The sequence below is a fragment of the Perissodus microlepis genome, chromosome 18 (genome assembly GCF_051167445.1).
Source record: "Perissodus microlepis isolate ML-2025 ecotype Zambia chromosome 18, ASM5116744v1, whole genome shotgun sequence".
Taxonomy (NCBI): domain Eukaryota; kingdom Metazoa; phylum Chordata; class Actinopteri; order Cichliformes; family Cichlidae; genus Perissodus; species Perissodus microlepis.
The window spans coordinates 21,274,538-21,418,716 of NC_140478.1; the positions used below are offsets into that span (position 1 = coordinate 21,274,538).

At 39.1% G+C, this 144,179-nt stretch overlaps 5 protein-coding genes across 8 annotated transcripts in view; 1 reads left to right on the forward strand and 4 right to left on the reverse strand.

Annotated features, from left to right (window-relative positions):
* Positions 1-1,092: 1,092 nt before the first annotated feature.
* Positions 1,093-4,035, reverse strand: neurod6b (neuronal differentiation 6b). The gene is made up of 2 exons (XM_084913331.1): positions 3,835-4,035; positions 1,093-3,478 (listed from the first exon to the last, which is right to left on the reverse strand). The coding sequence occupies exons 1-2, from the start codon at positions 3,845-3,847 to the stop codon at positions 2,469-2,471; spliced, it is 1,023 nt and encodes a 340-aa protein (XP_084769457.1). The 5' UTR covers positions 3,848-4,035; the 3' UTR covers positions 1,093-2,468.
* Positions 4,036-19,577: 15,542 nt separating this feature from the next.
* On the reverse strand, positions 19,578-111,073 carry pde1cb (phosphodiesterase 1C, calmodulin-dependent b). 4 transcript variants are annotated; one of them, XM_084911618.1, is made up of 18 exons: positions 110,655-111,073; positions 93,435-93,482; positions 92,641-92,806; positions 46,105-46,218; positions 43,008-43,190; positions 40,987-41,053; positions 40,673-40,789; positions 40,083-40,223; positions 38,142-38,242; positions 36,453-36,581; positions 35,891-35,992; positions 31,350-31,470; positions 29,729-29,810; positions 28,734-28,854; positions 26,261-26,436; positions 25,615-25,757; positions 24,456-24,518; positions 19,578-22,792 (listed from the first exon to the last, which is right to left on the reverse strand). In XM_084911618.1, the coding sequence occupies exons 1-18, from the start codon at positions 110,734-110,736 to the stop codon at positions 22,784-22,786; spliced, it is 1,965 nt and encodes a 654-aa protein (XP_084767744.1). In that variant the 5' UTR covers positions 110,737-111,073; the 3' UTR covers positions 19,578-22,783. The 4 variants fall into 4 exon arrangements, with proteins under 4 accessions (XP_084767744.1, XP_084767743.1, XP_084767745.1 ...); XM_084911617.1 differs by having other exon boundaries at positions 25,524-25,757; positions 110,655-111,071; XM_084911619.1 differs by lacking the exons at positions 92,641-92,806; positions 93,435-93,482; positions 110,655-111,073 and adding exons at positions 76,314-76,340; positions 83,404-84,459 and having other exon boundaries at positions 25,524-25,757.
* Positions 111,074-127,159: 16,086 nt separating this feature from the next.
* Positions 127,160-132,393, reverse strand: viml (vimentin like). Its single transcript, XM_084911511.1, has 9 exons — positions 131,765-132,393; positions 131,425-131,485; positions 129,592-129,687; positions 129,159-129,323; positions 128,422-128,547; positions 128,006-128,226; positions 127,851-127,894; positions 127,689-127,774; positions 127,160-127,591 (listed from the first exon to the last, which is right to left on the reverse strand). The coding sequence occupies exons 1-9, from the start codon at positions 132,289-132,291 to the stop codon at positions 127,550-127,552; spliced, it is 1,368 nt and encodes a 455-aa protein (XP_084767637.1). The 5' UTR covers positions 132,292-132,393; the 3' UTR covers positions 127,160-127,549.
* A 3,458-nt stretch (positions 132,394-135,851) lies between these two features.
* The window catches only part of tcea1 (transcription elongation factor A (SII), 1), a 24,255-nt gene continuing 15,927 nt past the window's right edge, over positions 135,852-144,179 (forward strand). Inside the window, exon 1 of the mRNA XM_084911513.1 lies at positions 135,852-135,898. Coding sequence (XP_084767639.1) covers positions 135,890-135,898 — 9 coding nt within the window. The 5' untranslated portion in view covers positions 135,852-135,889. The remainder of the gene's footprint in view (positions 135,899-144,179) is intronic.
* LOC146367814 (uncharacterized) overlaps positions 137,356-144,179 on the reverse strand; it is an 11,052-nt gene continuing 4,228 nt past the window's right edge. Inside the window, exon 4 of the mRNA XM_084911510.1 lies at positions 137,356-144,143. Coding sequence (XP_084767636.1) covers positions 138,304-144,143 — 5,840 coding nt within the window. The 3' untranslated portion in view covers positions 137,356-138,303. The remainder of the gene's footprint in view (positions 144,144-144,179) is intronic.

A 144,179-nucleotide genomic window follows, 5' to 3' on the forward strand; every position in this document is an offset into this window, starting at 1 on the left:
ACTTAAATCCTGCAGCGCCAATAAGGTGAGATGCTGAGAGTTTAACTAAAACAAGGAATTGTAATAATTATTGTTTCATCGTTGGTAGTGATACAGTAAAGAAAAAAATGAATAATGAGAATAAAACCGCGGATTCGTTATACATCTAAACCGCACAAATAATACTACTAATAACAATAATGCGCTATGGAGGGCGAACTGTTCTTCATCGCGATGACATAAAAAGGAGGAACCTTCCCTTTCCCACTTTTTTTTCAGTTAAATAAACAGAATAACTTTACATGAAATTTTAAATCACTTTGAAAAAAGTAACTGTAAAAATTTCCCGACTAAGACGGTATCAGCAAGTGTACCCTCCGTTAAATGAAATCACATCATCGGAAGAGAAAGAAAGGCATGTACGGAATAATTTTAAAACACTGGAAATGTATCTGAAGTTATTTTTGTTGTTGTTGTTCTTCTTATTATTTATTGTTTTTCTTTTTTGCTTCTCTGTGAATTGGACTGTCGGATTCCCTTTTTTCCACACCGGGAGCTGTGGGATTTGGATGATAACCAACAGCTTGTGGGCATTTGACACAAATCAACCATCTGATCAGCTGAAATTAAATTAAATTTTATCGGAAAAAACCTTTTTAGACACAGAACTTCAAAATCAAGTTTTAGAGTTCTTCAATATTATTATTATAATTATTTTCAATGTAGGCGTGTGTATTTTTAACATGGCTTGCTGGAAACTTGAGTCTGTGGTCGCTACGTGTCACCTTCGAGGTAAATACATAAAAACGCTCGGGGCATTCTTATATTAATTTTTTTTCTAACCATTATTATTTTTTCTTAATTGCCGTCTGCCGTCGATCACTTTCACAGAAAGCTGAGAAGCTGGGCTACCACATGAAGCCTCTCACAGCCTCTACATTTTATTGCGACAAACACATCACAAAACATTAACACATTACTTCACGAATATTTCGATCCATAACGAGTTTTCAGGAGTGCGCGCGTGTGTGTGTGTGTGGTTGGGTTGAAGGGAAAGGTTATCAGTAAATGCAGAAATAAAGGAGAAACATCCAAAAATCATTCAGCATTCGGTTAAAGTTACAAAATCAACAGAATTTATGAGCAGTCACCAACATTGTGCAGAAGTACATGAAGTGCATCACAGCTGCTCCTCGGGAGGAACAAGGAAGAGTAAAAAGTTCACATCAAACTATCCAAAACTTTCATTTCGTTGCATATTGATGGTCATCGTCTCTTTTTAAGGCATGTTGTTAGGATTCATATAGTTTTTGATGCATTTTGTTCACCTGACAAAAAATGCATTTCTGCTGCCAGTGCTGGACTTTCAGCTTGTGGTGAAATTTATCACAATCCAATGCAACATAAACAAACTTTAAATGCGTGGAAATGCACATAAGAGTCAACACTGTTGATTTTTTTACAATATTTTTATAATATATTATTCACATTCAATTTGACGGACTTTATTAAATAAGCTCAAATAAATAAATACAATAAAAATTTACATTCACCCCGTTAACACACTCACCTCTCCAAATACGAAAGCGTTCAGCTGTGACGTGTTTTCCCCCCGCAACTTCCTGTATTTATAGGAGCAATCCGGATGACATCATTGGATGACATATCTCCTGAATTCACTGGCTTTCTATAAAATATCTATGTGGCTGTAATTGCCGTCTTTTCAATTAATCTTAGATTAAGCGGGACGCCTTGTGAGAAGAAGTAGACATATATTATTTTTAATAAGCAAAGATTGCATTTGGCTGCCTTGCATAGTTAATTTGACCTTTATTGCTAGGAGACTGAGTCTCTGAACTCCAATCATGTCTCAGTAAACGTCCCCGATAAACTTTTATTTGTTTTACTTTTGTTTCTTTTGTTTTGTCTCAAAAATCGTTTTAACTGACTGCAGTAATGTTTTCAAATAAGCAGAAATTTTAATTAATCATATCGGCTTTATGTAAACTCAATTAGCGACATCTGCACTATGGCCATTAACGAACACGTACAAATAATGCACTGTAACTGCAAACGATTTACTCCAAATCTGCACCTCCAATTAATTATTTTAGACCACATCTGTTTGAAAACAAATGCTCTGCACTGTACCAGTAAATCATGAATTTGGGCCTTCAGACAGATTTCCCCCCTTTTTTTACGAAACAAAACCTTCAGGTGGTGGTGGTGGGGTGTGTGTGTGTGTGTGTGTGTGTGTGTTTAAAGTCTATATTGAGACGAATGAAACTGAACAACAACAAGAAACTTGTGAATCCCTTTCATCTGAAATTCTGGCTTCGTATCATCTTTCAAAACACACAAAAAATGACTTGTTTCAGTTGGCATTTTTGCAGTGCATCAGCCTGTCTGAGTCAATTTCATTCCACTCACGACATCTGTGGGGGGAAATTGCATCGCTTCTCAAGCTTGAACTTTGTCCAGCTGATTGATTAATTGTGGAAAGAGCCATTAACTTCTCCTTGTGCTTGGAAGGACTGGCTGCGGACGTGCAGATCGTAAGGGAAACGGGCCTCTGGGGAGACTCGGTACATGGAGTTGTGCGCAAGAGCCGTGCGCCCTGGCGCACTGCAGTAGCGCATGCCATAGTGGCTATTTTTGCCGTACTCTGGCGGGTCGTCGTGTTTTAGGGAGAAAATCCCGTTAAAGTTCATTGGTGGGCTCAGCTGGCCGTCGAAATGCGGGCTCCCGCTCTCCGGGGACTGGTTCTCGTAGTAGGGTTCGTAGGCGCTGCTGTAGCTGTAGTGACGGAACGGCTTGGCGCTACTGTCCAAGCTGCTCCCGCTGTGGCCGGGGGGTGTGTTCATGTCTGATCCAGGATACGAGTACATGGCATCGTAGGGCGCCCTCCCAGAGAACATCACCTCTCCGTTGTGGTCTGTGAGGAAGTTTCTCGCGTTCAGCTGTAAACAACCCGCCACCAAATTGGTCGTTGGTTGAGATAATCCTTTACACAAAGTCTGTACGAAGGCGAGGAGGTCCGGTCTCTTCCCTGCGCTCAGAGTCTCTGACAGGGCCCAGATGTAGTTTTTAGCCAGTCTGAGGGTCTCAATCTTGGACAGTTTCTGAGTTTTGGAGTAGCACGGCACAACTTTGCGCAGGCTCTCTAGCGCAGCGTTCAAGCCGTGCATCCGGCTGCGCTCTCGGGCGTTGGCTTCCTGGCGCCTGAGTTTGGTCCTGTCAACCTGCTCTTTGCCCGGTTTCTTTTTTCGGGGGCCTCGCTTTTTAGGAAGCCCGTTTTCATCCTGGTCGTCCTCTCTCTCGTCCTCATCTCTGTCGGAGATGTCGTCCTCGATCTCCCTCATGTCTGAGTTGGATCTGTCAGGGTTATGTTGTCGCTCCTGCTCCAGGCTCTCAGGTAAGCTTTCACGGGGATAATTGGCACCAAACCGCGGCTCACACATTATATGAGGTTCCTCGAATGGCAGTGTCAACATATTTCCTGTAAAATCAAAGCGGAAATATAAACTATAAGGACAAGGTAGAACCCCGACGTCTTTTTAAAGGTTGTCAGTTAATTACCTCGTGAATGAGCCCTCCCAAGAGGAAGAGTAACAAATTGGCAAGCAAGGCCAGTGTCACAGCTTGCTACCTTTTCAAAGGCATTACACTTAATTGCCTTTAGATTTGTGAAAAATAGCCATGTTTTAAACCTTATATTACATCACATTAAAGTTTATGTTTGCTCCAAATCAGAGTCCAAAACTAGCCAATTGTACGCCACGTATTTAACCACGTTTTAACCCAGAATAAAAGCGCATGATCAGTCAACAAATTGCGAACAAAAACATTACTAACCTCTGGTCAGCATGTACCTTGCATGTTCCCGAATATCTCCTCTGAATCTGCGCCTCAGCTTCTTCACTCGCAAGCTACCAAATTGGAAGAAAGAGCTTAATTCTGCGCACTCTCTTTTCTCTGCCTTGCTGTGATCTGCTCTTCCCTTCCCCTCTCTCACTCTCCCTCCCTCTCTTCCCTTTCCCTCTCTCTTTGAGGAATGACACTCATGCCAACAGCGGGTACCCATGCCATCTGCCGCTGACGTCTTGTGGCAGCCGAGACCACGTGTTCATTGTCCCACGGGACCTCCGCTCCGTACCGATCATCTGGCAGCTCCGGTAATGGGCACCGGGAGGCCCGCGTTTACCGTCAGAAACAGAGACCGGAGAGGGATAACAACTAATATCTGCATCTCCCCGTAAGAAAGATGAATTAATGTCTTTTTGTCTGGAAAATTGGAGGGAGTTTGCAGAGATTCTCAACAGGTAGACAGATTATGAATTTCCGCACTATGTGATCCATGCAGAGCTAAGTATGCGCAAATAAAAGCTGTGCGGCGGAGATGGAAAGCTTAAAAAACCCTCTCCTACATCTCAAATTAAATTAATTAAAACAATTGGAAATGTATTTGGGTGCAAAAGTAAATGGGGGGGGGGGGGGAGCTCTCATATTTGGGTCAAAGGGGATTCAATAACAGCGTTTAGTCTAATTTTTTGTTAAGGGTTCAGGACCCACTTTAACAGCATGAGCGTCACAGGTTTTGTGAGAATTCCTCGTGAGCATCATTTTTACTTGACTTTTGGAAATGACTCATTGCGTGTCTCAGGAGCAGCAGCTGTAAAACAGGTGAAAAACAAGAGATGTTCTACACATGTGAGTGAGTGAATCTGTGAGTGATGCACTTTTTGCATCATGACTTCTGTCAAATATTTCCAAAACATTACAAAAAAATAATCTTTGACCTCTCTAGCATCTACAAAACCCCAGATTATATCAGTAACAGTGGTAACAGTGTTCATTTCTGTGTCTGGTTCTTTGTGCTTTTGGAAGGAAAAGCAATGTTTTTGTTAATGCAATGCTCATATGGTCAATTTACTATTTAATTATCCTCACTGAATGCACCGCCCTCTTGGTGGCAAAGGGAAGGGTTACTTCTAAAACGCTTAGTTAGTTAATGAATACTTTTTTAAATTCTCCTCTCAAGAAACAAAGGATAAACTGTTAATGCGGTTAGCAAACAATGTACTTAAGCTGGAGTGCATAGAAAGTATACATAATGATTGTTACCTACATAGATGGAGTGTTTGGGTCTAAGGTCATATCTCCCATATTACCATCACTATTCTGGCTGCCAGTCAGATTTTGAACTGATTTCATAATTGTTTTTTAGGCATTGCTTGGGTTGGCAACTTTTTACCTCTCTAACCTTTGAAGTTGGCATGCTCCCTCCAGATTGCTGAAGTCTGAAGCTGAGCAAATGTTCCTAGCTGTCCCGAGCTCCAGATTAAAGCACATAGGAGATCGAGCATTTGCAGCTCAGAAACTGTGGAACAAACTGCCCCTTCACATCAGGACCTCTCCATCATGAGACACTTTTAGAACCTGTTTGAAAAGCCATTTTAATTCTTAACTTTTGAAATCTTTTATTTTAAGTTAAGTTTTCTCATTTTATGTTTACATATTAGAAAGGTAACATATTAACTCGAGTGGTATCCAGCAATGCAGTTAGGCTTTCCCGTATTTTATTATTGTTTACTTATTTTAGTGTCTTTGAGACAACCAACACTAAGATTTCTATAGTTAGCCCACAAAAGAGGTCATCTATTTATCTGGTGAACAATACTTGATTGTTGGGTCTGTGAAATAAAATAGTTTTCACATTTTCCAGAGATGCCTTTCCTTATCCAAGTACAAGTCCAAATCTCCAAGATATTCAGCTTACTGTGATTGGAAAGATAGCAAAAAACAGGTAGGTTCAAAATGGTTTAAGAAATTCCTACAGAAACCTTAAATGCAAAGGATGGTAAAGAGGTGGCTTGCGCAGTGTTGGTACCTCAGCACCATAGACATTAAGCACACCCAGTGGAAAAGGCCCAGTGGCACGCTGCCAATTCCACACTGGGGCACAGCTGGCACTCGATATGGGTATATGCACACCTCAGTTATGTGGAACACACATACACAAGCACACTGATTCACACACACACACACACGCAAATGTATGTGTGTGAATGACCTTGTTGAAAGGATAATCAATTAAAACAACTTATCAATCTCTCTGTATTGGACATTACAAGACATCGATCAGCAGAATGAGCCACGGAGAGCTGATTACATCTTGGTTTGACTTCCGAGCACTGAGGCCCAAGTAAGTCGCAGTTTCTACGGTGACAATGACAGCATGTACACACAGCACCGAATGTGCAAACACTTAGCCTAATGTGTGTGAGACAGGCTAGTGTGCATGTGGGCCAGCACATATACTTTACAAGAACACATCCAAAGTACATGTATAGATCTATGAAAGAAAAAAAAGCATCACTGCCTTCCCCCAAAAATGCCTCAGCTGGTCTGCTCAGCGTTCTGGTCCAGCAAACACACACACACACACACACAGACACACACACATGCACACATACTGAAGAGTCAAACTCCCCATCTCAGACTAATCAGTTGACTGCACTAATTGCAAATGCAAATATGCAAATTTATATTAATTAATTACTCACTAATTAGTTCTCTTGTCTTTTCAGGTAATAAATCATGGTGTGGTTGAGAGCGAGAGAGAGAAAGACATGGCAGTGATCTTTTGTGTGTTAGAAACCCTTGTTTCAGATGTTTACTGGGCAGATTTTATCAAGCTGTCATCCACCCAGACTCCTTAACTTCTCCTTCATTCAAAGCAGCTCTAAATTCAGTCATTATTGCATTTGATATAATACATGTACACTTCAAGGGTGGAAGCATTGTAATTTGAGAGGTTTAATAAATAGCAGAGGTTGGTAAATCAGAGTGTCTCGCTGACAGTTCTTGCTGTCAGCTCTTTTAATTATCACATTATCAGCTTTTATAGGCACGGTGCGTGGTGCAGAGCTGCAAATGAAGGCGCCATGGATCGCACGCTGAGTTGCAAGCATTTCTCAATTGATGTCAGCAGTTAAGGGGAAATTGTGTCTGGATGATGAGTGTCAGGTGAAGTGGTTGGAAAAGATGGCAACGGTGTGGTAGTAGAACGTGATCCTGTCCGAAATGTAACGTGGAGTTTCTTTAGAAAAAAATCTCTGCGCCTGACTCTGATCTCACACTGACGATGTAATGAAGCCTTTAATGCCAGTTTTCAGTGTCTCAGTGGTATTTTTATTGCATTGCCTTAAACTGAGCTGCATGTACAATTACCCCAACTCAAAACACAAAAGCTAAATGAGGAAGTGCTTACAAAGTGCCACATACGAGTGCGAGCCATTTATTTTGAGTACTTGTTGATACCCAGATGAACACTTCAGTTGCTGTTGATAATAATTCACACCATAAACCTGTTGTTGGCACATTTATCCTTTTAGTGTTGATGATAGCATCCTCCCAAATCTATTTTGCTCTTTTGTAAAGCCTCAAGAATATACTGTCCTTTTTTACTCTTTTCCCCTACATTTAAATAGAGCAAGCTGCAGAACCTACAGAATCAGTCACGAAATATAATGAGAACAAAAACTGAATTTTAAGTAAATAAGTCAAAGTAAGTCAGTTTTAACTGTTTTAAATTCCTAATGAAGCCCTAACTCTTTCTGAACAGTAGTGATTTTAATGCCCAAGCATAAATATGAGCAAAATAATTCATACTTTTGTAATTGTGACCAGATATTGTGCGCAGTAGAATGCAGTGGATTTTACCAATAGACTGAGCATGAATGCTTGAAACTTGCAAACAAAGAAAACAAAATTATTTTTTTTTATTATGATTGTTATTATTATTACTATGTAAATGCATTGTTTACAAATACAACAGGCTTTATGTTTGTTTGTCTGTCTGTCTGCTCATTTTCTGTTACTACGATAGTAACGCTGGTCTGTTTCCAGGAGTTTCTATGAACATTGTGCTTCACATATCCAGAATAAAAACAACATTTATTGAAAAAGGCTTTGGTTAGGAATTTAAGCTTTCGATCATATTAAGCATTTAGTGGACGTGGAAACAGTGTGAGGTGATTGCTATCATTTTCTGGGAAACATTTGTAAAACCTGAGAGCAGAACCCAGTTTGCAATCTCAGCATATTGGAAAATAAATAAATGAAAACAAAAACAAAACAAAGAAGAATTTGTGATTTTTATTTCTTTGTTGTGGAGCAATCACTCCATGACTTGATACTGACATCGGCAGGGGAGAAAACAGTTAACCTTAAGCACTCTGGTATGCAGGGAGTTTAAAAAAATTGAGCCCTCATTTTTGGATTAAACATGGCTATATCATGAGAAGAAAGGACACATATTTATTTTAGATTTATATGTCCATATAATACACACATACATCAAAAAAAGAAAAAGGTAAAAAGAAAATTTAAAAAATCTAGGGCACACTCTGGGCACAATGGAAAGATTGCATCGTGTGGCTGGTTTGGAATCATCTTGTTGTCCTCCTGGAAAAGCCCATAATTCAGATAAACAGGAGAAAAGTGGATGGATGGATGGATTTATTATATATTACACAATATGTTTTAATTTGAAGTTACTGGCTACTTTTCTCATTACTTTTTTACACAGCTCATAAAATAAAAGACCTTATCACATCATATTATATAAAGCAATAAAACGGTCTCTGCCTTGACCATTCACAGCAGTAAAGTACTGCACGCATGCAAGCATTGCTGAAACAGGAGCCGTTCAGAATTCTGAGCTCTTTTAATTTTGATATTTTGCCTTAAATTCATGAATGAGGTCTTCTTATTGCACGCTGTGTGACATTAGTCTACATTGAGTCATGCTCCAGCTGAAAACCTCTAAGTGGACAAGTTTCTTGTTGGTTACAGTGTTGAGACTGAACCCCACCTGCCCGCCTATCAGTGGCTTGCATGCAGCCTGGTGGATGTGCAGAGGAGGGCTGAGGATTGTGGGACTGATTACCAGAGGCCAGGTCCTGGACTGGAGTCCTCCAGCTGTGCTGTTCTACCCAATTAGAAACTCCATATGCTGCCCCACTCAGCTGCTGAGTGGCCACACCCCCCACCCACACAGGTGGAGCATTGTATGTGTATGTGTGTGCACTTGCCTTGTTACCTATCAACAAAATCACTCTGGTTCGAGGTAAAAGGGAACTTTCTCCAGAGTCCTTTTGTGTTTTGAATCTAAAATGCCCCAGTATACAGCAATAAAATCACCTCACAGATCTAATTAAATTTTATGTGATGGTCGACCACTGCACCGCTTTCTTAATCTCAACTCATTTCTTTATGCACAAAGTAACTCAGACTGTCACTGCTCCTTTGATAGCAGACACCCAGGTATTTAGGTGGGTGGCACAGAAGTGCTAATAGCATTAAAATATGGAGATATGAATAATGGATATGTTTTTGAAAATGTATAATGTAAAGATGTTGGTCCCGTTTTCAGACAGAGTCGGGACGCAGACGTGAGATGTTGCTGCAGGCGCTCGTTTCTTTTTCAAAGCACAATCTGTTCACACACACTCAAAGTGGCTGTGACAATCTGTTGTGGTAGAAAGCCACACTTCCATACACAGAAAGTGATAAGATGAATAAAAATGTGTCAGATATCATATTTAAGTAAGACTCACATCTTTACTTTTATATAAGCATTGCATGATATGGATGAGAAATACTATTTGCTGCAGTAGAAAAACAGAGGCGGTGGCGTCTGACACCAGCAACTATATACAGTGTGTCGACACAGAGCATAGGTGGAGAGACATGAACATGATGCATAAGGCAGCAGACAGAGTGCTATTTTACTTTACTGAGGGATCAAAAATTTCAAGTGTTTTTAGCGTGTGCACGACTTCAGTGATTTGCCAACTTTTACACATTTTTTTTGTAACAGCTCAGGATTTTTTTTCTCAAAGGCCTGGGATGATATGATTGACAGGGCTGTGATGCTGTTTCCTCACCTAATTGACACTTTTGGTGTTGATATGACTTTTTCTTCCTTTCCCCTTGGCTTCACTTTTCATCCATTCCAGCAGTTCTTATTTTTTTTGTTTTGTTTTTAGTTTTCACTCATCTCCTGTGGTCTCTTTTGCCTTCTTTTGTTTTTCTGTTGTCCTTTATGTTTGCTGTAAGGCACTTTGAAATTTTTAAAGTTCTTTATAAATAAAGCTGAAAGCTTCCTCATTTCCCCGATCCCTTTTGAAACTGAACAGTTTGAACATAAAAGAGAAATAATTGAATTTGATCATTTTTAGTTTAATTCAGTTTACTTTGTAGTGGTAGATACTATTGTGTCAACTGTCACCAGCCTGCAGACACATTCGTCTCATTACTTTTAGTGTCAATTTTTGGTGTAGGCTCAAGCTTGTTTTCAGTTTTAGTCAGGAAGCGAGGGTAAACTGTTAAAAAGATATAAATGCTCCATTTGAGAGGACACCCTTAAGAGCTGGGTGATATGTTCTGTAAAAAAAACATGTCATCCTCCTTGTTCTGGGTACAAAATCTACAATAAATATTTCTGCAAAAAGACATCTGAAAACCAGGTCTCACAAGATTTTCCTAACAGAGCTCATATTCACTGATAAAGAAAACATTTTGGCAAATGTGCATAAACATTGTCTTGCCAAATGAAAATTGAGTATCACTCTCCTGTCTGCTTATTAAATATGAAAATGATGGTAGAAGGTTGGCTTAGCGGTGTTTGGCTCTGTCCAAATCTCAGTGCCAGTCCTGAAGGATCAGCTGATAATCTTTTACACATCCGATTGATAAATCTCACATAGGGTGTGCTATTTAAGCTGTTTTAGCCTGCTCACAGCTTCTGCGTAGCTGCAAGCCACTTCGCCACCCACCTCTACACCAGCTCCTTCTTTTGCACTATATCTTACCAAATCATTGTCATTTCTCTCATTACCGATGGTGCTGTTATGTTGCTGCTCCTCTCCACCCCATCTACACATGGAAAAGCAGGGTGCCATACCAAATATAAAATTACAGCAAATGGAAATAATGTTCTTTTGATTGTAAGGGTGCAGACTTAAATGCCAGTCATTTGCTGACAGTCTATATATGATGGACAAAACCACAGTGACCCTACCCAGTGATTTTTTGAAGCTCCCTTTTTGAAGCTTTGGTAGTCACAAGGTCGTGACTTTTTGCAAGCTTAAAAGCATACTCTACATTATCCTCTTTTTCAGGGAACATAATTTGCATAATTAACATCATGTTTTATTCAAGAAGACCTGAAATTAGCGATTGAGATCATCAGGGAACTATTTGCTGAGGTCAGAGATTACAATAGTAGAGTTGTTTTCTGATAGACTTCAATAAAATGTGATGTTAATTTATTTTATTAATTTAAATCAGATTGTTTTCCACCCTGCTGAACTTCCTCATTGTCTTCACAGACTACTCCATCTTTCATTTACTGGCTGCCACTAACACACAGCTGCTTAAAAAGGTTATTTAAAATGTATATATTTGAGTCTTAACAGACTGAAATTCATCTTAGTTGGTATCCCAACACATTTATGACCAGCATCAAAATATGTGGTCAGCCACATGCAAGTGGATGCTCAGTTATAGTCTAACAGATAGACATGATTACTACCTGAATTCATGGGTCATGGGTTACCAAGTTTCTAACCCCGTTCCTGTTTCTTGTCGTCATAAATAAGAGTTTCAGCCTTCTAATGTGCTGGTCAACAGAGCAGTGTTTTATCTTTAATATTTATTTATAAGCCAATCATCTAAACTATTTTTAATTCACTGTCCAACATTAAATGAATATTTGGAGATTGTGTATTTTCTTCCAGGGAGTATATGTGCTGAAGTCTAGAGGAATGAGCTGGGCTTAGAACAAAGACTGTGAGTGTTGGGGCTTTATAGTCAGGCTTTAATGAAGGTTATTGCCCGAGGTACCTGTGAGACGTGAAAAATGATCTAGGAAGTCCACATCACTTAACAGGTCTGTGATGCTGAAGGTTATTGAAGGATAATAAAACACTCACATGTTTGTTTGTTTTCATTTTAAGACAGGAATTCTCAGCTCTTCCTCCCAATGCTGGGATGGTACTGTCTCTGTGCTACAGAACTGCTTTCTATCAATGGAAGAGGTATTTAAGATGGTCAAAAACAGCCTTATTAATGTGCTTGTTCATTTCATTAATGTGATTAACGTTTGTTCATTTCTGAGGGGAAGTTTTGAAAGCAAGGATTAATGCTTAGGGGTCCATCACCAAAGATCATTTTTCAGTTGTATATAAAAATTGCATAAATAATTTTGTTTCTTTACAATTTCATGCACCATGTAATCTCAAAAAATACAGTAAACATAACAAAGAAACATCAGTAAATGCAAGCAAACGATAACAGGCTTTTAGTCCAGTGACATCACTCACAGGGCCAGTTCAGTTCTCACATTGGATGTGTTTAGTTTGCAGCTGAACACAAAATACTTTTGATATATCTTTTAATAGAAGGTACAAGCTAAAAAAAATGTTCGACCAACATTCATGAAACTAAGAATGAGTAATAACGCGGGTCCAATGAATGCTAGATAAAATAAAACCATCACTTTAAAACATCCTTGTAATTTTCTGTCAGTACATTATCTGCTCATTTTAAAGCAGATAAAGCAGATTATTTTTAAGTTTCCATAAATGGTAAATGGCAAAATGTATTATTAACATGGAGGATTTCTTCATTTGAAAATGATTTAAAATTTATCATTCACCTTCTTATAATTAAAAATTTGTAAGAAATTTGCAAAAACTGACAGTATTGATTAAAACAAGTCACCCATCTCCCAGCTTGAAGACTTGTCTTTTATATAAAGACTGAGGCAAAATTGCATTTGTATACTTAGGTAAGGTGGTGTAAAGATTTATAATAATAATATATGTGTTCAAGACAACTCTTCAAAGCACAGGAAACCTCCAGTATAGTCACACTAATCCACAACAGAGGACTGAACAACAGCAGGTGGCTGGAACAATATTGATTTAATTTGTGATTTATTTTTAGAGTATAACATATCAGAAAATATGAAAATGCCATTATGAGTGCTGAAGGCTCAAAGATTATTTTCAGATTGTTTTTTTTATTATTATTATTTTTTTATTTAAAGTAAAACGTTGTAGAAACACATTGTGAAGGTCAGTAGTGACCAAACAACATAGCAACAAACCATATTTCTACAGCTCCTGTATGCATAACTAAACACCTGCTTTCTGAATTAAAACGTGTTCACACTTGCATTCGCTGCTCTTCCAAATGAGCTGCTCACAGTTGTCTGGGATGTTGGAGTTTTTCTAAGCCATTACCGCTGTAGTCTTTTACAGAGGATCTTTGTCTTGAGACATTAGGGAGCTCAGTGCCCTCTGTGACTTGCATCATCTGCTGCGTGTCACAATGCTGCAGCCATGATGAGGGTCTGTCCTGCCCCCTGTGCCCACCTGAGGGGGTTATAGTTGGCAGCCACCACTCCTCACCTGACAGGCTTCCAGAAAAGCAACCACTTGGCTGCCAGTAGAAATAGCTTCTTCCTATTTGGGGGTCGGCCCCCAGTCAAGATGAGGAAAGCTTGGCTCTTTAAGATTTGGGCCAATTCCCAGACACACTAGCAGCTCATGCCACAGGCCCCTTTGATTCTGGGCTCTCGATCAGTCACTCTAAATACAGCTCTGTGCGCCTTCCAGTGGATAGAAAGGGTTTAATTTTTATTAAACAGCTTGATATGCAATGTCTACTTCACACACCGAATCACATGACCGCGTGTAGTTAAGTGGCAAAAGCGTGCTGTTAATTCTGGTTAGGTTAGAGAATGGCGTCCTGAAAGGTCAATCGTTGTTTTGCTTCAGTGTAGTACCATCGCATTAGTGCTCCATTTGTTTTCTTATGTGATGGTAAACTGAACATATTTAGATTGTAGATTGATAATGTTACAACACAAGCGATTTGCAGATGTCACTCTTGAGTCCTGGGAGCATTTGTGTCTATTTTATAAAGCAACATCATCGATGAAAATAATCTTTTCTCTTTTTATTAACATTGCATTTGAGTGTATGAGTCTAAGGGTGTATGAGTTTCCACATCAGTGACATCAGTGCTGCTGTTATTATTAATATGCAATGTGCAGTTGAGCATAGCCTCTGTGCAGGTGTGGCTGTTTTCCTTTTGATGAAAGAAAAGCAAACAGGTCCAGGTAACATCAGAGCAGCGGTTCCTGCCAGCGGCTGTGTGATTAAATTACACAGAGCAAGTCTCAGACAGCCGGGTAACAAAGGTAAGGGCCGGTGGATGCCTTCACACCCTCCTCCCACCACACTTCCTCCTACTCTTCCTGCATCAAGCAGAACTGGAGATAAGCCCGAGCCCGAGGAGGTGGGGAGGACCACGAATACCGGCACACGCTCCCTCACACTGTATGCACGTAGCCCTTTGCTGAATGCACTTCTCTTCATGACGTGTACGGACTTCTGTTTGAGCACATTTGAAGACCTAAAACATACAAGTCATGAGCATGACTCCACAGTGCACATGCACAAAGTAAGAAAAGAGTGACAATATGATAAAACAATCACCACAGGATGCACACTCTATTCAGTCACCCTTGACTGGAGTTAATACAGCAAGGAAACCCATTTGCACATTATACTTCCAAGCTGCTTTAATAGAGCAACTACAAAAAACAACAACAGCTCTGTAAATCAATAGTGAGCCAAAACAACAACAGCAGCGGCAAAAATCTCTCAAATCTTACATTTCAGCAGCACCAGATTCCTCAATCAAGCCAAAAATAGGCATTAAAAGCTCTTTAAAATACTGTTGATGGCTTTTGGTTACAGGCAGTCTCCATTCTCATGCCTGGCAACGGTCTTTTATGGCTAGGGACCTAATACAAGATTTCTGTTCTAGTGCAAACACAGTGGCCATGGGCACCAAGGAACAGCTGCCGTATAATTGAATTAACATTCGCCTTCTGCTCCGGCACTCAGCACTGAGCTGAGAACTCATACACATCCCTCCACGAGCTCCATCAACCTGCCCATGAATATGCATGCTACTGGTGATAAATATGCAGTCACGGTGTAATGTTTGTGGAGTTGCCTATATGGTGGATAAAGAGCTATACATGGACTATCTTGGGAGAGTGACACAATATACATCAAGTCCGTTGATCATTTTTAGTACCACAGGCCCTCCGAGGGAGAGAGCTGTGCTGTTGGTGGAGCTGCAGTTTAATTCGAGGTCTAACAGAGACACCTAGTGGACTGTGTATTAGCAAGTGAGTCAAGATACAGTTATTGTCATTTAAAATACATACCGCGCACACTCAGTAAATATTAACAATATCGGACAAAGACAAAAATTTCTTTTTTTTCTTTACATGTGTATCGTGTGTATGTAAATCTAAAAAAAAAGAAGAACATTATGATGATAAAGTTATCTTAAAATGACAATGACAGAACACATGGCATTTAATTTGACATTTTAAAATGGGACTTTGTCATTTAAACGCTAAAACAATAGGCACGAGGACATTTCTGAGTGACATATTGTGAAATATTGTGTAACACTCCAAAATGCAGGAATATTGGGAATGTGCATAAAACGACTTGTAAATACATGCTGCTGCTCCAGTGCATTCTGGGAGGTTTCCGAACATAGCTACCTTGGCAAACGTAGAATTGCACCTGTGGTAGCTTACCAATTATGTGTACTAACCTGTCACATATACACTTTATTAGGTACACCTTGCTTAATTCTTTGTGGCATAGATTCAACAAGGTGCTGCAAACGTTTCTCAGAGAGTTGGGCCCATATTGACATAATAGCAAAACACAGTTGCTGCAGATTTGCAGATCCATGATGCAGATTTTCCATTCCATTCTAATATGATTTAAGCTTTAAGACATAGCCTGTTATCTTGCTAGAAGCAGCCATCAGGAAATGGTTACACTATGGTCGTAAAGGGATGGACATGATCAGCAACAATGCTTGGGTGGTCTGTTGTGTTTAAATAATGCTCAGTTGTTACTAAGAGGCCTGAAGTGTGCCAAGAAAACATCCCCACTCCATTACATCATTTCTCAGCAGCTTCACTCGCTCACTGGATATTTAATATTTAGATTTTCCCAGGAGGATGGCACAGATGCCCCTCCGGTGGTCCTCCTTGGGCTCTCGCACTCTGGGGCCTCTGGATGTCTGGAGCCTGGATCTCCTCCATGCCTGTTTCATGCCCTGGGGGACAGGGCCCCATTACATGGGGAAACCTTTTGAATACAAGCGTGCTGATCCACACAGGTGTGCACACGGGTGTTCACTGTTCATAGACATAAACTACACCTTTATTGGCTGCTATTTCCAAGCAGCCAATAAAGCGCTGTCGGTCCTACGTGCTACACAACAACATTCAATATTTAGTATTTACTGCTGTTTACACTTAGCTAGATTAACGTGATGGTGTTGTGTTTAGTATGTTGCTCTGTTGTTTTTGCTTGTTTTCTCTTCTTTTTCTCTCAACAGGTGATCCAGGAGATTTTTGTTTTTCTTTTTAAGTGCCCTTTCTCACTGTCCCTCTTCCCCTCTGTTTTTCTTTTCCTTCATCTTTCTTTCTCCCTTTCCTATCCCTCAGTCATGTCTGTCCCGTCTGTAACAACTGAAAATAAAATAAAATAAATAATAACAACAAAGGTTGATCAAATGGACCAATACGGTAAGGCCGTGATGATCCATTTGGCAAAGTAAATCCATTGGGTATCCTTGTTGGTCTTCAGACAACAATTCTGACGGCTAAAGAACCAAATGGGACAGGCAAAAAAAAATAAATAGATTTAGATTTTCAGACTAGTCTGTAAATTCCAGAGGTGGTAGTGTGGGAAAATCCTATTTGTCACCAACAACCATGCCAATTTCAATATCACTTAAATCACCTTTCTTCCTCATTCTGATGCCTAAATGCACTGAGTTGCTGCCATGTGATCGGCTCATTGGATACTTGCATTAATCAGTGGTTGAACAGGTGTACCTAATGAAGTGGCTGGTGAGTGTATAAAAGTGCCTGCTGACACCACATAAGAGAATACATTGCTCAAAGTCTGTTATACACCATCACCTTAATCTAACTAAAGTGTGACTGAACACTGTAAAGAAAATAAAACTTTCTGGCAGAAAACTTTTCATACTTTACAAAGTTAACACTCCTAGTTTGAGATGCAGATTCTCCTGTATTTTGCAGCTTAAGCCAGATCTGTTATGCTCATCTCAGCTCCAATGTTGGACTTTCTTCTTTTAGTTTTGCATAACTCACGATTTTAAGAATTCCATATTTTATATTGGACTTTGATGAGTTCATCTACCTTATGAATGTACAACATAATTGGCAAATGTATGCACAATTGTCACTAAGTTAGTAGTGAATATACTGTTGAAAATATTCATTCAACTTCTTTACTTGGGTTAAAGTAAAAAAGTACAGGCTCTGAAAAGTTCTGAAAGTGTAAAAGTAAAAAAATCTTTGGAGCACATTTCTACCAGATATTTTTGTGCAAAGCTAAAATAAAATAATATTAAGGAAATACAAACTTTTTTCAACTTAAATTCTAATTCTAGTTTAAACATCTGTCACGTAGAACAAAGAATTTATTTATTTAACAGCTCTTTTTGCTTTTGGCTGTGTTAATACAAGGTTAATACATTGTGGATGGATGACTTTGTTTCCACACCTTCAAGTGTGGGGTGTGGTGCAGGAACTCCAAGGCTGGTTGTAGTGACTCATTGTGGGGAAATGAATCAATTATTAAAAGTCAGAATAATTTCTGTTGTGAGTCGCAGTAGTTTTTGTGTACAGCCTGTGATCAGCTGACCTGTGCTGCTGCTCTTGTTGCAGATGTTAAATGAGCTATCGAGGCTCATTTCCAACTCCAACTTAAACAGTATAAACTAGTACTAGTACTATAAAAGGTAGAATTCAGTGAATCAGTCATCATTTTAAACTTAATCTGATATCTGTAAACTTTGATCTAAGCCAACATTAACCATGAACACCACAAATGAGCTGCACCACCCTGGTACTGTGCCTAACTGTAACTGCAGTAGTGCAAACTAGACAGTGTGGCCTGCATTAGACGTCCTAGTATTTCCCTCCAAACTGAAAAACGCACAGCTAGCATACTTCACTTTGTTTTACAGTGCATCTGACAGAACATAACTTCACCAATACATGTATGGATCTTATGTTTATTAAAAACAAATGCCAAAATTAATAGGGACATTAAATGTAAGCTTTAAATTTCCAGTTCATCAAATATCACTGCAGTCCTTACCTTTAAACACATCCTCTCTTCTTGCTTTTTTGTCCTGTTTTCTTTTTCCATCTCCAATTAAAGTTATATATACAGCAACTGTACCTTTAGCTAACAGACACACTTTATGCCAAGCAGCACAGAAGTATTTAGTACTTAGATAACACTTTATAACATGCCCCACATGCTGTATCATCGAGTGCTGCAGTACTTGTACTTTGTTACTTCCCACCTGTGCTGTACACAGTGTAAAAGCTGGACATGCCACCATGGTGTCACAAATTAGTGTCTGGACCCGACCACATGGGTCTTTCTGGAGCCAAAAGTACCCACATTTGTATAAGGGGGAGAAATTGTTAATCCTAACAACTTTGGTAAAAAAAAATATATCTCCATAAACTATACTTGTGTAGCATACAGACACAGACACCGGTGAAATATTAGAAATGTAACTAGCAGGCAAATAAACATTCACTCACCAAAACTAAAATCCTGTCCCAAGTCAATGGACATATCCCAGATAATCCACCTTGCTGGAGACTTGAATGACCCAAATTCAGATAATAGATTTAAAACTTTATTAATGGCTCTAATTAATTAATGGCTTTTAGTAGTTTACACATCTGCAATGTGGTTTAATCAAAAGAGGAGACAAACTTTTTTAGAGGGTCATGTCTGAAAAGAGATCTGGTGTAAAAATCTACCAAATCAAACATGTGGATCTACTTGCTGTGGCATTCTCTTATGCTTATTACCATTTTATTTACAGCAGTATGACCTGAAATGAAAATAAATAAACTCATCAGGAAAGTGTTTGTGCAGGTCAAGTCCAAGTGCTGTTTTCTCATACACTTCTATGGGACCAGAAGTCTTTGAAACCAGAAGTTTTGCCCCTGAGTGGTAAAAGAAAATGAAAGAAAACAATGCAGGTTTAACACAGATCAGAACTGTTGTCTGTGAGGCCAAAAGCAGCACAGCCCACAAACTGGCTGTTTCACATATTTTTACTGTCCCCTGGTGACAGTGAACAGCTACAACATGTAGATGATTATCTGTAAAGCCATTTATGTGATCATCAACATCCTGTGTCATGTAAGAAAAATTACTTTTATATATTCTGACCCAGTGATTTGGAATTTTCACCATGATTCAGTAATGACTTTTATATATATATATATATAACTGCTCCGGTCATTTTCTTGACAAAGATACTCTTATGTATAAAATATGTAGAGTATCTTTATATCTTTAAAAATGTCAGATGGTGTTTTGCAGAAATGAAGACAGGCAGACATGATCTGAGCCCTTTGAATCAAGATTTATTGATACGGCTGTGCAGTCACAGAGCATGGTGGCACACACGGCCGCCTGGCCGGCATGGGACAGCAACACACACACACACGCACACACACACACACACACACTCAGTCAGTCTGTTTATTCAGGGATGTAGTAGAGAGTAGTACAGAACAAAGTGAAATTCAACATCTTTAAAATTATTATTTTTATGTCACCTATCCTTTTTGTCTCAATTTAACTTTGATATTATGAATGCTTTTTATAAAAGCAAACATATCAGGAGTATTGGCCTGATGGAGCATTTAAAACTAATACTAGAATAGATTCAAAATGAATTGTTCACTCAGGTTTACACAGTCCACTGCATCACTTTTTGTTTCTCTCCCACAAACACTCATCTCATCATACTCTCATCGACAGAGAAGATCACAGTGAGGAGATCAGAAAATGCACATTAAGTATTTTGTGGCAGTTTCTCACACACAAAGATGCACGCACACACGTGCACACACAAATCCTTCAAACCTATCTAACCTCAGTCATTTCAACAGTTTGAGATCAGTCATTATAGAGTGAATCAGACTAAACAAGGAGGAAAAAAAGCATTAAATGAACAACAAATGATTTGTTTCATAGTAAACATTACAAAACACCATGTTCAGAAGTCTTTACATGTCATAACAGCTATGTTTCCTATTATGGTTGGTATAAATTCCTGTTACATATTCATACAGTAGGCTATCACAGTAGCTAGTGGAAGGTAGAGCAAACTACAAGACTGTACATGTGTTGGTCCCTCAGTAGGGCAACTATAATCTGTTTTACCAAGCAGCCTATTGTGAGGATGCAATAAATTTTTCTTTTCAATCTAATTTGGCGAGACTGTTAGAATATAAATTTACATTTATGAATCTCTTGAATTTTTCTGACTTCAAAGTTGGTGCAAGAAAACATCACAGTGACACAGATAGAGGAGAAACAAAAAAAAGTCCCTACATGTTACAGACGCACGTTTTTGACAATCCATCCTCCAAGACAAAGGAGGAGCAAAACGGTACAATAAAACAACAGAGGGACAACATACGTACGGCACAAAACAGCCAGAATAAACGCACCTAAATGAAATAGAGCAAAATATGCGATCATAAATACATTACTTCTGCTGACTTTACAGAGACAACGTGTGTTTTTCAACTCTTGAGTGTGTTGGAAGATATTAACTGGTTTGTTTGACTTTAACCGGATCAGCACAGATTAAAATGACATCACAAAATTTTCCTACAGATGAAAGGTGTGAAAACGGAAGTACAGATAGAGGCACACATTCAGTCAGTTGGCCTGATAACCATTGACTCTCTATTTTTTTCTTTTCTTTTTTTTCCTTTTTTTTAGGTAAAAAGCAGCATGTGATTACATCGCGTGAAAAACTGCCATACCCCACCAGAGAACTGATGTTCCTGTTACAATGAAAAAAATGAAAGGGGGAAAAGGTAATAACCCCTTTTAGAACGCAGGATAATATATACTAGTATGCTTACAACTTATTGTAAAAGCCAGCTATATGCCAGGAATTTGACCTTGGCACAGTCAATTTGGGAATTTCCAAATAAAAGAATGCAAGGAAAATAAAATAAAAGTGCACTATTGTGGAGAAAGCATGTCCATCATACTGCAAATACTGCCGCAATGCTTCTTTTCCTTTCTTCCAATTATACGTATTACATTAATAGTAAAAGCTGAACCTGCATTGCAGTGGTTTAATATGTTACATTTGCACAGTAAGCAATATTTGCATCATCTGTACACAAGATTACAAGCCTTAAAAACCTTGGCAAACAACCAAGAAGCGATATAGTGGGGACTTGTAGCCTCTGATGCATCAGATGGATTCAGCCTGCTAATAGGTGTATGAGCACACTGTAAACATGTACATTAAACACTACGCCCACAACCTAGAAGGTGAAGCTGCTGTTATGTAACTGTGCTGGAAAAGGAAACAAAAATACATATAGAAGATTTTTCAGCAAACAATGTTGACTTTTTGCTACAGCTTTCATCCATGTAAGAAGGCATCGAGAAGAAGACAAACTTTGTGAGGATCTTAACACACATCTAGGGCGTGATTCATACGTGACATGAGCAATACAAATTGTTTTACCAAAAAAAAAGTACTGAAAAGAGAATTTGATATCTTACAAAAACTTGAATGGATTTGCGTGTGTGATATGTCTTAAATTGCACAAGAGGCATTCCCATTTTTTTTCAACTGTTATTTTAAACTATGTCAAAAATTGTGGTGGATTGTGGATAGATTTCTACTCCTTCTCCAGACATATACAGACTGTCTAATATATACAGTAAAGAGGACATCAACAATATGTTCCTGACTGCAAGGAGCACAAATGTGTTAAAACTTCACAATGTCTGAGGAAAGCACTACGGAAGTAAATGTGTTCAGAGGAAAATGAGCCACAACCAGTGGTGAAGATTGCGTGTTAATGTGTCTAAAGTGGCTTCAGCGGCCATAAGAAGCTCCCAACAGGAACTCCCAAATCAAAGGGGAAGAGCGTTTTACGTGAGAATAAAACAGTAGTGCTGTACACCTAGTGCGCTGTACACATGTCCGTATACTGTACATGCTATGTAGCAGATAAGAGTCCCTCTGAATGTGCATTTACTCTGCATTTCAAAACAAGTCTGCATTTTGTCTGTGATTGAAGAATTAAAATATGTGACTGCTTAAAAACACAAAAAAAGGTTTTCAGTTTTACACCAAACCATGAAGAGCGCTGCTGAGGCAAAGTGGGACTTGTACAATGGCTACGTGTATGTGGCTGAGTGAAACATACTTATTGAACATACTTGGAAAAAAGTAAATCGATGGTATACTTTAAGAAAAAAAGAAAAAATCAGGTCATTAAATCATCTTAGCTGGCTTTATCAGTAAGCAGGAAGAAAAGAATAATGCACGTGAGAGCCTGGGAGCAGAAACGTGATAAAAGCAAAAGAAAAGAAAAAAAATGGCTGATTATAAAGACAGGGAAGCAAAGGTGGCTGTTTCTCAGTGTCCTGTAGAGGGCGGCACAATCCAACTAATGACTCTCTAACGTGAGTCTGAGTTCTCCCATGCAAGATTTAAAGCAGGTTTAAGTTGCAGCAACAGTGACAACAGAGTGGCACTGGTACTCCCCAGCTTACTTACTCCATCACGACCTCTGTTTGGGGGCAAACAGGAAAGAGATATTAATCATTTAGGGAAATAAATGATATATTTGTGTTATCTTCTAATCAAATACTCCAACGCTGTGATTCACAAAATTAATAAGTTACCTTATTTCAAGGGAGATACAGTGGTGTGGAAAGTATTTGCCCCCTTGGTGAGTTCTTATTCTTTTTGCATTTCTCACAACTACATGTTTCAGATCACTGAAACAATTTTATTATTAGACAAAGATAACCCAAATAAATGCAAAATGCAGATTTTAAACAATTATTTCATTTAATAAGGGAAAACATTTTATCCAGATCAGTGTGAAAAAGTAATTGCTCCCTATACTGGTTGAGTCGCTTTTGGCAGCAAGAACTGCGATCCAGCATTTGTGATAACTGCCGATGAGTCTCTCATACCACCTTTCAGGAATTTTGACCCACTCCTTGCAGAATTATTTTAATTCAGCCACATTGGAGGGTTTTTGAGCATGAACAGCCTGTTTAAAGTCACGCATCTTAATTTGATATAAGTCCAGACTTTCACTAGGCCACTGCAAAACTTTCATTTTGCTCTTTTGAGCCATTCAGAGGTTGTCTTGCTGGTATGTTTCAAGTGAACTTCAGCTTCAGGGCATGAATTGATGGTTGGATGTTCTCCTTCAGGATTTTCTGGTGGAGAACAGAATTCATGGTACCATCACTTACAGTAAGTCCTCTGGGTCTTGAAACAGCAAAGAAGCTCCTGAGCATCACACTACCACCATGCTCGACTGTTGGTATGATGTTCTTTTTAAATGCAGTGTTAGTTTTACACAGATGCAACAGGAATAAAACCTTTCAAAAAGTTAAAGTTGGTATTTTTTGGTCGACAGCATTTTTTTTCAGTCTCTTTCGCATTGTTGAATCATGAACACTGACTTTAACTGAGGCAAGTGAGGCCTGCAGTTCTGTAGATGTTGTTTTGGGTTCTTTTGTGACCTCCTGGATGAGTCATTGTTGCTCCTGGGAAGGCTCTATGCTGTTCCATGTTTTCACCATTTGTGGATAATGGCTTTCACTGTGGTTTGCCAAAGTCTGGAAGCCTTAGAAATCACTTTGTAACACTTTACAGACTAAAAAATGTTTGTGTCTCATCTGTTTCTTTAAATTGTGGCATGACTCCTTTGAGAATCATACCACGGCTCCCTTTTGAGATCTAGCCTACTTCCCTTTGTTAGTTTCTATTTAAGTGATTTCTTGATTCAGGCCTGGCAGTAATCAGGCCTGATTGTGGGTAGTGAAACTGAACTCTGAATGCTTTCCAAAAAATGTGGTTAATCACAATCATTCATACAATCATGTATGCATACACAATTGTTAAATCATGTACACGTACTACATGAATGGAGGCAATTACTTTTTCACATAGTGCCTGGTAAGTTTGGATAGCTTTTTTTTCTTCTTAAAAAATGAAATAATCATTTAAAAACTGCATTTTGTATCATGTGGTTTTTTTTCCATTATTAAAGTTTTGATAATCTGAAATATTTAAGTCTGAAACGAAAAAAAAAAAAAGAAATCTGGAAGGGGCAAATACTTTCCACAGCCCTGTATACAGACATAGATGGAAATAAAGATATTTCAGTTTTATTTTCTATCAGTAGCTTCAGGCTGCAGGGTTACACTCACCCTCGACTGCTTTGTTTTTGTCTTTTTCACCTTCTGGAGACTCGGCCCCTTCTGACAGCTCTCCTGAAAAAAAAAATGGTTGTGTTACTATTCTGACTTTACTTATACATTTAAAATCAGCATTTAAAAACATGCAATACTCCTAATGAGTAATTCTAAAATACAGACCCACAGAATGGTCTGTATAACGAAGGCAGCATTAAATTATGTACAATCCCCAAATCTACAGAATTTAATCTGATGGAAAGTTGACAAAAAATATTCCAAACAGAATATTTTGCTCAGTGTAAATGTAATGCTCTGTATAAAGAGATGGAACAAGCTGATAATACTGTCAGAAAAATTGAATATGGTAATATTTTAAAACTTGAAGAAAACTGTGGGAAAATGAAAATGGGGAAATTTGATGCTCATAAGCTAAAAATATGATTAAAGGAACTTTGCATTTGCTCTCTTTTTTCAAAATTTAAAAAATTGGATAGAAAAAATTCTCCTTGTGTTTCTCATTCTGTTCTAATACAATAACAAACCTATTCTTGGATTAAAAAGCTACAACAATCCATCAAACTGATTAGTCAGTCCAAGTGACACGTATATTTTAATGTCAGCTTTTCATATGTGCTGATGTGAAGCTTTTTCATCTCAGATGGGATACTGTTCACAGTATCTGGACTTCAGAGTGCTGTTTTGATGAAACGAGACATAAGGATCCCATGATTTGCTTTAAGGGTGGGTAGTTTTTTATTCTGACTTTGAAGGGACAGATTTGGTCCAGTCTAGTTAGGAATTAACAAATATTTTGTAAACATTCATATGTACTCGGAAGATTTCATTAAAACGTTACATTTTGGAAGTTAATCTAAGACTACACTGATGCACTGATCAATATCAAATTCCATGGAAAAGTTAGCTATGATCTGCAAACTTTTATGATCACTTAAGCTCCCAGAAAAAGTTTGCATGTCAGTAAACTGTATGTACTGACTGCAACATGTAGAGGATCGGGCCTTAGGTCACATCTTTTAAAAGCCGGCCATGCTGTGGGATTACATAGTTTAAAGGAAGTACCGTTCTGCAGTGGGGGGCTCTTGTGCGTGGCACTCCCAGGCTGTGCTCCCTGCTCTGTTTTCCCTGTGTTACCATCTGGTGGTGTGCTGACCTCTTCCGACTCGGGTGACTCTCCCTCCAATTTGTCCTCCTTTGGTTCAGGCTGTTCGGATTCTGCTTGGACCTCCTGGGGCTCCATCGACTCTTCCTGCTGTGCTCGCTCCTCTGCTTCCTTTTTAGCTCTTTCCTCTGCTTCTGAGGTAATATGGAGTATGGGAGCAGTTTAGAAATATTCATAACTCCTTATTTTTTACTTTAAATGAGGAAAATTCGAGATGAGGATTGTTTTTTGTTAACACACAACGCAACTTTGCTGGAGCTGTACTTTGTAGACTTTAAATGTAAGTCTAACATTCTTTCTTTTAGCTCTGTTTTTGGTCTCCACCAACTCACAAGACATATGTAGTTTCAGTCTATTGTTTTTTGTGCTACTGTAGTATGAAGAAAATTAAATACAAATTAATCCACACTGACATACTGATCAGAAGTGGTGTATTATTTCATCATGTCTCAACAGATCATGTTCCCACCAATGCTGTTGTTGTGCAGGCCAGTTAAAACCCCCTTGTGAATAAGTCAAAAGCATTGCAGCTTTTTTAAGCCAATTTTCTGTGGAGAAGGTCATGATCTGTTTGGACAGATCAGTTTTACCATGTCCATAAATCACCATATTTTCACTAGATCGAACTGTACTATACCTTTAGCGGCCTGGGCTTTCCACCTCTCTCTGTTTTGATAAACTTCTTCATTCCACAACGCTTTGAAGTTCTTCATGTCCACCGTCAGGAGAGAGCCCGGGCCCGATGAGCTGCTGTCGGAGCCCATGCTCTTGACACTGTGCCTTTTGCTTTCATCTGAACTAATACTGTTCAGACTGGACAGACAAAAAAGAAAAATGTAAACAAGCGATAAAGTATCTAGAGGTATTCAAGGAGCTCTGAGAGACTGAAATCGAGCCACTTTTACCATCACTGGGCATGTATCTGCTGAAAAGAGGTTAATGCAGTTGCATGGCTGCAGCTGGTGGTGTTTAAGACAATGGAGGCATTAGCATCATTGCACAAGACTGGCTGAAGATTTTAAGGAGTTTTCAAGAACAATTTCTTAACGGAAAAGATGTCAGATATTTCAGTCAAATAAAAAACAACAACACATTGCGTAGATCATCTGGTCTTTCATGGGAGATATTGATGAAAGACTGATTATGCAAATCAGTCTTTCATGGGAGATATTGATGAAAGACTGATTATGCAAATCATAACCAAAGTGTAATACCGCAAGCCAGCAAAAGCTGTTTTAAATTAGTAAACCAATGTGCCTACTCAGTGAGCGGCAAAGTGGCAAAACACATACTTGAATTTGTTTCTTTACTTTTACCATCAGCCTGTGTGTGATTCTGTAGTGATATAGAGAAAACAGTTTGGGGAGTTGACAGTAGGAGGAGGTGCCGCTGAAAAAGAATACCCCAGGGCAGCGTAATAAAAAAATATACACTCAAAAAAACTTTAATGCAATCTGGTCTGATGACATCTATTAGCCTGGTATACAGTATTTAGTTTATACCAAGGACATCTTTCTTAACAATTCATTATGTGAATAAATGAACCTTTGATTTTATACATCACAGTTACAGTTACAATTATTGCTTCATATTTTTTGAGGGTAAAGAATCGTTGTTTTGAATTTATCTGACCTAGTTCATATCTGTGATTGTGAACTTACTTCAGGTTGGTTCATTTTAACTCTTTGACCTTGCTCTTCCATGTGAATGTACCAATTGCTGCCATCATATTTGTTAATTATGTCACACTTTGAAAGCTCCTGTTTGTCAAACAAAAGTCGGGCATTTAGAAGGTGCTCATGACTGACTGAACAATGGGACTTTTTATTATAGGCACTAAAAGTCACAGACCTCCAGCTGCAGGGAATTGCAGTTCTACACTGCTGGAAGACCCCTTTTAATGGATCAAAAAAGATATTCCAATTTATTATGTAAGGTACAAGAACGTCAGCTTCCTGCAATTCTTTTAATAGTTGCAGACATTTAATTCAAAGTTACTAATGTCAGTGACGTCTATGGGATCTTAAAAGTCAGAAGGAATCTGTCTCTGGGGACCATAAATGTAAAAAAAAAATCTTTTTCAGCTAAAAAAAACTTGAGCTTTTAGATTTGTCTGCGTGTTGAAAAAGCAAGGAAGAAGCAGAGGTGGATAATCATAGGAAGCGAGACAGACATAGTTACAGGTGATTGAAAGCAGCTATAAACGGTGTGAAGAAACAGTCCAAGGAAAATCAAAAGCACCCAGGTGTGTACGTAGACAAAGAGACTGCACAAGTGGCAACACTATCTGAGATTTCCACTCGGTTAGCTTCGACTGGAGGCCCACTGAGTGATGCTAATGACTGCTGTTGAGGAGAACAGGGAGGATGATATTGATGTGCAGGTGCAACAAAAGATGCAGAGCCAGACTCCCCAAGTACTGCTTTATTTTGCAATGAGCCCACTTAACAAAACATAAAGTTTAAACAATTTACAGACTAAAGTTTTTTAATTATCTGTCTCGTTATAGTTTAAATATTATGAACAAAAAAGCAAGCGGAATGTACTTTCTTATTTGGGAGCTTTGAAAGCCTTGCACATACGTGATTGAGTACGAGGCCGGAGGAAAAGTATTGAGCCAATTAATTAAACCAGTGAAGGCAAAATCGCTTCCTTTTGTATCTCGAGAGGCTTTTGTGTATGCCAATCCAGCACCACAGCTCATTCTCGATCACGGACGGTGAGGTGAACTCGACTAGCATCCCTAAAATGTCAATTTCAAGGTGTGTAGCTCTGCTTGATGAAAGGTGGAAACATTTCCACGCACAGAAATGGATTACTCATGGGAGACTCATCTGCTGTTCTCAATACTTCCATTAGATATGCCGTTATTGCAGCAGGGTTGCTGAGGTCTAATCTTGTCATTGAGCAAGTAGTTTCTTGGAAAGGTACACGAGGAGAGAAAACAACACTTTTTTTTATTCTTGATCGACGAGGCTGGTTGAATAAAATGTAATGTGATTTACATACAGTCACCCACTTCCATCTGCTTGGTTTTCCAACTGAGCTGCACAAAAAAATCTAAACTTTTTATTCCTAAATGATCTCTGAGAGAAACCACTGCAGCTTACCTTGAGCGTCTGAAACCAGTCAAACCGGAATGGGAGGCCTCCTCAATGAGTGGCGTGACAATGCGCTCCATCATGTCGGTGAGAACAGTAAAGGTTGGCACTACGATGAAGTCTATGAATCCTGGAGATGAAGACGTCGGCAAAGGTAATGTTAGCATGTCTGCGGTATATAGTCACAGTCTATTTTGTGCTATTAAAGGTTAAAAAGAAGAAAAGAAGCAAAAATAAATAAATCTTTGTAACGTTAATTAGTAAAACGGGAAAACAGCAGTTTGATGTAGTGTGATGTAGATGTAGACTGCACAATGTAATAATTATAGAATAATGACACATTTAGACTGGTTGACTATAAGCCTTCCTTTCTTCTTTGCCACTGGGTAAGAAATCTATCGGGAAAACTAAAGCAATAAAAAACAAACTTTTTCCAGTTAGTTGGACGTCTGAAGGACAGAATTAACTAAAAACTACCAGGTAAAAAAAAATATTCCTGTTGGCGAAGCAAGTAAAGAAGTCAAGATGAGAGAGTGATAGAACCAAAAGTGAAATAGGAGTGAACCTCGGATGGAACTCAAAACCTGCCTGCTTATCAGCAAATATTAGCTGCTGTTTCAAAATAGATGCCAGTTTCCTATATGATTAGTGTTTCTGTGGAGACAGAATAAAATAGCTTATTTTGGTTTATTTGCATTTTTTTCACACATTTTTCTGATATTTTCTTGTTCAAATGTGGCAGACTTCAATTACTCGAAACAAAAATTAGCCTTTTTAATAATTTATGATGCAAAAAATATCAATAGATTCAGTAATCTTCTGTGAAAACAGTAAGTACACCTTTGGCCTATGTAACCTCTACACTTTTAAACGTGTTCTAGCTAGTTCAAATGTTTGTCCATTCCTCAGTGCAAAATTCCTTCAGTTGCAAGATGTTTTTCCCAAAAAAAAGTGGTGTACTGTATTGTGCAGATGGTTTATGTGAGGGTGGGGAAGCCTCTCACCGATTTGTGACTGTGCCACCATCGTGGACTTTCGGTCACAGAGTGGAGAGAACGGCAGCCCGAGCTCAGCTTCTTTGTCCCCCTGGAAACACAAGAGCTTCTTAAGTCAAAATCCTCCTGTCTTTGATATTTTTGGGCAAATACGACGCACCCTGCAGACATGCACACACACATCTTTGCCTACACACTTACCACTGCACACCATATGCTCACACTTCTATCAACAGACCTTGGATTCGTCTGAGCCCCTCCCCCAGTGCGTTAGGGCCGCAAATGTGTTTCATTTTCTCCTCTGTTTTGTCACAAACAGATGAGATGTGGAGTCGGGAGGCAATGTTCTTTGGAGAGGCTATTTATCGGCAATTCGTATCCCCAGAGACAAAAGGCTCGTGAAAGCAACCACAATAACAATAGCACTGATAATGGGAACAATGTGGATTAATAATGGACGAGATTTAAGCAGTGTGGCACCATTTAAACGTCTGTCCTTCTTTATGAGATTTACAATTACGCCATTTATTATTTATAGCATAAATTCATTGTCACGCTGTACATTTTAATCTTCTATGGAGCACGTTGTTCTTTTTAAAAACACATTTGCTGGTGTGACTGCATATTTCTCTTGTTGGTAGTGTTTTGCAAAAGCTTCACATTAACAGCATTATTTCCCAATATTATTATTTCATTTTTTTATGTCACACTCACATGAAGTGTGTTTCACACTTCATGTGAGTGTGACTGAATCAAAAGAATAAATCGCTTTTGTTGACATAGCACCCAAAAACTAATACAATGCACCAGCGACAAAGATGAGCAATAACTAAAACCAAAAGATAAATAAACTGCATTTCAAATCATGTGTTTCATCTATCAGCAAGAAATCGCAAGATATTATTTCCAATGCCTTCCAATGCCTCTCTTCAACCTCATGTCTTCATTAAGGCTCTGTTGGACTGCGCAGTAGCATCTCAGAAATTTTCAATCTCACGCCAGCATTTAAAAGTCGATAAATCTTGCATGCTAGATATTCAATTCACCTCTAGGTGCTTGATATTGTAAGGTAAAGAACCTACAATAATACAGAGAAAACCCCAACAATCAGACAACCCCCTGTCAACAAGAACAAGGCAACAGTGGGAAAGAAAAGCTCCCTTTTAATAAGAAGACTCAGAGAGGTGAATCCATCTGTCGCAATCCGCTGGGCATAAGGGGAAGGAAGATATCATTTTTAATGTATAACACCTCAGATGTTTTTTTTTCAATAAATTAATTCAGCAAATTTAACAGGTGTCAGTTTGTCAAAATATAATCAAAGCTATAAAAAACTCAAACATAGATAGCTACATGTGGCTTATTGATCATGGCAACAATATACTTCCGATTTATGACCCTGAATTCCAGAATTTCATGAAATTGGAGAGCATGATCTTCCCCCAAAGGCTTGATTAGTTCTCAGCATGACTACCTAGTAAACTGCCAGCTGAGGGTAAATTTGACCTTTGTGTCTGAGGTCAACTGAAAAGCATGCCATGTTCTCTCTGCATACATTTAAACCACCACTAAACCATACACTGTACCACCATCATCCAACATGTTACTCTGACGTAACAGAGGAACTCACCTGTCTGAAGAACTCCTCTAGTAGGGAGGTGGTCCAACGGTGGTGGAGGTCCCAAGTCTTGGCCGGGTGGCTGATGTCTGCTGTGTGCAGCAGCAGGGACAGCGCCTTTGGCTTGTCGATGCTAAGAGAGAGAAGACAGGCAGTTTTAAAAATTGCCATCATGGCTGTTTTCTTGAAAAGTCTAATGGTTTATGTTTTGTTTGTGTGTTTTTATAAATGAAAAAAGAAGCTATTGTTAAAGAAAAAAGAAAATGATAGAAGGAAAGAAGGACAAATCACCATTTGCGATGCAGCTAATTGATTTTGGAGGTGTCACGATAAACTGTATTGATTGAGATCATTTGTGTGTTTCTGGCTTTAAAAAATGAATGTGAGTCAGAAATACTTTATCTGCCAAGTTCCAGCTTCAGGTTTTGCCAAAAACCTGGCAAAAAAATAAAAAATAAAAGTTGTTACAAAGACATTGCAGATTAATCTTGGATAAGATTAATGAAAGACCCCAGAAAAGATGCAAGAAAATGCCAATAACGGTAAGTATCCCTGGCACAGCTGCACAAGAGTCTACAGCTGTCCAGAAATGAGTCTGTACAAGAAATTCAGTCTAAGTGACAGGTTAGCTTTTTATTGTCTTTTATGTCTTACTGCACATTCACTGGCTTGAGTTTAGTTTTTCTTCCCCAGTCACTTAGAATATTAAAAAAACACTATTCCAACATGACAGCAAAACTGGTTTTGTTTTCACTTTGGGAGTCTTCAAGTGTGTGTATGTGTGTGTCTATGTGTGTGTGCGTGTGCAATCATTGTATCACGAGGTCCTGGAGACACCAACTGTAGTGAGAACTACTACAAAGGCGGCTGTGAGGAGTGTGGCAGGTGTTTAAACAGTATGACTGCATATCTGTTGTTTAAACTTAGATTATTTACGAAATGCGATAACATAGTTGGTATTGTTTGCACCTTGTGGGTCTGTGTGTATGTGTGTAATCATAGCATAATGTGATCCTGGACAGAACAAATGTAGCATGATCCAGAAAGCCAGTAGTCTGTAGTTGATTTGAGTTTTTATGTCTTTCTGTTTCTGAGCTGACCACACGTACAGTCACAAAGATTTACAGATATTGGCTTGAAATCAAAATAACGGCCAATTCAGTGATGACTGTGTTGGTCACACTTTTGTGACACCAGTTCTTAGATCACAAAGACATAATCGTGAGTATCACAGTAGCATATAGTACAATACATACAATACATGTATAATTTCGTATTTATAACTATCTTAAGTGATCGTGGCTCAAGAGTTGGGAATTTGCCTTGTAATCGGAAGGTTGCCGGTTCGAGCCCCGGCTCGGACAGTCTCGGTCATTGTGTCCTTGGGCAAGACACTTCACCTGTTGCCTACTGGTGGTGGTCAGAGGGCCCGGTGGCGCCAGTGTCCGGCAGCCTCGCCTCTGTCAGTGCACCCCAGGGCAGTTGTGGCTACAATGTAGCTTACCATCACCAGTGTGTGAATGTGTGTGTGAATGGGTGGATGACTGGATGTGTAAAGCGTTTTGGGGTCCTTAGGGACTAGGAAAGCGCTATACAAATACAGGCCATTTCCCATTTCCATTAAATCTAATTTTCAATACTCAAAAAGATGAAATGCGCTATTTTCATTACAGTAAGGAACCCCCTACCTCCAGCACTATGTGTCTATCTGTATATTCTTCCATCCATCCATCCATCCAAAAGTCCTCTTCATTCATATTACTTCCACATTAAAACACAGTATGAAGATCATCTCAGCTCTAGAGAAATCGCTACCTAATATCAAAATCTCATGGTAAACGGACTGAATCATGAACAGACGCATATAGAAAATAGGCAGTCACATGAAAATGCAGGCACAATAATACATGCAAAGCAGAGGTTAAACAGAGGTGAAAAAGACTAGCTCACGTTTTTCCCCTCATTCCATTTGTGGCAGATTGGGTCTTAAAGTGCACTCTAAGCAGGCCTGCAGCAGTCTGGTTTGAATTACTTCACATTAGAGTCTATTCAGCATCACAGCTCCCTGCAGACTGCAATCTCTTATTTTGGTGCATGCTTGCGTGTGTGCGTGTGTGTGAGCACCCAATACTCTCCCTTGACGATTACCTTCAGGTCAGCAATTTTCAAGTTATATTCACAAATACAGGGAACACAATATTGTTGATACCAATATATTTTTTTAGGAAGCCACTTATCTACATATCAGTGCCTTCTGAGTAGTTTTCAGATAAGTGCTCGGCATTATCACGGTGAAAAGAATACCCTGAAGGTCAACATGTTTCTTGTCAATGCAGCAGCTGCATCAGCACTGATGAGTCATCACATCGCATGATAGTTTGCTTGATAGTGTTTTTATTTCTGTATGCACGCTTCAGCTCAGTGTCTGCATGTACAACAGTTATCGGTCACTGCAGTCGTGTTAGGGTGCTTAAAGTGCTTAAAAAGATGCACACCATTAATGCACTTAAAAATACCAACAGAGTATTATGTAGAACTTCTAAATGAATCAGGCACATATCTAACGTCATTCACTACCATTTAGTTTAAGCAAAGCAGGGCCTAAACTTTGTTTTTTATATAGATTCACTGCAAGAATTTTAAAGAGAAGCAAAGTTGTAGTCATTCTCCCTCTAGGATAACATTAAGAACCACCTCAGCATAATTTGCCATCCATATTTTTTATGTGTGGGTCTTTTCTCTGCACTGGTTCACAGCTCAGTGGCTCGAGTCATTTTTTACTCAGGAACTGCAGCCTGATATTGACTGTCAGAGGTACAAACCTAAGGTGTCCATTGCAGTGAGATTGGATATTAAACAGGCCTTTATATACAACCCCTTTAGTACGACATCCACATAATATCCGACCAAGCCTATGTGAGAACAGAGCAGGCAAATATCTACTGAATTCACAAAAGGCATCACGTGTCCTTCCTCTTGCACAGTCTCTCCAAACAGTTCCCTTTGCCTTAAGCAAACAGCGTATTTGCAGTAGTGAGAACACATCTTAAGTGCGCAGTCTTGCTGAAAAAGGGCAACTCCTGACATTTTCTTACTTTATTCTCTGGATATTTTCCAGAGTTAAAAACCTAAAAAACAGCGTCTTTGCAAGGTCACTTGCTAGCTGTAGCCCTACTTTGGCTCCCACTTCGCCTCATTAACGCTACATCACATCTGTTATCAATTTATGTTGTTTGTATGGGTTCAACATAAATAAAAAAAATACACAAGAGATTACATGGTAGCCTTCTTGACAAGTTTACTTCATTTTGTAGTCTGTATTAGATTTTGGGAATGCACTTTTATCCCATAAGTGACTTTGTTTTAATTTTACTCTTTTCCTTTTTTTTATGATTATTCCATTCTGGGATGAAATTGTGTACCATTTATTTTCCCTAGTTTGTGTCAGTTAGGCATCCCTGTGGCATAATAAGAGATAAGAATATAAAATGTGAACATCAGCGGTTCACAACAGCCAAGTCAGTCTGTGAGAGAACACGCTCTGTTAGATACTTTAGTTTTTGTTTTCTACTATCGGGGACATTATTCTGCTTGGGAGGAAGCTTCCATCAGATAGTGTGTAACAATGTTTAGGTGGCTGGTGCATGTAAGAATAACATCCACATGAATGCCAGGATTCAAGGATTCCAAGGGGAACATTGCAAGGTAGAGAGATAAAGAGTGTTATTCCCTCATTGTTTCTGGGTGATGTTATTGATAATTTCTCTTCTTGTCTTCCTCTTGTCTAAATTGTTTAAGAGAGGAAAAAGTTGAGAAGTTCCTTTTTTTCATTTCTCCATTTTTGATTCTGCTCATATCTTCTGCTGTGCAAAGGATTTCTTTTATTCTTTACCAAAGTATAACACTCAGAGAATATTAGCGACTGTAAAGTGTGAGGGAGCATTAATGCTAAAGAATACAAGCTGCAGAACAATAATTCTGTCAAAGGAAGTGCTATATTTTTTTTTCTGTGAAAAGGAAACATTTTCTGCTAGCTCATCAGCAGTAGCAAAAGGACGGCATGCCAACAAACCTGCCAGCAATTTCTGGCAGCGGCTCTTTTTTTTAGCCACAGCGTGTAAATAAATTTCACCCTGCCAAATCTGGTGTGACTACACCGTAACTCTGTTGCAGACGTCCAGCACAGAGAAACAAGCTGCGTTTGTGCCTGAGAGGCACCGTGGTAATTCTCTGTTGAATACCTGCACTGTGTAATGTGCGACATTTGGTACTATTTGGCAGCAAATGACTCGATGAATTTAATTTTTTTATGTTGAGTAAACAACACCTGAGCAACAGAAATCCTCCCTTGTTTTTCATTCCAGAGGTCCACCTGATATAAAACAGGCCTGTTTATTGTGTTTCTCTCCAAGTGCCTCCTTCGGGGCAGGATTAATTAGGTTGTAAATGGCAGGTGGTTAGTAAATGGTGGCTGATAGCAGGGATAATGGGTATGTAAATTGCAGGGGCAAGGGCGCACATTATAAACTGTAATGAAGGAAATGGCAACTGACCCCTCCGGTTGTTGTAGGAAGTTCTTCATGGCCTTAACTTGCTGGAAGTGGCAGGACATGTCTGTAGCCAGCACCATTTCCACTACTAAAGCCCGCAGCTCTCTAAATGAAAAAAGGAAAGAAAACGTGAGCCATGTGCAGCATAAAAAACGGTCAAACCTGCGGCTAATAAAAGCTGACTTATTTTGAAGTCTTTGTAATTAGATGAAGGCGGTTTTTGAGAACTATTTATATCTGATTTGACAGTAGCTTATGCTGTATGTAATCAGATTAGAGCTGTCTTCATATAACAGTTCCATTTCTATAAAGTTGTTGAGCCTTGAAGGTAATCCAGCTTTGCTGATTTTGACTCTGTGTTTCTACTGTGTAGCCTGGAAAAACAGGAGCTCAGTTTACTTTGAGTAGGTGCTCATTGTGAGACTGCTTGACCTGTGTGCTCTGCTTGGTTTTATTCATGCTTCATCTGTTCTCATGTGATATTTTTACATCTGACTTTTAATCCCCTTTGCTGTCACTCACCTATCCTGCACCCTTCCTATCATTCTCTGTCTGTGTTACTGACCTCCAGTCATCCTTAGAGAGGTTGTAGAGGATGTTCATTTCATCGTCGTCCTGCAGCAGGCGATAGGCTGCGCTGACATGATGACTCTCCAATACTGAACGATCATTATACAGGATAGCTGTGTCTGACCTGTCAGTCCAAAAGAAAGAAAACTCTTTTCTTGGTCTACTGCAGGGAAATCAAACAGCTCAGAAAACACATGAGGGATCTACAGATGTTACTAATGGCAGTCAAAATCAAAGATCCAAATTGGTTGCCTACTTGAGATTCATTTAGCTGCTTCTGTTTTACTTTAGTTCAAAAACTGTAGCTTGATGACATTATAAAGAGTGCTGTGCTCAAAACACAGAGTGCACAACAAAGCTATTGCTGCAGTCTGGCAACTAGTGAAAGATCTGACACATTTCTTTTCTGGCAAATACATCTGACATGGTCAAAGACTAAAATTTGGTTGAACTCTCACCTGCCAAATGCAACAGAAAAACAATGAAAAGAATAAACAGAAAAAATAAAGAAATAACATGTGGAGGGTATTATTTACTTAAACCTGCATCAAAGCTAACATATTTTTTAAAAAAAAACTTTCATTATTTATTGAAAGGCTAAGGAACACTGACTCTTCTAAGGTTCTAAATCAAAATGAATAAAATAAAGTTCATGCATCCTAAAAATAGGAGGGCACTGGTCAAAAGAAATCAGATTTTTTTTCTCATAATAATAGATTTTAATTGTTGTGTTATGTGAAATGCCAAACAAGTTTCAAAGGACTCTATCTGCTCCTGTGAAAATGTAAGTACACCCCCATGATTTTAGCCAGATGCGTCCATATTTCGCCCTAAAATGTCCTGTGGCTGAAAAACAAACCCAAATCATCACCTCTCTGCCACCATGCTTGACAGCTAGTATGAAGTGTTTGTCATGATATGCTGTGTTTTCACGAAATGTGACACTCTGAATCGTGGTCAGACATCTCCACCTTGGTCTCATCTGTCCAAAGAACACTTTTCCAGATGTTTTTGGGTTTGTTCAGGCCCAAAAAGAGAAGAGGTTTTCTCCTGGCAACCATTCCAACTCTGCAGCCTTCTTCCAACTGTACCGTCAGGAACATTAACATTATATCTGTGTGAGTTTGATATTGTCTTGGGGTTTCATAATTTCTCTTAGCACTGCAAGGTCTGACCTTGGGGTTAATTTGCTGGGGCATCCACTACTCGGAAGATTGTAACATGTTGTTAACAAACACCTAAATGCTTTAGACCCGTAAGCTGCTAAAACTTCTGCTTTTACAGAGATGGTCACAGTTGCTGATGATCAGTTAATCAAATGCATTTTATTATCAGCACCTGTCTGCTACTTATCTTAAGTCCTATAGAAGCTGTAATGGTGTACTTAGTTTTTCATAGCTGTATATAGATTCCTGTGAATTGTTTTTCCTTTTTTTCCAAATGATGGTAAATGTTTTTCTTTCAAGTTGACAGGAGTGAAAAATGCTGAGCAATTCCTTGTTTTGTAGAACAGATTTTTTTTTCAAGAGGATAGGTTTTGGAGTTCATCTGGACTCCCGACCAGCCCCAGTGTTATTACTGCACTGCAGGCGATCACAGTGTGATTGTAAAGCCCTCTTGCTGCAAATGAAAACATTGATCGGGCGAGTCAGTGCCATGCATTTATGATTTAATGATCCATTACCTTGTCTGAATGTGGAAGTTGTTTGTGGTCCCCGTGTGCTCGTAGTCATGCACCGCCGCCGCAAAGATCATGGCAAAGATCTCAAGCTCAGTCAACCAATGCTGGAGGCAAAAGAAGAAGAAAAGAGGAGGACAAGGGAGCGAGGGAAAAGGAGGGGTGAGGTAAGGATGATGATGAGGAGGGCATTAAGACGGATATATAAGAGGGAACGGTGTTCAGGAGAAGAGGTAACGACATGGAAAAGACAGACGTTGACAGGAAAAGGAGGTGGGGAAAGTAATCAAAAGAATGGACAAAAATTAGAGAAGAGAGATGAGAAGCCAGTGAATTGAAAAAGAGAGACGCAGGGAATAGAACATCAAGCCATAAAAATGTAGAGGCGACAAGTGATATAAAAGATCCAGAGAAGTATGCAGCATGAGAAATACATTACCGTCAGGGATGAAAGGAAACAAATGGGAAGAAGGAGATAGAGGAAAAGGTTAGAAAAGCAAAAAAGAAACTTCAGATAAGACAAGCTCTATTGAAAATTGCATTTTAAACTGTCACTTCATCACTTCTGGTTTCAGTTTCTCTGTGACGGTCTGTCAATCTGCTTTGTTCCACATATGTCACCAAATATTACAAAAAAACCCCACAAGTCTCTTTTTTAAGTTTATTATAAGTTTAGTGTCACAAGGTGAGACTACACATCACACCTTCCTATGTGTGTTTTTGGGGCATGTTGTAGCTGCTTGATGTGCAATTCATGATTACAGCAAAGAAGATAATGTCAGTGCAGCAGCACACTGTTGAAGGAATAGTTTGAGATAATCTTATTTAATTTCTGGCTGAGATGTCAGTGAGGAAGATCGATAACAACTCTTCAATATATAATTATTTAGTTAATATTATTGGTGGATTTGTGGATTTTTTTCAGTGAATCAATCATTAGTTTCATCTATAAAATCTAAAATCGAATCTGTAATCAGCACACTGTAATCAGGGCTTTTTCCCCCTCTAAGATGTGCATGCATCTGAGTGCCCTCACATACACAGAGTGGGGATTTAGCTCAGGAAGCCCAGTCGATATTGGTGACTAATCAACAGTGGGGGGTGGAGGAGTCATTAAAAACAGGGTGGGTGCATGATGGCTGATCCACCACTCACTGTATTTCCTCATGGGTCTGCTTTATGAATGACCTGTTGATTGTTGATTTAATGGAGTCTGGAGGGCCTGCAAAATGATAGATGTCCTTCACCTGCTCTCCAAGGAGCCTGTGGTTCTAGTAGTAATGTGGTTTCCTCCGCAAGGCACTGCCCAGAGAAACATACCATGTCGACAGCTGTCGCAGCCACCTTATTAAGGTGATTAAATAAAAACACTGGAAGCGGGGGCAGCCGGCTGGTTAGGGACTTTGAACTCAGGCTAGTGTTTTTTATTCCTTTTTTGAATAAATGCTGCATCAGAAATGCCCTAAAGTCACCTCGGTGCAAAGAAGTGAAATATAGGTCACCTGATAGTAAAAAGAACAAAAGCAGCAAAATCTATGGAGCAGCAATGATATACCCAGGAAAAAAAGGCAAGAGGTAATATTTTATTTTATATTCGGTGCCTATTCCTTAGATGTTTTCAACCTTCCTAGAATTAATTTTGGCTCTTGTTTGTTTTTTTGTCTAAAAAGATGGTTCATGGATTCTTCAGGCTAAAAAAAAGCCATATTTAAAAGCTGAATGTCAGGCAAAGCTGCAATTAGGCTGACAGAGATGTTCTGAATACCATGTGGATAAAATCCCCTCACTTTCACAGACTAAGCTTCGATCCCGTGAGCCTGCTTTCTTGGAACTAAACCAAGATGGTCAACAGTTTTTTTTTGTTTTTTTTTGCTTGTTTCTTTTTAGCAGGTTACTGTATGTATGTGTATAACATTATGTTACCTAACTTGTCCATGTCTTACTCACCACCATGCCAGTCTTGAGTAGCAAGTAGTGCACAGTCTGTGTGACATCAGCAGCATGAATCAGGTTGTGGTAGGGGTTTTTATGTTTGCTGTATCCGACCTCAAGGGCCTCAACAAATGACACCACCGCAGAGATTGGGATCTGACATTAGACAAAACAACAAGAAAATGTAAACAGGAAACCCTTCTCCAAGATATCTGGTGACTTGAATGATGTGCGCACAACATCTAAAACGATTGTCCTAAACTAATGAACTATTTCAGTGCAGTTACATATTCATAGGTGCTTCATTGCCCACGTCATTTACACACTGAGATGATGTCACTTCAAGAAGTGTCCTCACCTCAAAGACACTATGGAAAATGAGCTCCTGTACTATCAGTTGAGATGAAATGTGGCCAGCCCCCTTCATATAATGATTAAAATACAGTGAGATAAACTTATTCTAAGGTGGAGAGGAGAGTGTGCCCACATCCATCAAATAAGGAACAGTGAAGATTCTTACTCATACTGAATAGTTTTTCTTGTTTTAATGGCATAAACCACCACATATCAGTTTCAGGTGGTACATTATTTCCTTGGGGCTTTACCTTGAAACGACTAATGAGGTCATATCTCGTGAGCAGCTCGTAGAATATGAATTTAAGTGCGTGGTCTCCACTGGCCTCATTCAGAGCGAAGACATCAAACGACCACTTGTCAACATTCTGTATGAAGGAGAAACATTTAAATAATGACACCATCCTTGTCAAACAACTTATTCATCCTCTACCAACACAAAAGGAAAAGTCCACTTCATATAAATATTTCAGAGTATGTAGATTTTCACAGCGTGTATGTGTGCACCAAGTAACTTTTCCTTATGCGTATGTTTCTTTTTGAATGTGAGTGCGCACGTTAATACCTTAAGCACAGATATGACAGAAGCCGGGTAGCTGAGTCCCACCATATTGGAGGTACGCCGGTACATCCTGTTTGAACGAGATAAAAACATCAAATGAAAAGAACTGCTGAGTGCAAACAGCAGAGGTTACTACACCAACCCCAAACCACAGCCTGCTGGTTTCCCTAAAGCTTCAAATATGCACAACTCACTGTGAAGTTATATTAGACAGGTTAGGTTGAGAAGAGGTAAATGCTTTGCAAGCTGGTCTTTTTTTTTTTTACATGCAAAAGCTTTATCCTCATATATGAGGATAAAATGTGGTTTTACTTCATTGCAAGCTGCAACACAAGCTACGTAATTCCCCATGAGACCAACGAGTCATTAGATTCAGTTGGATGGCTACAAAATTGGTGTGTGGTGCTCAGCATCTCGCAATTTAGTGGAATAAGAACAGATGCTAGAGTTTCAAATCACAATAGTTTCAATGAGCGGCAGATATCTATACAGATAGCGGACAGCTCAGAGTGCACCACGCTGTTCCACATTTTATTTTAATCCTCCATTTTCCAATATGGCTTCACTGTAAAACAGATTAAGAAAGATTATAACTCACATGTTAGAGGCTTACTGATTTAAACAAATACATGTTGCATGTTACTGTGTGATAAAGCACAGCCTAGAGCTGTATGCAGCACTCCGAATGATTGTGCTTAGCCAGGCTTGCCAAGGAACTGATGATGTATTGTCGACTCAGGTGAGAGAGCCAGCGTTCCGAGGATGCACACACATTTCCAGCAGACTGAAATTTTAACCAAAGAGTGTGGCTTTAAATTTTGAATTATTTCCTCTCTCTCCTACTTGTCAGTCTCATTCAGTTTGGTGCTCACACGTTCAGATAAGGCAGTCTTAAGTAAGAACTTCATCACCTGTCAGCAATAATATACCAGAGATTTACATTGCAAGACAGAATAAATATATTATTTATATATGTATATATATATTGTAATTGAATAATAAATATGCCAAACGGTTTGCTTGTCTCACCTTTACTGCTTTGAATCCTTCCTCCCTCTGCTGTATACCTAAGTATTTATTAAAGCACCAACAGATGTAAATAAAGAAAAACCTAAAAACAGACAACCCTCCTCCTCCAGCTTTTGCTTATCTATTCTAAGAGCCTCTTATATATGAGCTTTACATCTGCCAAAAGTAAGGTCTCAAACTATTTTTTTTGGCTACAAAGAACCACTATTTCCCTCGGTAAAGGATTCTACTTAACCTGCACCCCTGCCTCTCACTATAAAGTCTTTTTTGCTTTTTAGACACCTCATACGTCTTCATCTGAACTAGAGTAAAAACACCTGTGGTCAAAGTCTCCTGTCATGATTTGATTATCTAAAGATTGTAAACAATGACCAGAGGAGAGGCACTAGTTCCCTTCCAGACCACTTGAATTACTATATGCTGAAAGGTTATTATTGATCTTTTTGTCTAGTAGTGCCAAAACATGTTGCCAACCCCCAGCTTTAATAACTACTCTTAAATTATGTACAAAAGAAAGTTCTATTACTGCATTTTAGTATTTGCCTTATTGCCTTCAAATGTTTTTTATGATTCATCTAAAAAGACAGATTTACACATCAACATATCATCTATCCAGACACAAACAAAAGCAAACAGCATGTGCAATAAAATGGGTGACTTAAAATAAGTTTTGAGCCTCTGCATAACTCAGTTATTTACTATTCCTCATTAAATTACACAAAACTTTGAACTACTTGAACAAACAAAAGCAAACAAAACAGCTTTAGAACACCATGTCTTCAAAAATGCACACGAGTGCTACCCATTTGTTATGCAAGGCCAAACTAAAGACGCTGATTGAACTGCTTCAAGTCGTGACACTGATTTGGATGCACCAATAATAGATTGGCAAGGGGGGAAATAAAAGGTGATAGGCCATGAATTATTTAGGGCTGATGGCTCCAGGCTCGGATGTGATCGTGGAAGTGTTTTTGTGCGACACAAACAAATTCTACCTCTCAACAAATATTCCAGCCTGAACGGCGTGGACGATGCTTCGGAAGCGAGGTTTTTCCTCGTTACGTCTTAGCATCAGGCCCATCTGTCTGGTAAAGGTGGAGGCCAGCCAGTCTCGCACTTCTGAAGGCACCGACTCTGACTGAATGTCACTGAGTTCATCTTCTGTGTCCACCAAGCGCCTGGAAGAAACCACATCATTATTATTATTATTATTATTATTATTATTAGTAGTAGTAGTAGTAGTAGTAGTAGTAGTGCAAGACAGAAATAAAGGTACAAAAAAGGAAGATGCAGAGACCAAAGATTTACTAAAATATTTATTGTTTATTGCACATTTACATTCACAAAGGATAGAACTCAAATCCTAATGCTGTCCATCAAATAATATTACCTCTTATGTAAGATCAAAACAACCCAGGCCTCTTGAAGCACCGGGACGCAGAATACCAATCCAATTTATAATTCTCCACAGCCACCCTGTTGTGTTGACATGTATGAGGGATCAAGAGCAAAGCCTGCAAACCCTCTGAACTGAATACATGCTCGCATGGCAGAGAGAGTGAGAGAGAGATGGAGAAGGGGGGGAGAAAGCATCACAACATAGGTTTTATGGCGCTACATGGATTCTGCACTGGATAGTTCATCATCCTCCATCCTGGGGTGGCGCTGCCATTGCTGACCCTAATCTGACTGGATCTAGATGATGAGAGGTTTTCATAATTCCATAAGCCTGGCCGTATCTCAGATTTTGGACCTCCACTGGACTTTTGGAATATACTGACCTACTATATTTCCTAATAATAATTTTTAAAATGTGCAGTGACACCAATGATTCTATGACTTTACCCAAGTAATTTTCTATTTTTAAACTTGGCCAGAGGGGCAGCAGAACAGAAATTATTTGTATTTTGTTCTTTTGAAATTTAAAGACCACTTATTAAATGTATATACCCCTTGCCCATGTTTGTCACAGAAAACTTCAGTGGTAAGTGAAGTACATGTATTTATAAATTGATGAAGAGTAAATTTCTCACATTGAAGGTAATACAGGTCATTTAAGGTAGAAAAGCAAACTTGTACCATCCCTTTGTCTACCTGATATTGATGCAGCTATGTCAACCTCTGAGAAAAAGATCTGGCTACCACTTGAAAGCGTGAAATGCAAAAATATTGATTATGTAAAATGACTCTGGTCTATACTATTATATAGTTGGATCATTATTATTGATCCCTAAGTGGCTTATTACCTTGTTGTGGCTGAGGGCTTTATCTTTTACCCCTAAACTTCAGAAGATTCCCTGGTCCTTCAGGTAAGATCCACCAATCATCCAGCCTGGACTGGTGACTGGCCGGTCAGTCTCAAGTATGTCTAATCATGACCTGGTCCCTTTCATGCAAGTGCAACGCACTTGCGCACACTCATGCCTGCACACTGATGTGCTCTTAAATCACTTAAATCACCTCCACTCAGCTGAAAAAGTTATGATTAAAACCGTATTTATGTATTACAGAAATGTTTATTTTTGACTATACATGCTGTCGGTTAAATTTCCTAATTGGAAAAGAAAATTGTATCAGGAGGTCATACTTAGAAAAACATCAGAAATTGTAGTTGTTGGCCAAGAAATTGCAATCAGTGCATCTCTATTAACATCCATTTCCTGTAAAAACATTTGTTGTTATTGAGAAAATGATGATGAGAAATCCACATCTGTGTGTAAATGCCTTCACTTGCCTTGGAGAAACAAATGAGGAGGGCTTGTTGTTCTCATCATTAATTAACGAGCTAACTATCATTAATTAACAGTAGTAACAATATTTTAATGTTACATTAAGCTGAGGTGCAGCAAACATTAACAACTTATCTACTTCTGGGTAGTTTATGTGCCCCACGTTTTATGTGATAGACTCCAGCCTCGCTATGACCCTGAACTGGATACACATGAGAAAATGAATGAATGGATATTATGAAAATGTGTTGCTTGTAAGAATCTGATCTGAAAAGTATGAAAAATCTGAAAAGCATTGATCAGCCTTTTATAGGCTTGGATGATTATCAGAACTGATGTTCTGAATCTTTCCAGTTGTCTCCAAATATTTACTGCTTACAATTTATTACAATATCCTACATTATAACATAGCAGCATTATCAGATTGTTAATATGCCATAAAAGAAAGAGGAGAACAGACGAGGTGTTATCTATGGTAGTACAGATGTTGCTGAGGCAGACGTAGATGTCCACATTGTTATGATGTATTTTAATGATGGCAGTTTATTTATATGGCTAAGGTTAAGCCAATGAAAACAACCAATCTTCTGTAGCATGAGCACACTAGCAGAGAACCTGTGTCACACAGCCAGCCAAACGTGTCTCCAAAGTGCTGTGTCAGTGCTGGTCTGGCAGCACACATTTTCATTCTGGTACAGGAGGAAATCATTCTGGCTTCTTTATATTTCTTTAACCCAGTCACACCTGTCTTTGGTGGCACTGAGCCCAGGATGCATTGATGCAAAACTCCACTGTAAAAATCTTGTTTTGGTCTACAGGAAGGCAAGCACCAATATAATAATGATCAAACTCCTACATATAAAGATGCCCCCCACAGGTTTTAGTTTCTTTTAGGTAGCTAGCTTAAAGGTTATTTTTTCCCGGCTGCCAGCAAAGAAGGAGATTTAGAATTTGCTAACATGCAGCCAGCAGGAAGCTACGGCTGAGCTAGACTGAATCAGCTGGAGAGATGATCTGTGTGATTAGTTGTTATGTTGTGAGGCAATGTGGGGGCTGCTTTTCTGTGATTAGTTATTATACCGGTGGCTGTATGTAACTTACTTGTCAGACATTCTAGCACAGGGTAGAAAATTAAACCAGTATTTCAAGTTCTGGTCTGTAAATTCTATTTAGAGTCATAAAAATTAATTAAAATCATGACACATGAATTATTCTATAATCTTTACTGTAGCACTGATACCAGATTACTTAAGCCAGTTTCCACTTCAGCAAATTCTGCCCTTAGAGCTGCAGGGTTTTCTTGATAAATGGACCATTTCTTGATAAATTAACCATTTTAAAGCAACTTCCAACATTTTCTTACCTTGTTTCCTCGATGTAAACAGATTCCAGCACAGACGCCGCATACTCAAGGTTTTTCTTGAGGTCAGTAAGGGAAGCCTCTCCTCTCTCCAGTTGCTTTACCAGACATCGTAATCTAAAACAGAGATCCAAAAGTCATTTAACAAATGGGATTACACCCATGACATATGACATGATAAACTATTGTAAATGATATTGGATTAACCCCATCTGGGTTGTGTTCCTTGTGTGTGTGCGTGCGTGTGTGTGCCAAAACAAACCCGTATTTGCAGTACAAATTGCAAAGTAGGCAGCAATAGACCACAAACAAAATACAGCTTGACCTATAAGCTGGATTTAACTGTGTTTTTTTGGAGACGCAGGTTTGTCCGCCCACACAAAGTGACTGAACAGCAGTACAGCAGCAGAGAACCAGATAAAACTAAATTCTCAAACTTACAAGACGAGATTCACCCTCCTGTCCTTTTCAGACTGGGATGAGAGAAGTTGGGCTAGAATAGCGTTAGATAGGTTTTCTCTTTTCTATACTTTTCCATTAAAACTTCCTTGAAAATATCATGTCCTGTGCAAATGATTTGCATAGGTATATTACCATCCAGTGGGCCATTTTCACAAGAGACATTCTAGTCAAACACGGGTAAAAAGTAATAATGACTGCATTTCTTATATTCGTGAGCTACAGATGGTTGTTATTTTACATGCTGGGTCACTGCTGGGACACTTAATTGGAACTAAACAATTGTTAACATTATTAGTTTCACCTGTGCTTTTTTCTGCTCTGACGAGAGACACTGTCTGCTGTTTGAAAGGTCTCACCGTTCTAAAAATTGCACATCTTTGATGTGTGCACACTGTGTTTTGACAGTTGGCTATTTTAAATAAAGCAGCTCTAATATTGCTGTTCCAAGTGCTCCTAATACGTGGCTTTTGACACCAAGTCTTTTTAAAAAAAAATGTTTTCATGCCTGCAAAACTAGGTTAGAGTTGCATGTTTTTCTTAGATAGTTCAGATTCTATTATCTTCTATTATTAAGTAATACATGTGACTATAGACCCATGTGTAGAGTGTAATATCCTCAAACCCTCAAGTCCAATAATAGAATTAAAGAGAAAAGCAAGTTCCATCTTCCATTCTTGCACAGAGTAACCAGTGTGTGCACCACCTGCTGCTGTGCTGGAGGTCATGCTTTACCTTTCACAGTGAAAGCCCAGAGAGGCTACGCTTGTTGTTGAATTATTAAGCAGAGCGATGGGGGAATAGGAGCGTTTCGATGCACTCATTGATTACATTCCCTGACAGCAGTAGCAAATTTTACCAAGCAAAGACTCCAAAATGTTTCTGTGAAAATGCATCTCCACCATTTTGGTTTCCTTTAGACCACTGAAAGACGTTTTCACAGAGAAAGAGAGAGAGAGCATGCATTTCAACATGTATACCTGACAACAAGGCCAGTAACACACACTTTGCTGTACAGAAACATCAGAATCAAAATCAACTTGATTGGCAAAAGACTTGTGAGAGTATTTATGTTAGTATGTTAAGTTACAAGGCTATTGCTGTTATGTTGTGTTTGGTCCCACGTTATTGTTCATTTATGTGATCGCCAGTGTTTTCACAGCTTAGGGTTGTGTTGAGCTTGGCTACCGATGATGGAGGCTACGTCCACACTAGCCCGGATAGATTTGAAAACGACGTTTACGTCTGAAAACGCTCCGCGTCCACACTAGCGTTTTCAGTCGTTTTCACAGAGTTGTGCGTCCACATTATAACGGCCGAAAACGCTTACGCTCCAGTCCTGTGCATGCGTGAAACGCAACAAGATTCGGCCTGCATCATTTCTGTCTGCCGCTTTATTACTTTCCGGCTCTTTGAAACATTGCGGCAAAATGTTGAGGAAAAGCATGGAGTTATTTAAATGGACTAACAATGAGGTGGAGTTGTTGCTGCGAGTAACACAAAAGTACAAAGTTGCCAAAGGGAGTGAGAATGAAAGAATTTGAAGAAAAGCTATCTGGAGCATGTACAGACTGATATTAATCTTTAATAGGGCTGTCAAAATTGAGAACAAACAGAACAACTGCTGTATAATGCCCTCCGCTATCTTAGTTTAATTGGTCACATGACTGCATCATATGACTAACATGCGTCATCGTTTTAGAAAGTCTCTGTGTTCGCTATCCACACTGAGACGCGAAAGCACAGTTTTCAAATGTATGCGTTTTCGAGAGCGTTTTCAAAACACTGCGTTTTCCATAAGCGAAAACGCCATCTCAGTGTGGACGGGAGGCCAAAACGGAGAGAAAACGATGCGTTTTCAAATGAAAACGCATTAGTGTGGACGTAGCCGGAGACTAGTGTTGGAGTTTGTGACCCCTGGTCACTGTTCCTGTGTGCACAGAAAGCAAGAATTGCAAATAGAAGCTGAAGTCTCCTGGTTCCTTCTCTCATGTGAGGTTGCAACATTATGCAAACAGAGCAAAATCTGAACCATTATTAATTTTCCTAATCTTAGTAGCATTAAGCACAAAGTGCTGCTTTAGGTATGGGAATAAAATACATTTTACAGGCTTTAAACCAAAAAATAATAGTACAATGGAAGATGAAATCAGCCATGACCACCTGCATAAAGTAGCTTGAAGATGCCTTAGTGAAAATCTACATTTTAACAATCTAATATATACACATATAAAATAACTTTTGGGCCAAGAACAAAGAAAGATTTATTGTAGTGCTATGCGATCTCCGATCTCCACAGGTGATGGACATATGTTGAGATAGTCTGGACCACGTGGTAAAAGTATATTATCGTACCTTGGGTCATGCAGCTATCCAAAAAAAAAAAAAAATTTAAGAAAAAGACAAAAACTTAAAGCATGTGATTATATAAAATGTTGTATGAACAAGGTCAACCAGCAACTGCTATGTTTATCTTAAGGTGCTGGCAGCTATTTTAAGAATCAGGGAGACATGAACGGATGAAGGATAAGATGCAGCTCTAGAATCACAGCACATTTGATTTGGATGGAAGTAATGGTGGTTATTAAGAACAGCTGTGTGCCAATGAGTCTCCCTGCTAATACACAAGAACAGAGAAAACACCCTACCGCCTTGAACAAATCTCACTGTCAGACTATAATTCCCAATACAATGTTCAGTTTTCTCCTGTTGGTCATTTGCTCTGACTTCACATCTGTTATTGCTGTAGTGCTGGCATGCTGCACTTATCTGAAAAGCCAATGTTCAGTGACATTGGAACAAGTACTAGAAGTGTTTGGGTACAAAAAGAAAAAAGGAAAAACCCTTGTTCCTTGAAAATGTTTCTACACTTCTAATACACTCACAGAACCAGCAAATTCCCCAAACTCTACTGTAAATTATAAATGTCAGTTTTAAGTTTTGCCCTCGGAGATAAATTTGAACATTTTTGTGATTCAACATGAGCTTCAACAACACTTATTTTTCTACCAGATTGGGTTGGAGTTTATACTGTCCATTCAAGAACCTCAAAGAATGATTTATTACCTGAAACTGTTGCTGAACGTTTTACAATTTGTAACAATGCCCACTGAAAAATAAGCCATTGGTGAGGCTTAGAAAGAATAATAGAAATGGTAGCAATGCATTACTAAAAAGTTTTCCAACTTTGCAGGTTCAGTGAACTAAATCTAAGTTTTTATTTGAACTTTTTCGAGCAGTATAGGTTGTTTGGTGTAGAATGATTGTCATAGATTTTCTTCTTTTCGAAAACAGACTAAATTAAATGTCCGCTGAATTTTCTTTTGTTCAATAAAAAAATAAAAAATAAACTAGATAATAAGCATCCAGGAGGGCTTTGTAGTGATAATGATTTCTGTTTTGTGTTGAGATGAAAGAAGAAACATTTTCTGCATCGTGGGACAATGGTGAAAATCACACACAACTATTCAAAATTCACTTTGACGAGTCTGCACACTATTAAAACGTGATTTGAAGAGACAGAAAGAAAGGCTCGTGATGATGACCTCAGTGTCAGAACATTCTATAAATTAATGTCTCTGCCAAGCACAACAAAATTGGCTCGTTTCACCTGCTGTCACTACCAAGGGAGGCAACATGCGGGGTTAATAGCATAGGTCAGACCCAAAGTAACTCGTGGGCACAGAGCCAACAGATAAATTCCATTTAAGCCAGAGAAAAAGCTGGTCGGGTGGTGGACTGACAGCCATGTCATTTGCTATGGCTGAACACTTAGTGGTGAGGCACTGAACTAATTTCCTCACTTCCTTTTATTATCACCAACAGAATGGCTTCATCTCAGATCAAAAATATGCTTTCATTACAGGAAGTAAAAGGGCACTGTCTTCTGTAATCCAGTCAAATTGGACCACAAAGATAAATCTTTTAAAATTAAAAAAATATATAAATATAAAAGAAAAGACTAAAAATCAGACTGGTCTGTTTTAAAGACTATCTACAGTGCTAGTCAATGCTGAAGTGCAAATGGTCTATCAGAATGTGTAAGAAAGGTGATTTAAGTAACTTTGTGTGTGGCATGGTTGTTGCAGTGTGGCTTCTTAGTATACTACTGAAATTGTTGCCTGATACGTAGGAAACAGTGACTCAGACAACTGCTTCTTATAGCTAAGCTATGCAGACAAGCATCTCTGAACATGCAACATGTTGAACCGTGAAACAGATGGGCTAGAGCAGCAGAAGACAACACCAAGTGCAACTCTCAGCTAAGAGCAGGAAACTGAGACTCGCCAGTACTGGACACCAGAATATTGGAAAAACATTGAAGTCTCCAGATGAGGCTTGACTTCTGCTGTAACATAAAAATCATGACAACATTGATCCATCCTGCCTTGTATCAACTGCTCAGGCTGGTAGTGGTGTAATGATGTGGAAGATATTTTCTTGTCACATTTTGAGCCCCTTAGCACCAACTGAAGTGTAGCAACTGTGTGATGCTATCATGTCATTATGAACCAGAATTTCTGAGGAATGCCACCTTGTTACATCTATGGCACAAAGGATTAAGGCAGTTCTGAAGGGGAAAGGGGATTCAAACCAGTACTTACACGGTGTACCTAATAAACTGTCTGGTGAGTGCATAACTATGGGAATGTGGTTAGGCTGAACATTATTATTTTCATTACCGGCTATTATTAAACATTGATTGAAATGTCAAAAAATTCTAATAGTGATGATAAAGTATTCCTTCAGATGGAGGAATAATAGACAAATGTGTTCCTGTTCCCCTTTTTTCTTCTTTGACAGCATTTTTGCATGGCAAATGACTAATCTGTCAACTAATCACTAAAATTGTTTAAGATCCAGATGCTTTCAATATGAAAAATATGCTAATTACTAAAAAGCCCATATGCTATGCAGCAGTGACACTTCAGATTAAAAGTAAAAACTTGAACAGGTGAGAGGATATTATCATAAGTATAAATAGAGAGTAGGTCTAGCCCAAGAATATGTCTTTTTATATATATATATGGAGAGAGAAAGAGACAGATTAGTAATGTTGGAAAAAGGCAAGTGCAACCTTACATTTATCACACCTTTAACTTCATAAAAGCAGAATGAGGGCTTCCAGAATAAGTGACAATGATTTGAATCTCCTGAACAAATGACAGATGATACCTGGTTTCTTTAAGCCTATGACATCTAATGTCTGGTGCTTTCACTGATATTAAATACTGTGGTTCCATCATGCCACGTTTCAAACAGCTCTTTAAGGCTTTTATAATTCCCGTATGGGATTAAGAAACTTCTCAAAATTGTTTTAAATAAATCACATTGTGATTACATTATCATATTCTATTCAGAACAAGAGCAAACTGCTTTAAGACAGGATCTGCACGTGCCTTTTATTGGAGATGTAGGGGACACAGTTCACACTCAGTTCCAGTGCACTTAAGCAATGTCTCCTGTTTGACAGCTCAATATTTTACGGACACCTGCAGTCAGGCAGGGTCAGCTGGTAATGCCTGACCTGTAGGAAGTACATATCCAAAGTACTGGAAAAAAAAAATCCTGGGATTTGTACTTGAGCTGTCATGTTGTGAGAAATGGAGCTGCAATGCAACGCTGAACATGTCATTACAAACTTCTGTATGTGAACTGTGAGCTTGTGCAGGCTAGGAGGTAGATTAGCATGGCGCTCTTCCTGGTGTTCTTGACTGCAGAGGACCGGTAGAGAAAAACAAAAATGCATTAGCATGAGCATCAGAGCCAAGAAACACATTAATAAAAATCTTTACTTCTAACTGAATAAAAAAAAGTTATACATTTGTCTGCTTTTAATTTGAAACCAATTATTGAAGTTTTTGATTTTTTTTCAGCATTGGGTAGGACATTATTCATTATTCATCTACAATTATATAGCCTCCCACCAAGTAAATAGTTTAACTCCTGACATCCCTGAAATTGCGTAACAGATGCCTCTTTCCCCACAAAACTGTCAAGTTTTTAGCAGCCGCTGGGTTAAGCTGGCCTGTGACGGAACGAAACAAAGACATCAGCCTCCAGCTGTCTGCCTCTGTATCTGAGAGATTTATTTGTTTTCATAGGGGTGAGCACAGAGCTCTGAGAAGAGATTAGAGTTGGAATTCAGGTTGAGAGTGTTTTCCTCCCCTATTCTTATGGCCTCCAGTTCTTTGGCCTCAACTGACCCGCTCGGAGAGAAGAATGGAAAAGGACTGAAAGGACTGGAGCAACCTAGTGTCAAACTGAAGCAGTGTACAGTGTGGCTCCACAATCCTCAATTTCTCTATAGCAGTTGTGACAAGCAGAAGTGAGCATGAAACAAAGAGAAATTAAACAGCGGAGCAACGTAGTAACGTAGCAACAGCAAATCTCCTTCCCCCAACAATTGTTCTGTCACTTAAAGCAAAAAAATATATACTCCCCACATGCTCGCTAAATGAAATGTATCGCATTCTGACCTAACTCATCATGAAAACAGGTCCAATTCTGTTTTAAGAAGCTGCAGCAAAAACCAGAGCCTATTTTCCTCGCAGCAGAACACAGAGGAGGGGATAAATGGGGCTGGCTGAGGAGAAGGAAACAAGAGCAATGCCGAGATGCAAAAATTGGTCACCGCCTGTGTTCCAATGACAGTGTGTAATCAATGGCCTGGGGTCAATGTAATCACCCAGGGAGATTAGCGTGCTTTCAGAGAACACACACAGGTTTTGGGCTGATAAGCAGAACAAGGCCTGTAAAAACACAATGTCTCAGTGCAGCCTCTGCCATTATTTGTGACTGCAGTGTATAAAAGAGATTCATCATTAAAATACCGTAGTCATGGGACATCTATGTTTTAACAAGATTGATGAGGTGAAACAGCAATCAGAGGGAGGGTATAATTTGAACTGGTGGCTGATAAACAACAACAAAACAGCTCAGTGTTTAGCTCTGATCAGCTGAATTGAAAAAGAAAAAATGAATAGCATCCATCCGTATAGCAGGTAACCAACCTGAAGAAGATTTTCACATTGTTTTTATCAGAGCAACCACTGACAAGTAATCAGCTGTGTTTGAGTTTGGCTCCTTATAGCCAAAGGTTTGCCTGCAAAGTATGCGTGTTACTTTCTTAAAGTCATTGTTCACGCTCACCAAATGGTCCCACACGTTTCTGTGGTATAATAGCTAGAGGAGATTTTCATAGTTCACAACAAAAGCAAGACTTGTGCTACATACAGTACCAGACTGGCTGACAGACCTGTTTTGGTTTCCAGTTATCAAGATCGAGATTTTCTTTTCTCCGTTACATACGCTGTAAGTATGTGAAATATAGTAAAGCCAGAAACCTGTACTCTGATAATAAGTGGAGGGACCAGTAAGGTAAACAATGTACGTCCTGACATACTCGGTAACTATGGCCACTTCTTGTAGAGTTTTGAATTTAGTCTTTTCTGTGATTAAACATCTTTGACTAAAACTCTTCATCATCAACTAATGTTTACTCAACTATTAAGAGGCAACCCTAGTATTTTAATAGGCTGTGGCAGCTTCCTAGTAATGTTAACTAAAATGTTATATTTTAATTTGTTATATGATAATCCACTGTAGGAGTAAGGGGAAGGAAACTTAGGCAAGATTTTTCATTTAGGTTCATTTTCCCTTTCTATAATCACACTTTTAAATTTAACAAATGAAAAAAAATACATTTAATGTGGTTGATTGAGGAAACTTAAGAAAGCCAACACAATAAAATATATTAATTTTAATCAGTTTAAAAATACATGGGCCAATGCTGCCTTGGGATTTAAAAATCTAAAGGATAATGTAAAGGACAGACAAAAAAGAAGTGATTTGCTCCACTTAAATGTTGTTAAACTCCCCCCCCCCCCCCCCCCCATTGTGTTTTGTTGTGGAACATGAGTAAAAGTCTTAATTATATGTAAATATAAATGTTAATGTGACACCCACACTGCGTTGGCAGTCTATCAGTTTTAAGTGGGAACATCGACAGCAGGCTCAGCCTGAATGTTTCAGTTGATAGCTCTAAATAAACTTACAAATACTGCTACAAGCAAGCAAGCTCTAAGCAATATTGGTAACTCCTTCAAAAAGTCCCAATATCTGTTCCAAACAAAGCCTCTCCTGTGGGAGGGTTGCAAATGACAGATATGACAAGAAAGGCGTGGGACAGAAGAAACCTTAAAAAAGATCAGTGGTTGGCTAAAAGCAGCCCACTCATGTCAAAGCCTGCCAATCAAATCCACAAGATGAAGTTAAAAAAAAAAAAGAGAAAGAAACCTTCAGTAAGATTGCAAATACAAGAAACAAAGTAAGAGAGACAACCCTTTGGTTGAACACACTTTGTGTACATTGCAGAAGCTAAAATATACATCCAGTACTTTCCATTTAATGTAGCATAAAGACAAAAGCAGAATGTGTCAAAAACAATGCTGCAGATGCAAAACAAGATTGCAGACATTTAGTGATTAGACCCTGTAATATATTTACTGTGCAGTATTCATCTTTTGTGCACCAATCAAAAACCCATTAGCTATTTTGAGGAGGCACACTGTCGCTTTCACTGTAATCACTGAAATAAACAGAATTAGCAATGCTGTCAGACACAATAGACCCTCAATGTAATACCAGAGCATTGTTCAGACCCATTGCTGCTGAGATTATAACGTTACTGGATACAATGTCACAGTGCTTGACACGATACACGTACATTTTTTCTTCGAAAACTGTCACAACTGTATTAGTTAGTTAGACAAAAAAAGAAGTGCATATGGCATTTAATACTATCATCATGGTCTTGCATATTTCCTACTCTTGGGGAATGACTTAAGTCAACCCAATATAACTTTTTATTGGAAACAACTTGGTTAAATTTTGTGCCTATACACAGAATAAATTGCAATGTCAATGTGCTGAAATACACATTTCTGATTTATTTCATAACTGCATTTACATTAAAAAAGGAAGTAATCCATTATCACTTGACCTCAGCCCTGTGTACCACCACCTTCAGCAGTCAGCTCTATTTGCTTTAAAGCTGCTCCAGGAAACATTTTTGTGGAAAACAAATGTTATATCTAAAGTGGATTATGAAGGACAAACAAGGTCATCCACCTTTATCTCAGATGCTCTAAATTCTTCTCTGTCTTCTTCTTCTTTTTCCAAAAAACATCCAAATGTATAGTGTGAGCACTGGATAGAGGACTCTGACAGGTGGCAAAACAGACTGTCTAGAGTTGACACAGCAATATGAGTTATTTAACATATTCAGTCCAAATAAGAAACACTGGAATTTGGAACATTAAGGCAAATGTGCATATGCTTCCTTCATGGTAGCACCAATATGCACATAAAACTGGAAGAAAAACCAGTTCAGCAAATTCCAGCCTGCACAAAGAGAGTCAATGAGAGGCGGTGAACCATTTGGCATCAGGGCTGTGTGGGTGTTTGATTTACCAGCAGCCAAGTCATCATTTTAAAAGGCTGAGCATTCATCTGCCATATGGGCTTTTATTGTACCGCTTAATTCTTTATGAATTTCCAAGCTCCATGTGAAAAACTAGCACTATAAATTCACAAAGCAGCCTAGGAATTTTAATTCATGCAGACCCAGATATCCAGATAAAGTTAACTTTACGGTCGATAATGTTGTAGGAGTGAAAAATGGCCCAAGTCAAAAAAACAAAGCAGCTCATGGATCAGAAAGTTGTAAGCTGTTGGATTTTTTTGTAACTGAATTGCTCACTTCTGTAGGTGTATATATACATATGAACATTTTTTTGAAGTGTATCTTAGACAGAAGGCAATGAGAATGACATCATTTTTAAATTGAGAGAATGGCAAAAATAACTACCACTGAGTTCTGACATGAGTTTATAGCGTCTAATAATTTGAATGCATTGGTGTAAGTGTGTTTTAGTTGTTGTATACTCTGTTAATGAGCAAGTGTATTTGTTTTGAATCTGCAAGAATCAAAAGCCCTTGTAAATCCAAACTACGTTTTCTTTAATCCCAGTAAATGATTTGTTGAGTTCTGGGAAGTCATTTGTTCTGCAGGGAAATAAAACAAAGCCTGCAGCTTAACAAAGTGGTTTGAGTGTGTGTACAAGCAGCATTACAACACAGAGACCGTCAGCAGTGCAGACAGAAATACTGAACCCTGAATACCTGTGCATGTATGCGAGTACTGTAAAACCCGCATGTTTTAAGTCTGCATGACATCATCCTGATGCGAATTGTATTTAACTGCAGTATTATAGGTAAAAGCCAGTAGTGCATGGCCATGAGCCAGAAGGACACTCTGAACTGGTATAACTAAGGGAGGAATACTTAAAAGAAATTTCCCCCCATGAGTTAGAAGTGGGCCTGAAGCACCAATAACATAAATAATTTAAAATACTGTATCATATCATATAAAAGAGTATATATTCATCAAGCAGTTTATTAGAGTGCATATCTAATGATACGTACCAAATAAAATTAAGCGGTCATGTTCTAGGGTTTCATCAGGCTACTTCCTGTCAATCCAATCTGGCAACAGTGCTCCTTTCTTTCCAAAAATTACATTTCTATGCATACAACCACAGAGAATAACAAGTCCTCAAACATGCATGACACCTGAAAAAGCAGACATGGCCAATTAATGCTGTCTTTCCATGACTCACACCATTATTAGGTACAAGCTGGGGAAAGCTTTAGTGATGGAGATGAGGTCAAGCACAAACAAATGAACTTGCGGAAAAAATGCGAGCTCACCGGAACGTAGACACAACTGAGGGATCGCACAATTAAGGATTTAATGGACTCAATAATGACAGTACTATTGTTCGTCTTTTATTTTATGCCTCAAGTGACAGCTAAGAGAAGGGTTTGATTAACACATTATGGAAAAATGAGAGCGCTTTTGAAGCTTGATTAGCAAACCTATTATTTCTCATCGCAGGAACCAGTCAGAAGCCTGGTGCTGTTAAAGACACAAATGTTTGACACCCTTAGAAATATGCTGTATTTCAATAAGTGATTCTTATTGAATCACTTATTCTCAACACATTTGATCCTGGCTCTTAGTCGTGTTTTGTGCATAGTCCACTTTTAGCCTCAATTTCTGCGCTTGAGCTGTTAGTATGCTTTTGCCATTTAACAACATGCATATTACTAGTTTTCTAAAAATTGCCATTGACCTCTGTTTTAAATTTGTGCATTTTAGTAAAGCTGAAAAATTGTCAGACGGCTAAACCTTTATTAAAAATCAACATTGTTTTAAGGATTAAAAACACTGGGTCATTTCTTGCATTAAAAATATGAAATGGTTTTCAGATATGACTGACTGTATTATTATTATTGAGATAGCCCCATTATTACTTAATATTTCCTTTATCAAAGACGATCTGTTTCACTGAAGTTTCAAGTCAGTGCAAATCAAAACACGGCCATTGTTGCATGTTGCACAAAATGTGGCCTGCTTTAGAAATTAGTCAGCAACAAGTGAAGTGAAACAAAATTGTAATACCTGTGTGGAATCAGAATAAATCACTGCTTCTTTAATATGCTAAACCTGCCATTTAACAGACTTTATTTATTTTATTGGTTTTTTGGGTTTTTTTTTTTTACTAAACCCTGAAACCTTTGTTTCCTGGTAGTGTAGGAAGTACGTTGTTCATAATCACCACTGCGAAACAACATGTGGTTCATATTTGCATAAATAGCTGGAAATGCAGCACCAAGATAACAAGCCTGTGTTTTTCTCTCTATTATACTTGATTAGCAGAGCCAGCAGAGTGAAGCAGCTCCATCACACTACCTCACAGGAACTCAGGTCTGTTAAAATGCAACAGACAGGCATGTGAAACTACGGAAACCTTGGTCTGTAATCCAAGTTCATTGACCTGACACAACACAAGCCAAGTGCACTGAGCTCAGTGAGATTCTGTACAGCTCCTGTAACTCTAATCATTCACACTGTATCTACATTATGTTCTTCTACCATATGTCCTATGCCATATGTGACATGAGTTTGAGTTTACTCTAGTGACCATACCTATAGTACCAGTGGCGATGTCAAACATGGTCTATCCATGAACATGTGTCAGTAGTGAAGTGTAATCCCTACCACACTGTAGTGCGTGAGTTGTGTAATCCCATAGATTAAAATGCATCCCATGACCTGTAAGGGTCTACAGAGACAGAGGAGAGGGAGAGACTGTATGTAGATATATTGTATAAGACTGTAATTAAAAACAAGAACCTTCATTTAACCTTTGCTGCTATCATGTTACTATTTGCCTAGTACTCTACTGTAACTGGACATAACTACATGTTGTAGGTTGAAAAATCAACTATAACAGAAAAAATCACACATTTGAATATTTGGATGTCATTGAATATGCTTGAATGAGCAGGATAATTTTTCACTCACATAAATCATTCAGATATGAAAAAATGGATACAGATCAGAACAGAGCTGCTAATCTCATCTTAATTTCTGATTCTGAGTTTCCAATTTGTAACCAACACTGGGCTTCAGGTACACGACTGACTGCCAAAAAATACAGAGAATGTGCGTAAGTGTATGTTTACATACACACATAAAACATGAGTAAAATGGGAGCTATTCAGCCACCTGTGTCCTGGGAACACATCTTTTCATGTCAGACACTCAGAAGTGGAAAACACCTTTACACTTGTGTTCTCATTCTTTCGTAGGCGCTACTTAAGCAATTCCAGCAATACAGACAATAACCAGCAGAGTCATCAACAGAAATTTGAGCAACAAGCAACAAGGATTCCACTTGTGGAAATGTTGACAAGGCTTTTCCCACTCAAATCCAAACAATCCCACTTAAACAAACATCTTTGAACAATAATAGAATTTTTTGGACACACTGGAGAACTGGCTGCTCAGTTTTATAAACACAAATATTTTCCCTCGAAAAAGAGATGTTAATCTCAAGGGACTACTTAGTTAAATAAAGGTTAAATAAGGCATTATAGTCATCCTTGCCTTGATATGCTGTTGAGACTTTCTGTTACTAAAGTATCTTCAACTCACAAAAGTTGACTCTAGAGGACCTCAGAAAGTGCTCTGTGATATCTGGCTCCGAGATGCTGTACAAGAGTAGAAGATCTACTAATTTCAGTAAGTTGTGAGGTGCCGTAACTGCAAGCCACACATTTCCAATTCATCAACCAAAGCGTAGTAACATGATGCTCTGAGCCATATGTAGAAATTGTGATTTATTTATTTTTTGATTCAGAGGGTGCTAGCTATTTGCCTTCAATCATGTTATGATTGAAGGCAAATAGCTAGCACCCTCAATCAATGTTATGATTGAAGGTGTTGATCTTCCATAGTTTTTCCACCAGAGGGCACTCTGCAAGTTCCCTGTTGGCAACACATACTTGGAACGCCACAAACCACAAACACAAAATCCTGGAGAATCAGCTAGTGTAAAAAAGTATTCTGTAAATTGTTGCAACAACAATACAACATTATTTTAAACTACACATAACCAATGTTGGGGGAATCTGTTTGGCAGATTTTATATGTATGAAGGGAAAAAAAATATCAGCTGACATAGCAGGTTTTTACCAAACATCCATGTCAGTCTTAAAATCCTATATCAGTCAATACTTTATACATACTATAAATAGCCAAATATTTTACATACAGATAAGAATAAAAGTCCAGAAAATGTACTATTGAGTTCATTTTGTATTTTGATTAATCATGGTTTTGGTGTGAAAAGCCAAAATAAAAATTTTGCCTATTGCATAACCGAACATGGTTCTGTTCTAAAATAGGACCATGTTTGGTCATGTTTTGTCTGAACATTCAGAGCTGTCTGCCATGTTCTGGGTTCATAACAGGCTCATTAAATACCAGTAATTCACTTACAACAATCTAATAAGGCAAAACATCTAATAAGACAAAACCAGATTTTCAAAGGTCATTGAATTCCCATGTGAGATAAGTCATGCAGGCTAGACATTAGCAAGGCTTTCTATCTGTGATAGCAGTGTTGCTATAGTTTGCAAAACTAATTCTAAAAGTATATGTTTCACTGCTTTAAACCCAACGCATAGCTGTCTTCAAGAATCACCAAGCTAATGAGTGAAAGTGTGGTTTCTCCTCCTAAAACTGCCACCAGGATGTTCTTGGGCAGTTTACTGTATTGAACCTCAAGCTGCTTCAATGGTGCTGCTCTGTTGCCAACAGTAAATATCAGACAACAACAAAATCAACGTAATGAAGTTAGTGCTGAGTAGGCTGGTGCAAATGGAAATAGAAATATAGATATATATATATATATAGAAAATTGAATATTCAGGTAAATCCTAGAACTAGGTTTATAGCAGAAGCACACAGCCGCATAAAGAACATGCATTTGAAAATGAGATCTAGGCACTGTGCAACACTTTGAACTTCTTAATGATCTAAGAATAGCAATTAACCCAGGAACACTCCGGTTATTTTTAGGAGTCTTTCCAGAACTGACTAGCCTGTGCCACACTGGATGCCAGTAACAGGTGTTGCCATTGCGAATTGCTACTGCTAGGCTAATGGTTTTAGCATGGATTTTCTCCGAACTGATGGACTCGTGGGCAGAGCAAACTCAAATCTCAGAACAATAACAACCAATTTAGGACAAATAAACCGTGTGAAAACCTTTTCTCATGCTTTGGAAAGTAAAGGCAGCTTTACACAATCACAGCTGAAGCTGAACATTTTGAATAAAGCCATCACACAGAAGGATAAAAGTAGTTCACAGAAAATAAAGGACATTCACTGATGTGTACTAGGTCCCAGTCAGATGTGAAGTAACCCTATTACTTTCTAGTATATCATATTAAATCGAATCAGAGTGTAGAAATATTAAATGGTATTATTGTGGCTTATATCAGTAAGGAAGGTGGACAAATATTAACTTATATGGTAACTTATGGTAAGGGGTGGGATTAAATAAATGTGCACTTCTTCCCACTCCTTTTTGATATGTAAATGAATCAGAAATTCAGAAGTGAATCAGAAGAAAGAGATTGATGTTTTATAGGTCAAAGAGACTTTAAAGAAGCCAACACAGAAATCTAAAAAATTTGAAACCAACCTATTTTAACAGACTTATGCATCAAGAAAGCCTATTGGTTGATCCATCTACAATATAAAGATACTTTTTAGTCATAATGACCCCATAACTCTGGGCCTCATCACTGATATATTTCTTTCTTCAAAGACTTTTATTTATGGATTGAGGAAGTGGCTCATCTTCTTCTTTGCTCACTGAGTTCCTCTTCAAGCAGTTCATTGAACATTTTTACCTCTTTAAGCTCGTAATGAAGCATTTGAGCTATAAAACTCTTCATTTATATTTTTTCTGCTTCAAGCGACTCTTTGATAGCCTGTAGGAAACCCTTAATCAGAGCTGTTCTATGTTTTCCACTCCACTTGCACCTCTTAGCCTTCTTGGCCCTACAGCTTAAACCTTGCTCTTCTATTCAGTTGCCTGACAGATGGCTGCTTCTTTCCCTCTCGAGCCTTGAGTTTCATACTGTGCTTCATTATTTTCACCTCCTGGAGGAGTTTGAAGTCCACCGTGTCAACAGACCTTTCAACAAAGGTATTGGATTTCAGTGAAAAGGTCAGCTGTCTCAGGTGGTTTGCCTGAACACGAGCTGTCACTGGGTGTGGACTGAAAAAGCTATCATTATGGTGGTCATAGATCTGTTTGTGAAGTATCTTATCTGTCTGTGCTGAGGGCATTATTATCCATTTACCATGTTTTTTTTTTTTTTTTTTTAGCTTTTCCAGCAGCTGAAAGATGTTTGCTTGACATATGACTCCAAAAACTACAACCGAAAATACTACAAATGAGCTTTTTGCACTGCACAGCTTTAATTTATTCTTTTATCAATAAAGATTTATGCTCTCTATCCCACAGAGAGCATTCAGTGGTCACGCTGGTCACAGGTTAGATGAATACAACAACAACTTAGTATCCATTATGTATATGTTTTTGCATGAAGCTAGATTAAACAGAGAGAGCATTAATTTAAATTTTACCTCAGCTGCCATTAACGCCATTAGAATATCTTCTTCCTGAGCTGAATGATAGTGCTGCACTAGGGGGGTGGGGGCGAGGCTGGGTAAGACTTACATAAGAGTTGCAGATGTTGTTTCCTGTATTTAGCTAAAATGCAATATTTATTCAAATATTACTTTGTTTAAACTTTTGTTTTATTTGTATTTTTTTTTTTAGCTCTAAACAAACTCTAAATTCCCAAGATTTAAGAAGTGATTTAATGTAAGCTGAAGCTTTAAATTAATAACAACAAGAAAAAAAACTTTTATTTTAAGAGATATTCCTGTGAGGGGAAGTGAGGCCATGTTAAAATTCTGGCTTGAATATTTTTTGTGTGTTTATTCTATTTAAATGTTTGTTGCTTTGAGATGTCCCCTTGTGGCTCATTTGTGCCTCCCCTCATTTAGACTCTCTGTTTAAGCGGCAAATAAAGTGCCACTCAGGTTTTCTGTTGGGTATTCCCCATTTTCAGGAACCAGGACTGACTTTAAGCCACATCATCAGATACCCGGCCAACTTTGCTGTTGCCTCATTGATAGATGTGTATATTAGACATAAACGATTGATTTTCACTCTGTACATGTGCCATTTAAAATGCTGTCTGTAATATGTTTTATGATGACCCTGGTGAAAGCCATAAGGACAAAAACATCAATAAAACAATAAAACTGCTCTTTAAACTAAGTGCTGCTAGAGCTTCATCCTCCCAGAACCTCAGTCCCACCTGTTTAGCTGAAAATGCAAAGCAATCTACCTTCATTACTGTAATAAACTGTACAGAAATGGCTGGTTAGATTGCAGCAGTGCCGCATTTTGGCTGCATAACACTGACAATAAAATAAAACAGCTGCATAATACTACTTTTTAATCATTTACACTATTGTCTGAATAAGCAGAACACTGGAGATTGGAGTGTGAAGTATAGCATGTACTGTTTAACCACCTTTTAAAGTTAATAAAGCTTTTTCTATTGGTAAAGAACAATAAAAACATTGGCAAAAGGACATGTAAGGCAGTAAGATTGCTCTTTGTTTACTCCAGGAAAGGCCTTGTAAGGGAAATTGGTGCATCACAATTGACTTTGACTGTCCTTTCATGAGTGAGTTCAGTGTGTTATCTCATGTAGAAGACCAAGAGGCTCTGAGAAGTGCAGATGTGAAGGTTTCTGACAGATAAAAAGGGAGGAGCTGTGATAACCTTATACTGTATCTACTGTAAAGGCAGTTACATCGATAAAGTAAAAATGGCATAGGTCACTTATGGACAGTGGGTCATAAGCAGACACACACACACATGCAAACACACAAACCAATAGGCTAACGCAATGAAACAGGCGAGGTAGAGAAAATAGCGCTTACAATTAGATTATCTCTTTGACTCTAAGCCAGCGCTCCAACATAATAACAGATAGCGCATAATGGCATGAGTCTATCAGATTATTACCACAGTAATCCGGACACAGTGATAGCTAACTATAGTTGCCCCAAAGCTATACAGACAATGAAAGGTGTTCCAACAGTATATCTAGATAACAGATATTGAAACCCATATCGAGATAATTTTGGTTAATTCTAAAACACAATGAGAAGGAGACAAAGGGAAATAAATAAAAAGGCCAGAGGCATGATAGCACAGCAGTCTCTGTCTTTGTCCTTGCCACACACACAACACACAACCAAACACAAAGATCAATAAAAGCTAAAAAGCGTTGCATTGTGGTTAGTGCGGTCATCACGATGTGTCCTTCAACCTCAGGGCAGTCAAGGACATCAGAGTGCACTTTGTTTAGCAATGCACCATTGCATATACACTTTGCACACACACGTACACAAAAAAGTCCTCACAACTACAACCTTTATTCCCAATAAACCACTCTTTAGTCCTGTGTAGGGGACTGGGGAGTGGTTCATATATAGACGTTTCGTCACCCATGCCTGTAAAATACATTTAACAACGCTAAGCTGAGATTGCTGTTTTTTTCCCACAATCCACTTAAAAACCCATAAAAAATCTCTTTAGGCAAATTTGTGAAGCCTGGTATTCTCTTACACTGGTGCTGAGGGTGAAGCCAATGTATTTTTATAGGAATTAAAAATTTGAAAAAACTCAGATCAGTCTATATGTAACAACATGATCATCATGATATTAATCAAAGAAAGGAAAATAGCATGACTTATCCACCTATAAAACACCCAATCAGCTTGAAACTTCAAATAAACTTATCAGACTGGTCAGAGTGTAGGAGTCACTGACTTTTATGATGTTTGACAATATCTGAAGGCGATAAGCTGTTTTGAAACTGGTGGTCTCAAAGTATTTTTTACCATAACAGCCTCCAGATTTTGTTCAGAAAGGTGTGAAAAAGAAAACAACTGGGTAAAGGTGTCGAAAAAGCACAAGCAACCTGTTACCTGCTCTTTATAACTGTAGTGAACAAAGAAGCATCTCACGATTCAGAATCTTGATCCAGATGGGTTACAACAGCAGAAAACCCTATTATGTTCCATTCCTGTCAGCCAAGAAAAGAAATTTGAAGCTGCAGTGGGCACTCGCTTACTAAGGCAGGACAGGTAAAGACTGGAAAATGTAACTTTGCCTAATAAATGGAAAATTTCTACCAAGAATGCAGATGGTCACCTCAGAACTTGTCATCTACAGACTGATTGGAGTGTGTGCGGAGACTGTTTTCCTGGCAAACTGTGCTTTGGGCCTTTAATCAGACAATCAATTAATCAATTATTCCTTGAATGCCACAGTCTGAGGATTGTTGCTGACTAAGTCCATTACTTCACCTTCCCTAAAGGCTACATCCATCAGCAGAAAAATGCACACAGTTATCACACACTGATTACTATCTCACACTAGTAATCTCACACTGGTTTTTAATATGACAAAAGGTTTGTCATGAAATGTATCCAATACTGTGTAGAATGGACATAAGGATCTTTTGGAATCATAGTTCTATCATTTGTACCAAATGTTTTGATTGTTTAATTTAAGACAAAAAGGAAAACTTTTTCATTTGATGTTGCTAATTAACTCAGTGGTGTACCTGCCCCCTCTTCCTCCACTCAGTGGTGGTAATTGGACATTCACACCTTTTCTTTTGGTATGTTTTTTCCTGTGGATGAGTTTATGTACTATTCCAGGTGAGGTTCTGGCCTCATTTTTCTAGAAGCTCACAGACATCCTGAAAATGTTGTTTATAGCTGAAACCTGGAGTCTTCTTTGTGATGACAGTTGGTACCGTTTTTAAGATTTTGATCATGGTTATAAAAGTTATAGATATAGGTGCCTTACTCATTCCCAAAGGAAAATGTAGCCTAAAATTAAATTCAGGTCAGGCACTAAACATTTAAGAGAAAATATAAGGTCTACTGGGGAGAATCCAGACCCTGTACCCCAATATCACTACAAGCTAGAGGGAGATGTGATTTTGGGGTGAACTTTTCCTTTAATATGTAAACACAGATCTGTTCAGTGGGTTTTTTTTTTTATTTTTTAAATTAATTTAGCTCATTCTACATTCTACATGTAGAATTCATTAATGCAATTCTTTGTGTGTTTTTAATTACAACTGATCAATGGCAGCACAAATGAACAGCATTTAGGACCCCTTTATCACCTTATCATCAGGTGCTCTAATGCAATGCAAAACAGTCTTTCAATTATTACCTTAAGAAATGTTTACTTACCAACAAAAAATACATAACACAAAAAAGAAAAACATAAGCGGTTCCACTAAATCAAACTATCTCTTTAAGCCATCTCAAAACACTGAGTGTCTTCATCAAACACCATGGTTACCAAAATTAGCATGCCATTTATGACTCAATTACGCTTCATTATATCCAGCAGGAGCAAGCAGCAGTGTAGTGATGAGAGGATTGTTGAGCTCACTGGAGACTCCTCTCCAGCCTCGTGTCTTTGCTGCTGCCCTGAGGGCCACTTATTTAGCTCAGATTGTTGCACTGAGGAAGGAAGTGCTAGTTAGACACAGCCAGTTTGATGAGAGCCTTTGCTGATGAAGTAGCTACTAGCAGTAGACTCGTCCTCACCTTCTACACGTGGTTATTGTTCACATAAAAGTTTGTCTTAACATCTGTTTACAACTATGCACACTTATAGCCTGTTATAATAACAACATTTATTAAATGATCACATCTACTGCTTAGGATTCCTGTATAGAGGTAAATTAAAGATGTAATAGTTTGGGAGTGGTAGCCTAATTGAATGCAAGCCATTTGAAAGCCTTGAGTTCTCGGAACAGCAATTTAACCTTGAGATTTAAATCTCAGCCAAGGTAGACCTGAAATGTAGAAGCATTCCATATCTGTTTATATTCAGCCTATGGCTGGTTTAGATAACCTTTAGTATTGCAAGAGATAAGTGCTTATCTCTTTCAATGCTTTCTTTCCTTAGTCGTTCAAGAGAAGAACAGAGTCGTTTCTGTTGTAAAAGTAAAACTGAGAATCCAAGTCTTTTATTTGGTCCAATTAATATTCCGAAGCCCAGAAGTATGTAATTTACTGTTTTACATTTAGCACCAATAACAAGTGCTTTTTAACATGTGAGAAGCTACAGACGCCAAATGTTTGGCCTTTTCGCTTTTTCTTTTTTTTTTCTTTTTTTTGCTTAAATTAAACTAGATTGGAAAAGTATACAACATGTCAGTGATTGACATATTCACTTAAACAAACCATGAACTTGAGACATTCAGTCTCAGTCCCCATGAGTTTAACTGTACAACAGTGAACTACTGTACTGAAAGTTTATTTTCTGGAAAGGATGTTTAGTCCAGCCTGTCCAAAAGAAAGTTTGAAAAACCGTGACAGAAAACAGACTCCTGGGTGCGTGACTGTTGTGCTTTCTAGCTTCTAGCAGCCAAGAGATTTTCATCAATTAAAAAGCAACACGTTTCATTTTGCAATGAAATCCTTCAATGTTTCCTGTTTACATAACAACAAAGCACCAACAAGCTGCAAAGCACCACATTACTAATCAAGCCATTAACTCCTTGGCTACCATCCAACAGTGGCTAATGCCATATTTGTTTTGACACAGCTCACTCATTGCTTTTAACTAAATTTTTTTAATTTATCTGCTGGGCTTCCCATGAGGCACAGGGTGAGGCAGGGTCTCACTACCAGATGCTAAATGCTTATAGAGAATGGTACAACAAAATACAAACTATGATAATTGGGAAGTAAATTATTCCCTGATTTCACCAGAAAATGTTTTATTCAGATCTCCATACTTCACTCCACACTTTCAGTTCAAGTTTTACTCATATCGCACCAAATCACAACAGCAGTCACTTCAAGGCACTTTATACTGTAAGACAAAGACCTGAGAATAATGGAGAGAATCCAACAATCAGATGACCTCCTATGAGCAAGCACTTGGCAACAGAGGGAAGGAAAAACTCCCTTTTAACAGGAAAACAAAATAAGCATCCATCTGCTGCAGCTGATTGAGGGTGAGGGGACAGAAGCAGAGGAGAAAAAACGAATTAATATTAAATCACTGGGTTTGATCATTTGAGACACAGATTTGCTACACAACCAGTTATTATCATTACCAATTACTCAAACTCCCCCATTACCTATAGTGCCATTCCCAGTTATTGCTTTTTTGTTTTTTTGTTTTTTAAAATCTCTTAAATCGTCACCATTGCTGCTTAAGGCAATTTTGAATATGTTGTCTTTCACATTGGTAATGACAGAACCTGTGGGCCAGATAAAGTATTTAAATAGGCCATATGTTAGATCTGTGACTCCCACTAGAGCTGACTGAGTAATCTGAAGATGAATGAGATGATAGCTGAATGGAAAGAAAAATATATGCAGCACACACAAACGTATTCAGACAGATGCCAGGCAAAGCATGTAGTGTATTTTTAAGCGTTCTCAATCAGTGTGACTGAATATTTTATCTCAATATAAACTCACGGACACTAGTTACACATTGCTGCTCATCTAACTGTCTCTGTCCTGAAGTCATGCCAATTGGACAAACAGGCAGTAGGGACCGGCACAGGGGTGGAATGGTTAGATGAAGGATGGCTATAAACAACCAGGTTAAGGAGACAATCTGCACCATAAATCTGGAATATTATCTGCTGCAGGCAGTAGGAAGGGGAAGCCTGGTGAATTGGCACCATTAAAGCATGTGACGTTTATGTGCTCATCTCTCCTATAGATTCAACTTAGGATGAAAGCCTTTCATTTAGGCTTTGTAATTAATCTTCACTGTATCAATATACTTAGCTTAATGATGGCTCTCTGAGGTAGGCAAAGAGGAAGAAAATAATCAGGGTAGAAGCATATCGCTGTAAAATGAAAATGAAGCACTTACAGTAACACATTCGATTTCTCTGTTATGATGACTGGATTGCACAGACAACAATTAGTGTGAAAGTGATTTGCTCTGTTTGCATATACTGAAGGGTATTATTCAGTCTAAATGGAAACTCTATACCATCCCATAATAAAATCTACCACACCTAATATCCATAAACCAATCAGGCTGGACATTAAAACCAATGACAGGTAAAAGTGTGAAACCCGGGGTCCTGGCATTCATGTGGATGTCACTTTGACACTGCATCCATCTGAATATTGCATTGTCCCCACACGTTCCCCACCTGAGCTTTGGCACAATGGCACTCCACAGTAGCAACAGCATTCCCACAGAGAACAAAATCACTGCAACTCCAATCACAGCTGCCTCACAGAAAAGGACAAAAAAAAAGCCAAAGCATTGATCTCGCCTGTAATCTCTGCAGATAGCAGTATCCCCAGAACAAGCCTCAACCAAAGAGCCCAACTTCTCAGTGGTAAACACTAAAGGACTTCCAGTGTTCATGCCGCAAAGAGTCAAAACTGTCTTTGCTGCATGAGGAGTACCAACACAACATAAAAACGTGGCTTTAATTCTCTTTTACTGATGTTGTTCATGGTGCTGAAAATGCTACATGTTGTATGCATTTATGAATATTAATGTACTCAAGTAAAATAAATTGGAGTGAATCAGGAAACAGTAACGCATGAAAAGGAAAGATCACCTGATTGGAAAGGAAAGGGAGGAAGAAGAAGACTGGATAAGAAGATTGCAATTAGGCTAAGCTTTCAAATTCATTTGAGACAGGTAATTACCCCTCTAGATAGGGAAAGATAGGGAAAGGAAGAAAAACAAGAAAGGAAGACCAAAAGGAAAAGCAAGCATAAATATCAATACATCTGAGCTGGAAAGCACACAAGAAAAAAAACTGAGCTACAAAATTGTCCTTAAAAAAACATATGTTTTACACTACTTCTGCTACTTTCGGGATAATGTAAAAAATTGCTCACGTATTCTAAGCAATCATTCTCAAAATGTGTAATTCATAATAATAATTAATGTTTAAAATGAGGCTGTTATCACAAGTGAGCCTGAAGTGACATTTGTGTTTCTAATTTTTAGGTGATTAATGGCATCATCTCTGTTTTTCATCTATTATCTCAGCACATCATCATCTTTATTGCCGTTCTAATTGCCCCAGCTCCTTACTGCTCAAAAGACAATCCGGTTGTTTTAAAAGACATGATTATATTTGTTCCAGTGGCCGACGAATCCACTCATAACAAACCAATAACAATATAACAATACACCAATGTTGCTCCAAATGAATCATCTTCAATAGACAGGCCAATAGCTGCGGTGACTGACAAATGGCCTTAGACCACAGATAAGAGAGACAGAGAGGCTCGGGTAATGGCTTATAATGGGCTGTTCTTGAAATGCCAATCCTAGGATTTGCTCCATGATTACTGACATTCAGCAAAGAGTTCAATTTTCCCCTGTGACTCTCAGCCTGACTATATCTGTCCACCTCTCTATTGCTCCTTGCCTTTTTTCTTCTGTCAATGAGCTGTCTTTTTTTAATTCACCATTCATTTTATTTGTATTTTTATTTCTATGATTTACTACATAATGACATGAATCAGTGTCACCAATTAAAACCCCTGAAAGGTGAAGCAAATAACATTGATCACTTGTTACAACGCAGTGTCACAATGCCATGGGAAACCTTGTGTCCTGTTGTCATGTAGATATTAGACACGTATGACCCCCCTAAACATTGCAGAAAATACACCATGTCCCAGCGGCAAAGGCACTTTTCATGATCAGCTGCCTCTCCCAGGAGGAAAATGTGCCAAAAACTGTTGAGTTATGCTTCAAAACAGGACAAAGAGCCCAATATTGACTTGGCTCTTGAGCTTCTCTGATCCCAGTCCAAATCAGCATCGGGACAATGTTCCAGAAATCTACCGAGTCCCACCCTGCAACCCTTTAGGACCCAAATGATCTAATGCCAGCATCCCAGCGCCAACAGCAAATACCCCAGGAGGTCCAGTATCCATGTTCTGATGAGACCATATTAAAAGAAAAGTCAGGCAGGTGAATTAATATTGCTGTACAAGTAGATATACAGAATGAAGACTGATAACAAATCTTAGTGCAGTGAATCTTCAACATGGTCAAGTGTATACTGATTTAAAAAAATACAATCATAGTTTAAAACTGTATAAGGCCTCCAAAATTCTCCTGAATTTTCCTAAAGACAGTTTTGTCCCAGTTTTTTCCTTAATATTATTCATTTTTATTTTTTATTTTCTGTCAGTCATATTGTTGCCTGTAATCTGTATTGTCTGTTCAAAAACTTTGAGTTTATGTAGACAGAGATGCCCTGAACTGCTGCTGAGGTTCGGTAGTAAGAAATGTGGTTATTACTTGGCATTTAAATTTCAGCTATCAATGAGCGATCAGATAGTATTAGAAGGATTTTTTCTAAGTAACAACAAGAAAGGGAAAATTAAATGGTTTTGTTAGAAATTTGATGCAGATCTGCGAATGCAATCAAGTGGAGCTTAGATTTGATTTGATACTTTTTTTAGTTGGTGAATCACAACTACAGAATGAGAAGAAAATGAAATTTGGATTATAGGTAATTAAAACACAAAATAAAGACAATACAAACAAGATGTGTTATATATATATATATATATATATATATATATATATATATATATATATATATATATATATATATATATCCCTGAAAATCTGTCCTACACAAACTGGCATTTATAAAATATACATAGACAGGGTGTCTGATATTTATGCCAGAGAGGAAACGACTGGCTTGTGCTGAAAAAGTGCAAGACAGTTTTGCCACAGAGAACATGATGTAAGGCCTTGGACAGTTTTAAAGGCCGTGATCTGGACCAAAACACTAACCACGAGAAGGCTAAATGAGAAAAAACAAAAAAAAACCCTTGTATAAACACACACACACACACGCGCGCACACACACACATACACACACAGTTACTTACAAAGACCATTTAAGGCTGGAGGCCTGTCTGGATCAGATGGCAAAACACTTAAAAGCTAAACTACAAGCAGTGACCACTGTAGCATATTTACAGGCTTAAGTAAAAGCATGTTTAATTCAGAGTAGCATTCAGGCGCTTGTCATGAAATACAAAGAGACACTCAAGTCCTCTACTTGTAGGTTTTGGCGGTTGATGAATAATCACTGTAAGTGGTAGCGTTCAGATGATCAATGCCTTTTTGGTAAACATAAGAGAAAGTGCTCTTTTCTTCCTAGTGTCTCCAATCAATCTGCTTTCTGACACATTCAGAGGGATTAGTCAAAGAAGTAACAGATTTCAAACAAACCATTCACTAAACCTCATCCACTGGCGGATTTAGTGAATGGTCAGTAACAGGATTGTAAGGTCTTAGTGTGTATCTGGCACTCACTGAAATATTCAGTACTTCTTTTTTCAGTTTCATTTTTCAGTTTCAGGCTGCAAACTGAGGGCAGTCAATTTACCATGTATACAGTGCTTAATAAATTTATAAGGCTACCACCCAATGTAAGGTTTATGCCATCACTTCTTTAATGAAAATTACATGCCTAATGTTTAAATATAATTATTTCTGTTATCCATACATTTTTAAACTTGCTGTTTTACAAAAAGTTTTTTCTTTTTTAAAGTAATGCTTATTATAAATTTTTGATTCATTTTTTGATTTCATTTTGATTTTAATTTCTCAAAAACATCCAGCGTGCCAGCCCAAACATGGCAATAAAAACATGAAATCAGTGTTATTTGCCTTATACGTAATTGTATACAAGTTTCTAAAAGACAGATTTCTTCTGTTTTTATGCCACGTAGTCTAATACATTTCTAAGCATTACAAGTTAACAGGGTTAGGGTTGAGGTTGGGGCTTAGGGGGTTAGATGCCATGATGTCTGTGACATAATCTGATCTTCACTGATTGGCTGAGAGAAATCCATGTGGTTTGACAACATCACAGTGAGCCGGAGGAAGCCAAGCTGAATGAAATCAAATAAGGTTTCTGACCAGATAATGGATTAAGAGTGTTGTAAGGTTTGCAATGAAGCATAAATCTTACCTCTGTCTTTATAAACTAAGCATACAATGACAATAACAACAAAAAATGTTGTAGTCTATTAACTGTATTTATTGTAATCATCATTGTTAGGCCAGCTAACTGCTGAGGCTAAGTGCAAAACACATAACACGAAAAAGCTGTTTTTGTTATTCTAGCTTTTATATGTACTCTTAATAAAAGCCTTCTTTATTATTAATAAAACAGCAACAGTTAGCTTGTTTTAGTCTTAAACAACTTTGGATTTAAATTTGGATTATTGCTCCAAAAATTGCAAAATGAAACCTGCCATTGCCATCTTTGTAAATTGCAGATGTGCTGTGCTATGAATGGAAAGCTTGACAACCACAGCAACAGTAACTAAGTGGGAGGCGGGGCTTACCAACCTGCCAACTGTTGAAAGAGAAGAGCAGAACACAATAGAGATCATGTGATCAAAAATGATAACCTATACAGAAGTAGGCAAACTGTTTCCCTATTTCCAGCACCAACCCCAGATAAAACACACAATCATAGGCATACACAGACTATCTTCTATTCTTTTTACAGCTTTACTTTCATCCCTCTTAACCTCCTTTCTATGTGCACATTCACACAAACACTCCTCTCCCTCATCACTCCAAGCCTCCCTCTGTGAGGAGGGCAGTCTCTGCTTCCATCTGTGTGTGTAAGGGGTTGTCCTGGTGTGTCAGTAATAACAATTTCCCAGTGTTCCTCTCTGCCAATTAGCCCGGCCGTAATTACACAGACACATATGGAGCTGTCAATCACCCGGCTCCTCCACACAGGAACTCACCCACCCAGCGAAGAGAGCGAGAACGATAGAGAGACTGCGGCAGGGAGAGAGAAGGAGTTTCCAACAGCTAAGGCTATACCACTCTAAACGACCACACACTGTGCCAATAACATGAGCAGTATTTCTCTGACTGTGCAGCAATCCATCAGTTCCCAGGAAAGTGCCATGAAACAGGCTGCAGCAAAAAAAAATGTTTTGAAATTCATTTTGTGGAGTGTTTACAATTTTCTTGTTTACTACTGATCATGATTTGTGCAAATGGTGTAAAAGTAGGTGGAAAAAGAAGCACTGTATTCCATGAAAGAATACACTTTAGAGGTATGACTGAAATTGTCTTAATGTTTGTTTTTTTTAACTTTGTTTTTTCTATTTTTCAATAAAAAAAACGAATGGGCTGAGCCTGAAAAGCAGGAAAGTTAGATACTTTTGTCTACTTTTGTCTATACCGGCATACACACAGGAAGAGACTAGCAGCTATTTAGCCACCGGAGACTCTATGAAATGCCACCGTAGTGATGACAGTCAAAACAAAAAACAAGCAAGTGAAGCAAGTGATAAAAGCAAGTACCGAATGGAGCGAAAGATAACACTGGCTGACATATGATGCAACCAGAGCCTAGAACATTCCTCTAGTAACCAAATGTCAGTTTTAAAGAAGCTGGTGAAAAGCAGCTTGCTTTTTATGTGGACATGGCTTAACACATTGTTGGTTTTGGACACAATAATTTGCAGTTGAGAAATTGCCACATCTGTGACTTTTATAAGGTTTAAACTTAAATAAGCAAGCTGAAAATATTTGACAATGATGTTGTTGTGTTATGTAGGTCATATACATAACATGTACACTTACCTGCCATCAACTGCTTGTAAGCACTAATATCTAATTGCCAACTCAATGCATTTAATCATATAGACATGGTCTAGACAACCTGCTGTAGTTTACTAGAATGAGGAAGAAAGGCGATTTTAGTGACATAACATGACACGATTGCTGATGCAAGACAGGCTGATCTGAGTATAACTGCTGATCTACTGGGATATTGCTATACAACCATCTCTAGGGTCCATAGATGGTCTGAAAAAGAGAAATCCAGTGAGTGGCAGTTCTCTGGGAGAAAATGACTTGTTGGTGCCAAAGTTGAGAGGGGAATGGTCGGAGTGCTTCAAGCTGACAGGAATGCACAGTCTGTGCCATGAAGTATTAAGGTGGTTCTGAAGCCAAATGAAGTCCAACCTGGTGCTAGCGAGTTATAACTAAGAGGAAGAGAGGCCGGTGAGTGTGAATTAATATTAGAGCACAAATTTTAAGAGAGCACAAATCTTAGTGATAATGCTGATTTTTGACACATATACTGTAGATGCTGAAAAAAATAATTTCTTGTGTAAAACTTCAATAAAATTATTTTTTCACTCAACAAGGTATATTGTTTATTTTGAGAAAAGACATTACTCTTTTATAAAGAATGTAGGAAGATTGTCTCAAACAATACATCAGGTACAAATTTCATTCACCACAAAAGAACCTTACCGTTTGACTATGTGGCACTTTGGATTACAAAGCACATTTTTGAAGGTATGTATAAAGCCTTTTAGTTTTAAACCTTTTGGGTCACCAAGCAATAAAACATGTCTGTTGCACCAAGAAAAAATAACCAGATACATAACTGAAAAAAACGCATGACACCTATTTAATGTTCAATGCAGTAACATCTGTAATAAATGACACTTAAACCTACATTACCCATTTATCTAGCGACATTAATTAATCCCCGCTTTCACTCTTGTAAATAAATGCATTCAAGTCTCACTTAATGCAGAGCCTGATTTCCCCTGAGCATCTCCAACAGAAGAAAACAAATGAAAGTTTAATAAAAATGAAGATAACATTGAGTTATCTGTCAGGCTTTCAAGTTGTGTGCGTGTTCTATGGTAAACTGTGTCACCCTGATTTCTATCCATTCTACTCAGCCGACACTTGAAACAACCCAAGAGGGAAAGAGAGAGTGAAAGCAAGAGTATCTGTGAATGCCCGCAAGTGTGGCAAGGTGTGCTTTACTTGTTTAGGTACTATATGTGGCTCTCGGGATTTAAGGTGAACAGGGGGATAATAATAACAATAATAATAAGATACTAATCATAATAATAATAATAATAATAACAACCTTTATTTAAATTAGACATTCATAACAATACTGCAAAAGTGTTTTTGCACTGAAAGCAACAATGAATAATTAATAATAATAATATTAATAAAAAGTTATTTCCTAAGGTCCGGTGATGCAGATGGCAGGAAATGAAAAGAAGACAGGCAGAAAGTGGAGGGGGTAAAATATGAAGGAGAGATGGGTAGGCACAGGGCAAAAGGAGGAGGTCCAGTCCCAGCAGCAAGTCTTACCTCTGGGATGTCTTCTTGTACTTGCGCCTGCCAGAGAAAGAACAAACACGAGGAGAATGAGGCTTCGGGAAGACAGGATGAAAAGACATCAGGGTCATGCAAAAACCAGCTGAACATTACACTATAAAGAATATACAAATGATTGCTATCTTTCTTGTGCTGAAAATTTAATAAAAGATGCAGCCCTGTCATATGAACCAAGCACAATCTGATTTTTTTAAACAATTTTTTTAATGAATATGAAGTAAAACTGAGAATCCAAAATAATACAGATCAGTTATCAAATTAAAAGGAAAAATCTCCAGGGTTCAGGAACCCTATATTGAAGACATGACGTGGCTCCGTTATGCTTTACTGAGCATTTTGCTCAAATGGTAAGGCTCCACATTTCTCCTTAGAGGAAAAGGTCATGGCAAATCAACACAAAGTTGTTTTAAAGTGATCAGCTTTATCCTAGGAAGACATATTTCAGTCCTGACGGGAGTGTTTTCTTCCAGGATGGCAATGTCCCCATTTTGAGGGTACAATCATGTGCTATGGCCTTTGCATTTACCAGATCTTGACTGAGACTTTCGAGCGACATTGCTCTCCACTGCAATCATCAAAATGCCAAATAAGGAATGTGTTGCTCTCTCCAGTGGCGTTCCAGAGGCAGGGAATCGATACTAAGGTGTATTAAAAAGTCTTTAATGTGCATATGGTGGCCCAACAGCTTGCTAAAACAATTCATTTAATTTAGTTTTTTTCCTTTTAATTTATCACTGATCTGTATATAAACTTAATGGCAAATTGCATCATCAACTTCATGGCTTACTAGAATTGAGGCATATCAATAGTGTAAATGATCAAATCTCACAAATGCAAGCCTGCTCATGGCATTTATTGAGATGAAATGGGCAATTTAGCACATGTTCAGTGGGTCTAATTCCTAACACTTGACTACCAACATAAAAAGCAGTACGATTAGAATAAAATAGTGACTCATTAAAATAAGAAACTTTTTCACTGATACTGGATCAAATGGGTACATTATAACAGTTACCTGTAAATAAGTGAAGAGCTTTAGAGTCTACTTTTTGAATCTACTGTTACAGTAAAGAGAAGTAAGAATGCAAATGCTTACAATCACTTATGCAGAAAAGGGATTTAAGAGTGTCATACCAATATGCAAAAAGACACACACACACACATACACGGCATTCAAACTCCACTCGATCCCACCAACCTTACTTCTACAAACACGTACAAACATTGGGAAACCTACACAGCTACATTAACACACCTATTGTACTATCACTTACGTTTGGCCCTAAAACACACCCACACCTCCATGAAGTGATAACAGCATGGCTCTAAAAGCTGAGGTCATATACACACTCACTCACACACACTTACAGCACTCATGACAGCAAACTGGGGGGAGGCATAAACTCACAACTGTTTGACTACAGACATCTATTTAAATTCTAGTCAGGCACAATTCACAGCACTTAGCTTGATTTGCTCCTCCGTTGCTTTCAGTATCAATCTTTTAGAGCTTAGTGCAAAACTGCAAGCTAAGGAAGTTAATCCCCGTAAAGAAATGTTGAGAGCTCCCTTGAAATTAGTGGGAAAGGAAGAATGAATAAATCATTTAGGGTTGATGAAGCCATTGAAATGAAAACAAAATGAAGTTCCACAGTTTAACAGGGTAAACAATACAAAGAAAGACTAAATAAATAGTTTTAGGGGAAATATATTAATGAGACTTAAAAGACAGATCAATACTACATTAAGTAACTACGGGGAAAGTCAGGAGGCAAAAGCAGAACTAATAATGCATTATTTCTTTTTTCTAATCTTAGGTCACAGGTTTTGCCCTTTTACCCTCTTTTGGTGCGTGGGTCTTCTAATTAATTCTAATTAGATGTGGACAAGAAGTGAGGATGGGTCAGAGAATTCTAGGAATTATCACAATTATAAAGGTTAAACATTATAGTAAATGTAACCTTAAAATAAACTAAACATGATATTTCCATGGGGGGCAAGGGGGACGACTCGTCCATCACTGGGGGTGAAGTCACTAAGGCAGTTAAACTCCTTGTTGGCAGGGCCTCGGGGTGGATGTGGGTTGGTGGTTCCCATCTTTAAGAAGGGGGACCAGAGCGTGTGCTCCTACTATAGGGGGAACACACTCGTCAGCCTACCCAGGAAAGTCTACGCCAGGGTGCAGGAAAGGAGAGTCCATCTGTTAGTCGAACATGAGGTACAGGAGGAACAATGCAGTTTTCGTCCCAATCGTGGAACTCTGAACCAGTTCTTTATCCTCTTGGGGGGTACTTGAGGGTGCATGGGAGTTTGCGAGTCTACATGTGTTTTGTGGACTTGGAGAAGGCATTTGACCGTGTCCCTAGAAATGTTCTGTGGGAAGCGCAGGAGTATGGGGTGTCTGTCCCATTGCTACGAGCCATTTGATCCTTATATAACCATTGGAAGAGCTTGGTCTGCTTAGCTGGCAATAAGTGAGACTCATTCCTGGTGGGTGTCAGACTCCCCCAGGGCTGCCCTTTGTCACCTATTCTGTTCATAAAGTTTATGGACAGAATTTCTAGGTGTAGCCGAGTGGTGGAAGGCTTCAACTCGGGCAGTCTCAGAATCTCATCTCTGCTTTGATGTGGTGGCAGATTATGTGGTTCTGTTTGCTTCATCGGGTGGTGTCTGCCAGCTCGCACTGGAGCAGTTTGCAGTACCGGTGTTACTAACCCAAGTAGAGGACTTCTAAGGGTTACGAGTGGGTGGAGAGGGGAGTGGGAGATCAATTGACGGATTGGTGCTGCAGCTGCGGTGATGCGGATGCTGTACTGGTCCGTCGTGGTGAAGAGAGAGCCGAGCGTAAAAGTGAAGCATTCAATTTACCGGTCAATCTACATCCCTAACCACACCTATGGTCACAAGCTTCAGGCAGTGACCAAAAGAACAGGATTGAGGATACAGAAATAGGTAAAAGAGCTTTCTTCGAAGGGTGGCTGGCCTCTCCCTTAGAGATAGGGTGAGAAGTTCAGCCATTTGGAAAAGGCTCAGAGTAGAGCTGCCGCATCAAAAGGAGCCAGTTGAGGTGTTTCAGGCATCTGACAAGGATGCCTCTTGGGGTTGGTGTTTTGGGAATGTCCCACCGGGAAGACCCAGGAGTCGCTGGAGAGATTATATCTCTCGGCCACCCTGGGACTGCTTGGTTTTCCCTCGGACAAGCTGGAGGAGGTGGTCAGGGATAGGGAGTTTGGATTTTCTGCTTAGGCTCCTGCCCCCGTATAAGCAGAAGAAAGTGCATGGAGGGATAGATATTTACACTGAATGTGGTCCTAAATAAGATAGAGATTCAATCGGAATGCTCAAATTAGAATTCATGACACTTTTACCTCATTGTCTGGCCTGTACATCTTGCCAATAGAGTTATATGGCGAGGTGCTGATATTTTAACCTCCTGAGACTCTCTGCCCTCATATGGAGGCATAACATTTTGCTTTGTTTTATCCATATACTTAATTTGTATCATTTGTGTTTTCTTAAGCAATGGTGACTTTATTGTGCTGTTCTTTAAAATAAAGCCTTGTCCTCATATGAAAATATACTTTTTTTTAAAAAAAAGAAATATCTTCTGTTTTTCTGTTACTATATCATTAGTTATAAAGTATTTTATACTTTATAGTTTATTTGCAGCTTTTTTAGTTAATACAGTATAAGTCCACACAACTATTTGTCATGATATTACCATATACCATATATATCTTATGCACATAATTTTTGTCTTTTGTCTATGATTATATATTGTTATTCATTTAGTTAGTCGACGTATTAGCCTATCTTATATCATCATAAGAAATGGATAAGAATGAATGTCATGTTTTATAGCGGGCGCAGAGCTAGAGCTGAGGAAGTTCTGGTAAATATTGCAATGTTTTTGGACAGATTTAATAATTTGTGGTTACCAAAAAGTTTTGAAGCGAAATTTCATTTCAGTTTGCACATAAAATAAATTTTCTATTTATTTACTTACATTAACATACATAAAACCAGAGCTCTGCAATTTTAATTAATATAAAGACTTGTTTTATTTGGTCGCCTGCCAGTGGCATCACATCTTTCTCAAACCCTGTAGTCGATAAACCTCCCAAGGAAGCACAGTAAATACCGGATGATCAGGCTTACAATAAAGTTATAACATTACAGTAATATTAGCTCTTCTCAATTACTTTGACTGAAGATAACAGCACTAGGCAATCCCACAACTGAATCCAACACATGGGATGACAAATATTTGCTCTAATCATTTAAGTACTAATCGTCTCACTAATCATTTTACAATCTGTTAAGTATTTTTAACTATAACAAGCAAAATACACTGCTCAAAATAATTCAAGGAACACTTGATCATCACAGTTTAACACAGAGTCACTTCAACTTCACAGATATCAGTATTTCTAATAACCAAGCTTAAACCATTGTGGATCAATTTCACTTGCTTTGGTGCAAACCCAAGTGTCTGGAAAGGCATCAACAAGACAACCCAAAAACTAGGGATGGTTTTTCAGGTAATGATCAAAGATTATTGCTCTGCTTTTTTTCTTGTTTTTGTTTTGGGTGGGTGTCCTTGTCACTACTAGTAGCACGAGATAATACCTGCATCCCATTCAAATTGTACAGGTCTAGCAAACCTTCTTGCAAGTCATTGAAAAAAGCACTAATTGTGATTTACTGAAGGAGAGCTGGACAGGGCTTAGAAGTGCATCAACCCAGCACCAGGGCTGGTATTGGTGACTTTGTATAACAGGAGGAGCACTGCCCTTTCTCAAGTGGGCTACTCATGTGCACATTTCTGATGGGCTGTGATCAGAGGTCCGACTGAAGGAGTCGGTTTCTCACCATCTTTTCAGAAACACAAGAGCTAGTGCCTTCAGGTCATTTTGAAGGGCTCTTTCAGGAGAACTCCTTAACCTCTTTGCACAAACTAGCAGATACACTTTTTTTAATAGCCCATCTCCTGGTGCCTCCTCAACACTTTTAAGACTCCGCTGAGAGACAAAGTAAACTTTCAGGACAACACCAACATGACAGCACATATGGATGTGATATCCTGGAGAAGTAAGACTACTGACTACTTGTGTATTTTGAATGAGCTCCAGGTACTGTGTGTGCTACCAGTAGTGACAGATACTAGCAAAAACAAAAACACTGCCCTCTCCTCAAGCAAGCACTTTTTTATGAACTGTTTACCCACTAATTAAATAATTCATTTCTATTAATCAGTGGGAGACAGATCAGGTCTGCCTAAGTAAGCTAATTTATTAACACAAATACACTGGAATCCACTCACTGATATATTACATATAAAAACAAGGGCCATCTGTTACAGGCTGGTGACCACGGTGTACTCCTCATCATTGAAGACTGAGCATAGAGATAACTGTCCAAAACATATGCTCTGTCAATCCACACATGTTTGGTACACTCTGTGGAGTACACTGTGCCAGAAACTGTGCTGTGTCAACCAGCAAACTCACATACAAATCACACAGCTGACAAACAAATCTACGGTAAGCTAGCAGCACCTATAGTAAATATCCCCAAGTGGACTCAAACATGTCCACAATCTATATCACCCACTCGAACACATGCACAGTCATCCTTTCGCAGTCACAAACACCTCAATGCTGCAACATGTTATCTAATCCCTATTAAGCACAGAAAATATACTCTGCAAGTTTATGTTGTGAGCCTGTGTCAACATCTGTGGGTGCTGCCTGTCAGTTGGGGGCTCACTCTTTTTAGACAGAGGCTTTTTGTGAGATTAAAGGCTAATGTGATCTCTGACACACTACAGGAGCCCTCAGAGCACCCAGCCAACTGCTGTGTAGCCCTTTAAAAAAAGAAAAAGAAAAAGAAGGAAGGGGAGAAAAAAGGCTTGAGCTCCCGTTACATTCATCTGACTCACTATCCATCAATTATCCAAAAAGACAGATGGTTATGATGGTGAGCAAATTGAAGAGACAATGAAGTCATCCAAGGAAACTAAATGTGGCAGAGGATGGTGGTGGAACATCAAGCTTTTAACACAGGAGAGATAAACAATGCATAATCACGGAGCTATATAATTAAATACTGGCAAATAAAAAGTAACAAAAATATTTGGTATTAGAGTTACAGGAATTCTAACTGCTGCCTTTATGTGCAGGAGGGAAATGTATTTCATTGAGACCTTGAGCAGCAGCATTAAAGATATCCTTCATAGCCCAACCCTCCTAGCAACAGTGCTGTCTCCTCCCCCTGCTGAGTAGGAATGATGTGAACTGAAAATGGATAAAAGAACATTTCACACTTCAGCTTACATATAAAGTGCTTTCCTCTCAGGGAGAAAGGTCTTAGAGGTGTTGATTGGTGGTGAATGTGACAAAGTAAGTAAGAATCTTTAATGAAACCAGCAGAAATAAGAGATGAGACGTTTGGAAGGTTTGTGAAATGTTAAAAGAAAAAAAGAATGAACCCCATGACACACCTCAGTATCTGAAAAATACACTCTTTTAGCCACTGAAGTTTAAATGTACAGACATGCAGCACAAGTCTGCATGGGCAGCAGGTGTTTATTGCACATCTGATGAGACAGTGAAAACATAATGAAAAGTTAAGGAGAGTAAAGATTTTCTTGCACAAGAGTGAGCAACACTCGAGCTCCGATGTTCTTCTTCCTTCCTGTTCAGTTAGGCAAACAAACCATTTGGAAATGTATGGTTATGTTTGGCCTGAGTAATTACATACACACACTCCCTCTGTTTTTCTTTCTATTTTACATTTTCACTCTGGGTTCTGTCTCCCATAAACTGACATACCCACAACACAACTGAAACTAAGAAATGAGTGTGATGGTCACACTTTTATAATAACAACCATAATAAAGGCGACAGAAACTGCGCCTCTTTTTTTGTCAAAATGTGTGAATAATTCACACGATTGCAGATCAACTCACTTCTAAACATCAAATGCCTCATTCAAACACGCTGAAGCATGCACAGTGCTGCTTCACACACTTGTTGAAAAGAATAAAAGTGGATATACTCACAATCCCCGGAGCCGGAGCCAAATCTTCTCTATCTGTTCTGGCTGGAGGTACTTCAGGGCCGTGCTTTCAAACTCCTCAATCTCTTTGGTGGGAGACTCCATGTCTGACGGAGTTACAGATTTGCCAGCAACAGATCAAAAAAAAGTTTAATCCCTGTCAAATGTGAACAGTGAGGAAGGTGCAACGCAAAGAAGAGAAGGGCTGCGATGTGTTGGAACCCGGGATGTGACCGAGGTTTCCTCTCTTACAGTAGTTCCCACAGCTGCGACAAACCGGCTGCCATCCCTTCCGTTTCTCTCTTTTCCCTCTAGTTATGTGATAGAGAGTGTGTGACTGAAACTAAATAACACTCAAGCAGCTGTGGTAGTCATGAAGCAGTCCAACTGCACCTCTTTCCTCTCTCCCTTTCTTTCTCTGTTACTCATTCACTTCTCTGTCGTGTCAGCGCAGGGGTCCTGGAGCCGTGCCATGCTCTCCCAGCAACAACGGGATGCAGACGGCAGGGCAGCGCAATCCGGGATTAACGCTCACTGCCGAGCCCTCCGCACATGAGGGAGGGAGGGGAAAAGAGCACCAGTCAAAGAGAGGGAGGAGTCTGGCTGATAATGAGAAACCATGTTCTGTTTCATCTACTGGAAAACTGGAGGGAGTGAGGAAGAAAAATGAGTGGGGACAGACATGAGGAAAAGGAAAAAAGCCTTTAGGAGAAGACGAAAGCGCAAGTGCGGTGAATTCCTGTGTAGAATTTGCTGGTTTAAAAAAAGAAAAATACTTGCAAGGGGACATTTTCTTTTGAAATGTGAAAACAGTGACACAGCATTACCTTTTTTTAAGCATCTAATTTACAAATGCAGTCGCTCAACATTTAACTCATTCACTAAAAATGTGACAGCTTTATGACAGCTGAAATGTAGATAATGCATGTTCAGTGCAACATATTAGATGCCATGCCAAGAAGGATTAAATAGCATGCAGAGAGTGTGCTGACACTGATTTGACAGAGATTACTTTGATCCATCGAGCACATTCAGGACCGCCCCACATTCAGCCCCCTAAAAATGGAGCAATTTAAAACATGGAATATTATTCCCTTTGTTTATTTTCCTTGCTTTCTCTAACAAAACACTCTACAGTATCTAAACACCGCAGTGCTCTCTGCCAAGCCCTTGTGGGCAGAAATGTCAGCCAAGCCAGCAATAAGTATAATACTGTCACAACTTTATAAGACTCATACCCATCGTTCTACACAGACTTGTGCATATATAGTGTGGTATCCTCGTATAAAATAAAAAGCTTTGTCTGTAATTACCTACAAAGTAGTAAGTCCTCAGTGCTGGATAGTCTATTTTAAACCTGCATGGTGCATGGTGCATTGTGTGCTGGAAATATATTCTATACAAGCATACTAAAATTTTTGTGCTTGCTTAACAACTAGTGAAGCATATTAGTTATTTTCTTAGGTTTTGTTTATTTATCCTTTTCCAAGTCCAACTGGAAGATTGCTAGGATGACTCACCCCCCTTACCTGCTCCCCTGAGCCCCTTACCATACTCTAAGGTCTTTCAATTACTTGATGCAGGATGTAGGGATAATGCCGGGGCGCCACCTCAAAGGGGCTCTTTCTTTCATCTGGTGAGATGCGTCCTCCATGAGGACAGAAAAGAGGTTTGCCTGAGTGCCACGAACCTGCTGATGTCCTCTTCAAAGGTGCGTTCATGCATCTGTTTTTTCTTTCCTTTCAGTTTCTTTCCTTTCCTGGCAGCCTTTCTTCACACCATTCTTTGTAACAATTTTTCTATCTGTCTGTGAGGGTATGCTGCCCCCAGGAGATATCAAGCCACATCCAGAGATGGCAGGTTAACCTGAGCAGAAACTACAATGACAACTTCACTAGTGACTGCTTCTGGTTCACAGATTTGCACCCCAGGGATCGTATGCACCGTGTAGTCTGTATGTGCGGTGTCATACTGCACCGGGAACACAAAGATTCCATCAGAAACGATGATTTCAAGGAGCTGGTCAATTTAAACTGTGCAGCAGTCACTGCACCCAAGAATCAAGTGTGTTGCCGAGAAGGCAAATAAATCTGTGATTCTTGGTGAGAAGCTTGTGAAAATCAGAAAATGTGTGGACCCTTGATAAGGGTCAAATTTCCATTTAAAACACACTCAGTAGAACAATTTTGACAATTGTGGACAATTTGGGTAAGAATTACAGCTATCATTACTATTATTATAGCATTCCATGATAGCTGTACATGGAAACTGCTGGAAATATTGTACTGATAGCAATCAAACCATGGTTAAGGTGTCTGAACATTCAACCCCCTACACCTTTTCAATAATGCAATAAAATCTCAGAATCAACATCCACTTTAGGCAGTGAAGGGCAAGATGTGCAGCCTTTTCTCACACAGTCATTTGGCAAATTAGTCTCCTGTAACTACTCTCGGTTTTATACGTAAAAAAGTCCAACAATATGAATACGATTGAGGAAACAGGTCAAAAGTGCTTTCCAGCCTTTCAGGGTACCTTGAAATGTGGCTGTTCAGAGCTGCTATAACACTTTCTCCTTCAGACACGGTTAGATGCCATATCGTACAAACTAATTCATGTCAAGGGTGCCCACAATTTGATGGATAGGCTACCTACAACATTTGTTTAAGGTTAGACATACGGCAGACCCAAACCTGACCTTAGAACATAAACGACAGACTGTTTCAAGCACTAGCAATAAATGTAGGCATGGGAAGTAAACAAGAAAGCATTGAATCATCTTTAATTATCTCCGAGAGATGTTTATAACAATAAACCCCCCTTTGGCATAAACTATCTTTGGATCGCTCAGTCACATTTAATTACCTGACAACTCGTTGTAGCTTTGGTTAATTATTGACAAATTATTTTACCGTTACTAGAGGTTTAAGGAGAAAATATTTATAGCAACTCACACTGACTAGAAAAACGCTCAGTGATTTATGAAATGCTATGATAAAGAATGCAGCCTGGTTAAGTAGCCTCCAGCCTTTGCACCAAAAGAATCTCAGACAACACTTTAATTACATTGCCACCTGATGAATGAAACACCTTCCAGCAAAAAAAGCACTGTAGCAATGTGCCGTGTTTGTGCCACTGAATTGCAGGAGAACGCGATACAACAACGATGAGTATGTGATGAAGTATTAGGAATTCTTTTGCTTGCTGCTGAGTCATCCTCTGTGCCACTGTTGCCAGCGAATTTGACTATAAAATTGAGAGTATTTAACAGGGTGAGCAAAGATGCACAAACACACATAACAAGCAAAATGTGTCGAGTGTAACAGGGCAAAACAAATATGATGAACCAACAAAAGCAAAAAAGTGATGATGGTCCTTCACATAATGAAACTAAATACTGAAAGTCCCTGATAATTACAATTACAAAAGCTGTTCGCCAAAAAAAGGAATTCCAATTAATCCTGTTTTACAAAAATGAATTATTTGCAAGGATCTGCTGAATATTACACTCTGCTACAGCTTCCTTGTCACAGTGCTTGAGTCTTCTTAAAGCTCACACATTGAAATCAAGACATTAACAGCTCTGGCCATTTGGCGGTACATGAAAAATTCAAATCTCATTTAAATTTCTGGGCAAGTCGATAAGGATATCTATGCATCAAAATAGCAGGCGCCTTTGCAGTAATGACCACGTTTTAGTAGAGATCATGAATCACAAAATATGATTACGCATCACTGCTTCATTTCTGGTTTTGTATTGGAAGTACTGTAGATACAGAGATGGGTGGGAGAAATTGAGGGCACCCAGCTGTAAAGCTATATTTATTTGCAAAATGATGGGGGTTGAGAATTACTTCAGACAAGAAATTTGCTATTTCTCCATCCCCACGACTGATTCAGATAAGTCAGAGGTGATGGAACATCTGAAGAGAAACCCAGGGTTAAGGATTAATGTGGTCAAGCTCGCATAATGTAAAAGCAGTTTACACAAGGACAGGCCTTCACTTCCGTATGTATGGTTGAAAAAGTCCAGCTGATTACGGCAGCTTAATCTGGGGTTTTTTGTGCCCCTCTAAAGGATCTAACTGGGGCAAAAAACATTCCTGCTGTCACGTCATTCTATTCACTCTTTGGGCCTTTTTTGTACAGATATTCATGGTCCCAGAGGATGACTCTTGAATCTCTCTCTCTTGATACTCTGCATAACAATAGCCTTCAGTGGTAAATTGCATAATAGTAATTAACATTTTTTATTACACATACATATTATTTAAGGTGTTTACAAGAGGATTTGAAAGTGTCTGGAAACTTCTATTTTAAAAATTTCACATCTGAAATTCTGTTACGTTGACTTGCTAAATTCTCAGCTTGTCCTCAGTAGCCCTTGTTTAAATCTTTAATTTGCCATCCACACTGAACAGACAGAGAACAGGAGGTTGTGTAAGCTCATTAGTAGTAGATAACTATGGTAACAGGAGGGGTTAACAGGGCATTAATCTGTTTGAGAGACAACTACAAACTAAATACAGACTGTTTAACCTCTCAGAGAGCTAAATGTAGCTTACAAGTGCAGATCCCTCCAGACTTGTACTAAAAATAGTATTGACTATTTTTAGGTAACTTCAGTCATTTTCAAAAACACAAAAGTATTACTTAAACTCATTCAGTTTAAACATGTTTTGCTTATTGCTACTCCACTACTTAACAGTGGGATGTCCAGGCTCTGGGGAGGCCAGTCCATGACTGACAGTGCTCCTGACAGTGATCCATGTATGCTTTTAGTGCATTGGCAGCTATTGCCAGTTAGATATACCTCCCTCCTAAACTCCTTTTTGGTGCAAAAATACAATTTTGTGCCTGTCAATCTGTGTCATCCATCTATACGTTGTTTGTTTGCATTTTTCACAGATTCAATTAAAGAAATTAGGACAAAATATGTTTTTGTGAGAGGCTGCTCATAAGAAAGTGGCTAGAGATCTACCACAACCAGAACACTGGTTCATACCTCAGTTTAGGTGACTTTTTAATACTTGACTGATTCATAGATCAACATTAAGTGATCTAACAAACCAAGATATTCTAAAAAATGGTGAAGTGCAAAGACTGGACTGAAAATAAATTAAACAGCAGAAAAAATGTCCAAAAAAACTTTGAAGAATCCTGGATTCTGGCTCCTTTGAAGCAAAATATAGAGAAATGTGGGACTTTTGCACAACACTGTAATTTTATGAATGTCAGTCTTTAAAAATTATTATCTCTTATTTATTATGTACCATGAAATGTCTCTGAAACAATTCTATTAATGTTTTTTTTTTTCTAGTTGTCATGTAAAGCATTTTGGTATTTATCTAAAAATTAAAATAGCTTCCATAAACCTCAAGCAGTGAGAGAAACTTATGGTGGATAATATTATTGTCAGACAGGGGTAAAATGATGGTTACTATATAATAAAATCCAAATTAATGCTTTAAAATTAATTTAAATTAAAGTTTTAAAGTTTTTATGAGGGCAGGCAATCTTGTCGGTATGTGTGGTTCTTTTCCCCCCCATCACACCTCTGTTGTTATGCCTCTAATATTCCCTTAAAAAGTCTATGATAGATGGTGATTTACTGCACAGGGTTAAAGCTAAGGAAATGTTGCACTTACTGTAAATAACATAAAGTGACAAATGCTGGAGGAAATTTATGCAACATGGACAAAATACTTCACTGGCCCCCTTAGTGCCTTCCAGTCTGTAAAGGCTCTGATCCTATTAATACATTAATCCAGCAAGAATATTGATGTAAAGCAGTGGCAGAGCCTAAAGAGAGGAGTACTCATGTAATGGGTGATTATAATGCACAGTGTATTTAAAAGCTGTTATGCGGGCAGAGAGAAGACACTATTACTGAGTGAGGTTAAAGGGAATGAGCTAAGGGAATGGGCAGAATCATAGAAATCGTTTCTGTGGAATTTTTAGTCTACTTCCAAATGTCATTTTATTTAATTACTACAGTGGATGGCAATGCAGACACACATTTTTACCCTTATTGTGCAAAAGCAAATAATTTAAAAAACTTGGTTAACTTTATTTTGGGGATTTATACACCTATTTCGTCCTAAAGTAAAATGCAGTATCTTTCTATCCCATTAACATCTGAATTTTCTAAAAATAATACATTATGACTAGTTCCTGCAAGTCACCCTAATGCATCTACTGATCTATATCTAAGAAGAAAGAAAACGGCTGTAGACAGTAAAGATTCAGACTTTGGACGACGCTGCGTTCTGCATATTTTAAAGTTTGACTTTTCTCCCTGCTACACATAAAACTATACTCCATATCAAGCTGTATAATATCCAGAAATATGTGCTACGCAGCAGTGACTTTGCCCAGCAGAGCCTCATTAACCCGCTAGTAAGGCTAGTGATGGAGCTTGTTGCTGCGGGGAGGATGTCAGCGGGGGGCTGCGAATCTGCGGCTGCAGCCCGTGGAAGGGTCAGCCTCAGAAACTGTTGGATGGCACGATGAAGACAGCCACCTTAATCAGCTGTGCAATGTTCACAGCAGCGAACAGCATCCAATTAAGCAGTTGCCAAATCCCACTGAGGACCTCAAAAGAGTGTCTGTCCAGGTTTTGGCTGCATGTGTACATTTATTGAATGTTTGTCTGTGCTGATTCTGTTTTTTTCATCATTTGGTAAGCATCTAGCCACCCTTGTAATCGTTTTCACTACCCTCTATTTATCATTTTTTTCTGCTGTTTTTGAAAGTGCCTTCATTTGGTGAAACATAGACTTGACATGAATTTTTAGTGCATTCCTATCAGTCACTACCTATCCATAAGGACTATCAAAAAAGGGGGTTCAGAAGAAAAAAAAAAGCACAGTTATAAATCTAGCACTAAATCTCAAAGGACCATTAGTGTAATAAGATATAATGGAAATTAGTTTCTAATAAAAAGGCAATTCTAGCTAATGAATAACAACCTCTTCCCAAAATCTTTCACTCTTCCTCCTATGGGACGATAACAAAATAATCCTAATGGCTTTTTTGTATCATACCTCTTTAAAGATTTGGCTTTCAAAGCAGTAATTTTGAAAAGAAAAAAAAGTCAATCAATTAAAGAAACTATTGATTCAGATAGAGAGTAAGTGCTGATCAAAATGATGGTTCAGAAACTCCTGCACACTAATATCGTGTTTGTGTTGCATATATCAAGTTCCAGCAATTAGGAAAATGAATGCAATGGCAATCTATCATCTTCTGACATGGCAAATTCTGCAGGATCAAAAAAAAAAGACAAAACAATTTGATTCTGCATAAAAATCACAGGTTTCCCCCTCTGCATGAATGCAAACTACTATCTATTCAATTGGTAGCCAGCGCTTTAAAAGAATATGGTTTCCATAATGAACAGAAGAAACAGCGTGGCACCAGCCAAGCAGATGAGTCACCGTGTGTTTATATACTAATGGCTCCATATTGTGTTTTAGTCCTCCCAGTTTGTGTGTGTGTGTGTTTGTGTGTAAACTGCAATCCTAAGCCAGTTGCAACAGCAGCCACGTAAGCACCAGGCGACCTTTCAGATTGAAAAAGAAAATCAGGTAATCAAGTAACTGCGGGATTGACTAGAAAACAATTTAATTATATTCAACTAAGTCCAGTTTATGACAGTCAATATTCCTGTTAAACATCATGTGATCTTGCTCTATTCTCCAATAAATCTAATTATCATCACCCGGAGGATAGCGGCCAGAACCGGCCTCGGAGGTGACACTGTAGTTACATCGTTTCATGGATTGCTGCTAGTTCCAGTGTCATTTAATCACCCTGTGCCATAATCTGGCTAGTTGTCATTAAGATGTATATCCCTGTGACTCCCTGCAGTTTTGGCCTGTATTAACCACAGCTGACATGGCCGAAGACGTCCCCTGACTGTCAGTGGGATCAGGACAAAGGTAATCATTGAACAGTATAAATCATTGTAAGCATAACATTGCCCTTTTCCACAGCTAACATTCACCACCTGCTATCACTATTTCACCAGCCAACACATTTTAGTAAAAAAACAAAAAAAAGACTGGAGTAATTCCTAGCATATTTTATTTGTTTTAAACTGTTGGCGCCATTGAAAAGAATCATTCCCTTGCCAGTTCTTGAAAAACATAGGCAAACTGTTCATCTTCAGCCAAGGATGAACAGCCTCATGCTTGGCAATTGTTCCCGCACTCTGATTGAGGCTAAAGCTATGGCTAAATGACAAATGTTTCCTCTATGGAAGGTAGGAGTGCTTTCAGCTGCCCCAGTGTTTTCTTTTTTAATCTGAGCTATAGGTTTTAACTAAAGGACTAGCCTATGTCCAGTCAAGTGGAAAATCACTTTCTCCTTGTCACCACCCTGCTCTGGAAAAGGGATCTGTGTTCCAGGGGAGACTGGCAGAAAACAACGACACTGTAATTTGAGATAACATAGAGAAGAGCTGGAGAGGAAGCATTTGTTACTGCAGACTGGAAACGAAGGAAAACCCGAAAACAACACTTGAGGGATTTGAGAAGTCACAAACTGAGCACCCGATAAATTGTAAAATTGTGATCTCTGTGAGTACTTGCTAGACCAAAATATTGGGAAAACAAGTGAAAATCATCTGGCCATAACTCCCTGTCTATTTTCTGTACTATTAAAATCTTGTTATCAAGTACTAAAGTGCACTTTTAGTATCCTCTGACAAATGCTTACTTATTTCCACCTGAGACATATTGCAGTCTCCAGGGCCATCAAGGTTAATTGGAATCAGGTGTTAAAAGACAAGCAATATTCTAAAAGTGACAACAAATTATGTTAATGATAGTTTGAAGTCCTTGTTATCAAGGTAGAATCAATCACGCCCAAGTCCCTCGAGGTCAGCAGCCTTATATAGCAATTAACAGAGTAAATGTGAGTATGCATGCGTATGCGTGTGCATCAGCTAAATGTCAGACAGGAGATTATCTTCTTCATTAAAAAAAAAAACAAACCTGAAGAGGTTCAACTTTAAATATCGCCTGCTCAAGTTCATTCTGATCCAAAAACAGAAAACAAATACAAAATACAGAGCAATGCCTGATGGTGCACGCTGCCACATTGTAAGATAATAAGATGAACATGGCTGCTGATGTCCCACTGTAGCACCACGCAGGATGCATTTCATGATAATTAACATAAAATGAGCATTACTTGTTTTGGCATCATTACTGGGATATTTCTGACAGCAGCAAACCTGATGGCAGTTTTCTCTGTGGCATCTGGTTCATCTGCTGCAGGAAGATCATCGGCCAGAATCTCTTCAGGACTCCGTGGGTCATTCAGGGGGGGCTTCTGCTCTTTGCCTTTGATCCCCATCCCTGCAGTGATGGCATTCCACAAAGCACTCTGGGACTTTGAGCCTAAATAAAACAAAATCCTGCTGGTGTCACAGTCATTTCATACAGTGAATAAACCGTTAATTTGTTTCAAGGTGTTGTTTCACAAAAGATATTGAAGCATTGGCTGCAGGAGTACGTTTCACTGAAAGGGAGTGACAGATTTCAGCGCCTCTGTAATACTGCCCTCATGTGGATGATTGTCATTAGTGCCAGTGCGCTTACTTAAGAGGAGAGGAGGCAACTTTTTTGCTCAGTTATAGGTCTTTTTCAGCTAATTAACCACTCCAACATCCATACATTTGCATGAAGAAATCCATTACTGCAAATATATTATAACATATTATTAATTATCTTCAGTTTAAGTCTCTATTATTTACAAAACACTTTTTAACCCTTTTTTTACTTTCTGGTCAGGCCAAACTGTCTCTAAATTATCTCTGCAGAAAAGACTTCCTATGAAAATCTATTGTCATAACAATAACAAAGAAATATGAAGTGTGGTTGCAAATATTTCAGAGCAGACTTTCAGCACTTTCTTATATTCATTTTATTGAGTTGGTCAGAACTCTTTTTAAATATCTCAAAAACTTGGATGGATGGAAATGTGATGAGTTGAATAACAATGAAGTATAACAATGGTGATGCTTACGTGCAAAACTGGCCTGAGGTCTTGCTGAGCTGTCTTCTTCATTTGCCACTAGAAGGAAAAACAATTAAATAAATAATTCAACAAATGTTAAAATAGTGCATCAAGAATGATAACTTGAAACCTCTTTAGCCAAACGCTTTGATTAAGATGTTTAGTACATACAGTATCTGTAGTACATTATTTTTTATAGTATATTTGTGGTGAATAGGTGTTTGACTTAATGCTTTCATGTATTTGCTGATGCTATCTCTGTACTTTTGCCCAGCTGGAATTTTAACAGTCCCTTAAACATATTTGCACAGTATGGTAGTGAAGAACACACTCATTAGCTACATCCTTAGCTATACATGTTCCACTGCCAGTTAAGGCAGATATCTGATCAGCAAACCACGTGGCAGCAACTTTTAATCATGTAGGCAAGTTCAAGATGACCTGCTGGAGATCAAAGTGAGTATCAAAAGTGAGAAGAAAGCGAATTTAAGTGACTTTGAATGTGACATGGTTGCTGGTGATCAAAAACTGCTGATCTACTGGGATCTTCCCACACCTCCATCTGCAGGGTTTATAGTGCTTGGTCTGAAAAGAGAAAACATCCAGGGTGTAGCAGTACTCTGGGTGGAAATGCCTTGCTTGTGATAGAGGTCAAAGGAGAATGACAAGACTGCTCCAACCTAGTAAGAAGGCAATAATAACTCAAATAACCACTTGTAACAACCAAGGTATGCAGAAAAGCTCTTAGAACACATAATACGCCAAATCTTGAAGCAGATGAGCTACAGAACCAGAAGATCACACAGAGTGCCACTCTTGTCAGCCAAGTACAGAGAACTGAGTTTCACATGAGCTCAGTAAAACTTGGGAAAATTGACAAAACATTCCCTGGTTTGATGAGTCTTGATTTCTGGTGTGACATTTGGATCGTAGGGTCAGAACTGGATGTAAACAACATGTAAACAACATGAAAGCATGGATCCATCCTGCCTTGTATGTGGTTAAGGCTGCTGTGGTTAAGGCTGTGGTGTAATGATGTGGGGATACTTCTTGGCACACTCTGGACCGTTTAGTACCAGCTGAGTATCCTTTAAACCAGGGGTTGGCAACCTTTCTGATGATGAGAATTTCCTCAGAAGTCAATGTGCCATATGATTGCATTAGCAATAAATTTAATAACACTCTATATCAACAGTTACACGCTATATAGAATAACTTTATAGAATTATATTTGTATATATTATATACAAATACAATATATACAAATATAAACATATATACAATATACAAATATAAAATATTATATTTTATATTTGGCAGCTATCAGCAAATAACAACAAAAAATGAAACAAAAAAAAGACACTTTTTATTCATAACAAAAACTCTATAACAGCAAATGAACTGTAACACAGAAAATCCAAATGCTATTTATGGTCTCATCACAACAATGATAAGAAAAATAAACTGGGCCAATATGGCATGTTTGTTAATACAGAGATACACATGTTAATGTGATCTCTGGTCTCCCACTCAGAGACACAGGTCTCCGAGTGTCCAGCATTCAGACGGCTACCTGAGGACACTCTCCGTGTGAGAGAAAATCTGCTCACACAGATATGTAGAGCCAAATACTGTAAATAATGTCCCTGCAATGTTCTGAAGACAGTTAACCTTGTCAGGTAGTGATGTCCAGCAGGTGAAAATGCAAGCTCCATGAACACGCACAGCTATGGATTCCAGCTGCGTTCGTAGTTCTGCAAACTTCAAGTCGAGGTTTTCAGTTCAGTCAGCTGCATTTCGATGTCCTCTGTGTCCAGCCAGTTAATGCGAGTCAAATCCAGCTCCTCATTAAAGCTTTCTGGTTTGATCAGAAAAGAAAACATTGGTCCATACACCTGAAAATCCCGAAAACACATTGTGAATTCTGTCTCGAGTCTTCGGATGTATCCATGTGTTTACGTGGTGCTGATGCTGCGCTGAGCGGAGAGCTCCTGAAGCTTTTGAAGTGTCGGAAATTGGAAATTTCAACATCGCTTGAAAAAACTGCCAGCTAGCAAGTTATTTTTAGCCAATTACAAGTTGAATCTGATAGTTGGGGTTGTTAGCTAAGATACCGTCAGAAGCGGCACAACTAATGTGTCAACTAATGTGTCTATGCGAGCTAATTTGTGATGTGCACCCCTTATTTTTTAATGCACCTTCTCAGATTAATTCACTGCGTGTCGTGCCCGGGGCTGGACTGGGACAAAAAAATCGGCCCGGGCATTTTGACTAGAGACCGGCCCACCAGGTATTATAGGAAAAGCCATAAAGCCTTTGAATGAAAACAAACGCTGTTGTGACAGTGATGAACACTGTCTTGTTGGTATATTTATGATTTCTATTTTACATAAGATAAAAACTTTGGTTGTAAAATTTAGATAATTATTTATTAAAAGCTTGACATTTTAAATGAGAATAAGAAAGAAATTATTTCTTTGTGCCCCCCTTTCCCTGTTAATGCCCTACTTGGCCCCCTGGCAAAACTTTGCTAGACCCGCCCCTGCACAGTTACCAGCTGTCAGCTACACAGAAAAGGATCCTGGTGTTATTTGTCTCTTAGAAACAGTTCATAACTTCCCTTCAACTCATCCATGTCACCTAAAAGGTAAACCTGTTTCTCCATCACCTGTTCAGCTCTGATGATTCAGTAAGGACATCTCCTGGTTTCATCTTCATGTTTCCCTCTCACCAGATAACCAAACCGATATCATGACCAGCAGTTTTTACAGCTGTGGTTCCAGCAAACATCAGCTGATACTAGAAATTAATATTAAATAAATTCTAACAACAGCTGATCAAGCTTAAACGTGCTGCAGTTGTTTAGCGCGACAGCCGCTGGTTTCCTGTTTCTGGCACGAAGCGGGAGGTAACCAAACAAGAGAGAAAAGCCGATCAGCTGATCATTGATCAATTTCATAATTTAAATAGCAACAGGAGAGGGAGGGGAGAGAATGAGAGAAGAAGAGGCAGCTGACAGCATGAAGACGCAGAATAACTCCAGCTTTCTGTCTTTTTTCCATTGTAGCTGAAGTCCGGGACAAACTGTGTTCCATTTCACCTCAATACGAAACACGTAATATTTTCTCTGAATATGAGACGATTCCGTCTTTTTACGGGATGGTTGGCAACTCTACTAACTAACCTTATGAATAAAATAAAGTTCACTATCAGTAACATCAAAGCACCCACCCAGCTGTATAGTAACTCCGTCATGCTAGCTAGTACACAGTACAAGTTATTGTACTGACTGTAAAAAGTCAGCACAACAAAAATAAACTCCACCTAAACTTGGTTTATATCTGACCCAGATAGACTGCAGGTCATAACTTCTTACCTGAAGTTCAGTTCACCTGACACTCGGACCGGGGCAGCCGCCTCTGGTCTCTCCTCCTCCTGCCTCCCCTTCCCTCATCCACCTGCTGGCCTCTGTGGAAGCTCCGCCATAGCCACCACCAAACAACTGAGTTATTTTTATACATCGGCCAGCATCTGGCCAATCCACCACCTTTCATTGTTTATACCGCTACAAAAAACAACAACAAACAAACAAAAAAAAAACCCATCAGCCCATAAAAACGAAAAATCACCATCGTGCCATTAGTTAACCCTTCGTGTGCCAGGTGTGGCACGCGTGCCCAGGGTTGCCGACCCCTGCTTTAAACACTACAACCTGAATTCACATAATGCATATGCACCCAACAAAGGAGCAACTGTGTGATGTTATAAAGTTGGACTGAGGAATGTTTCCTGCACCTTTTTCTGTACCATAAACATTAATAAACGCAGTTCTAAAGGCAAAAAGGCGTCCAACCCAGTATCTACAATGTGTACCTAATGAGGTGGCCAGTGAGTGTAAGTTGACAGGCAGCCAGGAGCTATGTTAAATTCATTCATGTCATCACATAAACATGGCAGCATACTGCTGACCAAGCCTCATGTGATGTATTCATTAACTCAGGAGGGCATGGAAGAATTAACAGCCAGGATCTTCTTGCTCTGAGGCAACAGTGGTAACCACCTCACCAGCAAGCTGGCCCACAACTACAACTTTTTAAAGTAATTTCCAAATTATCAACACAGTATAAATGAAATGAAACAACAAAAAGTTAATTATTTTACAGGTTGCTTCATTTTGTTATCAGCAGGACTAACGCTGTAAGAGAAGGGCTCTGGGCTTTGCAGCTCAACCCAGCTCAGGTCCACCAACACTTCACCACAATCAATAACTCTGGCTGTTCTCCAGCACAATTATTCTGTAACGCCGCAGTTCTGTGAGTTCGTTAAGTGCATCAATGTGAATTTAACTCATTAGGTAAAGCTTTTCACTAAGAGAACTGCTCATTTGGAAAGCTGAAAAATATTTACAGTAGCAGCCATCATGCTTTATGAACCACTGTAGGTCCATGAGTGAGTTCTCGGGCATTTTGCTTTATTTTTTGTTTTGTTTTTTTGTCTTTTGTCAGAACAATTCTGCTTTTGCAGGCCCAATTTTAAATTGGTTTCTTTAAGAACCATGGATAAAACATTATAAAACTAAACAGTTATAAATTTATAAAACATTGCTTACATCCCACTCCAGCAGATCTTCAAGGGTCTTTCAAAAGAGCTTGCGAACACTTAAAACTAGATTTCTGTTCATATAATGAGTAATTACAAATGGAGAAACTCCATATGCTTTATTAATCACATACTAACATTTAAAACCAGATACAAGATAATCAAAGTGGAACATGATATTTATTAATATCTTAAAAACACTTCTCACCGTAGACATGTAGAGCTAGCAGACTCCATACTAAAACTTCAGGGAGCTGAACTTCACAACCTGGTGGCCCGAAAGGTGTTGCTACAAGGCGCTTTTAACTAATTGTGACCTGTGGTAGGTACCTATTTAAAATAGGACAGAGCCGTAGGCGCACCGTCAGTTAAGAAGAGTTTAATCTTTAATACAAAATAAAACAGCAGCACCTAAAAACAATTAAAAAGCTTTACCTTATTAAAAACGATAAAACTGTATGATTGCCCGTGAGACAGGACAAGCGCTGCAGGGAACCGTTTAAGAACAAATCGACATAGCACACAGGTTAAAAAGGGACGGCAACTCACACATGACCCCAAATGGGCAAAACACTATAGAAACAAAAAATCTTCAGTGCCATCTTCACTCAGGCCCACCGCTGTGCATGCAAAAGCGGCAAGACAAAAAAAGGATTTGTTTTCCCTGCAGCACCTTCACCGCTCGCGACAACATATAAAAAAAGGGTTAAAATACTAAAAGAATCAATATCTGTGGTGCCTACTGATACAGAAAAAATTAAAAAACAAAAACAAAACAATCGACAGCCGCAGCAGTCAGTCTGTCGACTTACTCCAGTTTAAAACAAATTAAAACACACTGATGTGTCGGGTCCTTTGCCCGCAGCCAGAAATCCACCTGGCAAAGCAGCAGCTCGGTACTCTGTCCACAAGTTCGTGTCACACCCTAATAAATGTGGGTCAGTGGCGATGAAGTCCACTATATCGTTCTCACAAGAGCAATGTTTCCCACCGTTCTAACAGAAGTTTAGGGGAAGACCCGTATCAGACTTTCATAGACAGAAGTTAAGAAACACCAACTTGCCCAACTTGTACCAAGCACTCGCAGCTTCAGGTTTGCAGAGGAATACCCAATTGCCCAAACCTGCGCTTATGAAAGGAGCAAAGACCAGCTCCGCCCACCAGGGGCGGTCCCAAGTCTCCAGGTCTCATCTGTCACATAATCATGACAGATAAATTTAAAAAAAAAACATATATTATTCAAGGTGCCTTATCAGAAGGTTGTATTAATTTTTTTATATGAACATAAATATAACAAAAAAATTACTGTGATTCTATCTTTCATCTCTATTAAAGAATTTGAATCTATTTATTGCCCCCTGTTGGTTTGACTTACAGCAATAAAAACAGTGGTTTGTCCCACTAATAGAAGAGTACCCCTATAACTAGAAGATCTGTTGCCCAATTACATGGCTAATGGAGCACATATATGCAGACTTAAGGGACTGCAGTGTCCTGGGTTTTAACAAGAAATAATTTTATGCCTTTGAGATGTGGTCTGTAAGTCAAATTTTAAACGTTCCCAATGTCATTAGCTGTACTGCAAAAGTTCCACAGTAAAAGAAGGAAGTTAGAGGTTACGTTATTGCATTACTGTGGAGGTGGCATAGAGGGTCATCATATAACATTGACACAACTCATTACAAAGCCATTAATAGTCTGAGTGTACTGGAGTTTACTTCTTCACTACAGCTACAATTCAAAAACTACATTTGTACACAATGACTAAAATTTCCTATCAGAAGAACTGCACAGATGTTTGATGGTATCTTAGTTGCTGACAAATTGCATCCCTTCCAATATTATGAAGCAGCGAAAGGCATTGACCCACTATCTGACCTACATAAGGAAAAAAAAAAACCCACCAGGGACATGTTCAAGACTCGGCTACAGAACCTGTTAACGTCCACACTCCAGAATCCTGAGGAAGGATGTCGCATTATTAGAGCATTTGTCAACAATATGAGAATGTAAGTGACCTTTCACCTGCTAATACCATGAGATGAAAGAGTATCTTACAAGTTCACCAATGCAACTAGTACACCACAAACTCACAGTTGCCTTAAAATTAAGGCTAATTCACGTAATTTAAGTTTCATTAGTTCGTTACCCTGAAAAAGCAGCAGGAAAAATCTTTTATATTCTGCTACAATAATTACTATCATCTACACTATTTTAACAACCTTCAATTAGTGTTTCAGTGACTGCATTTCTAATTTTGTCATCACCAGCTGACTACAGAGTTTCATTTGTGTTTGTTAAAGAACTCAAGTCTTGAGATATTTCTTATACTCTTCTCTCTTCATCATTCAGTCTGCAGTTGAACAACTGTGTCTTGAAATAAACTTGTTGTTGTGTCTAATTGTGCTTTGGGACCTAGTGTATTATTTTGCTTACAACAACGTCATGCTCTGTTAATCAACATGGGCAACTGAAGGATAAACGATTTAGACATGGCCTTGTGGGATATAACGCTGCATTTGGACTTCTGTGGGCCTCCATGAAATTCTACTTCTATTAGATAACAAAACAGGTGAATAAAACTCATCATCAGCTTCCTGTGACAAATATAAACAGCATTGTTTGATTTTGGCCTTTGGTGTTAATCAGATTATCCGCCCTTGTAAATAAGGAACTCTAAGGATATGAACAAGGTTAGATGCAAAAGTCAGTGTTCCACGTTTCAGCACTGTAGCCATGAGTGGATCATGGACTCATGAGACTAAAGAACACAGTGAAACAAATCCCCTCTAATCTTTTTGATTTTTACCCTATATCAATTGTTTGTTTTACTCTGTATGAAGTGTTTTTCATCTTTTCAAATTTCCATCTTTTCATTTTTTTCCTTCCTGCAAAAGATAAAATATATTTTAATGCCTCATTTTGAATTTAGGGGTAGTTACATGAATTTATTCCACCAAATGTGTTCTTGGGGATGGACAAGCCAACACAGCCATTTATGTAAAACCCCATTTGATCATGAGACTTTTAGACCATTAGTGGGTAGTTAGAGGAGAAAATCGCAGATGTGTGCTTGGATTTTAGCTGGCAAAATGTTGCTTATTTTTCCAAGTAAGCAAAATGTGTTTTGTTTCCAGTTTATTTAATTTAAGGTAGGTGAGAAATTCAGTCACAAATGACGGATTTTATTTAAATTAGTCATTTAACTAAACCCATATAAGCATCTTTCAGACATGCACTCCTATCCAGCATCTGAACATGCTAGCTTCATATCTAAATGCACACCATAATCACTTTAAGGCTAAATACACAATGATCTAGTAACATTTATGCATCAGAAACATTGTGTACAAGTAGTCATTTAGATACTGTACAAGTCTGAACAGTTAGACGAGAACAGTTAGGCACGCACAAGATTACAACTGTGCATATGTCTCTCCCACATCTTTGTGCGTTGTTCAGCTCACTAACAAACATGATTTCTTTGGATGATGCCCTAAACAGTAAAAGCAAACAGAAAACTGTTGCCTACTCTCATGCTTTTGGCATGAGACACCCACTTTCACTCTCCTCCTCACTCTGCTAAAGCTAGTCTCACAAACAACCCTACTCTCATGCTTTTGGCATGAGACACCCACTTTTACTCTCCTCCTCACTCTGCTAAAGCTAGTCTCACAAACAATCACTCTATAAACAACATAAAGTGCATGCATACAGTGCCCGATTTCTATTTTATTTTTGCATATTTATCACACTTAAATGTTAAAGATCATCAAACAAATTTTAATATTAGAACAAGATAACCTGTAAATACACAATTCAGTGTTGAAATTTTAGAACCACAGTGAGAACCACTATCCACAAAAGGAGCAAACTTGGAACAGTGGTGAACCTTCCCAGGAGTGACCGGCCTACTAAAATTACTCCCAGAGTGCATCAACGACTCATTCAGGAGGTCACACAAGTACCCAGAACAACATCTAAAGAACTGCAGGCCTCTCTTGCCTCAGTTAAGGTCAGTGTTCATGATTCAACAATAAGAGAGAGACTGGGGGAAAATGTCACTGCTGACCAAAAAGAACGCAAAGGCTTATCTCACATTTACCAAAAAATATCTGGATTATCTGGTGTAAAACACAGCATTTCATAAAAAGAACAGTCAAACATGGTGACAGTAATGTGATCGTCTGGGGCTGCTTTGCTGCTTCAAGGTCTTGCTGTACATGATGGAACCATGAATTCTGCTCTCAACAAGGAAATCCTGAAGGAGGATGTCCAGCCATCAATTTGTTCTCTGAAGCTCAAGCACATTTATGCACCATGAAACACCAATGGCCAATAAAGTGGCCTCAAAAAACCTGGACTTAAATCTGACTCAGATGCTTTGGTATGACCTTGAACACAAACTTCATGATCAAAAACCCTTCAATGTGGCTAAATTAACAACTCTGTAAAAGAAGAGTGGCACAAAATTCATGTGAAAGACTCATTGCCAGTTATGATAAATGACTGACTGCAGCTGTTGTGCAGAGAGTGGCACAATCAGTTATGTAGTTTAAACCATTCCTATGTAAATCTTTGAGATTTTGCACAGGAACATCCCAGCAATTACTGAAATACTCCAGCTTATCTGGCACCAACAACCATGTCAAATTCACAGTCACTAAAATGACCCTTCTGATGTCCATTTGTCTATGCTGAAACACACACAGTTTTAACAGCAGACATTTTAGACCTTTAACATCAGTGAACACAGACTCCATATCTAGTTTTTTTCCATCCCCTTTGTTGTTTAATATAACACTTTAATTTTTTTTATAAAAATACAACTTTAGGCAGCAATATTTACTGTGATAATGGCAGGACCTGTGGCAGCTGGTCAGATTAATATGAGTCGCCAGTAATGAAAATATTCCCAGTTTAAATTTTTAACAGTAGCTGAAATTAATTGTAGCTATAATTTGACATTTTAAGTGTTTGCAGAAAATTTCTGAGAAAATTCTGACATTATTATAGGACATATATGGAGCATCAATTTCCAAAGTGAGTGTAAAAAAAGTGTAAGAAAAAGAACAAAATACCACAGCGCTAATTTTCCATTTGCTTACAGAGCACAAGTCTGTTAGGTGGTGAATAGGTCACTACATTTCATCTAACCAGTGAGGTAAATGGGACTGACACTGTCAGTGTTAGTTTTTCCACTTGACCTTCACTCTCCTTCACTACATCCTGCTGTTTTCCAAAAAAGTAGGTCAAAAGTCTGCATTGGAGCTGTGTCACATCGCACTGTCCACACTGGTACTGGTCTAATGTTTTATTCGATATGAAAGTGTCATACTGGGATATCATTGCTATAGCAATGCCATGTATTTACATTCCCTAGTGTGTAAAACAATGAAACGAGCTCGGGCATGTCCGAGAGCAAGTGTCTAAAAGAGATAAAAAGGGAGCTACTTAAACAACCTCCAATAATGTGAAATTCTTTGCTAAAAATGCAAGAAAGCTGTTTCCGCTGAAGGTGGATAAAACTATATTTCAATGCACACCCATTGAGTACAACCAGGTTGTGAAGGAGGAGACACTAGCCGCTGTTGATGTTGCGACCGAAATGTAAACAAATGACTCAACACAGTGCTCACAAGTTGGACTACATATGACAAGAAGAGCAAACAGTGGATGGAAATTACTGTTCTGGTTATATGGTGGAAAAGCAGTGCCATGATAGGATGCCACCTGTGCAGCAGGTCAAGTCATGAATTTTCCTCACTGCTAAATATTCCACAATCAGAGGTCACAAAATTTCAACAGAGTCAATCTCTACACACTTCCAAACTTTATGCTGTTTTCAGTTTAGCTCTAGAGCAGTGAGTAAAGAGCTTCATGGAAAGGGTTTCCATGGCCTTGTAGCTGCATCCAAGCCTTACATCACCAAGCACAATCCATAGCATTGCTATGGATCGATGCGGTGGTGTGAAGCACACCACCAACGGACTCTAGAGCAGTGGACACGTATGACCGCATGGTGCCAAGTTTAAAGTCTGGAGAATCAGGGGTTATGGTATGAGGTTATTTTTCAGGAGTTCCAGCAAAAACGCTAAATCCTTCAGCACACCAAGATATTTTAGACAATTTCATTCTTCTACCTGGGAACTGTGGGAACAGTTTGGGCCCCTTCCTGTTCCGATATGACAGGTCCATAAAGACATGGGTGAGTGAATTTGGCGTAGAAGAACTTGACTGGCCTGCACAGAGTCCTGACCACATGACAGAACACCTTTGGGATGAATTAGAGGGGAGACTGCGAGTCAGGCATTCTCATCCAACATCAGTGGCTGACCTCACAAATGTGCTTCTGGAAAAATGGTCAAAAATTCACATAAACACACTCCTAAACCTTGTGGAAAGCTTTCCCAGAAGACCTGGAGCTGCTATATCTGCAAAGGGTGGGATGACATAACATTAAACTATATGGACTAAGAATGGGTTATCAGTCAAGTTCATATGCATGCGATCGTTTATCTGGTATTACTAAAACTACGTCACTATCATGTTATACCGCTGCTGCTGGCACCTTTTTTTCTATGGATTCACACTTTGAATTAGAAAGTCTGTCAACTGTCATCAGTGAGGAGGGGTTCACTGGAAAAGATGGATGGAAAATTACAGACATTATATATATCCCCCCTGTATCCCCTTCTTATCTGTATATAAGCTCAATAATGTTTGTTGCTCCACTGGAGTGAAAAGTGAAGCTGAACATGTCAAATTTTGTGAGCACTCAAACTATTATGCCTTTTAAATTTCACAATGAACAAACTTTACCAAACAAGCTTTAATCATAATGCACTCACTGTGATTTGATTTGGATAAATTCTGATAAACAACACTATAACTCAATCAAATCTTACTTTCGGATTCATGGTCTGTTATACTATCCTCCTGGAAATCTCCTAGCTCACTGCTGTATAAAGCACTAATAAAGGAAAGGCTTTAGCAGCATAAAAAAACCCCAAAAACATTCATTATACAGACTGACTTATTACCTAAGAGTCACACAGAAATTAAAGAAGATCCACACATTTTGTATAAATAAAGTTCAGTTTTCAAAGGTCACCTGGCTTATGAAAACAGTCTATACCAGAGAAAGAGTCAGTCATCAAGGTGGTGCGAATACTGGCTGGGAAAACGTAGGATCCAGCTGCAGAAAAGGATTCACAATTTTTCAATGTCATCAGAAAAAAAAGAACATAGCAAAATGGCATTACGGTCTCACCATGGAAACAGAAATAAGCATCTGCATAAAGTCTGTCTGTAACCTCACCACTGTGCCCACTGATGTTTGATTATATGCCCTTCTGGTTTTAGATGTTTTTCTTATCTTTCATTAATTCTTTTTTTACCCCTATGAAAAACAAAAGTCAGATTATAGAAAGAAAGCAAGAAAAACTATTAGTGAGAGGTGCCGTTATCATCCAGTTGTAGTGTTATACTAGAAAATAGGTGGTTTTTATGATATGAAGTCCGACATCCATCAGAAGTCAAGAGTCGATCGCTCTGGAAGGCAGAGTGAAGAGCTAGTCATCACGGAGCAAGTTAACAGCTGAGCACATTTTCAAATATTCTATCCTGGAAGGCATTTAGGAGAGGGGGGCAGTTCAAGGTACTAAAATAGTCAGAAAAAAAACACACAAATGCAACATCAAAAAGTGTTTTAGATAAAGGGTCTTTGAAGATATGCCAGGGTTTCCTTCAGTCTAATAAAGGTTGGCCTTAAGCTGTCCAGGCCTAGCACTGGGAATTTTTGTTTCTTTAAAGACAAAAGATAATATATTTTATTACCATCACTATTATAGTTACTTAAAAAAGGGAAAAATTATAGGATTTAAAATGAATGGATATTCCCTATGTTGATTAAGTGAGGTAGGCTAATTCATACAAAATGTATAATATACATTACATTACATGCATCATACTTTTAAATATGACTCAGTGTTTACATACTGATGTACATTATTTGCACTTCAGGCTGGAATAAAATAAATAAATGAACTCTCCCGTGTCTCTCTCTCCGTCTCTCTTTTCTTCTCCTATATGCAAAGCTGCACATAAGCAGCTCAGCCTGAATGCTTCACAATTAGCAAATATCTAGACAAAGAGGAGCCAAAGCTGGAAAATGAGGACTGCTGCTTTTTGTGTGTCAAACTGTGTGTTGGCTGATTTCTATCTGTTACGTAATTTTGACATGTATCAGTTCGCAAAAGCAATTAAATAGAACACCCACACACTGTCTCACTTAATGCTAGAATATTTATTACAATGATTCAGTCTATCCAAACTTCATTAGGTATATGGGCGGCATGTCAGTTTCTCTCACAGGAAATGCTTCAATCATCCCAACATTCAATCAGAATACCATAAAAAAAAGATTGTGACTAATGAACACCTTGTACGATCCATCCATCCATCCTGTCATCCATCTTCTTCCACTTATCCAACTGAAGGTCACAGTTGGAAAAAAAAAAGCTATGTTGATGGATATTGAATTGGAAACAGTTGCAGCTATAATAATAAAATAATTAAGTGAAAGTTTCAAAGATTTTATGTTTTTTATTAGTTACTGATATTGTTCACTGATTAATCCTACATGTCCTTTTGCTATTTTATCTTTCAGTCCTAAATGTAATGTCATTATTTTCTTATTACTGAGCCAATATCTCCATGATGTCACTGAGAGCAATGCCAGGCTGCAGCACAGGAAAACTAAGTAACTTGATGGTAATATGTATCAGTGTGCCTATCAGATTTAATTGCTCATTACCTGAAGGTGCAGGAACACTGTTCTAGGTCATTAAAGCCCATCCTAACCCCTGAAAATATTATAATTTTAAACATAACGATTGTTTATAACATTTAGATGAAAGTGAGTAAATGCATGAATCCATGGACATCACCAAATACAGTGTTTCATCTTTTAAGTTACTCCGCCAGGCTTTTACAACAGCCAGTGAAAGCATGGGCTGCTGCTGAGGTGATTGATTTGACTATTGAAGAATATCCCATTTGTTTTCATTGAGAAACTCCTTGTTTGATTCTGCCTAAGACTTTGGGTCATTATGCATTTGTATTGTGAAGTTCAGTCCGCTCATTTTTACAGCATTTGGCCGGATGAGAGCAGATAATATAGCCCTGTGCCCTTCACAAATATCCTGTCTATTCAAGTCTATTGTAGCTTTGTTATTCTTGGGTGTAATCAGTGGTGTGCACCTTGTTGTATTTCCATCCCTAGGCATTTCTTGACTGTAAACTTAAACAATGGCATGCCTGACACTCAAAGAGTGTCCTTGACTTGGACAGATGTGAAGTTGTTTTTCAAAACTATGGAAATAATTCTGTCATCATGCACTTTAGATGAGTTCCATGGTCTTTTAGGGTTTTGGTGTTGCTGATCTAGCTAGCGTTTTCCTTCTTCTCCTCCTTCTTTTGCTGTCTCTTTGATAGATTTATTTAATTCTTTCAGCCTAACGATGGCCTCTCTCACTGGCGCTGACATCTCTTCAGGCCCCATATTTAAAATTACAGCAAAAATATGTCAATATTTGATCTGAAGTTGACTGAAAGTCTGCTTCACGTATCATAAAATAACAAGGGAACAAACCTCACCATGAAATTGCTGTTCAGTTAACTGTCCAATTATTTCTGTGCCTCTGAAAATGGGGAACTATGTTAAAATAAAAAAAAGTGTCTATATGAACATTTAATGTCAAATTCTTGTAAAAACCTCTTGAATTAAAGCTGAAAGTTTGCACTTCAATCACATCTTGACTGTTTGATTTAAAATACAGTTTGGTGGTGTACAGAGGTAAAACTACAAAAAGTGTGTCTTTTTCCAGTTTAACTGTAGATAGATATGTGATTCAAGTTGATTCATGATGTTAAAGTTAAACTAATTATGTGTTTGTTTTAGATAGATGTGTATTGAACTTAACAGTCTTTATTGTGTTATTTGAATTTGATTATAAAAAACATAGGTTTTTATATAGTGATTATCCTGCAGCAAGAAATGCGCAAGAATGGATGTTTCTGAATCGTTATAAAAAATGTTTGGGGAATAATTGGAAAAAAATAGGAACTAGGAATGAAGAATCACATGTCATGGATCTACAGTCTTTATAACAGCTATTAATATGAAATGGACAAAGGAGCTTGTCAGCATTTGCTACTTTTGTTTTCAGTAGAAGTTTGCTTTGTTCAAAATTGGCACCCAGACTATTTGACAAAGACACTATTTCAGACACAAACTGAATGGTACAATTAGAAGAGAAAAAGGAAGAGAAAAGATGGTTTAATAAAATGGAAACAGAAAAAAAACAAAAAAAACAAAAACAAAATGTGTGCATAAAAACAAGAGTCCTGGTGCTTTGCACTCTCACAAATGAGCTGCAAAGTTAAAACTGGCTTTGGCCACATGAAACTCATAACATCAACAGAAATATAACAAATCTAATAAGGCTAAAACTTGACAAAACACCTCAGTGGGAATCTGAGCAGTGGCTGTCAGCTACAGTTGAGGTTCAGAGTTTAATAAAGGAGAAAACAAAAGAGTCCAGCCAGGCAATGAGGACCAGCGCTTAGGAGTCACGCTTCAGAGGAGGTGATTGGTAAAATGCTGCTGCGCGGACTGAAACCTCGACCCAGTGAGCAATTGATTGTGACACTTGTAGGTTACCATGACAACTGCCATGGTTGTGAGTAGTTGGCCATGATATTGGGGCATGTGACTGAGGCAGGTTTTCACAGGTAAGAAGATGCAGCAATGTAAGCGGAAAATCCAAAGTCTTTTATCTGTGGGATCATAAAATCTTTTAGGGTACTTTTGAGCACTATTAAAAAATCATCAAGAAATCATTCACTGCTTCTCTGTTCCTGTCTTTGTATTCTGTGACAGTCTAAAGGCTGAAACGTTCGATCATATACTCAGCAAAATGCAAGTGCTAGAAACAAAGAATAGATAGATATGTAATAGCACTAAGGCACTAAGATCTTCATGTTCCCAGTTCAACCCAAGTTAGATTTTATTTTAACATCTCAATGTTTTTAAACTTGCACACACTGGTCTGGTTGTTACTGACGCAAACAGTAAGGAGAAGGTAAATTAAGATGTGTTAAGATTTGCATAAAAAACACTCCAAACTGGACAGAAATGTCCAGAATAGGCAATGTACCGCTGTGCATTGTATTCATAATGCAAGCACTTCCTGTTGTGCACGTCATCTTAAATGTGATTCCTTCATAGCGAAAAAACTTAAAATGTACAGTTAAATGAATGTATATACAAATTTGAAAGATCAAAAAGGAAGAGGTTTTAAAGTCTTCATTAAGGTAATGAGGAAACTTACCTAGTGCGGTTAGAAAACAACTATTTAACTAGCAGGAGGCAACAAAAAAAGTTGTAACAAAGACTTACCCTTATAAAGCTTTTGTGCCAAACATGATAACAAACAGTATTATATTTACACATAGCACCACCACGTGATAACCGGTTAGTCCAGCATTCATTCCTACTACTGACACTTGAAGTAGCTGCTAAATGCACCACTATGTCCACCATTTAATCATTTTATTCCTCAGTAGTTTGATGCTGGCCAGGTTACAGGGATACATCTTAAGAAGCAAGTGGATAACACAACCAAGAATGAACCACAGGCAGCAAAGTTGCAGGCTGTACAAAAATAATAATAATAACAACAATAATAACTAAGCTTGGGCATGTATTAAGGTTGGCTTACAATTCTCAGTGGATTTGTCTCCACAGGCGACCACACTCCAAGTAATCATCTACTCGACTGTTAATGGAAAATTCCATAATGCAGGTTTAATTAAAATGAATATTGAATTCATAAGTATACACTTAGTGCAAACAGTGACAGCTCCGATAGGGGTGCCACAAAAAGTGTTGCGTGTTTTCAGCTTTACATAAAAAGTAAGTATGACAAATGATTATATATAAGTTCTACGCAGAGTTTCTAATTCACTTTGTTTACCAAACTGCAAGACTGAGAATGACCAATTTTTTGTTTCTCATCACAACACGTTCCCACATGACAAAAGGTCAACACTGCTGTGTATGAAACAAACTTATTCTCCTTAACTCCCCCCCATGTTATCTGAGGACACAAGTCTTCTAAGGGAACACACCACAGAACATCTTCAGGACATTTTTCACTATCCATCAACACTCAATACTGCTGGAGTTTTCACAAGTCCTGGGAAAACTAAAAAAGGCAAGTGGCACATAAGTTCATTAACACTCTGGTTGTCAAGACAATAGAATGAATTCCTGGTGACGTCAGCTGCACACAGCTTTAGTCTGAAGTCCCCTTGTTTCCATGGTGTACAGAGGCAAGCAGCAACTTCAGCAGAATGGACTAATGTGTCGAATTGTGCAGAGAAGCTGAAATGTGATGATGTGTTTAACGATGTCTCTGTGTTGGTGCCGAACGCCTCACTGCACTGCCTCGAACTCTCTTACACACCCATATAATCTGTTCCACTCACACACGCACACTTTCGGGCTCCCCTGCAAACACACTTAACCTTTGCTCGTGCTCTGCTTGTTGCTTACAAGCTTACCTATGGTGATGTTAAAGCCATCAATGCTGAAGGTGGCACTCCGACCCTTCCTGAATCGATGCTTTTTAGAGTTGGCTTCCATCGCGCTGTCACCCTTCCTCCTTTTAATCTCGTTTTAATGCCTCTTGTCACTTGCAGTGCGTTGTTTTAGTTTTGTTTCAGTCCTCTGACTCCATTTAGTGCCGAGCGCTCGGGGAGAACTGGCAAAGACTCACCACTTCTCGTTACACACGCCGAGCGGGAGAATTTTCTCATAAGTCCTTCTCCACCCCCTGTCTTTGTTGTACATGTCTTTCTCTCGGTCTGTCCGTTTCTCACCCCTCAACAAGCTCATTTCAAGGAGCTTATGGCTCTTGGTTTGCTTTTCTTCTCTCTCTTGATTTCCCTCCTCCCCTCCCTCCCCACTCTCTCTCCTTGTCTCTCTTCCCCTAGAGGTACAGTAGGTGTCTGTGGTGGGTGGTGGTGGTTGGACAGGACCTCTCTAGAGGTGTTTAAATGAACGTGACTCCTCCTACTGTCAACAATTTTTAGCAAAAGCTGTGGAAGCTTGGATTTGGCCAATTAGAGTCTCTTCTAGTTGTGATCACACACCCTCAAACACACAAAAACTTTGGTGCACGAGTCAGGTAGGGAGTGATTATATGTTTTTAGTCAAAGCAAGATCTCAACGCGTTGACTTTGCTCTTTATTTTTTAGCAGTTGCATGCTTCTCCACAGAAAGCCGAAGGCCATTACAAGTAAACATGCACGTTTTTTCTTTTGACAGAAAAAAAACACAGTCTCATCATTATCCCTTTAATGGCAGCGTTTGTAAGAGCGGACAAATTGCTTCAAATGTATTTATTTTTTCCCCTTTAAATCCCAGTAGATTAACTGACACCGAAGCAAGGACGCTACTTTATTTGTTATCCAGGAAAAATCCTCCCTTTGTGATTATTTGAACAGCATTTCATTTTACCAGTGCACACCTCCACATATATGCACACACACACACACACACACACACACACACACACACCTGATTAATAAAGGATAAAAAGCTCCCCATATTAGCACCGTCTGACATTTAGTTATGGAATTTTTCAGTGTTTCTTCCCCCCTCTGATTAGTGCCTGTGAGGAGTCTTTATGAACACTTCTGGCTTGATCTCACACCCTCTCTCAGATTCATTAGTTGTGCCTATAAAAGCATTTACACAGATAAGAAAACATGTCTTTCAACCCTAATTTTGTTCTTAATTTAGGTAAATAGATATTATCTGTAAACATTCTGCTTACGGTGTTCATTGTTATTAAGGATTGTTGCAATAAAACAGTCCAAATCTCTTTTCTTCTTTGCACTTTTTCAAGAAAGCTAATATTGGTCTAACTTTGTTCATTGTGTTTGTTCCTTTCCCCTTTGTTGTTCCACTTTCATAATAACAGACACAGTCATTGTCATATAATCCAAGCAATGTTAGGCAGGGGATTTGGAAGCATTAGCACGCCACTGCTTTAATAATAATAATAATAACAAAAAAATTAATAAGCAACCTGGGCATTGGAAATTATTTTTATGCAACAAATACATAAACTGTTAGTTTTTTTTCCAGTCTAAATTATATGCAGTATAATTGCTGGTCTGATAACAGTTAGGGGGAATTTTTTTGTTTGTTTTTAATTGCATAACGTGCTATATTCATAATGGCATAGACCGTGGCTAACTGTAACAGCATGGATAGGCTTGGACAACAAAAATATGTTGTTTAAAGTCAGAGAAACACCATGGTTTCAGTTACCTACAATGACAACAGCCCTTTCCTAAGAGCTAAGTCAAATGCACTTCTCAGCTTATTGCCAAATGTATTAATTGGTTGTATTTCCTTTGTATTTTTTTTTTTTTTAAATGTAATCTGACAATAATTACTAGTTTGCAATGAATGATGCATGATGCCCGTGTGCCAAAACACCAAAATGCTAACACCTACTTAAAAAAATCTGCACACCAATCATACGTGCTAGACTGAAAATGAGTGTGTAAAATCAACAGGTGACAAATCACTCTTTGTTATACAAGAATTTTGTCAAATAAGGACACACAGTGTAATACTGTCAACAATGATTAATGCATACTTTCTAAATGATGTAGCAGTTAGAGGTGCACGTATTTCATGATAGCGTCTATATTTGTGTGTCTTGTGCCACTAGAGCTGTATAGGAAGCACATGTATCACGGAGAGGGGTAAAGACAGATGGTCAGCAGTTTTTTTTGCAGCAGCAGGCAGTTTTTTCTGACTAAACTGTAATGTAACAGCACACAAACTGTAGCCATATATTTTTGGGTTTTTTTAGGGTTAGCCATGGTTGGGAAGCTTTTATTAAACATCAACATATTGAGTTTTTGTCACGTCAAGTAACATCCTTCAGTTCACCTGTTTCTCCTCAACTCCACGTGCGTGGGAGGGGGCACACATCGTGAAACACAAGCACACATACAGAGACAGAGAGAGAGCAGAAGAGAGGAGAAAAACTAGTGCAGTGCATTGCAATGGCAATACAACAAAGCCAATGAGTGTATTACAATATGTAAATAATAGTGAGCATCTATGTTTTTTAATTTACATAGTGAAAAATAGGATTATTGTTTTATAATAAGAACGGTATCTTCTAATACCCAAAGGATCTGTATCGGTACAGTCAAACAGCTATCGATCACAATCAGAACATCCATCCAATTACAAGAAAGACAGTTTGAGTCACTCAGCTCGGTTTCAGAGGACATATTACATGGCTGTAGGATAATTACACTCCATCTCATTTTGTTGGTGAGCTACAGTAAGAGCTCTTTACGCGTTCCTTCTGCTGTCACCTTGCTCTCCCGAGCCTCCAATTCATTCTACATGTAGCAATTTGTGAAGATCCTAATTTTGTAACACTCTCACTGTGAGTTCCAGGGCAGCTTTCATGTTAATGAGGGCATGTGTGGGAATATTGTAGCTTAGCTACTCTTTCCTTTTGTCAGTGGACTAAATAATTGTTTTTGAAAGGTTCAGAGCAGTTACAATATACTTTCAAGCCTTATTCAGTGTGTTTGAATACACTGTTTAGTGCAATAAAATGTAATTAACAAAATTATATTTCTGCCAATGCAATGACACTGCTCCTTAAATAACATGCCTAACAGAATATGTGAAGTCAGTGTAAAGGTGTTAAATGCCAGGATTCTCTTTGAGAGCGTGTTCCATGAGAGCAGGTGTTTTTATATCATGGTCAAAGCATTATATTCAGATCTTGCTGTTTAATGCATTCAGGGGTTACAGAAGTTAGAGAGGAAGTTATGTAACACACTTAACTGAAGAAGTGGGCCTCTGCTTTTATTTTCCTGATATTTTAGGAGGCTACGTGCTGTTCCACACCTGTGCATCACCCTATAAAAGTTGCTATGCAGCCTTTTATATAAGCTTCTATTAAAGCCTTAGTACAAATGCAAGCATGGTGGAAGCTTTACGTAGTTTGTTTGTAAGATGCCGGACAACTTTCTCATACATACAACTTGACCCTAACTTGTGAGTGTCATTCAGTTTTAGCTGATAATCTTTACACAACAGATCTCATTATAATCATTTTTGTCTTCATCTCGCCCTATCTGCCACACAAATTCTCTGCATGTCCTCCTTCACGATATCCAGGAATGTTGCTTGCGGTCTTCCTGCCTGGCAGCTCCATCTTCAGCATCCCTTGTCCAATATATCCATCATCCCTCCTCTGCACATGTCAAACTGTTTAACCTCCAAAACACTCAACCTGAACTGTCCCACTGATGTACTCATTTCTGATCTCGTCCCGCCTGGTCACTCTCAATAAAACTGTGCCACCACCAGCTCAGCCTCCTGTCTTTTTGTCAGACCCACTGTCTCCAAACCATACATCATAGCAAGTCTTACAGCTTTTTTGTAAACCTTTCCTTTCACTCTTGCTTTGTGACTCTTCTGTCACAAATCTCCCCTGACACTCATTTCCACCCACTCCACCTAGTCTGCACTCTATGTGGTGTCCACCGAAAAAGATGCTGGTAGATGATTACTGGATCTTTTCAGAGCATCCAGCCAAGTGGAAAACATTTTTCAGGCAGTAGGCATATCATTATCCAAGTCCAACATAATGAGAAGACTTTACAAGAAAAAAAAGAAATAAATCTAATCACCCTGTACTGGAATGACAAGAGTAAAAGAACGGTTTGGGAAAGGCTCACTCTATGAGCACAGTATACTAAAAAAGCACAATTTCTTTGAAAAAATGTGTTGGAATGAGCATAGTTAACATTCATAATGGAAGACAAGTCTCTAATGATAGAACAGAAGACAGAAGCAGGTGGATACATGGATACATGTTTCTAAGACTGGGATACAAATGAGCTCACGACAGTAGGTGATCAAACTGGCAGCCAGAGCAAGGGGAAACTGGAGAACTATGGCAAATAGCCAACAGACAAAAGAGGCCACTATGTGGGTGGGTTGCAGGTAGAGAGGACAGGGTATTGAGAGGAGGAAAAGGCAGGCGAGACCACTCTGGAGGTCTACCAGGAGAAGCAGAGCAGACAGGCAGTTCAAGTTAAGAAGATGGAAGCAGCCTGGAGGCTGAGCATGTAGGCTGGACTGCTCGAGTATGCAGCCTAGGATCAGGAGCACAGGGGTACTAGATATCTTGTGTGCACCTCAAGAGCTGACGCAGACTATTAACTGGACCAAAGACAGGCATCGGGTAAAGCTGACCTTGAAGAAGGAGCAGGTTAGGGGTCAATATGAAGTGCTATTAACTTAAGTTCAATCTCCAAGGAACTGTTAATAGTAAAGATATAGCTCCTTCTGTATATGCTGATGTTACCTTCTTAAGAAACAGAGGACACAGGAGATTAGATTAGGAAGCTTGAGTAATGAAGCTTACAATATGCCTGTGTTCAACAAGGTAGCGCTGTATTCACTCATCTGGCTGCATTCATGGGAATTCAGGCTGCTAGTCTATTCTTTACATCACTTCTGCTTTCCCACACTGGCAACATCAATTCTGTCATCGTCACTTTCACGAATATTTTACTGGCCCACATTCTGTGAGCCAATCATTATCCTATTTCCTACAATTGTTGGACGCTTTGCCATGTAGCTTCATCAGTGTCCTTCAAATAATCTCTAAATTGAAGTAAAAGATTGAAGGTAATCAGATAAGATGGAAGTGAACAAGTGGTTAAATATACCCTGAAATGACTGATGGAAAAAGTAATAGGTCATAATGAGAGAGGAACAGAGAATCACATTAAAATAAAAAATAAAGAAAACAAAAAAGCAACTAGGCCTACTCCAGGAAACAACAATTAAACATCAGTCAAGCACAAAATTAACTTACAGCAGTGCTTAATCTGTAACTCAAAATACTGGCAATACATTAACAGTGAACAAGTGAATACACTAAGAGAATGTACCTGCTTTCTAACTGTCTATAATTCAATACATCCTTCAAACGTTAGACACAAATCACCATAAAAGAAGCCTAAAAGTGGTTATGGGAAAAGTGAGGCTTTCTCTACATTGACACCTACTGGCCACTTTTTGCTTTGCTATTGTCACTACTACCACTGATTCAAAACAACAGCCACCTCAAGGTGCTTCAATTGTAAGATAAAGATCCAAAAATATTAGATATGGGCCCAAAAAGCCCTTTGAGCAAGCACTTGGCGACAGCAGAAAGGAAAAACTCCCTTTTAACGGGAAGAAAGTTCAGTAGAACCAGCCTCAGGGTGCTGCAGGAAAAAGAGGCAAAATATAGGAGAGAGAGCTAGAGTTGAATCATTTCTAGATAAAGATTGCACAACTCTAAACAAAGTAACATATAGACCAACGACTGCAGGAACCAGCATGTGAGCAGACACATCCTTAAATTTGCCAACGACACCGTCATCATTAGTCTGCTAAATACTGAGAATACACTGAGAATTCCAAGGACGTGGTGATCAGTCTCAGAAAGCCCCCTCACCCTCGACTGCAGAGCAACATCAAGAGTAAAGCTACTGAACAGGTGGAACAATATAAATAGCTTGGAATGGTCATTGATAATAATTGAAAATTTGACACTAATGTGGAAGCAGTGGTCAAGAAGCGCTAGCAACACCTCACATTTTTGAAGAAGTTGCATGTTTTCAACGTCAAAACAGAATTATGATAACTCTTTCATTGAATCAGTTTTACCATTTTCAGCTATTTCCTGGCTTGAAAAGGAACAAGGTGAAAGTAGCCAGTAAAGTAACAGGTCTCCCACAGACCAAACTGCCTACTGTATATGAGCAGCAGGTAGCGCGAAAGGCCAGAGCTATTGTTGAGAGCCAGACTCTCCCCCTGCACAGAGAATCTGAACTGCTTCCTTCAGGCTGCAGATACAGAACACCAAGAGTAAGGTGTAACAGGACCAAAAACTCTTTTGTTTCCAGTAAAATAGCAGTCCTAAATCGGTTTGTGATACCTCTACATTACCTTGTACCATTTTTGTGTTTTTACAAATTTTACAGATTTTTACTGGATTAAAAATCACTGATTGTGTATCATTTTTCATATTTTTTATAATGTGGATGTGAATGATTTCTCGAGAGCCAGTCTGTAAACCAGATTGGGTGCGTATTGTGTTACGTTTACTCTGATAACCACATAGGTTTTGTGGGTTTGATTGTCTACAGCATTTGCTACGTGTAGCCAAATAATCGCAGGATTTTTTTCTTTATGGTGAAATGAAGTGCAAATGAATGTATTGTGTATGAATGAGTGAAAAATCAAATAAGAATGTCCTACGTGTAGATTTTTATTCAAAATCCAGCCTTGGAAAAAAAATGTTTCCACTTGTTGCAGGTATATTTTGGTGTTTTTTGAATATACAACAGCTAGTGTTGCACTAGTAGAACATGTGCCCTTTGAATGAATGCATCAGTGAGGTATCATTTAACCCCTACAGTTTCATTAGCAGTTGCGCTGTGGTTATTATGGCTTACGCTAACCCAGCTGTAAAAAAAAAAAAATCCACACGGTGGATTAGACTTTTAAGTTTTCTGGAAGTTTGAAATGTCATCAGGTTTTTTTCTGCACCAGCAGGTCAAAATAGGGGTAAAATGTATCAAGATCCCTATTAACTACAGTCATGTGACTTGGGTTTTTTGAACTGCACTTAAGAGCAGTGGTTCAAAATATCTGCACATAAACATCAGTGTGGACTGTATCATCCCTACGCATAAGGGTCGGACTGATTTGGCAATTCTTGGGTCCAAATTAGATGGAAGCCAAGTGCAGCCTGGAGGAGAGATGAGAAACAGACAACTGAACCAAATCATAATCTTAAAACTAGCACCAGACTGCCTTGAGGATCTCATGAAAGACTTGAAAGCAACACACACACACAACTCAGTTAAGAGTACGATTCATTGTGTTTAGAGATCAGGGACCTCCCTGTGACAGGGCCCCTTTAGCTTGAAGAAGAAGCACAATTCAAAAAGCATGTTCTACAACCACTGCTTTGAATCCTTGTCAAGATCCATTTTTTAAGGGTCTTTATTAGGGTGACATCACTATCACTAGGCAACGGGAAGACCTTGAAAATATATACTGCACAAAATAAGACAAAAGGTTAATATTGCTAGCTCTGTTTTTTTAAAGATTATTTATTTGGGGCATTTTTGCCTTTAATGGACAGCTAATTCAAAGCTAATTTTATTGTCATCTCAGCCATATACACATATGCAAAAAGACAACATTACAAAGCTCCAACAAACAAAATCAGATATTGTTCCAATAGTCCAAGTACAAAAAAAGAAAATGCAAAAAAAATACCCCAAAAATATGTTTCTTTTATTACACATAGTATGGAATGAGATTTGAATTGACCAAAGATGTCCTGGTTGTATGCACAGTACTGTGCAAGACACGCACACAACAGTGCTTGTTCTGCTTTACTAATTCAGCTTTGATGTGATTTTTGGATAAGTATGCATGGAGAAGCTGACGCACCGGACCTTCATCGGCTCATCACGCCGCTCTGCATAAGTAGTACTGGGTCCTGAGTGTTGTTGTTGTTGTGGGTGATGTGTGCGGCTGGCAGCGGGAGAGCTGCAGCCGAATGTGTACAGCAACCGTGGTGAAAAAATAAAGTATGCTGAAAAGTATGAACATGTCTTCAGGTCTGCCGTGGTTTGTTACAATCGATTATGTGAAAATGTGAAAATAAACTTTCTTTCTTCTTTTTAGCAGACCTGTAGTACAGTGGATTGTTGACAACAGAAACACACCTGCTTGCTTTGCTGATGTCCATTAATCATGAACTATTGCTCAACCTTTGATCAGGCCATCAAACAACAGGACAGGCCATCACTCAAAGACTTTAATTAGTGGTGAAGATAAAGGGAAGCTGGGGACAAACTAAAGGGCTTAAAAGCAGTCTGTTGTACTAAATTGATGTTTAAACAAAACCACCCAAAAAACACTTTTTGTTTCTGTGTGTGTCTCGTTGTATATAACTAAAATATATGATGATTTAAAAAAAAATCAATATAATTACTTGCTGAATTATAATTGCATGAGATTTTTTTCTGGATGCTTCAAATTTACCGTCATTTTATTTGATCAGTTTTGAAACTTTTTGATTTCGTAATCTGTCCCAGCAGCACATCACAATTCTTGACAACAACTGCGCGATCAGATGGAAAAACAAGCTCATTAGAGATGCGGAATGACATACACTTTGTCAGTCCCAACACCGCTGTCACCACAGTGACACACTCATGTAATTAAGACACACTGGGTGCAAGGGAGCTTGTCTTTTCCCCTGCTAAATACTCATTAGAGGCACCTTTAAGGGTAATGTTAGCCTGTGTTGCAAAGCTGAGGGAAATGAGCTGACAAAACAGAGAGCTCCATGAGCTGTCATCTGATTTCTCCTGCACCAAGACCCTGAAGAGAACAAGGAAAAGCAGTCTTAAGAAACAGAGTCCACAGTTTTAGCTAATGATTTTTGCAACAGCATGGTTCCATATCAAAGAGGCAAAACTAGTTTGGTGAGAGTAAGGTCAGCAAGGCAAACAAATATAATCCTTTTGATTAGAGGCAGACATCTTTCACATCCTAGACATCGTTGCACCGACAGACCAAAGCGACTAATCTGCGTTATATGGACACAGCGTGAAAACCACAGCAGTTCTGCACATTATGAAAAAGTCACGTCCAGTTTCTCCACAATTTGGAGACAGAGCAGACTGTGCAAGCTGTGGGGCAGTGGCCACAAAGGAAGCAGAATTTGGACTGCATGACCGAAAAATCCTCAGTGTTGGCAGGAGAAACAAAAATGTATATTTGCTTAATAGTTATCAAATACTAAACTAAATACTTTAAAACTAGAGTTAGTAAACAGACAGAATTTTTTTGTACTTTTTAACTACTGCTTTTCCTACTAAATAACAGCAAACGGCTTTGATTAAACCATTTAATACTTTTGAGACAGTAAGGAGAGATTATAACTGACTATTAAAAGTTTAACCACAAATGGTGTGAAGTTGAGACACCACTTTTTAAAGTGAATACCCCTCCCTGACCTACACACTTGCATACAGATAAATGCACATTAGATGCACAGTGGGGAGTAATGACAGTTTAGTGTTGCCAACTTTTCCACTGAACATCAACTACATGTAAAGTAGTCTGTGGTTCCTAATTAATCCCTTCTCTCTTCATCTTTTCCTTGCACTCAACAGTGACGCAGAGCTGCGAGGATGAAAGATTAGAACATACACTCCCCAGACATGTTATTAGGTGCATCTGTTCAACTGCCCATTAATGGAAATATCAAATCAGCTGATATCATAGTGCCGACTATGATGCAAACATGGTCAAGATGACCAGCTGAACGTCGAAATGACCACCAAAACGAGGAAGAAAGATGATTTAAGAGAAACTGATTTGAGTATTTCAAAAACTGCTGCGCTACAGGGATTTTCTTTAATAACCATCTCTAGGGTTTATAGAGAAAAGAGAAGATTTTTAGTAAGCAGCAGTTATCTGGGTAAAAATGCCTTTTTGATGCCAAAGGTCAGATAAGATTGGCTAGACTGCTTCAAGGTGATAGTAAGGCAACAATAATGCAAGCAACCACTCAATCCCACCAAGCCATACAGAAAAGCATTTCATGAACACAAAGCATGTTCATGACATAAAGCAGATGGGCTGCAGTACTCCTATCAGCCTAGAACAGAAAACTGAGGCTGTAACCAAAAGTGGACAAGAGAAGACTGGAAAGCATTGTGTGGACTGATAAGTCTCAATTTCTGCTGCAACATTCAGATGGCAGCGTCAGAATATATGAGTATGAATCCATCCTGCCTCGTATCAACAGTTCAGGCTGGTGGTGGGGGTGTAATGGTGTGGGAGGTAATTTTTTAGCACAACTGGGTATTGTTGCTGACCACATCCATCCCTTTATGAGCATAGTGTACAAATCTTCTGATGACTTCCTGCAGCAGTATAACACGCCATGTCACAGAGCTCAAAACATCTCGAACTGGTTTTCTTGAAAAACAGAGCAGGATGTGGAAGAACAGAATCATACCTGCACCAACTGTGTGAAGTCATCATGTCAATATGTCCGAAATATCTGATTAGTGTTTCAAGGCCTTTTTTGAATCTATGCCATGAAAAATTAAGATAGTTCTGAAGGCGAGAGCGGGTCAAACTCAGTACAATCGAGGTGTACCTAATGAAGTGGTAGGTGAGTGTACATTTAAATTAAAAGCCACATTCAAGTTAAATAAAAGCATTATATTTTCCAAGAATTTCTTGTCCATAAACAAAAAAAATATCACAGTAATTACTTATGGACTTCTACATTTGGAAGCGAGTGATTTCTTCTTTAATTAGAATGTCATTATAGGAAAATCAGCTTTTTTCACGCTGCTCAGAAAAGTGCCCGATTATGTGGATTTAGGAATGAAATTATATCTTAACACATGAAGAAAAAATCTGGGATAAAAACATGTCAATAATTTCTTGCTACTCTTCTACAAATCACGTTAAATCTTTTAAAATCTACGATCTTAAACGCAACTTGACTCCTTTATGTAATATGACTGATGTATGCTACAACAGCAGCTCCACCCCCTTAACACCACTTGAAATCTTATGACCTATTTTTTGTGCTAGTCATAAAATCCGAAGGGTAATCGCAGTTCTTCAACATCAGATGCACGTGACTGTATGACTGGCTGTAAAATAATTCCTGGAACACATGTTGCATAGTAATGGTAGAAGCTGTTTTGGTACTGATCTGTCCATCATAGGGTGTGTTTGTCTGTGTGTGGTCTCATCTAGCCATGCTCTAATGGCCCAATATAAAACCTCTGCAGTCCCTTAACATTATAACTAGGCACTCTGATACTGAAGGGATCCAACCAGATAAGCATGATACTAAGGTTGGTGCTTATTTTATTTTTATTTTTTTGGCGTGTGTGTTTTGTTTTGTTTTTCCCCCTCAGGAGGTAGCACTTGAGTGCACAGTCAGGCAGGAGACTCTTCAGCACACATAAACGTCACTGGGGATCAGGAAGGAAACTCAGCGGGAGTCTACACTGTCATATGGTCATGGAAACTGCCCAAAACAGGTGATATTTAAGGAGCCAACCAGGGAGAGGAATTTCCCTCGAGGACAGATATGCGAGGAGTTGTAACTGGAGATGGCAGCGGTAGAGCAAGGTGAAGATGCAGATTCACACTCGTCTGCAGAGCTGAGTAGGCATTAACCAGACAACACAAGCAGCTTCAGCAAGACTTTGTACATTTGTGCATGTTGTATATCTCAGCTGAAACACACAACTGCCAAACTGCAGGGTTAACATAAAATGATAGGACTGTTAGTTTTGTTTATTTCAGTCGGGGGGGGGGGGGCATCTCAAACATCAAAGAGATGCTTTGGTAGTGGAGATATGCTGCATTGAGCCTGGTCTTCAAAGAGCTCAGCATTCATTCGGTGAATACCTTTTGTCAGCAGGATATTCACACGATCCTCTGAAGTGACCAGTTGCTCTCATCTATTTAAAAAAAAATCCATGAAATGAACCACAGACATCTGCAGTATAAAGTAACACAAAAGCCAGGATGCCCCCCTACCCCACCACGCACCCACCCACACTCACACACACACACACACAAAGAGAGAGATGTTGCTCTCACATGAAATGAACCTGAGAAATTCTATTAATGAAATAGCTAACCTGATCTATGGAGCGGTCACTTACTTTTACTGGCATTCATCAAAACATCATTCCCACCTTTCAACAGAGTGTGCAGTACATGGCACTCATGACCAAACCTCAGTGATTACTGCATGTCAGTGGTTTTCTAAGTACAGCTCTAGATACTTACTATTAAATACAAGATGAACCTAAAGCTTCCAAAGAAGAAGCAAAATGGCCACTATCAGTGCTATGGTGAATGTATGAAGTATGAGGAAATTATATAATAACTATTATTAAAACCATTTTAATGACATAAGTCCTATTACAAAGTCATGCTGCAAAACCCTGAATGCCAGACCTTTATGTGGAGTATTTATCTTGTGTCGATGGTCACTGCTTGTTTTAAAAAACTTCCACATCTGCTGCGTGTTACTCGACCCTTCTCAAAGATTACCTTTTGGCAAGAAAACCACAGGTGTAATCAATGACATTAATAAGTGCAGCTGCAATTTAAATTAGCATCCAAATGGTTCTGCTATTGTACACCTGGCTCATTAGGTCTCTTAATTGAACTGAGCCATCATTAATTTCACTACTTCCACCTGCGCTTCTCTGTGTCTTAAAGAGTGATAGAAGAAGTATTCAGATCCAGTACTCACTATATAGATTGGCTCCAGCTGCTGTCTAACTTTATATTATATATTATATAATATAATTATATATATTATATTTAATTAAGCGCTATCTTTTATAAACTCCACGTGTGTTTTGTAGTTGTCAAATAAGTGGAAAGCAAAATAATTCTGTGTGAAATTTGGAGAAGTTAAAGTGTACTTGCATAAATATAACTGGGTAAACTGTACTATGTGTGGCTCTTAAAGTGGCATTAGTATGTGTTGTTCTCCACAACTTCTCCTTGTTATGTGCTATTATGTCGTAAAGCAATCGCATGCTGTGTAACTCACCGCTTTGTGGACTCTCGAAAGCCTTTTTCTTTGAACTCTGTTTGGCTCTGTCGGAGTCCTGTCTGCTCAGGACCTCGGACAGCGACTGCCGGGAGCTCTGCCGTGCGGTCTGGTTAGAAACGTTGAACCGTGTTGCCCTTTTCCTGTCTTTGCTATTGGCCCGGTCTGACTCCGGAGCGGACTGGCTTCTCTCCGGGTCATGGTTCTCCGGCTCTGAGCCGACTTTCACCAACGCGTTCCTCGTCCTAGTTAGAGCAGAAGTCACCGAACCCATCGCTAATTGAAAGTTAAACGTCTCAGTTGGAACTGAGTTTCATTTTACCCAAAACCTGTTGAAAGTGGCCGACAGTGAAAAACATGTACTTCAGCTGTAAGCTTGGGACTTTATCGTAAAGTTATATTCAAAAGAAAGAAAACTCCGCACTTTGACCGGACCGTGTCTGCATCTTCCTCGTTTTCTGTTTCCTCCGAAAGACACGTCATCTAAAGTTCCTCCTCTGTCAACAAAAGCGCGGATCTCCCGGGACAGGGAGGCGAAAACAAGCGGCAACAATTAACCAGCAAGGTATCCCGAGCTGTTAAAACAGCAGAGATTTAGCTGCGCTGACATAAATGTTAATTGCATCATCACAAATTACCTGTAGATTCCCTTCGTCACAGGCCACGTTAGTCCTATCTGCGAAAAGTGATCGCGAGATTTGGGCGTGGTCAAGAAAATGAAGGTGTAGTTCCTGGCTACTTCAATTATTAACCGGAGGGAAGAGGGGTGCAGTTGTCTCAATCACTGGCAAACAGCAGTTAAAAAAAAGTAGGCGATGTACTTATTTATTTATTTATTTATTACATTTGCAGCAGCATTTCTATCAGTTTTTAATTAGAACCATGGGGCAATGATTGTTACACTAAGTTTAACTTTTACTAATTAATTTAAATGCAAATAAGCTACGTAGTAACCAACTATGTCTCTAAGCTGAAGTTAACACTTATTCAAACATATTATATGTTTGTGATGGACATGATTAGGGAAGCATCAGTGTCACAGTGGGAAAAAAGTCTGCTGCAGGAGTCTGGGTACTTAATGCACTGAAATCAATTGACCTCATTATACTTGCGCCACAATGACCCCGTTGAAAAACTATTACGTAACACTGTGGCTGAATGAGATAGAGCTCGTATTAACAGCTTCATGTTATAAGGTGACCTGAAATCCCAGTCTGAAGTAACTATACCTGCCAGATATGTCCTGGGGGTACAGAATATTATATTTCACTTGTAAGAAAAAAAAAGTGTAGTTTCACAAACATTAAAGTAGATGATCCTTAAGTTACACTTCATAAATTAAAATGTGTCGTTAAATGTTAAGGTCTAATTTTAAGATTAACTGTGTGTAGTTTTGTTATATTTACTTCATATATGCTATAGTCGATCCTATCTCGGCCTCAACCAGTCCAGAGCTTTTGATAATATCACATGACTTTCATCAGCAGATGACATATAACTGTCACATAATTTTAGATTTTATTTTATTTTTCAGAGCCTAAAACAGTACAAAAGAAGAAGCAGAACAAGAAAAAGAAGTCCACCTTAACTTAAAAGTTTAGTCCAATACTATTTCTTTATTTTGGAAACAGCAGCTGACAAAATAATCTCAGATTCTATTGTATTTACTGGATTGAATTGAATTGAATTGTGTCATAGTGGCCTGGAGCTTCTTCTGTCTCCGATCTATTCAGATCAGCTCTGTGTTGTTTCTCACTTGAAAAACGTTTCAACAGTAACTAAAATACTGCTGATATATGCCCAGGTGTGTGTTAATTAAACTTGTAATGTATTTTTCCACTGGAACTGTGACAGCGACTTGAATGAACTATCCCCTCAAATGTTTGTGGTCACTTAAAATTGTCCAGTTTTTGACAGAAAAGCACATTTTATCGACTAATGAAATAATTCGATTTTTTTCACATGCAGGGATTAACAAGCACATTTGCAGCAGCCGTCACTCCTGTGTTCCAAAGGCACATTGTGTCAACTAATTTGATTTTACTATATTAAAAGGCCAATAGGCCATGTGGTACCTGTTGTGCTAATAAAAGGTCCAATAAAAAAAGATGCAATAAATGCTGTTAGTTATCAAAAGTAAAAATAAAACTTTTGTTATGCTTAAAAATATCTCTATTATGTGTTACAGGCACTACAGCACTATACTATACTATAGTTACTATAGTTACCATAGTATAGTAACTACGAGAGGACTTCACTCTCAGATTGCAGGCTTACTTGCTGAGCCTTCAGCTTTTAGGCCCCTCCCCTATGGCACAAACTCTCAATCTGGATTTGGAAGACAAATACCTGAAGTAAAACTTTATTTTTTCACAAAGCTTATAGTTTGGGTTGGTTCAGGTGATCCTAAACCATCCCTTAGTTATGCTGCTACTTGCTCAGGTCACTGGGGTTTTCTTTCTTCGCTTTATTGCATATCATTAACTTTTGTGTATTTCTAGTATAGTGAGAGCTTTCTCCATTACACTGATTCCTTTTTCATGTGTAAATACTTTTAGAACAAAGGGTCTCTGGATGAAGCTCCTTAGTAAAATAGCCACTGATAAACATTATAGGTATATAATGTCTCCATCAATACTGCTTGTCTGATAACCAAATCATCACGACCTGAGAGGAAACCTTATGTTCAGTAAGGCAGTAGTAAATTATCACAGCATTACAATCACAGGAGTTATTGTGTGGGATAACTGTCCATCAATACGTAACTGCATAAACATTTGTGCAATTTGTTTAAAAACAACAAATTGCACAAATACTGGAAATGTTCCTCTCAATGATTGAGTTGTTTCATTGTGTTCTATTGAAGCCAAGCTGAATGAATTCATTAAGGTTCTTCTTTAAGCGATGATATGGAAGCATCCAAATGTGCATAATATATGTGGAATAAATTAACTAAACTAACAACCTAATAGTTAGGGTTATTTTTTTTATTATTTTGTCCCTATCCCGCACATATTTAGCATGAAAAAAAAGTATGTTTATTATGTTTGAAGTCTTACTTTGATTTTCAGAAGCATAATTTAAATTAAATCATAATAACTTAACTTACTTTGCAAAAAATATTTTTATCAAACTTACTATTCAAGTTTGCTTCTTAGCCTCAAGGACACTTTGACAGTTTGATTTACTTAAAATCAGATAAAAGAGATTGTTTTTCACACAATGCTTTATATGTATAGCATTAGGTATAAAGTATTTTTATACTTTATAACAATAATACACTGCAGTGTTACAAGTATTACACCTTGCGCACAGTAGCGAGTAACAGTCTTCATGGTTTATTGCTGCATACAGGCAATTGTGACATCTTTAGCATACAGTTTTTCTGGTAAGTGCATGCTATATTGATCAAAAATACTACTTTGGTTACAAAGATAGATTTTTGTAGGCCTCAGTGAGAACTGCTGTGTTGTGCTGACTTCATTATTGTGTCTAAACAACTGTGACAAAATACTTGCTGCGGCCAAGGAAGCAAAATACAGTCTGTGTCAACTAACAGGCTTACTGGATCACCACATACAAAGGCACTTCTCGAAGCTGTTTGCTTTTTGTGTGTTGCTGGTTTGTTTGCTTGCTTGTAGCCCGAGTGAAATGTGTTTCTTCTTATTGCTTTTTGTTGGTGGTTTGGTAAAGACAAGGACATTATTAGTCCATGTCATCGTGGTTCTGGGTCGACTCGTTGATCACCTGAACAAGGGAGCAGAGGAAGAGAGAAAAGGCGATGAGCAGGGATATATCTGTATGTGCCTGTATGAAGTGAAAGATCTCTTTAAGCGTATTCTACCTGACCATCCCTGGTCTCAATGGTCTTGATGAGAACTTTCTTGGTTGTTGTGGTTTCGATAAGTGGTTTGGATTCAACCATTGTTTCTAAGACAGAGAAGTATCGTTAGAAACTGGCAAAAACTGTAATTCCAACTGTAAAAATCAGCATGGAGAATCTTACCTCTCAGGTTAAGTGATGAGAAGTTTGGCAAGGGGGTGGAGATTCTGCAGACGGAGAAAATACACCTCACTAATTAAGATTAGCATCTTGAATCAAATGAGTGTTCATATCTGTATTACAGATTACTGCATTTCAGAAAATGCTTCTCCCATCACCTGCTCTCCTCTCCTTCCAGCAGCTTTCTATAGGTGGCAATCTCAATGTCCAGAGCCATCTTGACATTTAGCAGGTCCTGGTACTCGCGGAGGTGACGGGCCATCTCATCCTTCATGTTGTGAATGTCCTCCTCAAGACGGCTGATGGTGTCCTGGTACCCGCTCGTCTCCAAGGAGAAGTTCTCCTCCACCTCCCTCATCTGGCGCTCCAAGGACTCATTCTGGGATGGCAGCCAAGACAGAACAAAAGACACTTTTGCAGTAAAAGTTAAGAAAAAAGAAATATTTTCCTCTCTGCTTTTCTATTTCCTTAACTTGTGCTCAGTTTCCCGCCTTTGCTTCCAGTTTTACAAATGTTGAATATTTATATATATATTCTGTATCGTCTATATTGCAGCCAAAAACTGGAAACTCACAGTTCCTTTCAGGGCATCCACTTCACAAGTAAGTGCCTGAACTTGGCGTCTGTAATCATTGGACTCCTGTTTGGCCACTCTCAGAGCTTCATTATTCCTGGCTGCAGCTTCAGTGAGGTCAGCAAACTGGCAATCACAGTGACAAACAGAAAGGGGAGACAGAGGAAAAGAAGGAAAAAATGAGAAATCAACTCTTTAATAAATGATGAGTCAGAGGCTGAAGGAGATGGGAGTACGGCAGCTTTCATAAAGTGTGTAAATTATGAACGATGTAGCCACGACAGAGCCTTGCAGGGATTACCACTGTGGCACCAGTGCTCTGAGGCACTTTTAAGGTTACTGATTTTCCACTAGTGCTCAAACGGCAGGAAGGAGGATTTCTTATACCTTGCTAGTTCTCAGTATTCTAATGTATAATCAGTTTTTAAGATAAGAAAGACTAATCACATATTTTGGACAAATGATGTTGCATTTATACGGTGAATTTGTTAGCAAACACTTACTTTTTTACCTGTCAAACAGATACAAAGAAACATTAGTGACACTTGTTAGTCTTTTATTCGCCTTCCTGATAAATTTTGAGCCTAATATTTACTGGTTCTGGTGTTTGGTTAGATACATGGTGATGTTATGAATATAAAAACATAAAAAATTCATGAGTTGAATGTGGGATTATTTTGAAGCTGTAGTTCATGTTACTGCGCTTGGTTAAATATGCTTCTCTAAAATGCCTTTACCTTGGATTTGTACCATTCCTCTGATTCCTGGATGTTTTTGGAGGCCAGGTTCTCATACTGCAGACGGACGTCCCTCAGAGCCGCTGTCAGGTCAGGCTTAGCTATATCCATGTCCACCTGCACATGCTGCTGCTGCTGGATCTGATTCTGCAGCTCCAACATTTCCTGCAGCAAATTCAGCAGAGTCAGTTTATACAGTTAGCACAGAAAGTTTTTTAACAGTTATTTTGTATGTTTTTGTGCAATTAGCCTTAAAGAGTTACAAAAGCTTTGGAAACTAAACCCTGCTGATGTGGCGCTTGAGCAGATTAACAAATATTTCAAACTATTTGGCCCAGTTTTTCTAAAGGTACCTTTTTCCTCTCAGGCTGCACACGTGCAGTGATTCTGCAGTAGACCGATTTAGCTTAGGCAACAAAAAAGGAAGGCTTACCTCATCATGCAGCTTCTTGAGGAAGTTGATTTCCTCTTGGAGTGACTCCACTTTCCGCTCCAGGTCCAGTCTGGCGAGGGCAGCGTTGTCCACATCCTGTACGATAACACTGACTCTTAATAAGGTGACTTGTGAAGGTGACATGAGTTATGCATAATGTGCTTGCTGACAAAGAAAAAAAAACCCTGTTGTGCACATGCTGTAAAAAGCCCTCACACAATCCAGTGCACAAAATGACCCACTGTATGGTTGATTAAGGTCACAAACACATGCATCCAATGAAAATCAACTGTGGGCACATGACATGTCCTTGCAGATGTTGGTAACAGATGAGTAGGTGTTTTCTCCTGTCGTTATACAATTCAGCAGCTGCATTATAGGCAGACGTGCTCAAATACTGCACATAAGCACTGTAATCAAGTTCAAGAAGAAAAGTGACTTTTTCTCATCTACATTTGTTTGGCACAGTTATTTTATCTTTTGCTCTATGATTCCTGAGCTCAGATGGAGCATGAGTTTGCTCACTATACAATAAAACAAACCAATGAACCTCTATAGCTGCTGGCCTGACAATCTTTGTGTGTGGGAAAAGGCTGGACAGAATTGAGTGAAATTTTTAGTACTGCAGTATACCCAGAACCACAACAAATTATTAAAGAGATTATTAATAACCTAACCTGCAATCCCTTGCAGTTTTCTCCAGTAGAATTCCAGATCTTCTACTGGTAACTAATTTGGCTTGTTATCATTTTATAACATTACTGAATAAAGTTCATAAAGCCGTCTTCTGTTTTATCATACTTAATCATACATACAGACTGGCTGTGGCACCATGGCTTTGTTGGGGCGTTGGCAGGCTGGCAACTGAGGTATCAGCAAATGAAGCAGCTTTGCCTCTGCACTAATGCCACAAACAAAGTGTGCTATTCAGCAGGGGTTTCCAAACAAGCCCAAGGCTGAGAGAGTGACTGTCTGCCTGACTGAGCAAGAGCTGGCTGTGGGCTCTGCATTGTTGTCAGTGTGCCACTCAGACAGGCCACGGGGACTTCCTTCCTCCCATTCACACAGACAATTCCATGACTGTGTAACGTATGTATCACTTAAAGCAAGTCCTAAAAGGTATATAATCATCATGAGTCTAACATTTAAACTACATTGGTGGGATGACAACTTTCTTTTTCACCTTTTTATTCCATGACAACCTTTGGAAACTGTCTGCATGACTCATCCCTGTGAAAACCAGTGATACGGAACAATCTCTGACAGGACCATAACAAGTGAGATTTTTCTGTGCTGATGCTCTCCCAGAACGAGACAGCCGGATCACATGGTGGCTTGTCTTCTCGCTCTGATAACCACATTGGAGCCATACTGTTGTTGCCCTTGTGTCCGGCTCATTCATTGTGACCAGTCAGACTTAAAAAGATCTCCTCTCGCTGCAGGCCTGATTTAACTCAACAGTCACAACTTAGCCTTTTGTACCAGTCCAGGGTCAGTCACTGCTCCACAGCTATTTTGATCATGCCTAGAATCTGCTGTTGTGCCATCAGAAGAGTGCATTCCTGTCTCCACAGCTCATGGGCAATAATTAGAGAGAGATCACCCAGAAAAGAAAAGAGAAAGTTAATCTTCATATTAAGGATAAAGATTTATCCGATTACTTTCACATCACTTTCCATCAGTTTGGTTGCTTAAACCTTAATTTAACCAAAAACAGCTGAGAATATGAGGCACTGTAGGTCTGCCATTGAGATCTAAGACACTTCTCTTTATCACTCTCAAAATGTCCATCTATTGCAGTTTTTGGCTGCTGTCACCAGTGTAGAGCTGTACCTGTCTAAAGCCCTGCATGTTTGCCTCAGACTCCTCCCGCTGGGAAATTTCATCCTGCAACCTGCAAAGAAAAGCATAAGGCAGAACCTTTATTTCAGCAGCCACTGTAAATATACACTTAAAAAGCATTTGCGGCATTTACTTCTCCTTTAAGCACGAAAAACAACTTTTTGCGCAGTGCAGGGTAAGAATGTATGTTTACATACTTTCACTCTATACATAGTCTGTTTAGGCTCTAACTAATAAAGATTTATGTAATGTACCAGAGCTGAATAACAGTTCTAGACAACAAAAGAAACAATACATGGAGTTGAGGACAGAAAAGTGCCACGCCTCCTACTTCTCTCTCAGCCTGTCGATGTCGTCCGCCAGGTTATCCCGGTGAACTTCCACGCGGGCCTTTTCGTTGGTGAGCTGGTCCACCTGGCGTCTCAGCTCCCTCATCTCGTCCTCGTAAAGATCTCCGACCCGGGACGTCCCTTTGCCCCGCAGCTGCTCCAGCTCCGCCAGCAGGATCTTATTTTGCTGCTCCAAGAAGCGAACCTTCTCGATGTAGTTGGCGAAGCGGTCATTGAGGGACTGCATCTGCGCCTTCTCGTTGGTGCGGTTCGTGATGAATTCGCTGTTTATGGCGTCAGACAAGGAGAAGTCCAAGTTCTCGGATGCCAGCCGGGGCATGGCTGCACTGCTCCGGAGCCTCTGGGTCTTCGACGCGTATATGGTCGGGGTGGAGGAGAGCCCGAAGGAAACCCGGGAGGAGCGCACCGGGATCGAAAACTGGCGGCTCGAGTAGCTGGACCTTACGGCGGTTTTCTCCCCGCCGAACATCTTTCGGTAAGAGGAATGTGGACCTGATCTATAGGCCATCTTGTTTGTGTCTTTAAGTACCAGAGCACTGTCGCCGATCTGGAATATATCTTGTTTCTATCAGCATCCGCGAAGAGCGCCTGGGAAGGCGTGTCCTAAACCGTTACTCATTTATAGTCTCCTCCTTATGCAAATACGTAACAGTGACTTGAGTGGCACATTGAGAATCCAATCGCAAATCAGAGCACACATATTTGTCTGTCAGACTCACAGATATTTACACCAACTCTTCGCATACAGTAGCCTAAAGTAATTGGATTGTGCTGTTGTGTCCAAGATGTTGATCCTGAAGATTTTGCACACATTTGAGACTACTCTCAGCAAGTTTGCCCGAACTTTAACGCTCATCTTAATTTTTACTGGGACACCAAACATCGCAATGAATGATTTTACACTCTCACTTTCTGTAGATGAAACAGTGACATTTTTAGCACCTCACAAGAGGAAATGACTTTTTCATCATACAATGCTGAGAATTGTAAAGAAGACAAGTTAGGTTTTTTTTTTAAAACAATGCACCCATGTCAGCACTAAGCATATTCAGTGCATGACTACATGTCTAAGTGTAATACTGTAGTGTTTTACATATGTCTACTGTTTTGGTGAAGGGTGTTTGCTTGGGTGAGAAATACAGGTCTAGTAAAGTATGTGCAAGTCAGCAGCCTCACACAATGGTTAATCAGGTTTAAAGAACAAGTCTGATGATGTCACACACTAATCCTAGGAGAGAAAAACAGAGAGCTTGGGGGATATGAGTCAAAGTCATTCAATACTGGCAGGTTTGCTGCATTCCTGAAGCTTTTGTTTGGGGTGTATTATTTGTCACCCTCTTCTCAGACTGACTTGCAACGAAAATAATGAGATATTTCCGTGAGGACTAATCTTTGTGTCCAAAAGCTCTTTCCCCTCCTCTGTCTTTTGCCCTTCTCAGCACACAGGGCTGTCAGTGCTGCAGTGCTGCTGACTTGCTGAGATTCAGTGATTCTGAGGAGAGACGCATGGCAGCAGAGCTGAGCCAATGACACCTAACACCTCCCAACTGTGCTGCACTGGTGCTGCTGAGCGTTATCTGCTCTTTAGTAAACATAAAATAAGTCCAAGATGAGAGATCAAATTGGTTTTAGTGACGTTTTTTTTCACTAGATAAGACTGAATGCACAAATATCTCTTTCAGGGAGACTTTCAGATTTTTGGCTTGCGGGTGAGGGTGACTGCGGTTATCTGAAGCTGGCGTGCAGCCCCTGAGATATGACTGTGCAGTAATAAACCCAGCTACTCGGTGAGCTTGTTTGATCTTTGTGACGCAAACTTCAAATTATAGCCTGGCTTTGTTTAAGCAGATTGACTGTTTAAAGCTTTTGGTTTTATTCTCATAGTCCTTATCTGTGCCATATCTGTTAAGACTGTGCACAGATGTTCTAGTCGAAGAAGTAAATGGTGATTGTATAAATTGGATTTCACCTCTCTCATTTTGAAAAAATTACCAGAACACACAAAATGTTTGCTTTTTGATTTTGATTTTGAATGTGCAGAAAATAATGTGAGTGTGCAGATAAATGAGAAAGAATCATCTGAATCTATGTTTACATGACTCTGGCGCATAACCTGAAAGGCACTGAAAAGCTTTATGCATGCACTGTATATATTATCAGCAATATCAGGGGTCAATTTTTTTTTTTATTCGATTCAATTCATATTTATAGCATGAAATCACATTCACCTCAAGGTGCTTTATATTATAAGGTAAAGAGCCTACAACAATACAGAGAAAATCCCACCAATCAGATGACTCCCTATGAGGAAAGAGTTGGTGACAGTGGGATGGAAAAACTCCCATTTAACAGGAAGAAGCTTCAGGCAGAGCCAGACTCAGGGAGTGTTCTTTTGAGGTGATACAGTACTGTGCAGTACTATGCATAGAGAAATATACTTGCCAAATATATTTGCCAAAGACATGCAAGGATGAATCAAATAAGGAAAACATGCAAAATTTTCCTCTAGTTAACTTCCAGCATAAAGGGCAAAATGCAGTTAAAGGTATCAAGGAAGATTTTGTACAATATGGCCCACAGATGTTTTAGTATTAAAGTGAAACATTAAAATCTAAAGAGAACTTCAAAAGTTCAATTCCAAACTTTTGAAACTGGAGAAGTGATAGGCAAAAGCATAATAACTGAAGCAGTTTGTGGTACTTGAGTATGCAAACATGAGGCCATGGTTTGAGTAAAACAGTGGAAGCCCATTACCAAAAGCAGCTACGGAAATTCACATGATCAACGCTCACTTAGAAACAGGGTGGGGGCCATGAAAATTCCTGCTCCCAGGCCCATTATGATCCCGCTCTGCCAGTATTGGCCACAGAGAGAGACAGAGGAGGCCTGGATTGCCACAAACAGAGCAGGGATTGTGTATTGCTGATCTGTCACCTAACTGCGTCAAGAGAATGCAGACAGTAGGCCGTAATTATTGTGTGTAGCACGGCGCTTGACAGTGCAACAGTTTGGGCCAAATAGCTCCCATTCTTGGGAATGTATCGCTTGGTCTTTTTATTTTTGTTGCTGAGATTCTGCTTTTCTGCTCCAAAGCAACAGCCCTGCGGGGGAGCTAATTAAAGGAGGCGTACAAAAAGAATCAAATAAGACTCGACATCAGTCAGAGTCAGTCACTCTGTAATGGCGCAGGGCAACAGATAAGTTAAATCTTATTTCTGGGTGTGGTCCCTTCAAAACTGCAGGGTAAAAGCAAAAAGGAACCCTTTGTTTTATCCCCCATGATGGTGAATCACAAACCCGTGCGCACCAGTAGCCATAGCGATCATCCCCAACATTATTTACCAGAACTAAAGTGGAGACAGTGGCTGCACTGTTCATCGATTCTCACAGGACATAAGTGATGTGTTCAGCTATAAGGTTGTGAAAATTAGTTATTGTGGTGAGAAGATTGCAAAAAGTCTCTCTCTCGTTTTTTTTCCTTTGGTCTTTTTAAATGGGTCAGCATCTCTGCGGGTCATGACCGCTTAGATTAATTGTAGACAGAATCTGAGCACAAAGTATTTGCTGCACATGAGTTAATGCACAGAGAGCAGACAGTCATAAATCTTAATGTGAGAAAGAAAGGCTGTAAATCCACGGCAGGGCCTTCTGTGGGCTTTTGTCAAGTCAGTGTGAGAGTCAGGTTATCATCAGTGGGGGAAAGTAGAGCCTGTTTAAAACTGGATTCATGTGGTCAATGCTAATTCTTAGAGAGTTAAAAAATCACATCAAACACCACCTAAACGAGGACATTTATATGTGTGTCTTGTCTTTAAGTAGTCTTCAGGAATATTTCTCCAGGCTTTTTAAATTACATTCAAACCTTTTCTTTGGATGTTGACTGCTGTTTGTTCCGTTCTCTGTCAAGATGATCCCACGCTGCTTCAATGTTGACATTTCCAATTTATATCCAGTACTCCATCAGACCTGATACTGATTTTCATAGCAGTTCTTGTGTATTTAGGCATACCTCAGCCTTTTCTCCCTGTTTCCCTTCCTTCAGAATGGATTCCTGATATCCACCTTTCCACTGAGTCCATTTCTGATGAGGCTTCGGCGAACAGTAGATGGATCAGGTGAGGTCAGGTTCTGGAATTTTCAGTTACTTCTTAAGGACATAACTTAGCAGATACTGTTTATCTGGTGTAGATTTTTTTGTCTGTCACTTCTCCAGTTTAGGGTCTTTTTTTTTATGCTTGAGTTATTTATAGTTTAGTCCTAAGTGACTTAACAACCAAACAAACAAAACCAAAAGTCCTCTGAAAACGGTCAGGCTCAAGAACTTTGAAAGACCTTCACAATGCCTGTAGAACTATTCACCAAGAACACTTTAAAAGTTAAAAGAAAGTCTGGCTCCATTAGAAGCAACATATAAAAAAAATAAGACTTTTGCACAGTACTGGACATTATTAGTTTTAGCGATACTGCCTGTTTTACTGCTGTTTTTAAGCTTACTGGATCTTTTCTGTCAATGGTAAGCAAAACACATAGAGCAGGCATGTGTGCTCATTTCGCTTCCACTGGATACCTTTGAACCATGGTAACAACAGAGGAATTAAAGTGCAAGGGCTATTTTCCAAATCTCCATAGTGACTGACAAAACCCTTGGAAAGTATCCAGAATGGTCACTTTGTAAAGACCTCTCTCCCCCATTCTCTTTGTCTCTGTATTTCTTTGTCTCACTCTGTGCTTGTGTGTGTGTGTGTATGTGCGTGTCCATGTGTGTGTGATTGCAGGGAAGGGTCAGGGACAGGGACAGGGAGCGGAAACACCCACACACACTAATAGGATTTCCCAGCATTCTCCCTTCACATTAGCATAAAATCATCATGTGTAGCCTGTCAAATATTTAGCATGTAAATGTCGAAATGAATTATCCCTGTTCAAATTACCACCTGCAGTCGTCTGGTCAGACTTGTTTCAAGGATAAGATCCCTCTGGTCACGCATATTACAAGCTAGCCTGTCAGTGACGATCACATCAAGTGTCACTTGCATATGCCTGACTGCATCAGGGGGCCATTGCTGACACCGAGTGACAGCTGCAGATGACTCGCACTCTCCTCTGCACCTTCACCTGCCCGAGGATGAGTGAGACTCAAATAGTGTACACGGACTAAAACACAGACTTAAAACAACAACCAGTAGATAACAATTTTGTATCCAAAATCAGTCTATTGAAGTACATCTTTTAATAGTTTAGAGGATAAACGGAGTAATGTAAGCCTACGGCTCGTTCAAAATTCACGTTTCACTTAGTTGTAACCAAAGTCAAATATCACCAGAGTCCAGAGATGCTTCTAGGCACTCAACACAAATAGGATTATTTTCACTATTTTATAACTCAACCCTGAAAGTATTTTGAGGAGACAGGGATGAGTGTATATTTTTTGAGCTGCCTTTTTTAACCCCTACTTATAACTGGGCTACATTAGTCAATTTTCTATTTGAGAGAATAACATCCCACAGGCGTTTGTCACCTAAATCTTTTTAAAAATCAAGCTGACAAACTCACAGACTGACTCACTGATGTGATGATTGATTGACTGACTGGGTGATTGATTAGGCGATGGATAGAGTGGTAGACAGGCTAATAAAACCACCAAAAATAATCTCTTCTGTTTCCAAAACTTCTCCACTGTGGACGTGTGAACATGTAAACACAGGCTTTAAACACAGGTACACCTTTAATAGAGATAGCAATGTAAGTTAAATATTGACTGTACATACAACATTTCAACTCACACCCAAAGTGTGGGTGTTAAAAGAAGGCACATAAAAAAAAGTTAAAACTCAGAAATGAAAATGTTCACTTTTCTATCATTGGTTATCCTGATGACCACTTTAACACATCCTGATATGTTGATAAAATAAGAAAGCATTCAATTATTACAGAACCAAAGCAACAGTATCAGTTTTGTGTTCACCCAATCAGTTTCACTCCTTTGTACTCTATTTTTGGGCTCAACCAAACCCTAAAGTAAAAAGCCAGTACTACAGTAGTTCAATTCACTGTCTCATAAAGTAGCACATATCCTGCTGATTAAATGAGCCTGGGTAAGAAACCTATAACTTATAGATTTTTTGCAAGTAAATCAGTTCTTTAATCTAAAAAGATGAAACAGCTATTAGAAATAAATGTTCTGGACAAACCCAAACCAGCAGTAAAATAATACAAGCAATGAAATCTGCTTTCTATTACAGATGACCTTTTTTTTTTTATTTCCCGTATGATGTTCAAGAGATTTGAGGGAGAAGAAAAATAGGTCTTATTTGTTTACATTCTTCTATCCTATCAAACACTACCTGATATTCAGCACCAAAAAATATCGTAAATTTCGACTTTTTTCTGTATTCAAATGCAAATAAGAGGCACAACTCTCATGGTTCATAATTATTTACAGATAAAACAACAAATTTTTCAAGTTGCATGACATTAAACAACAAACACAGTCGATACTAGCAGCTGATTCTGTTAAATATCATAGTATGGGGCAGTATTGGCCACATCTCAAATGCAGATTGTCCATTGAGTCTTGTGCTTGTAGTACATGGCTTACGCCACCAGATGTCCTACTTGGCTGTGTCACAACCGCTGATTCGCCCTCGGGATGAACTTTTCTGTCTGGGATTCTGAACTCCACTGACGCAAAGGAAGACTGACTGCCATTTTTATTTGCCCAGGTTTTTGATGTGTCAATAGTAGGTGACACCCGGACACCCCTGCCTCGAGCACTGCTTTTAATACTTGAAGCATCTAAAAAGGGGTCCGAGTCGCTACCATGTGGCAGGTTGTAGTAGATGCACTTTGGAGTCGGAGGCTTCGCCATCTCCTCGAGTTCTGATGAGGATATGGCTGCAAGGGGACTGTGCTGAGTTTTGAAATGGGGCGGGGAATCGTCGCTAGTGTTCTCCTCACCTGTGTCTACGGATGTGCTGTCCAAATTGCTGTACATTCCCAACGAGACTGGAGGAGATTTTCTTATGAGATGGTTCTCCTTTAGGAGCCATCTGCCTTGATCAATCAAAACCCCATCCGCTGAGTTTTGTGAGACAAAAGAAATGCACTGTGCAGCCTGTGTGGTGGCTTCACGATCTGCTTTTAATGAGCTTGCTGCACTGAAGTAAGAAAGATCCTCCCTTGAGGCTTTAGTACCTGAGTCACTGGAACTAGGAAAGGTTCCTGAGTTACTTGCAACAGATAACTTTGAGCTAGCTAGTTCCAGATTTGTCCTCTCAGCTTGGACAGCTGAATGTGTATAGACTGGAGAAGGTTTCTCTGAAGCCTCTCCTCCACTCTCTGACATAATATCTACAGACTCCTGAGATCTATAGCTGCCGCTCTCTGATGTTTCTGGTCTGTATTCAGATAAATCAGAGGTGCTCGGGCTTGGCAGGCATTTTAAGCCGTATGAACTGTCTTTTCTGCTTTTCAGAAGAACACTTTGCTTGGTTTTTACAACCTGAGCATTATCAGGCTCTATCCTAATGTTCCCATCCTTGTCATATATGAATACAAGCGAAGAAGACTGGAGGGCATAGTTCACAAAGTCGAGTAATTCCTGGGATATTTCCCCTGGATTGGATAAACTGCCACTTCTTTCTGTAAGCATCTCTCCTCCTTCATCTGTTTCAGTAACCGTGTCTGTTCCGTTACCTTTGTCATCAGCACACTGACCTTCAGAGGAGTATTTGCTTGGGGATTCAGTGCCTTGTTTTTTTTCCTGGTCTAATTTCTCTTGTTGCTCCTTCTCTTCATCATCCTCCCTCTCCTCTTCATCTCCAGTTTGACCTGCTGTCAGATTTTCATCCCTCTCTAACTCTTCTCCACATTCTCTCTCTTCTGCTGATTCTTCCTCCTGACTACTTTCTGTTTGCTCCGGCTCTCTCCTCCTGTCTTCAGCCTCATCATACTTTTCATCTTCTGTGTCCGTGTCCCTTCCTTCGTCTACCTCTTCCTCATCTGTTGTTGTCCTTGCTCTCTCTTCCTCTGTATTTTTAACCACAGAATCTCCACTACCTTCCTCCTCATGTTCTTCATCTTGTTCTCTCTCTTCTTCTACCTCCTCCTCCTCCTCTTCATTGTTTCCCTCACTAACCTCTTCTATTTGCTGTGTTTCCTTTTCATCCTCAACTTCTAGCTCATTTCTATCTTCATTAAATTCTTCCATTTCCTTGTCATCATCTGCATTTTCACTAACACTTTCCTCTGCATCTGTTGCAGTAACTGCATTTATTTCTGCTTCCACCTCCTCTTCCTCATCTGCCTCAATACCATCCCCAATTTTCTTTTCCTCATCGTCAGATACCTCAGTACCTTCCAGTAGTTCCTGCTCTACATCACCTGTAACAAGATGTAACTCTTCATTTTCTTCCTCCTCCTGTTCTAATTCTACAGTTACATTTTCTACTCCACCCCCTTTATTTGTGTCTTCCACATTGTCACCTTCATCTTCTTTCTCCTCCTTATGCCTCTCCTCATTTTCCCCTCCATCACTGCTTTTTTCCTCACCTTCCTCGTAAACCTTCTCATTTATCTTCTCTTTCTCCTCTGTCTCCCCAGCACCCTCTCTGTCATCTGTTTCTTCAGCACTATACTGAGTTGGGTCCTCATTCATAAAATTTTCATCTGTCTCATCAGCCTCTTCTTCCTCTCCTTCTCCTAATTCATCCCCCAGCTCTCTTTCATCCAGTGTCATCTCTTCCTCCTCTTCATCTGTCCCTGCTCCTTTCTTGTCAAGAGATTGCTCATCACTCATTTCCTCTGATTCTGATTGCTCTGGCTTTTCTTCTCCATCTTCCCCTCTTCCCCTATTTTCTTTTTCAGTCCCTTCACTATCAGCCTCTGTGTCTGTTCTATCTCTATATTGCTGGTTCCCCTCATCTACTTCTTCTGTTGTTTCCTCTTCATCTGTCCCTTGCTCTTCTTCATCCACCCCTGCTTCTTCCTTATCAACAGACCCCTCTCCACTCTCTTCGTCTGATTCTGATTGCTCTGGCTCTTCTTCTCTGTCTTCCTCCCTTTCTCCATCTTCCTTTTCAGTCCCTTCACTTTCATCTTCTGTATCTCCACCGCCCTTAATCTTCACCTCCCTTTTCTCCTCTAGTTGTTCCTCTTTTCTACTTTCTTCTTCTTTTGTCTCCTCCTCTTCATATGCCCCTCCCTCTTCTTTATCAATAGATTCTTCACTACTTACTTCCCCTGATTTTGCTTCTTGCTCCTCTTCTTCCTCTTCCTCTCTTTCCCAATCTTCCTTTTCAGTCGTGTAACAATCAGCTTCTGTCTCTTTTGTATCTTCATCTTTCCTCATCTTTACCTCTTTTTCCTCCTCTAATTGTTCCTCTTTGCCACTTTCTTCTTCTTTTGTCTCATTTTCTTTGTCTTCTTTTTCTGTCTGTGATTCTTGGGTTTCACTAGGCTGCTCTGACTTGCTTATTATTTGTCCCTGTTGGGTATAAACTGCATCAGGAGTGTCTTCAGTTACACATCGATTATCAGACTCAAGTGATTGTTTTGTTTCATCGTTACAGTCCTGAACAAATTGCTCTAAATCTTCCTCTGAGTCTGACTGGTTTCGATCAGTCTCTACACACTGGCTCTCTTCCACAGGGTAAAAAGTTCTGATTGTCGAAGCGATCTGTTCCCTGAGGTCTTGCGGCATGCTCAGCTCCTCCATCAGCTCATCAATGCCCGAATGCTGTTCCTCAAATGCATCGCCGCCTTCAGAGACGACATCTAGCGCAAACTCAGTTTCTGACACTTTGGGAGAAAGGGGTTCACTTTCAAGCCTTTCCCTCAGAATCTGGAAATCCTTCCAGCTCTGTCTTAAACGAGAAGATGCTCTGCTTTGCAAATCAGTCAGACTTGCTCTCTGCTCTTCCTCGTCCTCGATGGCCGAAATCTTCTGCAGGGACTCCATCATTAGCATCGCCTCTGACTTGGTTCTTGATATTTTATCCTCTCGTGGTGTGGAGTCTATGAGGTGATCTCTCAGAGTCATCACTGACAAGAATGACAGAAAGGCTTTACACGACGAGCCAAACACTGAGGCTACTTGTGTCGGGAAATCGGGAAGGCTGTTTGATTTTTCAAGGTTGGATGCCACGTTGGTGTCAGAGGCTCTTCTGATGCACTGAATGGATGAACAGAGTTGTTGCAGGGCAGGCTTTATCTTTGCTTTGGGACTCAAAAAGTTAGATGATGAAGATGTTTCATCGCCAGCTGGACAGATGGCCTCTGCAGATTTGTGTGGCCTCAGTCTGTTCTCCTGATGTTCAAGGTCAGCTCTGACATTTGGCATAGAAACACTTAAACCTTGTACTGTTGTTAGTTCTTGGTGGCTAAGAGGAACTGATAGACAAGATGATGATCCCTTTATAACATCATTGGAGGATGGGCTATTTTCATCAAAATTAGTATGGCATTCATTCTTTTCATCTGATTCAGAATCTCCGCCTATCTGAAATATAACCTTTGTTCGAGGTTGTGTTTCCTCTGTGATCACCTCCTCTGGATATGGCACTTGGTCTGGGGTGACTTTCTCCAACCAGTTCTCAACATATTGGTGGATCTCGGAGGGCGAAGGATCGAGAGAAGGCATCGAAACAAGCGGTTTTGTTGGTGATATTCCGCTTTCAGGCATGGATTTTGGCTTGCTAGTTGTCTTTTTAGTAAGAGATTTGTTGGGTTGCAAAATGTCTGACATGTTCTTTTTCATTTGAGGCCTTCCAGTTGGAGTATTTACATTGTGGCCAATATCGCTAGCGGCTGCTTTGCTTGTGTTTTGTCTCTGTGGTGCTGTTCTAACTAATGAGGCTGAGCTCTTTGTTGGTGTTCTTTCACCTTTATTGGATTTCTTAGATTGGAGGTTTTCTGCTTTCTTTTCTGCTTCTTTACTCTTTTGACCACTTTTAGCACTTTCAGAAGAATTCACCGTCCTTTTTCCCACACTGGCCTTACTGCTTATCTTGTCAGCAGATGAATGCTTGCTATCTTTTGAGGGGCTGATTAGGCTTTCCTTCGGTTTTTTATCCGTGTTACTTGTTGAAGTTGAACTCTTCTGACTCCTGGCAGACGTAGTCATCTTTTTCTTCGTCGTACTTTTTGGAGTGTTTTCTAGTTTTACTCTCTCTAGAATTTGAAGGTTTCTCTGGGTTTCGTTTTCACTCGGTGAAGACAGATTGTTTGTATTCTCATGTGTCAGAGATACTGGCTCTGATGACAGTGATAGCATCTCCTCTTTCTGCCTTTGCAGTGAGTCAGCAGTGGGTGGCTGCCAGCTACAATCTATATCACAATCATTACTCGATGAATGAGGCCCTGAGTCAGTCGACTGTTTACTTTGTGGTGCCGGAGGGGAGCCATGTAAAGGAACGCCATCAACACTATATTCCTGATTCGCGAAATAGTTGTCATAGCAGCCTTGGGTCTCATAAATATGCATCACAGTCTCTCTAAACTCCATCCCATTATTCTGTATCTGAAGGACCTCAGCAACTCCTGATGACCTGATGGAGGAGGGGGTGGATTTGTTGCTCATTCCTGCGGATGCTGTTTTGCGAGGTTTTGGGATGGGTCTATTGCTGCTGCTGCTGCTGTGTTTGACAAGGCAGTATCCCTCCGTTGTTTCGCTATCGGCTGTCCTTTCCACATAGGAATAATGTCCCAGCATGCTCTCTTGCACCCCTGACTCTGTGACCCTCTTCACACTCTCAATAGACGCCTTTTTATTAACATGTCGAGGACCGGGTGTGGGAGTGCGTTTGACACTTTTTTTCGCTTTTCTCGTAGCTGTTGAAGTGTATCCTTCACATGTTGGCTCATCATTAAAGCCGATGCCTTTTCCAGCTGCGGAGGGAAAGTTCTCCTCTTTCGTTTCTTCCTCGCTGATACTAGAGGAGTCTTTGGGAATGACATTGTTCGAGTCAGGGGAGCGGTTGCCTGACTCCGAAATTGAGGCACAAGCTGCCCTCTTGCTAAGGCTGGTGCGGCTGAGTGTGGTTGTCCAGTGGAGCATCTCCTCCTCCTTAATCGTCAGATGAACTTTCATCTCCACCGTCATGCTGCCATCTTGATTCACGCGGAAAGACTTTTCAATGTCATCATCGTGAGGTACGATGCTGGTTTGACGCACGTTATCTTCCCTGCCAGTTCCGGACATCTCCATAGATGTGTGATGCTGATTGGCTTCTGCTTCAAATAGTCCATTGTGGGGATGCAGGTGGCCATTTTGAGACTTGTTTATCTGGTTCACAATATATCGCTCTGATGACACGGAGAAGTTCCTCGATCCTCGTCCGCTCGAGAAAGACTTTTTCTTCTCTGCTTTCAGAGGTGTTTGGAGAAGAGATGGGACAA

Coding starts and splice junctions, on each gene's coding strand:
- viml (XM_084911511.1), bottom strand. CDS start 132,291: ATGGCCTATAGATCAGGTCCACATTCCTCTTACCGAAAGATGTTCGGC. Junction 129,688..131,424: donor ACATGCAGGGCTTTAGACAG/GTACAGCTCTAC, acceptor GTTATCGTACAG/GATGTGGACAACGCTGCCCT. Junction 127,895..128,005: donor CTGGAAGGAGAGGAGAGCAG/GTGATGGGAGAA, acceptor CTCCGTCTGCAG/AATCTCCACCCCCTTGCCAA.
- pde1cb (XM_084911617.1), bottom strand. CDS start 110,736: ATGGAAGCCAACTCTAAAAAGCATCGATTCAGGAAGGGTCGGAGTGCC. Junction 93,483..110,654: donor TGGCTTTAACATCACCATAG/GTAAGCTTGTAA, acceptor TTTTCCTTCTAG/TGGCAAATGAAGAAGACAGC. Junction 25,758..26,260: donor GAAAGCCCAGGCCGCTAAAG/GTATAGTACAGT, acceptor ATATTACCTCAG/AAGCAGAGGAAAGAGCTAAA.